Source organism: Aulonocara sp. 'chitande type north' Nkhata Bay, linkage group LG7, assembly GCF_057382095.1.
Source record: "Aulonocara sp. 'chitande type north' Nkhata Bay isolate Kocher_YH1m ecotype deep benthic linkage group LG7, A_spYH_male_GT1.1, whole genome shotgun sequence".
NCBI classification, from domain to species: Eukaryota; Metazoa; Chordata; class Actinopteri; order Cichliformes; family Cichlidae; genus Aulonocara; species Aulonocara sp. 'chitande type north' Nkhata Bay.
This window is the reverse complement of record NC_141350.1, coordinates 48,127,341-48,270,599: the sequence shown is the minus strand read 5'-3', so window position 1 is coordinate 48,270,599 and position 143,259 is coordinate 48,127,341. Positions and strand designations below refer to the sequence as shown.

At 40.6% G+C, this 143,259-nt stretch overlaps 7 protein-coding genes across 18 annotated transcripts in view; 2 read left to right on the top strand and 5 right to left on the bottom strand.

Annotated features, from left to right (window-relative positions):
- Positions 1–19,158, top strand: part of prag1 (PEAK1 related, kinase-activating pseudokinase 1) — a 20,593-nt gene extending 1,435 nt beyond the window's left edge. Inside the window, exons 2-6 of the mRNA XM_086300913.1 lie at positions 3,341–3,679; positions 3,767–5,487; positions 12,084–12,229; positions 13,342–14,105; positions 16,437–19,158. Coding sequence (XP_086157039.1) covers positions 3,416–3,679; positions 3,767–5,487; positions 12,084–12,229; positions 13,342–14,105; positions 16,437–17,582 — 4,041 coding nt within the window. The 5' untranslated portion in view covers positions 3,341–3,415 and the 3' untranslated portion in view covers positions 17,583–19,158. The remainder of the gene's footprint in view (positions 1–3,340; positions 3,680–3,766; positions 5,488–12,083; positions 12,230–13,341; positions 14,106–16,436) is intronic.
- A 3,701-nt stretch (positions 19,159–22,859) lies between these two features.
- On the bottom strand, positions 22,860–27,256 carry edf1 (endothelial differentiation-related factor 1). The gene is made up of 5 exons (XM_086300912.1): positions 27,008–27,256; positions 25,913–25,964; positions 25,610–25,770; positions 23,543–23,636; positions 22,860–23,444 (listed from the first exon to the last, which is right to left on the bottom strand). Exons 1-5 carry the CDS (start codon positions 27,218–27,220, stop codon positions 23,383–23,385), a joined length of 582 nt encoding a protein of 193 aa, XP_086157038.1. The 5' UTR covers positions 27,221–27,256; the 3' UTR covers positions 22,860–23,382.
- A 3,847-nt stretch (positions 27,257–31,103) lies between these two features.
- On the bottom strand, positions 31,104–34,309 carry LOC147326038 (uncharacterized). 2 transcript variants are annotated; one of them, XM_086300911.1, is made up of 4 exons: positions 34,020–34,309; positions 31,947–32,104; positions 31,745–31,849; positions 31,104–31,450 (listed from the first exon to the last, which is right to left on the bottom strand). In XM_086300911.1, the coding sequence occupies exons 2-4, from the start codon at positions 32,082–32,084 to the stop codon at positions 31,286–31,288; spliced, it is 408 nt and encodes a 135-aa protein (XP_086157037.1). In that variant the 5' UTR covers positions 32,085–32,104; positions 34,020–34,309; the 3' UTR covers positions 31,104–31,285. The 2 variants fall into 2 exon arrangements, with proteins under 2 accessions (XP_086157037.1, XP_086157036.1); XM_086300910.1 differs by having other exon boundaries at positions 31,947–32,085; positions 34,020–34,188.
- Positions 34,310–35,836: 1,527 nt separating this feature from the next.
- Positions 35,837–63,751, bottom strand: prrc2b (proline-rich coiled-coil 2B). Of its 4 annotated transcripts, none has more exons than XM_086300907.1 (31): positions 63,579–63,751; positions 58,034–58,211; positions 57,745–57,922; positions 57,328–57,430; positions 56,931–56,994; positions 56,619–56,762; positions 55,721–56,034; positions 55,457–55,581; positions 55,190–55,353; positions 54,106–54,193; positions 53,845–54,013; positions 52,846–53,185; positions 52,558–52,748; positions 51,676–51,859; positions 51,298–51,505; positions 49,012–51,051; positions 48,664–48,827; positions 47,429–47,544; positions 45,252–45,393; positions 44,617–44,693; positions 44,197–44,469; positions 43,957–44,058; positions 43,380–43,572; positions 43,193–43,290; positions 42,924–43,051; positions 42,540–42,780; positions 42,199–42,366; positions 41,968–42,047; positions 41,748–41,829; positions 40,085–40,294; positions 35,837–38,273 (listed from the first exon to the last, which is right to left on the bottom strand). In XM_086300907.1, the coding sequence occupies exons 2-31, from the start codon at positions 58,146–58,148 to the stop codon at positions 38,106–38,108; spliced, it is 6,669 nt and encodes a 2,222-aa protein (XP_086157033.1). In that variant the 5' UTR covers positions 58,149–58,211; positions 63,579–63,751; the 3' UTR covers positions 35,837–38,105. The 4 variants fall into 4 exon arrangements, with proteins under 4 accessions (XP_086157033.1, XP_086157035.1, XP_086157032.1 ...); XM_086300909.1 differs by having other exon boundaries at positions 48,664–48,830; positions 51,298–51,502; XM_086300906.1 differs by having other exon boundaries at positions 48,664–48,830; positions 57,745–57,919.
- Positions 63,752–66,676: 2,925 nt separating this feature from the next.
- Positions 66,677–94,461, top strand: fam78ab (family with sequence similarity 78 member Ab). 4 transcript variants are annotated; one of them, XM_086300901.1, is made up of 5 exons: positions 66,677–66,869; positions 72,326–72,455; positions 78,571–78,935; positions 84,081–84,384; positions 89,913–94,461. In XM_086300901.1, exons 3-5 carry the CDS (start codon positions 78,659–78,661, stop codon positions 90,436–90,438), a joined length of 1,107 nt encoding a protein of 368 aa, XP_086157027.1. In that variant the 5' UTR covers positions 66,677–66,869; positions 72,326–72,455; positions 78,571–78,658; the 3' UTR covers positions 90,439–94,461. The 4 variants fall into 4 exon arrangements, with proteins under 4 accessions (XP_086157027.1, XP_086157026.1, XP_086157028.1 ...); XM_086300900.1 differs by having other exon boundaries at positions 66,677–67,158; XM_086300902.1 differs by lacking the exon at positions 78,571–78,935 and having other exon boundaries at positions 66,677–67,158.
- Positions 73,353–82,345, bottom strand: LOC147326036 (inactive phospholipid phosphatase 7-like). Its single transcript, XM_086300904.1, has 3 exons — positions 81,890–82,345; positions 80,981–81,720; positions 73,353–75,034 (listed from the first exon to the last, which is right to left on the bottom strand). The coding sequence occupies exons 2-3, from the start codon at positions 81,453–81,455 to the stop codon at positions 74,646–74,648; spliced, it is 864 nt and encodes a 287-aa protein (XP_086157030.1). The 5' UTR covers positions 81,456–81,720; positions 81,890–82,345; the 3' UTR covers positions 73,353–74,645.
- Positions 94,462–108,517: 14,056 nt separating the features above from the next.
- Positions 108,518–140,868, bottom strand: nup214 (nucleoporin 214). Of its 5 annotated transcripts, none has more exons than XM_086300894.1 (36): positions 140,644–140,868; positions 139,756–139,951; positions 139,458–139,612; positions 139,130–139,328; positions 138,966–139,036; positions 138,809–138,872; positions 138,500–138,603; positions 136,070–136,176; positions 135,832–135,898; positions 135,224–135,347; positions 131,901–132,059; positions 128,533–129,007; positions 128,315–128,442; positions 128,110–128,198; positions 127,573–127,659; positions 125,746–125,895; positions 125,342–125,500; positions 125,104–125,207; positions 124,816–124,989; positions 124,452–124,534; positions 124,261–124,347; positions 123,617–123,925; positions 123,282–123,446; positions 122,824–122,935; positions 122,190–122,253; positions 121,379–121,448; positions 121,175–121,259; positions 120,599–120,651; positions 119,005–120,504; positions 118,243–118,310; positions 117,951–118,125; positions 117,595–117,747; positions 112,954–113,125; positions 111,611–111,789; positions 110,693–110,726; positions 108,518–109,152 (listed from the first exon to the last, which is right to left on the bottom strand). In XM_086300894.1, the coding sequence occupies exons 1-36, from the start codon at positions 140,683–140,685 to the stop codon at positions 109,116–109,118; spliced, it is 6,000 nt and encodes a 1,999-aa protein (XP_086157020.1). In that variant the 5' UTR covers positions 140,686–140,868; the 3' UTR covers positions 108,518–109,115. The 5 variants fall into 5 exon arrangements, with proteins under 5 accessions (XP_086157020.1, XP_086157021.1, XP_086157022.1 ...); XM_086300895.1 differs by having other exon boundaries at positions 117,951–118,122; XM_086300896.1 differs by having other exon boundaries at positions 127,573–127,656.
- Positions 140,869–143,259: the final 2,391 nt, after the last annotated feature.

The following is a 143,259-nucleotide window of genomic DNA, read 5'->3' as shown; positions in this document are numbered from 1 at the left end:
TTGCACAGTCTATATGAGGTGGTGGCTCAAAACTGTAAATTCCACATCCATCCTCAAGTCATTTTTCTAGCCCCCAGCTTCTCACACGCTCATGAGATATTCTCCATAGTCTGTCTTAGAGCAGGGTGATATGGCCAAAAATATTTATCACGATATATATTTGAAAATTTGCGATAACAATATAACCGACGATATAATTGATGCGAGACAAAATACAACTCCACAACATTACTAGCGCAAAAAGACAACCTTCCATTTATTTTCACTTAAACAAGAAGCTGGTTTTTATGTACATTAAAGCTTTATAAAAATGTAACAGTGCAAATGCAAATTCCTTGCTGAAAGTTTAACCAAAAGGCATTTCCAGTAGAAATGGGCTGACATATCCTGAGCATAACCATGTATAATATCCACTGAAGTTAAAAAGAGGTGCTTTGCAACATTAAACTGCAGTGTGCAGTACGCATTTTTCGGACCATAAGGTGCACGGGATTATAAGGCACATTAAGCGAAACAAAGCAGTCAGATAAATCAAACTTTATTAAACTCATTCTTCTTGCTTCCTCCACTTCTGTACCATTGATTCATTAATGTTGAATTCTCTGGCAGCTGCTCTATTCCCATGTTGTTGCAGTATATTAATGACTAACCTCGTATTGTGGATGGATTATCTCAGTTGTTCTCCTGACTGAAGTTTGGTCCGTTTACAGCATCCTGCCATGCGATTGCATTTGTCTCTAACCATGAAGAACCTTCACGTTAACTTTTATAAGTGGAAAAGTGTTAGTGTTCGTCCTCCAGCTTCACTGTTTATGTTATGCTAACATAGCTGTGTCGCTAGCGATCACGTAGCACATCATTATATACCAGCTAGCCCAACTTCAGTAACCCTACGAACGTCACTGCTGTTTAGTTTCCTGTCTTCATTTATGTTGGAAGTGATAGCAGAGCTGTACGTTTGAATTTTTTCAGAAATCTCTCAGTCAGAACATGCAATATCATGCTTAGGTAACTAGTGAAACTAGCGAGCTAACTTCCGCTAGCTTCCTGCTAACTTCTAACTCCGTTAAATGTAATAACTTTTGTTTTCATGGATGCCTGGAAGTTAAACTTTATAGTTACACCTGGTAAAGCAGCAATGCTGATCGTTTTATTAAAGATGAAAGAATTTAGACAGTTTTTAACTCTAAGTGATGCTGCAGTGTTGTTTGACCTGAATGATATACGGAGTTTAGGACCCAGATTACTCCCAGATTTAAGAGCATCTTAGTCCGACAAATATGACAATAACGACGGCCGCTTGCATGTTCTGCAAAAAAATGTGCTTTGTTGTGTATCTGACGGACAAACACCAAACCAGTTCCACATCACGGAAGTTGCACCATTTTTACAAACCAATTCTGGTTCATCTGTTTCACTCAACAATCGGCCATGTGCGTATGAAAACAAAGGCACTGCGCATGCGCGTTTTACTCCCATTCTATCGCGATATTTCATTTTCCTATCGTTGCCTAACATTATACCGGTATTACCGTGAACGGTATAATATGGCCCAGCCCTAGTCTGTCTTATATCGAAGGTACTGCTTCACTTTTCAACTTCTTGTTGCTGCGTGTGAGAGCTTTTACTTTTTTACTTTTAGCAAGGGGAAGTGAGAGAAATTGAACGGTGAACTTGAGAAGGTGTGGGGAATGTAGACCACAGGGTCTATCTCTGTTAAAACAAGTAGCTCTGACCATGCCAACAAGAGCCAAAATAACCAAAACCGTGTGCAGCTTCATTTGTGTCCCAGTGTTGCTATGCAAATGCAGACACGAGTGCCAGAAGTGGTCTCAGGTGAAAATCCTGCGTGGACGATTGCGACTCTCTTAGCAGAGACTAAAGTTGACTGGCAGCAGGTTTGTGCACTCGAGAACCAGTGGCCCAATAATCCCTTGCGCCTCTGATCAGTCATCTATCCGCATGACTTATGCACGAGGCTGTAAGATGTTGGCCAAGCTGCAGTTTCCTCTGTTGTCGCAGGAACGGTAAAACAAACAGTGAGCTAGCGGATGCCTTCCTGCATGAACTGAGTCAGACAGAACAAAGAAAAATGTAAACATGCATCTTATCTTTGCCAGCGGGACCACTCGTCATACCCTGTGGCATTACTGGGTCATAAAGCAAGAATTAACTGGAGTCTTAATAGGCCTAACCTCTATTAAGTATTTTTCAATCCATGGCTACGTTAATGCTTGATGTCGCTCTAATGTTTCTCTGTGATGAGTCGCAAGTTAGCTGAGAACTTTCCTCAGTCATAAGAGGAATTGTGGATCCTCCTGCCTCTTACGACTGTTTTCCAGCCGGTGCATCTTAAATAGCGAGCTAATGTGGCCGTATGTCACTGCATCACCTTGTTGAAAGGCAATTAAAGCTGTGTCAGGAGCATAAATAGAGACACACACCCCCACCCCGCTCCCGGCTGCGAGGAAACAAATGATCTCTCTGAAAAGGTGTTGATCTTCTCTCTGTCGGCCCAGTTAAACGGGGCTCAGCGAGGGAGAGGAAGGAGGTGCGTGGTTCAGTTGTGTTTGTGAGAGGTGTAGGACGCACATGTTGTTTGTGTGTTCATGTGTAGAAGAGAGAAGGGGGGTGGGGGGTCATCGTGGGTGTGAGATTCACCCTGGTGAGACTTGCGCCTTTAGACATTCCTGACATTCCGACCTCCGGGATGCTTGAGGCTCCTCCGTCTTCTGGTAGCACGCTGGGGGCTGCGGAGGGCTCCGGACGGCTTTTAAGTTGCCAGGCTCACATCGGCAAAACCCTTTGGTTGAACAGAAACCACATACCCTCTAATTTAAGAGGGCATGGGAACATGCAGTGCACGCAGGCATCAGGTCTTCTCAAGTTACATCCATGAATGACACTTGAGTCTTAACAAGTCTTCTATGGAGTCAGAGACACTTGTCAGCCTGGGCCTCCTTGTCTTTGAGTTTTTAAATAGATGCTTGAACTTTTCACTGTTTTTTTTTAAATATCTGTTAGGATTTATGGCAGAAGATCATGCATATGTTAGGTTAAAGGCAAAATTAATAAAAACAGTCTGATACCTTTTCTCCGGGCACTGCAAAAGAGATATGAGCTGTCAGACAAGAACTTAAGGGCTGGGTGAGATTTATACATCAATTTTTTTTGTTTTGTTTTTTGGGGGTTTTTTTGGTGACAAAGACATGTGGAATTATTATTATGACTTAATGTAATCACTTTTAGGCCATATGTCTAACTCAAAAACCTGTGCTTCATTCTTCTCTCTGCCTTTTACATGCTGCCCTACGACCGACACCCCGTGTCGCAAAATCAGCCATGACAGGTCATCCTGCATCTACCAGATACTTCCAGAGCCACCTCTGACCAAACCGGATTTAGCGAACCCAAGATGTCAGCGTGCAACGACTTTGCAGAACACGTGTGGAAACCCGGCTCTTGTAAGAACTGCTTCCACCCGTTCAGCGCACACAAGACCGTTGGCTTCCGGGATGGCGGCGCACCAGCTGCGTGTTTGAAGAGCAGCCCGGGAGGTGATGAGGAAGCTTTAGTGACTGCGCCTTCACCCTACAGCAAGCCGACGATAGCTGTGAAACCTACTATGATGAGCCTCGACACCAGCGATGCTGCAGATGTCAACATGAACATTGAGCAGGTGAGCCTCTCAAATGTTTCCATTTTTTATTTATTTTTTTGTCAGCTGGATGTGTGTTTGGTAATGTGTGTTCATGTTTGTTTGTAGGAGGAAAACACAAAGAGCCCAACTGAGAGGCAGCGCCTCAAGCAGCTCTTAGACCTGTCGTCTCTTTACATTGATAACAGCGGCTGCAATAAGGCCCACAGAGACGCAGTTCTTCAGAGTCCCGACGCCAAGAAAGACTGCAACAACTGCTTCTCTTTGACTCCCTTGTCCCCCACTATCCTGCCCACTGACTCTAAGATCATCAGCAATATCTATGTTACCCAGGAGGAGGGTCGAGGTTCTCAGAGTTTAAAGAAAAATGCCAATGAAGACTCCTGCAGGCAGCAGAATAGTACATCCGCTCTCCGAACCAAAAGCACTTTTAATGGAAATGTTGTGACTACCAGGTCGAATTATCAAGAATGTCAACAGGCAGCTGTGGAGATACCCTTTTCACTGGATATTGTCCCTACTAGCCCTGCCACAGTCCACAGCAATGGTATGAGCAGTGGGAGTGCGACGGGTGTTACCACAAAGACATCCAGCACTTCTACCACTTCCTGTGTGGATGTTGCTAGCCCTAAATCTCTTTGTCACATCCTGTCCAAACAGAGCAACCTATCAGACTCCTCTTATTCTTATCGTAGCAGCACAGATTCACTTCCTGGAGGCTCAGGCTCAGGAGCAAGAAAAGACAGCTCGAAGAGCCCCCAAAGCCCACCATCTATGGGTAGCCCACAGTCAACTCCCACCTTTTTCAGTGGACAGAAAAGCTCAGAGCCAATTTATGCTGAGAGCACTAAGAAAAAGCGCAAGCAGCAAGAAAACGGACTGCAATCTCAACCGGAGTCCCCAAACCAGACTGAGGAGTCCCTAAGCTCTGAGCATGACCTCTCAGGAGACAGTCAGCGGGCCACCATCACTGTAATGGCTGCTCACATGGAGGAGAACAACAGAACTTTCTACTTGAGCAGCCCGGATTCGGCTGTTAGCACCCAGTGCCACTTCAGCCCCACGGCTCGTAAAGACCAGAGCAGTCCTGCTTTCCGTTGGCCCAGCCCCAGCCACAGCATAGGCTCTCTTGCTACAGAAGTAGGCTGTGCCCCTACTCTGCACCCCAAGCCCCAGTCCAGCCCACCAATTCCTCCAAAGAGGAACACCCGCTCCCCAAAACTGGGCACCTCTAGCCTCTCATCGTCCATGTCTTCTCCAGTCCCGCTTCCTGAACTTCCCAGACTACTGACCTCCAGCCTCTCTCCGTCTGTTTCATCTCCCGTCCCTCTCACTGAACTCCCCATGCTTTTCTTCGTCTCTACTAAAGAGGTCACTGCTGAGAACCAGAGCCCAGCGCCCGAGCGATGGCACAAGCCCCACCACCACAGCTCTGGCTGGAACTGCCGCATTGAGGAAGAGGAGGAGGAGGAAGAAAGAGACCGGAAAGAGACTGAAAAGAAAAAGTTAGCCGCCAGTGCTGAGGCAACCTCTCGGGTGACAGGCGTAGTCAATGGTGCTGCTGTCTGGAAGGAGGCCAGGGACTCGAAGGCCCACAGCGGCCCCCCTCCGCTGACAGAGCCAGGCACGGCCCCCCCAGCTGCCACTAACAATGGTGCCTATCAGGGGGAAACTAAGGGCAACGGCGCAGAGGCGGAGGGCAAGCATAACGGGAGCATGCCGGCAAAGCAACCGTTGCATGGTGGCTCATCAGAGCCGCTGGCACCAGGGAAGGGAGCTACCAGCCATGACCCCAATCCACCGCCTCCCCCACCCAAGAAACTGCACAGGTAAGAATAGCAAAGCACTGTTTTTGTTTTACAGTCACACATTTGGTTGACCCTTGAACAGGACAGAGCAGCAATGCAGCAGATCTCAGAAAGATCTATGACTTTTTTTTTTATTACTAAATCTGCTTTTTCAGTTAATCGTGTTGTCAAAAGCAATGGCAGAATAGCAGCAAGATGGCTGAGCCTATCTGAGGCAACGACACTGCTCCATCACTCATGTTGACCAACAAACACAAAATATCTCAGAAGGTGTTCACTAACTTTGTTCAGAGTAGCTGGAAAACATCACAGGCACGAAATCCTTTTAGCTGATCATCTAATATCCAAACATGTAACACAAACAAATGCACAACGTGGCTTAAGGACAGGGGAACTGAAATATTGTTTATTCAAAGGCAGCAGTGAAAAAGTGTGATAGATACTGCATTATATGGAGGTAAGCTGTTGACATACTGTAATACAGTTTAACTGTAACGCAGGTTTATCACATGTGGATTGCCTGTTGTAGCAAATACTTGTTCTATTGTTTTGTCTCAGTGACTTGCATTAGGATTTTTGGGACTGTGGTTTGATTATATTATTTAATTTAGCACTTATAACATCCACGTAGGCCTAATGTAATGCTCTCCACAAAGGCAGTTCTGATGCATTTATGTCATGCAAGTCACTATTCGGTGTCTGTGACCATACATATGTGCAGATACAGTATCTAACTGCAGTCATTAGTGTGAAACTCGCAGTGCCTTCTCCTTTCATAGCATCATTATTCAGCCTCCATTCTAATGCCTTGTGATCATTCAGACTCTTGCAGAATATTCCTTAATGCACGCCTTGTTCTATTCATGCTAGCAGCGTGACCTTTTTCAATTGTAATTAATGCACAAAGTACGTCTGTTAAGTAGCCCGCTGCTATGTCAAGTTACTGTAAATTTGTTTTGGCTGCACCACTGTAGACGATGAATGCAAAAAGCATTTGTAGTACTGTGGAAAACTCTTGAGTAGCCCTTCCTTTCTTTATATTTTAATAGAAAATTGGGAGAAATCTTTAAACATGCATGAAAATACAGTGTGCACAGCAAAAACGAGCCTTATATAAAAGATTTCTAACAAGCGTGAAAGCCAATATTTATTCATTAACACAGCCTGAACTCTCTTAGGCACGAAAGTAGTCTTCAGGAATAGTTCTCTGGGCTTCCTGGAAGACTGTCGAAGCTCTTCTTTGGATGTTGGTGGCATTTTACTGTATTGTGGTTGGGATCTTTGTCAGTCAGATGCTAGTGGGTCCAAATCTGATGGCATTTTTCTGTGTTCATAATTCCATCAGTTTTGACAAGATCTACAACACCCCTGGCTGAAATGCATGCTCGAACCATGACAGAGCCTCCACCATGTTTTTACAGATGACTGTAGCCAGTCACTGTTCTGCATCTCTCCTTATGTCCTTGGTACATATTGACAGTGGTTTGAATCGGAATTTTCACATTTGGATTAGTCGCTCCAAGACCTGATTTTCAGTCAAATTCTTATGTAAAGTGACATACCTCCACCTTTTTCCCCAATTTCCTTCTGCATGAATGGCTTCTTGACAGCCACCTGTCCACTAAAATTATTTCTGATGAGGCTTTAGTGAACAGTACTTTGGATCAACTAAAGGCTCAAATACATCTCTCAGCTCCTTTTCAGGACCGTAATAGATTTTTCTCACTCTTTAAAGACATGAGTTTCAGGTGCTGTTCAGATATTTTAAGGACACACTGCACCACATGCTGAGAAGTGCCAAATTCAAGCTGATAGCTCTCTGGGAATCACTTTGTTGGTGCGAAAAATACTATTGTATGTCTGTCAAAATGTGTTATTTTTGTGAGTTTCATAGATTCAATCAGCTAAAGGAATGGAAACAAATTATGTCTGTAACAAAGATCCAATTTAAAATGGGCCCCCTGGTCAGTTTTCTCTTATATGTAAAAACAACACTGGTTCACATCCTTTGTGTTAAGAGCTTTTTTCATCCTTCAGTGATTCATAAGTCCGTGTTAAGAGGTTCAATAAACAAAACCCAAAAAAAAGCATTACTCAGAAAATGGGCAGATGCAAGGACTAGACTAAATATGATTTTTTTTTTAAAGCAGCCACTATCCAAAGAAAAACTTTGAAAAACTTCAGAAAGCCCAGAGAACTATTGCTCAAGACCACTTAAAAAACATTCCAAGAAAATCTGACTTCTTTGAAGAAAAATATAAAGAAATGAGACCAGAGGTGAAATTTTCACAGTACTGTGTGTTTGTTTGTTTGTTTGTGTGTACGATATTTCTGCTGAAGTCCACATGCTGGTCATTTGTGTGGCTTGATAATCACGTTTTATTACATCATGTGCTATATATGCAAAATGATGAATGCTCCTCTTTGCACACTCCTGGTTTTACCAGTCATATGTAAGCTATAAAAAAATGCACAGTTGCCTTAAACTGAAGTTGCGTGAGTCTAAGAATACATTGTGCTGTCTGAGTCAGTTTTCCAAACAAGAAAAAGAGAAGAGGCTCTGTGTTGAAGTTATTAGAGCATCAAATGAACCCCCTCCCCCCTTAAAATAAACTTTGCTTTGTCTATAACAGTGCAATGAGGTGCAAGCCACACACACACAATGTGACTTCCCCTACGTAAGCACGCGTTTTCTCATCTTGAGCTAGATTCGGCCAAAGCTCAGAAGACGACACAGACCGCTGATCACATTTCAGTGGGGCTTTATGTTTGTGGTAATTCTAGGAAGGAACCGTTTTTGCTGTTATGACATTGCCAACATTCTGCGCTGATAAAAAAAAAACCTTGTTGGGACACATGTGGGAACACGCCTTTACCCAGTCAGTGACAGCTCTCACTTTGTGGCATTCCAAGTTTATCAGTGGGTTTAATTTGTTTAAGCAGTAAGCGACCCTGGTCACTACTGGAGACACAGTACTGGAGAGTAGTTCCACATTCCCGACTCAAAGACATGAGTACACGTCCCCTTTGAAGGAGCATTTTAAAGTTCTGAATCATTTAAAATCCACAGATGGTTTAAAAGAATCTGGCTCTCAGAGCCTTTGATCACGGCATAAAACACCAGATTTTGCTCTTTAATTCCATGTAACAGGTCATCCAATGGATTATATGTCGGGTCGGGCCTAGGAGGTGTTCGCTTTTGTGCATGTGCCTACGTCATGGATGAGTGTGCATGATTAAGTAGCCTACTCCTTAACAAGGAAGGCGTGTCAACTGGTGTGTAAATGTTGCCAAAGAGGGAGGGGCTTTAGTGAACAGATTGCTGCCCCCCGGGGCAACTCCCAAACTGTTCCAGCCTGGCGATCAGTTGCCACAGATAGAAGTAGATTTTATAGATCAGCATTGTGGACTCAACTTGACTTGGGTTTGAATTGGCTTCGCTCTGTGATCTGCTATTCCAAGATTTGCTGCCCCTCCCTGCACAAAGCCTTCCTGATCCCCTTTCTGCTGCACAACAGATAGCATCTTGTTGCAGTCTGGCAGACTTGAAGGCTTTTCTAAAGTGAACTCGTAGGTGAATGAAATTAGAAATGTGGGCGCTTTAACTCCCCGCATCTAATGGATGCTGTTGCTTTTCTTGTGAGACACTTTAAATACACACATTACTCGTGTGGCACCAGGGTTGTGTTACCTACACACGCCGTGGCTCTAGGGAGCCGCTAGCATGATCCAGGGGCATTTTGTACCAACCGGCCCAGCAAGGACCTCAGCATGAGGTAGGCACCTGACGACAAATTATTCTCCTGCATCACCAGTGAGACACAAAATCGGACTGCTATGTCATTAGGCTGGTGAAGAGTTTGTGTTTCAGGTTGCTTTTCTCTCTCTTTCTTTCCCCCCACATCTCCATCAGATGCCAAAATTTAGATGTAGCATTGCATGTGGTCAAATTTGTTTCCTTCCTCTTTTACAAACTGCCATTTGCTCTTCTTCTAATCTCATGTAATGTTTTTCCACTTTCTTGATCTAATTCTCTGTTTTAACAAGTCTCGCTGGTACAGTAGAAAGAAGTGGTAAGATGAAAAGCTTGATAGTTCTAATAGATTTTACATTCTTAGACAGGAGGAGCGACAGAGTTGCATTTCAAAGATTGTTTTGGGTTTTTTTTTTTAAAACACGTGAGCTGAGCGGCGGTGAATAAGAAAAGGGGGGGAAAGGCTGACAAATGATGACAAGGTAGGCCTGGAGCAGTCTGCAAGAGATAGCAAGGATTTGTGTCAAACATTAATGGATCTTTGGTTTATAAAACTGTACAGCCTTGGTAACTGTCCTACAGTCTTTGGAGGCAAACAATGTGTCTCTTTATTCTCTGTTGGAACATGTAGAGGTTGCACAACAGGCGGGAGAAAATATAACCCTGTGTAACAGAAATGCAATATACAGCTTTTTACCTCCTGTGAGTCTTTATATTAAAGGAGGACATGAGATATTTATATTGTCCATAATATCACAGAGATAGAGTTCAATCCGTTCCTCTCTGGCAGAGACTCATAAAAACTAACACTGCAAGCTTTGCGGGGATTGTGTTCATTGCATGGTGTGTCTGCTACCACCTCTGCTTCCTGCAGCATACATAAAGGAGGGACGGTGTATTATGAATTAATCGGGTGTATTCTTAATACTCTTTAACCAGCTAAGCCCGTGACTAAAAGATTACATCTCTACATGAAATGGCCCTGAAAATCCAAGTATATTTGTACATGGGTGAGCATGTGACCTTTTGCACGTAAACATACAAAGCGTATGCATGCTTTCGCTCCCACTGCATCATTTTATGTGATTACCACAAAGAACGTCCTAAGTAAGAGTCGGGAAGTGAAATCAGTTCAATTAGGCTAACCTACAACAACAACAACACTGCTGCAGTTTGGTTTATGTCTCATTTTACACTGTTACACTGCTATCTCTAGCTAGTTGGCTGCAACGCCAGTCCGATTCACTGGGGCAATAAGATAATCTCAAGTAAGCTTTGTTTTTTGCTGGAAAGCTGATCAGATCTACTCAGAGGAAATGAGAAACCAAGGTTATTAATAGATGTTTAGTCTAAAATCAGACATTCTAGTCACGGTGATCTTGGAAAAAATGTTGTCTTTTGGTGCATAATGTGCATTTTATACAACACTGTATAAAGTGTGTGTGTGTGGGGGGCTTTTAAATTAAATTAAATTCAAACTGCAGATACCAAGTGTTCACAGCAATAAAAATCTTCACTTGAAACATTTATGTGCATTTAATGGAACAAACAATAATGAGGACAAATATTGTACCACCCTAAACGCTTGTATCTCCTTCCTTGCGTGCCTCTCCTAAAGAAGCTTGCTTATCCATGCTCATCCTCCAGTATAAATCAGTGCCGTTATTTTTTTTCACATAGGAAAATCTCATGTTTTGGATACAAATCGGAGAGATCTAGACCGAGACATGCACGGGCGCAGACATGCACATTCGCTCATAATCCCTGCGCTCATTACCATTTCTCCTGCGCCTCAGCGTTTCCACTGCCTTTCATCATGGCCTCTTTTGTCTGTAAAATGATAGCGAATCCTTTAGCTAACTACCAACAGAGAATACCTAACCCTTTGTCTCCCCCCTGTGCTTCTCTCCTCTGCTCCTCTGTTTTTTCTCCTAATTTATGGTGGAACTGAAGTCAGGGGCCGGCAGATAAATGGATAGAGGAGTCATTTTGTGACGGAGGAGAGGACGGAGAGGGGCAGATGAAGGGGAGGGATGGGACCCTGCTTCCCTGAGCCATTAGCAGCTGTAATGAGAAGAGCGAATAGCTGTCAGTCACCCTAATTGGTCAAATTTATTAGAAAGTGTTCATGAACAGTTTTCACTAGCATTATAAGACGCAGTCACGATGGTTAGATGGTCAGGTAATCAGGCAAATGGACAGGAGGAACTTTGGTTGTACTTTGTGCTTAAATTTGTAGCCTTTAGTTGAAGCTATATTTGGGAACCATAGTGCAGTTTTTAAAAAGATTATAAAAAACCAGAGAGGTCCTCGCATTTATTCTTCTTTTACAGATTTTAGTCGTTAATGTAACTCTGAGTCCCTAGCCACAAGCATAAATTAGGAAAATGCAACTAAATGTAGGGAAATCCAGTTTGCACCTATGCTCTTATTGCCACTTGTGGACACAGAGGGGCTAACGCTCAGCAGCAGTTGCTCAGTCTCACTTTTAGATTCCGATGTGATTGGCAGTACATTTTTCATCAAGGCTTGTTTATTGCAATTATGAGGCAACGTTGAATCAGGAAGCGTTGCACTCCTAACAAAGAAGTGAAACTTGACATGACTTATTCATCGTTTCATCTGAAATGATGTCGTCCTTCCCGCAGGTTTATTAATTGCATGGTGCAGGCGTAAAACAAGCAAGAGGAAGAGGGATGGTTCCACATTTACAAACGGGCATGCAAGAAAAATGCCCATTTCTGCTGCAGATCAGCAGATTGACTGCCTCGAGACACTGCACCAGGCCCTGTTGTAGAAAAGTAAATGGTAAAAAATCAAGTTGTGTAACATTATCTCTGCTTTTTTGTTTTCTCCATGACAGAGTGGGTAGGATGAGTGGCAGCAACATGGAGATGGACCGCTGTGGCCAACATGGGTCAGTAGAGAGCCCTACCTCGTCTCTACGGGGCCTGAGCAACTCCAGCCTCCCAATGGCCTCCACTGACAACCTGGCTGCAACTGACACTGGTAAGCAGCTCATACTGAATCAGTTAATAAAAATAATAATAGCAGTAATAAACATTCGTGTAATCCAACTGAAACGAGCATGACATATCTACATGGCAATGTCAGTGAATTTTCTGACATGTACACTTGGGTATCCGTGGAAGTTGTTTTGCTCTTTTATGACTGCGAACCATAAAGGTGCACTTTGTTCAGAGTTAACCTGAGCAGCAACATCGAAACAAGGAAAGGAAGCTCTGCAGGGATTTACAGTTAGTGGCTGTCAGCTTGTCCCTGGTTCCTTTTTTCGCATGCAGTGCACATGCAGTTTGTTGTAACGGGTTCATTAGTTCACGTTTTTCACGGTCTTCTAGCCTGAGACATGGCTCAGAATGAGAGGCATCTGTCCTCGCGTTGGAAACTGTCGTCATCCTTCACGTATCAGCTTTAAACCTCGGTGGCACTCAGACACTTGTAATTGCTGCAACTTCCTGAGCAATGTTGTTTGAAGAGATAATTATGGACTCTGATAACGAGGGGAAAAAGGGCTCGGCTACATCCTAGAGCCACCCCCCACCCACCTTTACTGTCCACCCCCCCTTGCGAAAGCAGTTCTTGAAGACTGCACCGCACAATTATCTAAATATCTTCAGTCTTCTCTGGTGTAATGTCAGGTTCCAAGTTTAAGTCTTTAATTGATAAATGGTTCATAACTGGGTGGAAGATGTTTTGACTGTCACCATGGACCCTGGATTGTGGAAAATTTCCAGTTCTTCTGTAGAAACAAGGTATGTCTTTATATTATAGCCGAGCAGTGCGCAGTGACATGAGGGGCGTAGTAGATAAATCAGATTTGCAGCTGTCACCTGGGAATATTCTATCAGGGAATCCTGTTAAGGAAAATTAACTTAGAAGGACGCACAGACACAAAGGATACACTGTGTGAATCCACAAAGGCAGGAAAACGAAAGTCTGCCAAGAGACATTTCTCTCTGTTTGTGTCTGTATTAGTTTGTGTGCATGTGGAAGCCTGTAATTCCCAAGTTGACACAGTTTGTGTTTCATTGGTTATGTCTGTGAGTTTGGTTTTAATTTAATTGGTAGACCTGCTAACGTCTTTTTTTCTTCGTCCATAGGTTCTCAGGATGCTACACGAATGTCTTGTTCTTCTCCGTTTCCTAGAAGCCCAGTGGCTTCAGCTCCAGGTTCTCCTAACCCTCCCTCCATTACCAGCCCGAGTAAGCAGCCGCCTCCACTCCCAGAGAAAAAAATGGCCAGCCGCACCGTGTCCGCTCCCGACGAAAACGGAAAGCCTTTCGTTCGAGCGTACCCGCGCCTCCCGTTTACCGGCTCAGAGAGCAATGTGTGCCGGACCGCTGATGCCAGCTCCCGTTCCAGTTTGCCATCCAGCCCCGTTGATCCACGGCCCATTTTCTCCTCCAGTGAGTCTCTAGAACGTTGTCACGCCCCCCTGGGACGAGCCTTGAGGTCCAGGACGCTGGACGAGCCGGTCAAGACTCATGGTCGGCTGGGCGTGCACTGCCGAAGCAGCATCACTTGCTTATCTTCTCCTCAGCTCAGCGTGCCGTTCTCAGCTGCAGAACCAGGTTCAGCGCCAAACTTCGGCTCGAGCCTGCAGCTCCAGACCCTTCTGAGCAACATCGACAGTAGAGAAGGAGTGTACTCAAAACTGGGCGGGCTTTATGCTGAGTCTCTGCGGCGCCTGGCTCTAAAATGTGAAGATCACTTCACTCGCTCACAGAAGAACCCGCTGAGGTTTGAAGAGAGCAACTGGTCTCTGTTCAGGCTCACGTCTAGCAAGCCCAGCTGCAATGCAGGAGACGCTGTATACTACTCTGCCGCCTGTGCCTTAGACCCCAGCAGCTCCTACGCTGTAAAGGTAATCCCTAAATACTGAGCTTCATTTGCAAGTGAGAGATGTTTTACTTTCCAGGCACGCAACACACTCTGTGAGCACTTTATCAGAATTAACCCAAAAAGACTAACTGGGCAACCGAATGAACAACTAGCTTTTTGTTTGTTGTTGTGAGCACCCAAGCACTTTTTCTGCAAAACAGGGAAAGGGTGGCAGGTGTGCAACCTGTTATGCTTCCTGTCACTACTTCAAAATAAAAGCCTCAGTGCCGTTTTCTACACACCTAACATGAAAAAGCAGTAGTTCAGTTAGATTGTCAGTAACTGAACACAGCTTTGATGCACTGTTTGGAGAGTAAACGATAAATAGGGAGGTACTAAAAAATAAAAATGTAAATAACAGTTACCTCTGACTTCTTTTGAAGTGGGTTCTCATTAAAATGGGATTGTAGGATCATCAATACAGTACAGTTTACAGTATTCATATTATTAATAATATCCTACATAGTTTAAACAAGTGGTTGCCAATGTTTTTCATTGGATCCCCTAACATACTTCGAAACTATTTTAAAATAACATGTTTTATCTTTAAATATATATTCAGCAGAATTCATTTCAAACTGGTTTGGGCTACTTTTGGATGCCCCCAACCGGTCAAGGCAGATGGCTTCTAAAACTGGTTCTCCTGGAGGTTTCTTCCTGTTTTTCCTTCTAGCTGTTGCCAAGTGCTTACTCATAGGTGGTCGTTTGATTGTTGGGGGTTTGCAATAGGCTAATAGTAAAGTTTATCTTTCAGCATAAAGCACCTTGAGGGGACTGTTGTTGTGATACTTTTAGCAGCACTCTATTTATCAAATATTAATATCAAAGGATGGTGTCACCAACTCTACCCATTTATCCAGTATATGCCCTGTTAACACTTTCAACTTTACCTAGCTAGTCAGCTGCTAATCCATATTGCTAGCTAACGTCACTGCTAGCCATGTTTCAGAACAACAGTTTGCAAATGTATTCATAAATCAGTTTGATTTGAAATATTAACTAGTAGTGTCAACTCTTGGCCAAACATTAGCAAGCTGTATCTTTATCACTTGGATAGTTACTCATTCATTTTAATCACTTACACATTTTTTGGCTGCCATTTTTTTTTACTGCTTATCCATTACTTTTAGCGAAGTGTAAACTTTAAACTTTGACCACCTATTGTACTTGTATTCTTGGTTTTCATATAATGTACTTGGATTTGCAAGGCTAACATTTAAATGAAATGGAAAATTTTAAGGAAAACATTTGTTGTTAAAACTGTGCAGAAGATAACCTGCAAGTGTATAGTAACAGAGTCGGGGACTTTGCTTGCTCGTAACTGTCAGTTCCAGTTGAGAGAAGTGAAAACTTACAGTTGTCTGAGGTACAGTTGACCTAGTGGGTGTTGAACTTTTAAGCAGGTACTTGACAGTTTGAGGACAGGATGAGGAGCTTAAAACTGGGCAGCAGTCTTATTTGTTCTAAGGCTGCAGATGGGATAGCCCCACTACAGCGCAAACCTTAAAGGCATGTAATGCAAATAACGAGGAAGGAGGGTGTGGGTGATGTGATCTTTGCCCGAAAGTCATTAGTGCTGTACAATGTAGCAGCTGTTTGTATTGTGTGTTTTGCCACAGCCTGGGTGCCCAGACTCTTGCTTAATATCTCTGGGCTGATTAATCTTTACATTCCAGGCAGGGTTTACAGTCCAGACAAACCCTTTCTGTTGTCCAAAGCCAAGACAAACTTACTTAGAAGACACTCATCCCTGTGCTAACGATAATTTTGTACATTTAAGCAAAGTCAGTACAAAAAGTCAGCATGCTTTTTTACATGTAATGCTGTTTACTGTATTGCCACCTAAACCTTCTCACTAAGACGAGATCATTATTTTTGGGGGAAAAAAACCAGTCCCATCAAAGACTTAAAATAAATGTAATTTAATGGGAGGTGTTGTTTAAAAAATTTGATGTAATATTTCACACAGACCAGTTTGAGAATGGACACTGGAGGGCTGTAGTAGTTTATTTTCATCCCAACAGAATCTGGTACTGCTATCAACTTGCCAAACTGTGGTATAAAAAGTATTTTTGAGAAAGCTTTTCAGCTGAGGCTTGAGCTTACATGTCCATCAGGGGTGCTGATTTCACATGAATAGGAACAGGAACTGAATTAGCACTGACCTTGGAACTTAACTAACAAGAATTCCTTTCTTATGTTTCTTGGCTCCACTCCCTTCCCGTCTCTGGAATTTTCCCTCCCTCCCTCTTTGTCCCTTTCTTCTTTTCTGCTTCACCCCTTTCTCCCTTCCTTTGTGTACATACCTCTGCAGATCTGCAAGAGTTCAAGCATTGAAGCCAAACAGGGCCATCTCTACGGCCTGTCAGTGCAGCAGAGCATGCCTCCTCACTTCAACCTTCAGCAGGACTGTGGTCACTTCCTCGCCTGTGTCCCCCAGAGCATGTTGCCTTCTGATGAAGTCTCCCAGCCAACCACACCTGCTTCGCCACTGCCTCAGTCTATGCAGGGCCAGCCGGAAGACAGAGAGCGAGTGGTGGTCATCACACCTGAGATCCCTCAGCAGACGGCAGCTGACTTTGTTCGGGAGTGGGAGGCATTCCACAAAGCTCAGCCAGAGGTCTACGAGCGTCGCATATGCTTCCTCCTCCTACAACTCTGCAATGGCCTAGAGCACTTGAAAGAGCATGGGGTCACGCACCGTGACCTCTGCCTAGAAAATTTGTTGTTGGTACCTCATCAGCGCAGGCCCGCTCTGTTCGCTCCACAGACTGAAAACAGCTCCAGTAATGGTTCAAGCGGTGCAGAGGCTCAGCGTCACCTTCCCCGGCTCCTGATCAGTAACTACGCAAAGGCCAAGCGTCGCTCCTCGGAGGATGCCGTGTCAACCAACGTGGACCCTCGCATCAAACGTGACCACGCCAGGCTGGCGCCTGAGATCCTCTCAGCAGCCCAGTACCGCAAATTTGATGAGTTCCAGGTGGGCATCCTGATCTATGAGCTCCTCCACCAGCCAAACCCGTTCGAGGTCAGTCCAGCACTGAAGGAACAAGACTACCGCTGTGAGGACTTGCCTCCAATCCCCTCTGTCTCCCTCTATTCAGCTGGCCTCCAGAGGCTGGCCCAGCTCCTTCTCCAACCTGACCCCATCAAACGCATCCACATCCAGGAGGCCAAGCGTATATTGCAGAGCTTGCTCTGGGGACCGAGGAAGGACCTCATGGATCAGCAGTGGGAGAGACAAGGACAAGGGGGAAACTTTGTCGATGGATCCCGACACGAGGGTCTCCTTAATTGGCTCGACGTGAAAAGGGCGCTGCTGATGATGAAGTTTGCCGAGCGCTCGCTGGAGCCAGAGAGGAACGCAGAGCTGGAGGACTGGCTGTGCTGTCAGTACTTCTCCTCAGCTCACCCTCTGTCCCTCTGCCATACAGCTGAACTGCTCTACTCACTAAAGTGAAAGCTCACCTTATGGGTTAAAAATCCATGTGGGCGAAAACATAGTTATATGCGACTGTAGGTGCAAGAGAGACCAATGATGTCAAAGAATGGGATAAGGAGGCACAATCCTCTGGAGAAAACCCGCACCCGTGTATTCGATCGACTTCATGCACGAGATCCATGCGTCAAACTAGCCGTCCAGTCTGAACTTTTTTTTAAATTTATACCAACAGTATCCTGCGACAGTGAGCTTAGTATAAAAAAGACCTGTGAACACACCACTGATTTTGTAATAATCAGAAAGATTCTCATGACAACTAGAATCTGTTTTCATTTTCTCTCGCGCTCCCGGTGGATGCATCAGGGGGGGAAAAGAACATGGACAGTATTCATAATAATACACTTACCAAAGTTCATGTTTGGCACTGTGTTTTGTGTATTTATTATATGTCAGTGGAGACATTTATACGCGCTGACGACAGGATAGCAATTCATAACCTAATTCTGTGTCAGTAATGCTGTGTCGCACATACATGTGCAGCTAACTTTGTCTACATGTAACCTGTACGGCTAATTTCTCTGCTAATGGAAATGTGAGGTCACCTGCAGGCTTTACCGTATTGCACCTTTTACTCTCATGTTTTTTGTCATGGGCACATAGTGCTGTATTGCAGAATTACTGCAGGATTATCCTTTTTTTTTCTTTTTATTCTGTGTATACTTGGAAATGATCAACACAGCCTTTTGGAAAAAAAATACTACTACTGTTCTACTACATGCAGTTTTTTCCCTCCTTCGCTCAATTTTATTATATATTTAAATGTTTGTTGACATTTGTCACAGTGCCTTTTGTTCTTTTGTATTTGTTACAGTGACTCGAGCCTAATGTAAATACTCCCCACCATTTGTCCTTTGTGAAACTGGCCTTTCACAGGAACAATGTTTTCTTTTCTTTTCTTTTTTTTTGGGGTTTTGTACAGTGATTTGTAGATGATAATAGAAGTGAATGGGCCCAAGCAGGTCTTAAAAAGCCATGAATATGAGCAGTAGTTAAAAAAACAAGATGATATTTATGATTTAAGTTGTTATCTTGTAGTAGTCACTGGAATTTCTGTTTATTTCCATGATATTCAGCAGCAGCTGGGCTTTTTTATGTGCCATGAAAGCTTCAAGTTATAAATTATATTAAAACAAAAAGTGTGGCAACACATTAACAGCCTGCACGCAGGTTTTTATTCATGACCGACTGTTTCTAATGTGGAAGAAAAGTAAAACACGCCCTGAACTCACGACTAATGCATTATTGATTGGAATTATTTTGTGTGTGTGCCTCTTATTTGCATCTATCAATAAACTGCATATATTTTCTCACTGCAGGATGTGGTGTGTTGAGGTAGTTTTTTTCTTTGTTTTGTTGTACTTATCCATTTTAATGATTGGGCTATTAGCAGGTGCCGCTAATGAATATCTGCAAGCTGTTTGTGACAACTGATAGATACATTCCCTGGCCTTTTTATTAGTTCCACAACTGCTTGTTAACGCAAATATGGCAGCAGTTCTTTGCATTTAGGCACGTAGAAATCATTCAAACCAAACAGAATAAAGATGAAAGGTGATTTTTGAATTGAAGTGACTTTGGACATGGTTGTTGTGCCAGACGTGTTGGGCTGAGTATTTTAGAAACTGCTGATTTACTGGGAATTTCCTGCAGATCATCTCTAGGGTTTACAGAAAATGGTCAGAAAAAGAGAAAATATCCAGTGAGCAGCAATTCTCTGTGTGGAAATCCGTTGTTGATGCCAGAGTTTAGAATGGAATAGAACATTTCAAGTTCACAGGACAGCAACGGTATCTCTGAACGCACAACATGTTGAACCTTGAAGCAGATGGGGCACAGCTTCAAGGTTCCACACCTGGTGGACCACACAGCGTGCCACGCTGCCAGCTGAGAACAGGAACCTGATGTGACAGATCACACAAGCTACAAGATCGGGGGGGGAATACCTGCTCTGATGAGTCTCTATCTGCTGCCACATTCAAATGGTAGGGTCAGAATCTGCTGTAAGCAACATGAAAGCACAGATCCATCCTGCCTTGTATCAGTGGTTCTGCACACTGGATTACTTTGTACCAACTGATCGTTGTTTAAACACAGTCTACCTGAGTATTGTTTCTGTTCATGACCACAGTGTGCCCATCTTCTAATGGCAGCTTACAACAGTATAACGCTCAAACATGGACCATGACTGTGAGCTCGCTGTGCTGTAGAAATGGTCTCCTCAGTCCAACAGAGCACCTTTGGGATGTGTTAGAAAGGGAGTTTTGCATCAAGCAAGCAGATCTGAAGGCGTCACACAGGAAATAGAGGGTGTTTTTGATGAACGGGAGAAAACACCAGCCTTTTGTTATGTTGTTGTGTGTTTTGTGGATCCTATTACTCCAAAGTATGCTATGTAAGACTGTGTGAAACACATGCAAATTAACTAACTAACTCCGTACTGAAAAAAAATCCACAGCAGTAAACGATGTTGCAGATACCTCCTCCTATTGGTCCTAGCCTTTCTGTAGCTTGGCTGAGAGACTGTGCATAAACATAATAGGGAATTAACTTCTGTTGATTCTATTTAGAATAATTTCTCTATGTCTTGTAAACTATTTTTTGTGCAGGGACTAAAGCGCCGTGAGCAAATTAAAACTAGATTTATTTATTTTTTTGAAAAAGTAAAATAAGTACAGGATGAAAGGAGCCAAAAACTCCTGTCAGACAAAAGAGAAAAACATTTGCCGCTGTGGAAGACAACAGGTTGGTCATGTGGTGGAATCTCAATTTCAGTTGGGAGCCTCAGGCCAAAACAGACCCCAGACCCCCCTCCTTCCCCAAACACCCCCCAAACTCAATACCTCCCACCTGCTCCCCCCACACAGTGTAGCCTTCTGCTTCACATCACTCCTTCAAAACCACTGGCTGCTGCCTTGTCATAGGTGGAACTATGTTGCTATGGTGTTTTGACCAATGGAATGGCATTTCCAGGAAAGCAGTCAGTCTCTGTCTTCTTCTCCCTTTCAGTAGCTCACCAGTCCACACACACACACACACACACACACACACACACACACACACACTGAAGCAGCCTGTTGAGCAAGAATCTAAATAACCCCCTGGTAACAACAGCAAAGCCCCTTCTTTGTTTGTGCAGTGAACACCGGTCAAGAGGTTGCATTCTTTATTTAAGAGAAAAAAGGAATGCCAGCAAACTGTCTTTAGCAGAAGACATAAGAGAGTACAAAGCGGCTCAGCTCAGCTAAAATATGATTAAGGTAAAGATCTAGCTATAGTGAGGGGGAAACGATTTATATGAGTATTTAATTGACTTTAAAAAAACAAAACGCTAATTTACCAGTTATTGCTCATTTAACTCTAGAATGATTGTTTTGTTGGGGCCTTGACTAAAAGTTAAAACTAAAATCTGGTTATGCACTTTATTATCTCCTTCTGGTCTTTATACCTTAAGAAAGACAGAAAACCCATTCATAATGTTATATATCAGAGTGCTTACTGTATGAAGCTGCCCATTAAAAATATGCTCTTTTAACACTGAGGAGGATTGTTACATGCAGCTCAGTGGAAATGTGGGGCACATCTAGCATGGCCTTAGTTCCATTTCCCTATAGCCAAGAATCAGCCTCAGGTCAACAGGCCCACAGGGCTTTTTCACAGGACACATCTGACATACCACAAAGAAAGAAAAATAATAAAAGTTATATATATTATTAACATGTGTCATTTACTACAACTTTAATTGACCAGAATTGTTAATATTAACATTATGAGTGAAAATACTTGCTATGACAAAGGCCCATTCAGTATCTAATAAGTAGTAGTAATTCTAATCTCTGTACTATTCCAAGGTCTTTAACTTGAAATAGTCAGCACCTTTAGGTGACGGCTGTGGTGTTTTGGCGCTATATAAATAAAGCTGAATTAAATAGTGACAGTCACTGACATGGCATTGGTCTTTAATTAATCACAATGATATCAGCAACTCTTCATGTCACCCAGCTTTCCCATATATCCCAAACGAGTGATGCACACAGCTGCAGCTTCCTTCAGGTGTTTCCTGCGGAGCAGTTGAAGGACTTGCAGCCTGCTGCTGGAGCTAAATAGGAAGTCAGAGTAATTTTCGTCCTTCCCCACTTTAAGTTCTCACACTGACGAGCTCCTCAGTCCTTCACCCTTGAACGTGTTTTGTCCCACTTGCACTTCCTCTTCCATTATGTCCTTGCTGCTCTGCAACAATTCTATGAATCATTAATAAGAACATAAGGCAGCCTTTATGGCAATAAAGAATATTCCCTAAATCAGTAAGTCATTGTGAAAAGGGGGGCACTATGAAGAAATGCAAATTGCTGCTTCATCAAGGTCAATCTTTGGAAGTTAGAAGGTGCCGTCTCAATTTTAGGATGTGTTTAAATTTGGCTTTTTAAGACAAAAAAAACAAACAAACAAAAACAAATTTCTCTGAAAAGGTGCTTGAAACGTTTTACAGTTATGCACCTGGACTTTATCAGCAGTAGTAAACACTGAAACACAGAGGCATGTCTCCCCCCCCATTGATCCTGCATACACTTGTTTCTTGTGTAACTTGCTTTTACAGACTTCAAAATGCAAAAATCTATGAATTTTTTTGCAGTATTCTGACATCTAGTGGCTGAATTCTGTCATTACTTTTGTATTCAATGCTATAGTATTTTCTAACAAAATAATTTAGGCAGCCTTTTAACCTCCTGAGATCCGAGTAAAACTAAAGTATCTTTCAGTTTAACTTTGTCTACTACAGAGGAAATATAGTTTGGGCTTCATCTCTGGAGGATGTGTTTGAAGAATACAAAAACTAGCTCTAGAGCAAACACCAACTCTTGTGACAGAGGTATAGCATGACGAAGAAACAACACTCCAAGGATCCTGAATGGAAATCTTTGGCAGATGCCCATTACAAAGGCGCCAGACAATCAAAGAAATCAAAGATTTGGCTGGTGATTCCTTACATGTTTTTTGTGTCTTCATGCCCACTGAACCTAAAGTTTAACTTGGAAATTATGTGTACAAAACTTTCCAAATAAGCGCCCTGGGACATTTCAAAGATAGCTGCCAAAATTTACCTGAAGTAGTTACTGAAGTGTTACTGGGATAAACGTAGTTTTTAAAAGTCTATACATTATCTGTATCTATATACATCTCACTGGTTTTGTTAAGACATTCTGTGCCACACTAGCTTTAAAGTCACACAAAGAATAATTCATGAACTGCCAAACTTTATTTATAGATCAAAACAACGCACAGCATTAAAACATTTCAACACTGTAATGACATCCACCCACTGTCTGAAGAGAGTGAAAAGATGCAATCAAGCACTTCTGGTTTATCATCATGCTCAGAATTAACATTAGTCTGAAGATGAAAAATAATTCACCTTTTTTTTTAAAAAAAGAAAAGAAAAATCTGCCTTTTATTGTGTCAAAGCCCAAGCAGACGTAGGTGAAAGAACGTCACTGAACATTTTTTGTGATGCTTTAAAAAGCATTCAATCATTCATTTTTTGTGGTGTTTCAGAGTGTTTCAGATGACTTGTTAGTATGTAGCCTGCATTGCAGTGAAGCACCAGGTCCTATGACAGGACACGGTGGGATCAGCCCAGAAAGAGGATCGGATGGGAGGGGAAAGGAAAGTTTTTAAGGGTTCTAAGAGGTGGGAGGGGGATTCAGGATTCAGTTACAGATAACAGGAGGGGTTGGGGAGGGCTGATTTCGAGGCTTTGTGTTCATTTCTTTTTGGTTTTTGGCTCCAGGGGTTGGCCAATATCCTTCCCACGTAGCTTCAGTCCTGTTCATGGTCAAAGGTAAAAACATGTGGGTCATACAGCCGAGAAAATAACATAATTCAACATTTTGTTTTGGAAAAATTTAAAGTAACACACTTACCGATTGCTCTTTCTATTTTCCCCATGACCTGGTTGTTGGGAATGGCTCTCCCGCACTCATAGTCAGCAATGATTTGAGGCTTCTCATTAATTTTCTGAGGAAAAAGTGTGGAATAGATCATTTAGAACTTGTGGGTAGCACATTTCACATAACTGCAGGGTGATAATAAACACTCATTGTAAGGTTTGCACTGGAAAATTACTTTGCTAGCAAATACTTTAAAAAAAAAAAAAAAAGAAAAAAAAAAACACAGCTAAAGTACAGTCATGGCTAAAATTTTAATTTTTTCAACAACTTTCCTTTCCTTTTTTAAGTTTCTATGATTACAGTGAGGAAAAAAAAAAAACTCACCATAGATTCTCAACTTGGCTAAGCTATCATGTTTGCCTTGTAGAAAAGTGCATGATCATGCACACATCACCCCCAAGTTGCTCTGGGATTGCTTGAAGAAGTTGATAACACTCTTAACATGGTCAATCCTTTAAAAAGCAAATGGAACCAAGCAGAAGACTACAAACTTTACTCGACTTTGAGTCCTGATAAGATGGGAACGGAGAGCTATCAGTCAGGATTTGGCCTTGAAGCACACCTCTTTGCATAAATTATTTTATTTATTATTTGACAATAAAACTCTGAAACTTCTGAAAGGCCTAGAGCTGAGCGATAGAACGATATGCATTGCGAAAAAACTTTTTCTCTATAGAAAAATTAAACTAATGCGATAGGCCTCATCTCTCTTGCTCTCTTAAAAAAAACAAAAAAACAAAAGAACAGCCAATCCAAATTAAGTAGCGCAGAGCCGAACCAATCACAGCCGCAGCGTCACGTCACGTGACTTGTTACACACAGCACAAGTGCCAAGCCGTACATGTGTATTTGTTTGAGAAGCAGCCAGCCGCCGTGCCACCCAGGTAACGGAGGAAATGAGTGTGCCGACTAGAAAAATCAACCGAGAGCGTGACCGAAGGTTACCGAAGAGAAAACAGATGATGGTTCCAATGCCGGAGAGATTGTCAAAAGGAAAGGCCAGAGAAGTTTCGGCTATTTCAAGTCTGACAAAAAACAGAGTAGCGCGCACTGTAAATTGTGCCGAAAGCAAGTCTGGAAATACAATAAACCTTTTTTATCACCTGAAGCAGTGCCACCCACTAGAGCATGCTCAATCTCTAACTGAAAGCGCTAATTCGTCATTTGTCCGACTAACGTTTTTTGGTTTTTTTTATAGATAAAGTTGCACCTTGGATGTGCACCTAGGATTTGAAGAATGTTCTGTTAGCATCTTTATTTTAAAACTGTTTGAAAAGCTAAGCTATACAACAAGGAGAGATTGAGAATTTCCTTTTAGTTCTCAGTTTATTTCATATTGACAAAAGTTAGTCAGTTTTGTCTGTTCTTCTGTAAAACAAACTAGATTTATTTTTAGAATTAATAATTTATTTCTAAGTGGAATTGACAATTTAGTAGTCTGTTTCGTTTGTTCTATTTTGAAACTTAAACGCTTTAGCGGCTGCCTTTTGTGTAGTTTGCAATATTTGCCTTTATTTATCTGAAAAAGTCTCATGTTCCTTAAGTACATCTACCCTGTTGAACTTATTATGGGAAATAAATATTTCAATCAAAACAAGCTGCTGATTATTTCACATTTTACTCGTGAGCAACGGCACATTTAAATCTTACAAATATAGTTATTTGGCTTATATCGTGATATATCGTTATCGCCTGAAATGAAAAAAAAAAACATATTGTGATATGAAAAGAATCTTATATCGCCCAGCTCTAGAAAGGCCTGTCATTGTTCTTCACTATACCCCAGAAACATGTCAAACCGCTGAAACTGCTGAAACCTTTGCCCATGACTGTGATCATGTTAAAAACATGGATCATATTGATCTCACAACAACGTTCAAACAATTCGTCACTGACTTGGTTTGGTTTATCTTACTAAGTACTACTTTTTCTTTCGATACGTGTAGACTGCTTTCTGAGATGCTTTATAAAACCAGACATGGCACATTTTCCAGCAGTCTATGCACTGTTTATACAAGCATAATATATTTGTTTACTCACAGTGGCTAGATCTTTCTGGGTCAGGCCTTTTTCCTGTCTGCCTTGTTGAATGACCTTGCCCACCTCCAGAGGAACCCTATCATGGTGCAGCTCCTCTGTCTCCCTGTCCAGTTTGGCTGTATTTTTTGTCACAAGGTGCTGTTTGTTCTGCCCTGCAGCCCCTGCATGACAAGCCGTGGATAAAATCAAAGCATCACTGGGCAATGCAAATAATGCCGGGCATGCAAAGACTGCAGTAATCATAACACAGGTGAGTAAGAGGACTTCATTCTTATAGTGTAAAACCAACTACTGGGAATTTACATTTCTTGGATGTTTGAACTTCCTCCCCACGTCTCTGAGCAGATGTGATTGCCTGGGAAAAAAACAAAACAAAAAAATAGGACAAGTACAGGTCATAACATTGCAGCAGATTGCCCAGCTCTTGATACACACTCTTTAGCCTTATGCCATTTAGTTAATAAGTAACCAATCTGTTTATCAAAGCATATTGACTGAATTTAAGACAGTTCACCTTAGCACACAAACTGAACCTGAATACAAACAATATTTCAGATTTCTCAAGATAGAATAAGCATTCACACACAGAAATGTGACATTTAAGTCCACTCTTTTAAGAAAGGTGTCCTAAGGATTTATAACACTACAACCAACCCATATGAGCCCAAAATGACATCTTGAACCCTCCCCTTTCAATACACGTTTAAAACAGCAACAACAAAATGTCAAAATGGTGTCACAATCAGTTCTTAAACTTCAAAAATTAATTGTTTAGCGAGTCATTTTAATGTTTTTTTGAAGTACCACTTTAAGTTACAGTTAAATTATACTTGTGGCATTTAAAGACGTTCGCTACGTGCCTGCTGATGAGCATTCCCACCATTCGTATAAATAAACACCAAAGTGAGTGTGCCTTTATCCTGACCATCCACTACTGATAATATAGAGGCTACCCCGGCATTAGTGTGATCATTATCCGTGTGAAGTTTGTTTTGTTGAAGGTACCATATGCTACTAGAAACTGTGGCATAAAGAAAAATACACTTCAAGTTAGTGCAGGAAGGTTAGCTAGCTAGCCCTCCTTCGCAGACAGCTAGCACTTGCTTAGTTAAAAACACTCAAATAGACGGTTTAAATGTCTCCAATACGACCGGTCATCTAGAGGCGGTTCATCTTGCTAGCTAACATTAACGGAAACGGGCGTTCATATCTGTTGTTATTGAAGTAAACCAGAAGGATGTGCGATGGTTCTTAGCGCTTCAACTAACGACCACGTGCACAAAGAGCTTTTACCAACACATTACACACGATTAATTCACTCAGTAAGGTAGATATCCGAAAATGTTGTTAGTCAGCAAAAGTACGGAAGCACAAACGAAATACGGCGTTCGCACTAACCTGCTTGGATTTGGCCTGGGCAGCAGTCGGCCCCTTCTTCCTCAAGACAGTTACGGTGTCCCAGTCGCTTTCTGCCATGTTTGTCGGTTGTTCACACAATACCCGTAACGTTGAATATATATATATAAAAATAAGTTTAGCTGACAATTTTCCTTCGGGGAAAGGTGTTTCTACTTTAACTAACCAGGCGCACCTTCCAGAATTATCGACCATGCGTTCTGCCAAAACTTTATTTACAACAATGTGGTTAACAATGACATAATGCTGGCCTGTCAGCAGCGACCTCTGCTGGTGATTTCACGGTTAAACAGCACCTTGCATCAGACACGGACACAAACCCAAGTTTTTTGTTTTTTTTTTTTGGGGGGGGGGGGGGGGGGGGGTTCTTCAAAATATTAAACTTTATTAAGAAACAGTATACAGAACATGTATACAATCAGAACAAAATTAACATATGCCAGGGGGTGTAATACAAGGAATTACAAACATTCAAATAATTTGTAATTACTACAAATAGTAATAGTTTTCATAGCCTTTTTGTTAAGTGATCCACTAATCAATTTTATGTAACATAAAACATCATTATAGTAATGTTTAAAATTAGACACAAACCCAAGTTTTGTTTTGTTTTTGTTTTTTTGTTTTTTTTTTTTCAAAATATTAAACTTTATTAAGAAACAGTATACAGAACATGTATACAATCAGAACAAAATTAACATATGCCAGGGGGTGTAATACAAAGAATTACATACATTCAAATAATTTGTAATTACTACAAATAGTAATAGTTTTCATAGCCTTTTTGTTAAGTGATCCACTAATCAATTTTATGTAACATAAAACATCATTATAGTAATGTTTAAAATTAGGTTTTTTGTTACTGTATTTGCATTTGTGAAAATAAAATTTAGCTAAGATAACTAATAAGTTTATTATAAAGTAAACATCTTCTTTTTTTTGCCTTCGAAAGAAACAAAATACAACATTTTCCCATTTCACAGTAAAGTCATTATAGAGATGTCCAGCAATGAATCTACTGAAGTCTTTCCAAAATGTTCTAGCGTATGAACAGATCCAGAAGAGGTGTTGCACAGTCTCAGGATGGCTTCCACAAAATCCACAGTTCACATTTATGTCCCTTTTGAACTTCGTCATGTAATGATTAGCAGGATAAAATTTATGCAATATTTTAAATGAGACTTCCTTCACTTTATTCGTTACCAGATACTTGTTAGGAATTGTCCATACTCTTTTCCAGTTAATGTCACTGACAAAGGAATTCCAATAAGAGACCACATGTGGGATAGTTAGAGATTCTGTCTGGAACAAAGCACGAATATTCTTATTACTTTTACTGTGGTTTGTTAGACAGATTCTTCCTATGTGTGAATCTAAAGGGTTGGGGAGAGAAACAGATGATATGCAAGGTTGAATACCTTTAAAAAGCATTATAATACCCGTAGGTATTGCATCAAATAATATGGCATATTCTTTGGGTGTGGCTGGAAATTTATAGGTGTTTAAAAATTCTGAGTAGGACATGAGCTGCCCATTAGGATTAAACAGCTGATTCACTAAAACAATCCGTTTGTCAACCCACCTAGAAAAAAATAATAATTTATTTTTATACACTATGTTCCTATTATTCCAAATTGAATACGTATGGGGTGTAAAGTTGTGTTTATATATAAGGGACCAAGCTAATAGAACTTGTTTGTGAAACATCGAGAGCTTTTCTGGAAGCTTATCTATATTATAATCACAACCTAAGATAAAACTTAGACCACCAAACTTAGAGAAAATGTAGTGAGGAATAAAATTCCAAATGGATACCGGATTTTTAAGAAAATGTTTAGCCCAATTAATCTTAAATGTATTGTTTAGAGTAGTAAAATCCAAAACATTGAGACCACCGTGTTCATAGTCATTCATCAATACACTTTTTCAGATTGTAATGTGTCCGGTTTTTCCAAAGGAAGTTGAAGAGCATTCGGTCAATATCCTTACAAGTTTTGCCGTCCACATGCAGAGAAATTGCTGCATAAGTCAGTCGAGACAGACCTTCTGCTTTTGAGAGCAATACCCTTCCTCTTATACTTAAATCTCTCTGCAACCATTGATTTAATTTGGTTTGAGATTTTTTAATAATTGGGGGAAAATTTAGTAAAATTCTGTCTTTTGTATCTTTGCAGATAATCAGACCTAAATATGTTGCTTCATTTTTAACTGTTATATTACAAATACTCTGAACATTACACTCTTTGACAGGTAATAACTGACATTTATTTAAGTTTAGGACCAATCCAGACCCTTTTGAGAAATCCTCTATTACACGTAAAGCAATTGGCACTTGGCTGGCATTTTTAAGAAAAATTGTGGTATCATCTGCCAATTGACTGATGACAATCTCTCTGTCTGCTATGTTTATACCCTTCACAGGGCTATTCGAAATATGAGAGGCAAGAATTTGGGTGCAAAGTAAAAAGAGATAAGGGCTAATCGGGCAACCTTGGCGTACACCTCGATTAAGACTAAAACGAGAAGTGGTGCCATTTTTCATTCTAATAGAACTATTAGCATTGGAATACAGAGTTTTGATAGCTCTGCAGAAGATATCACCAAAACCAAATTTCTGAAGTGTAAGAAATATCAATTCATGCTCAATTGAGTCAAAGGCTTTATAGAAGTCCAGGAGAAGGATAAATGAGTCATCAGATATTAATGCTGAGTAGTCCAGAATATCCAAGACGAGTCTAATATTATTGGAGATGTGTCTGTTTGTCATAAAACCAGACTGTGTCTCGGACACAAACCCAAGTGCCCCTATCCGGTTGTTCAGTGATGACGCGACGAATCCTACTTCCGGGCCTAAAGTAGTCTGCGTTTAATATGGCTTTTGTGTTGTTAACATGTTTAATGTTATGTATTTTCTTCTATTTAATCTCAAAAAGCTCCTAAAACAGTCAGTGATCACTGTTGACCTCCCTCGGCTTTTATTACCACTTATCATTTATTTAAGCTCAGTTTTTAAAACCTTACGATGTAACTACAGCCCAGCCCATGCAGCAGTATATGAATGACTAACCTCGTATTGTGGATGGATTATCTCAGTTGTTCTCCTGGCTGAAGTTTGGTCCTTTTACAGCATCCTGCCATGCGATTACATTTGTTCCTGACCACCGAGAACACTCACGTTAACTTTTATCGAGTGGAAAAAAAGTTAGCTTGTTTATATTATGCTAACATAGCTGTGCCACAAGCACGTAGCACATCATTATATACCAGCTAGCCAAACTTCAGTAACCCTACAAACGTCACTGCTGTTTAGTTTTCTGTCTTCATTTATGCTGGAAGTGATAACAGAGCTGTACGTTTTAATTTGTTTCCAAAACCCCGCAGTCAGGACATGCTATATTGTATTTGGATAGAAGCTAGCGAGCTAACTTCCTGCTAACTTCTAACTCCTTTAAATGTCATAAATTCAGTTTTCATGGATGCCTGGATGTTAAACTCAATTGTTACACCCGGTAGAGCAGAACGCTGATCATTTTATTAAAGATGAAAGACTTTAGACAGTTTTTCAACTCTCAGTAATGCCATAGTGATTGTTTGATATATGGACCTGCAGCAGAGTTTAGACCCAGACACGGCTAGTGACGTCAGACTGAACAATCGAATATTGTTGTTACGAGATTTGTGTGAAGTCACCACACAAGCCAGTATACCATTATTTCCGGCCCCAAAGCCCGAAAAATAACAAAATAATAATAATAAAACCTAATCAAACATGTGAATCATTGAGAACAAGATTTCCATTAAGAATTAAAGTCAGTGGAAGACAGAATACATGAATGAATAATAAGTAGACAAGTTGTGGTTGTGGAATGATATAGGATGTTTGGGATGGAAGTAGCTGACCCTTAAAGAGGGCAGCCGAAACAAGAGTGAAGTCATCGCACTATTTACAGTTTTTGAAACATAACTTAACAAAGTAACAAATTTCCTACTTTGCAATATATCAAAAATGTTTAGATAGTTTAACTGACTATGTAAAAATGTTCAAGTTGCTAAAAGACAGAGCTGAGAAGAGACAATCTTACAAAATAAAAATCAAAAGCCATGGTTTTATTAACAATACAGGGTGTTCAGTAACATAGTACACACCAGAAGAAAACCACATTAAAGTATTAAATGCATGAAAACTATAGCTATAACAAAATGTGAAGCATTGTCATGTTATTTTGAAACCTCAGCTGACATATGGAGCTGGTTAAACAGTCACCAATTACAGGACATTTCAGAGGCCGCATCGCTGCCACGTCGTGTGCGAATGGGGGACCAGCCACACTCTGACAGAGCATCATCTGCTTGGTGGAGACGACCCCAGCGGTACCCATATTTGGAACTCTGTTTTCCTGCCCATGCACGAGGTTTTGGATTCATCTGGAAAACATACAAAGAATTTTCACGGTTATTTTCCAATTCATGAGTAAGCTACCCTAACAATCATTGCAACTGATCCTAAATCTTTTTGCCATCAGAGTTTTTGGTGTATACTTTCAGGTCTTCCTACCAGTGCCCAAGCGAACCCTAATGACATCATTTTTTAAAAGTGGAAGGGAGTCCTGTCTTCATTGCTGAAGTGACAGTTTTTTGACTGATAATGCTGGAAAATGAGTTATGAGAAAAAGACAGACGTTTTATTACATCCCCTCAGACAACCCATCCCGTTCCCACCTGAATAAAAACAGTGGTGTTCATGTGAAGAGTCTCAACTCGCTCAGACAGGTGATTCAGCCACTCCAAATGGTCACTGATAGACTGGCTTAGATCACTGTTGCTCTGAATTTAAAACAAAACAAAACAAAAAAGGTTTGTTTATAATACAATTTTATTAAACAATTGTTTATATGATAGATAAGCATTTTAATGAAAGTACCCCAGACAAGTTATCCTTCAGTTCAACAGCACCAAGGCGAACATGCTCCAGTTTGTCAATCTGCTCTTTCAGGCGGTCATCAAGCTCCTGCATCATCATCAGGCCTTCATCGGGCCTGACAGCACTTTTGGCGGTCATCCTGGATCAGAGAAGCAGACCTGTTATGCAAAGATGTTTCAGCTTATAGTACCACCCTATAGGAATGTATTGGCATCAACCAAGAGCATGTTATGCCTAATGTCATTTGTTTTTTTGTGAACATGTAAACAGTTCGATATGTTAGCTGAGGTTTTGCTTTTGATTTTTGATATTTGTTTTAATCTTTTTGAATACACTGTTTTTGTTTGTTTTGTTTACTGGGCAGGTTTTTAACATTTTCTGTATTTCTGGGGTTGAAATCTGAGAAACTGGTGTTTATTAACAAACCACCAGGGGACGACACAGTTCTCATTCCACACAGATTTGCTGCAGAGTGGCCTTCTGTGATGCAAAGGAACACATCTAGCTTCCTGTTGATCTGAATTCACATAAACACATATAATGGTCTCACTGGAAAAGTGGCTGTCAAGAAGACATTTTTAAGGAAGGGAAACAGGGGGGAATTAAAATTAAACAAGAACTGGACTGAAAGTCTGTGGCAAAAAGTCTGACTGAGTGATGAATCCAAATCATCATCAATACATATGAGGCCAGAAAAAAGGTAAGACTGTGGGTGTCTAAAGCCACATTTAAAACACAGTGCAGGCGGTTTCATGATTTGGAGCTCCATTTCAGCCAGTGGTACTGGAAAGCTTGTCGCAATTAACAGAATTATGAACACAGAAAAAAAAGTCACATCTTAGGAAGCATGCATTGAAAATGGCTTAATTTTTCAGCATGAAAATGATCCCAAGGATCCCTGAATAGATAAAACACACAATCTGATACTATCAGTCATGGATTGGCCTTCATGGAGCCTGGTTTGACATTATTGAATGAAGTAATTCTTTAAGAGGCTTGGAGAATCATTCCCGGAGACTACTTAAAGAAATTACGAGAAAACCTGCCTCAGAGTGTGAAGAATAAAGGTGCTCATACCAATATAGATACCATATATGCCAGCAATATAAAGCACCTTGAGTTGAATTGCAACAATTTCAGCATTGTTGCAATGCACTGATTAAGAGTGACTTCCGATCTTGCGTCTCCTTACAAAAATAAAAAAAAAAGATGAACCGAGAGCTGGCAGTTCTCAGGTGTGTGGAGCAAACACCTCAGACTGACCTTCTCTATAGTGTTAAGTAACAAAACTCTACCAAGCAGCTTTTTTTTCTCTTTTTTTGCCAGCTCTTTATTTATGGTAGAAGGCTCAAATGAACAACAATGTAGAATTTTCCTTTGTTTTGAACAGGCACAGAAATGTGTTAATTATTCCTTTTCTTTATCTATTCTGAATCAGTTAAGACACACTATACAACAAACAACTAGACCATCTGAATATTAACAGCATAAATAACATTGCGTTGTCTTCAAATGCAAGCTGAATATGTGAGTGCAAATAAACTTAACAATCAAAATCAGTCGACAGTCATCTATTAATTAAAAATGACAATATAATAATTCGAACATAAATGTTCTATTTTTTATTTTCATAAATCAGTTGAAGAGTTAACTTTATGCGGCAAAGATGGCTGCCGTATGTTCTGTTAAGGAGCGATATGGATTTTTTTTTCTTTTTAAGCAACTTTTCCGTGAACTGCTAACGGGGTCTGACGAATATTAAATATTTAAAAAATCCTATTAACGATTATCGTCTGTGTGAGCAGGCAGTAATGAGGAAAAACAGCCAGCTTTTAGCCAAGAGCCATTTTCCCCTGTTTGGATTCTGTTTGTAGTAGAAAATGCTGAAAAAAAAGAAAATTAACTAATTAAAATTTTTTTTTAAAATCTAAGTTTTCAGATAAATTCAGAGCGAGGCGGTACTTTTTCGCTGTTTATCGTTATCGTCACGAGTGCAGCACAGGAAGAAAAACGTCGAAGAAGATGGTGCAGCTTTCTGTCCTCAGACAGCGAAGAAGAAGAAAGAAAAGTTACCTTAGCTATCTGGATAAGAAACACTCCAAAAGCTTCGTGGAAAGCCGCGCGGTGAGTTATGCAAACTCCCGCTCCGCACCCAGGAAGGAAGGAGAAACTTTCTTCGTCCAGACTCGCCTCCTTTGGGTTTTTTTACGCCGCAAAAATCTCCGGAATCTCTGACCCGAGTGACGTCACCGTGCCTGAACTACACAGGTGCGTTGTTGTCGTGTTACTACGGAAGTTATACATGTGGACGTTTACTAAAGGTAACTTTGTGATTACAGTTAAACAATGTACAGCACAAAAGAAATAAAGCAGCAAAGGCGTTGCTCCCAAGACACAAAAACCTGCATTGTGTGTCCACTGCTGACCGAATAATAGAGTGGGTGTAAAAAAATCTGAAGAGAGTTAGAGTGGGGTTTTTTTTAGAGTGGAGAAAAAAAAAGGCAGAAAAATACGTGGAGCTTTTTCAGTTTTCTTTTTGTGCCTCCTCAGTTTTCGTGACCATTACATTTATTTTGTGGGCCTTGGGGAGTTTACCAGAATTTCTAATCAGAGTGCTTGATGATCATACAAAATATATCAAAAACCATTATTTAGATGCCACAGCCTACCTATGTATTGTTGCTTACTATATCCATCCCTTTATGTCCACAGTTTGCGCTTCTTCGGGACAGCATGCCATGTCACAAAGCTCAGACTACCTCAAACTGCTTTCTTGGACATTGAAATGAATCCACAGTCAATCTCAGTCCATCAGAGGACCTTTGGGATGTGCTGGAACAGGAGTTTCGCATCCTGATGTGCAGTCAACAAATGGAACCAAAATCTCTGGGGAATGTTTCCAGCAACTTGTTGAATTCATGCAAAAAAAAAAAAAAAAAGTTTAACCTGAGGGAAAAAGGTTGAGTCCAACCCAGTCTTGCCTTTCTGGTGTCTGGTAAGTGTATTTCCTGCATGGATTTCATGGGGTATGTCAAAGTTGATCTTAAGTGGGCCAGACCAAATGAAATTCTCTTTTCTGTCAGCACAAAGAAGTTTAACTACACATTAAATCCTTAAGATATCATTGTATAAGAAAAAACAAGTATAATTTCAACAGTATGTCTCATTTTTTTTTCTACATGATAAAGAAATGTTGCTGTAACAAAGAAAGAAATCTGTCAACATGACTCGCAGGGCTTAAACTGTAAGAAATAAATATATAATAAATATTTCTCTAATAAATAAAGTGTCCTAATGAAAAAAATGATGGTAGCTTGTTGGCCAGGCTGTCCTATAATACTAAAATAAAGTTTTTGTTTATTCTTTTTTTTCTAAACTGTTGAGCCAAAAGGTTTTCATATTCTCTTAATTTAATGTTCATCTATTACTTCATTTCCTTAGGATAGTATGAATGGCATGGAAGTCTTTATCAGTAGGAAAAGCTGTAAAACCTATAAAAATAAACGGAGAAGCACAAAATCCATGTTCCCCTTCACATCTTTCAGTGGGCCAGATTTGATTAAGAGTGACTTCCAATCTTGGGTCTCCTTACAAAAATGAAAACAATGATGAACTAAGAGCTGGCAGTCCTCAGGTGTGTGGCGCAAACACCTCAGACTGAACTTGTCTATCTTCAGTGTTAAAAACAAACATGGTTAGCAGAGCCTAAAACTTTTAAAAAACTTTTTTTTTGAAACTTTCCTTTGAAACTCACATATTTAGTACACAGTTAACCTTAGTGCCCATCAAGGACACCACACATTCAACAAACTGCAAACTATTCATCCCGATAATTGCTGCCATCAGAAGAATCTGAGGTACGAGAGTGCGAGTACAGAAACAACTGTGCATTTAAGAAATCACAACTGCTTTATTTATTTTCTCTCAATAAGCTCTTTTTCTTTAACAAGGGAGAGTAATGACCAAATACCTGAAAGGATAAAGGTCAGAGAGGATAAATAGAATGCTGGATCAGCTGTAGAAAGCACTGGTCCTCTGACAAAAACTGAAATATGCATCTTAAAAGTTAAAAAAAAAAACAAAAAACAAACAACCTCAAAATGGGCAACACTGCGGTGCAGGTACAATGATGAGAAGCGCCAAGATCCTTTCAAGAAAGGGGTAAGAGGCCAAAAAAACCAACAACAAAAAATAACCCACACTCCAAGCCCGATAAACCTAACAGGTGAAAGCAGTCCGTTCTGAGAACACAGTGACCTTTTTTTTTTTTTTTTTTTAAACATCGAATCCTTTATAGTGCCACAATATCTAAAATGAAATGCAAGTTTAAGCCTCCCTTTGCTCACAAGGCTCAACTGTACAGTTAAGTATGCGTATACACATATAGCAGTGAAACACTGTTGTAAAGATAAACATTTGTAGTGTCATGGAGCATTATAGTAAGCAGTAACAGTTATGGCAGGGGCGTCATGAGTTTCAAATTGAGCGCCCGTTATAAAAACAGAAGACGAACAAAAATAAATGATTCCATCAGCTTCACATTTTCAAACAGAACACTTTTTTTTTGTTTGTTTGTTTTAAAGTCCTTCGTAGTCTGCTGGATCTGCTGTGCTCGCACACAAAAAAAAAAAAAGAAAAGAAAAATGGGTGGATTTGAGTTTAACAAGCAAACACCCCTCGTTATGTGATAATTAGCTTCTAACGGAGGAAAAAAATTAATTGGACCCTGATTGTGATTATAGTTAGGCTGCATTTATTGCTAGTGCCACCTCAGAAACCAGATTTTGAATTATCAAATAGTGATGAGATTTTTTTTTTTTTCTTTTTTTTCAATAACTCCCCTCAGTGATTTTGAAATGGGATCTGAACAATATGGAAGTCTTTCAGGAGCCCTAAAGAAAAAGAAAACAAACACTAATGGATGTTAAAGAAGGAAAAAAGAAAAATCGCTTACATCACATGTTCATTAACACAGTTTGATTTCATTACAGCCCAAAGCAAAGCGATAAGAAAGCAAACATTTCAATCAGCTGTCTGAGAGTCCTTTTACAGCAACTGTGAATGCCCACCTCTCAGCCCTCCAAAACTTCACAATGAACCCACAAATGTTTTCAGCGTGGTCAATCCAAATCCACACACACACCCCCGCACGCACACAGAGCACACGTCAGCATAATAAATGCCGAGTTCAGGTACAGTCTTTGTGAAATGTTGCTAGCTTCTAGGTAGATGTCCTGCAAGTTTACACACATTCAACACATCACATGCACACGCCATCGATGCCAGTGAACTTCCCATGGAAGCAACATAATTTTGGTAAAACCTCCATCTCTTTTTTTTCTCCTTTCAATTTACATACAGAGTGAGCAACAGAATCTAAAAGCAAAGAACGGTTTAAAGAGAAAAAAATGTTTCTAAGAATCTAAGCAGTTTTTACGCAGTTCATGTGTTGGGTTAAGTAGCCCAAAAAAGACGCATTTCTGAGGTGATCCACTTGACTTCTGCTATGTTTGACATGCATGATGCCCAACAATTGCGTTTTATTTTTTTCCTGGGTTAATGAAATAAGTCTTTTAGCATTAGTATGGATGTCTGGGTCGTGACTTTATTTACCAGAAAAAAATACCAAAGAAAAACAAAAAGTGCCCCACACTGCATTTAAAAAAAAAAAAAAAAAAAAAGTTAACAGACTTTGTTTCTCAGTTGTATGAAGTTCCTGTCGGGTCTTTAAGGGATGCAGTCCATAAACAGGGAGTAATTACAGTTTGGCAAAACAGTATGGAAAATGAACCATGTGAGCTGGCCATTTTCCTCTTCCCCCACTTCAGAGAAAACGCACACACAAAAACAAAATGTCTTTTCTTCTTACCAATATCCCCTTAAAAGTGACTAATAATAAATTAAAGAGGACCTTGAAGAGATCTGTTTAAAAGACTGTGTTTATGCATATATTTATATATATTTATATATCTCTATACGTGATGTGAAATAACAGTGTCCAGTTCTGAAAGTTCAAGAGGGGGCATTTCATTATGTTGTCTGCCTGCAGGCCCCGGGCCTTGGAGCCTTGGGGGTAAGGTGGGTTTTAAAAAGGCTGACAGTGGTCAATGAGCTTTGTGTTGGCAGGCTTGGTGGTGATGAGGATTTTAAGGTCCATTATTACGCCTTGCCCTCTTCTACTTTGACAGCCTGGGGTTTGATGGCTCCAGTGCGTGCTGGTTTGGCTTGGCCTGTGGAAGGTAGGGGCTCCTGGAGTTTGCTGGTCATGCCCCCGGACGGTGTTTTGCCCTCTCCCACCGCCTTGCGTACATCTCTTATTGTTTTATTCTGTACAAAAAAGAAAGAGGACTTATTAAAGAGACAGCAGTGCTTGGTAAGCCGTACATACAGGGAGTGCAGAATTATTAGGCAAGTAGTATTTTTGAGGAATAATGTTATTATTGAACAACAACCATGTTCTCAATGAACCCAAAAAACTCATTAATATCAAAGCTGAATGTTTTTGGAAGTAGTTTTTAGTTTGTTTTTAGTTTTAGCTATTTTAGGGGGATATCTGTGTGTGCAGATGACTATTACTGTGCATAATTATTAGGCAACTTAACAAAAAACAAATATATACCCATTTCAATTATTTATTTTTACCAGTGAAACCAATATAACATCTCCACATTCACAAATATACATTTCTGACATTCAAAAACAAAACAAAAACAAATCAGCGACCAATATAGCCACCTTTCTTTGCAAGGACACTCAAAAGCCTGCCATCCATGGATTCTGTCAGTGTTTTGATCTGTTCACCATCAACATTGCGTGCAGCAGCAACCACAGCCTCCCAGACACTGTTCAGAGAGGTGTACTGTTTTCCCTCCTTGTAAATCTCACATTTGATGATGGACCACAGGTTCTCAATGGGGTTCAGATCAGGTGAACAAGGAGGCCATGTCATTAGTTTTCCTTCTTTTATACCCTTTCTTGCCAGCCACGCTGTGGAGTACTTGGACGCGTGTGATGGAGCATTGTCCTGCATTAAAATCATGTTTTTCTTGAAGGATGCAGACTTCTTCCTGTACCACTGCTTGAAGAAGGTGTCTTCCAGAAACTGGCAGTAGGACTGGGAGTTGAGCTTGACTCCATCCTCAACCCAAAAAGGCCCCACAAGCTCATCTTTGATGATACCAGCCCAAACCAGTACTCCACCTCCACCTTGCTGGCGTCTGAGTCGGACTGGAGCTCTCTGCCCTTTACCAATCCAGCCACGGGCCCATCCATCTGGCCCATCAAGACTCACTCTCATTTCATCAGTCCATAAAACCTTAGAAAAACCAGTCTTGAGATATTTCTTGGCCCAGTCTTGACGTTTCAGCTTGTGTGTCTTGTTCAGTGGTGGTCGTCTTTCAGCCTTTCTTACCTTGGCCATGTCTCTGAGTATTGCACACCTTGTGCTTTTGGGCACTCCAGTGATGTTGCAGCTCTGAAATATGGCCAAACTGGTGGCAAGTGGCATCTTGGCAGCTGCACGCTTGACTTTTCTCAGGTCATGGGCAGTTATTTTGCTCCTTGGTTTTTCCACACGCTTCTTGCGACCCTGTTGACTATTTTGAATGAAACGCTTGATTGGTCGATGATCACGCTTCAGAAGCTTTGCAATTTTGAGACTGCTGCATCCCTCTGCAAGATATCTCACTATTTTTGACTTTTCTGAGCCTGTCAAGTCCTTCTTTTGACCCATTTTGCCAAAGGAAAGGACGTTGCCTAATAATTATGCACACCTGATATAGGGTGTTGATGTCATTAGACCACACCCCTTCTCATTACAGAGATGCACATCACCTAATATGCTTAATTGGTAGTAGGCTTTCGAGCCTATAAAGCTTGGAGTAAGACAACATGCATGAAGAGGATGATGTGGACAAAATACTCATTTGCCTAATAATTCTGCACTCCCTGTATATGCACCAACAAGTGTTTTATGTAACACCATAAAAGTCTCACATTACTGAAAATGAATTCAACACTAAAAAAATGTTACATTTTTAAGTCAAATCACACAACAGTGAACATGAAAAGCATTTCAAAATAAGAGAAAGATAAAATGGATTAAATTAAATTACCTATATTTACAGTGGGTGGCTCACCTTCATGCCATCCTCTTGCCCTTTAACTGGGGGCTCGGAAGCTGAAGGAGGGATGGAGTGGGGAGGGTCACGGCCAGGATTGGGGTAAGGGGGGGAACGGATGATGACGGGCTTATTGACCTGCATAACAGGTCTCTGAATAGGGTTGGGGAAGGGGCCTGTGGTGGGGGGACGCATGTGCATCACCATGCTGCCCTGAGCAGGAGGGACCTGTTGGTCACAGAGGAAACAACAGGAGGAAAAGCAGGTGAAGGGTTGGGAAATAAATGAAATGCAAATAATTAGCAAGTGCTGAATTTCTTAACACATTTTTAGACTTGACTTTTAGATTCCAAATACTGATGTTCAGGCTAAAGGATGTAGCGATCCTACATTAGGATATGATATTGGCAGCAGTATGCATCAAAGACTCTCACTGAGCAGAAAAGAGACCAGTAACAAATACCTTTTAAAAAAATAAAAAACATCTTGGTCCTCCTGTTATTTATTTAAAATAATAAAGCCCAAGCGAGTAAGTGCATATTCTTGTATTTACCTGTGACAGTTTACTTGAATAACGTTCAAATCCAAGTCTGATACTGGCTTAGACATAAAATACCGGGGGGCTGCCAGTGCTACCCCTCAGCCTCCTAGTAAATACACATACGGTATGAATTTAAAACTCCTATGACTTTGAAATTCATACCGTATGTAAAAACAAAAATGATTCTCCGTCTCTTCTTTAAAGTAAAGTGTAGAGCTTACTCGTACTTAGTGCTCTGTATGAGCAGAAACCAAGGTAATGGTCCTGGAAAGGTTTTTTGTTTTGTTTTGTTTTTTACAGTATACTATATTTTAATTTAGGGCTGTGCGATATGACCAAAATCTCATATCCCGATATAAGAATTCTATCGTCCCGATAACATTATAAATCACAAAAATGTAACATTTTCTGTAAATTCTGTGAATCTCGGTCAGCTCGACTTGCGTGAAGTGTTTCCAGCTGCGCGTCGTGTATTTGGAGTCGAGTGTTTTAACCGATGCATGAAACGATACATTTTTAGACATAGGTTGTAACGGCCGCCGTTTTCTTTGTATTTATTACACGGCGTGCTGCGGGGAAAAGCCTGTTCTAACGTTTCAGTCTGGCGGCTCTTTTTTAATTCTCATCCGTAAATAATCTGCTCTTTCACGTGATTTAGTTTATTTTGAAAAATCTCAACAGGATCTTGAGCTTTATTGTGAAAGGTTTATGTGGAACATAAACAAGTGGACACGCGATGCTGTTACCGTCATTGTTGCTAACCACAACGCATAAAAACAGGTGCTTGTCCGTCTGTAGTGTGGTTATATAAAATATAAGAGAAAGAGAAAACTTTAAGAAATTAATATAGCCACTACAGTGACCATCAAAAAGATGAAAAATATTGCCGTAAACAGTTTATTTTGTGACACCACGAAACAAACGATAGCGTAAAATGAAACGATAGACGTTTTTATATCGTCATCCGATATATATCGTTATATCGAACAGCCCTATTCTAATTGCATAATGGTGCATTTAACTAATCATACCTAGAAAATAAAACATACATATAGGAATATATTGTGTGGCCCACTTTTAAAACAATGGTCGCATAAAAAGAAAAAAATATGGTAATATTTTAAGGTGAAAAATCCATACCTGCTGAGCAAAATGTGTAGGCAGAGGGCCTACAGGTCCTCCAGGACCAGAGGGCTTCCCGCCGGGGCTAGCAGAGCCAGGTCTGATATAAAATAAAAAAAAAATAATAATACAAATGAATTAGCCAACTGTGCACTGTTACACAGTGGAGCACATCTGAAGTGATAAAAAGATCTACATAACTAACTTCTACTACCTTCCTCAAATTATTTCCACTCACCTGTAAGAACCTCCAGACATGCCTGGGGAATGATTGGGCTTCTCAGAGAACTGAAAACCTTTCATTTCCATCTGTGGACCCTGACAGTGGAGAGACACACAGAGGTACATTGTCAGACAACTGTAGTGGAATTTCAGTAATGGTCAGCGGTGTAACAGGTAAAAATGGCACACCAGTGCTGAGATATCTAATGGATGGAAAGTTGAGTAACATGAAGCCAGTAAGGCTCACCTCTCTGCTGCCAGTCATGACAGCTGCCTGCGACCCTGGTGGTAGCATTCGGCGTGGGGCTCCCACTGACAAGTTCTGTCCCTGCTGCAGCTGGATGGACTGTGGGAGGATGAGGTGTTGTTGAGCTGAACCATAACGCAGCTGAGAGCCAGGCAGGGGCATAGTGACCTGGTGAGAATGAAGAATTGATTGTAAGCCTTTAATATAAGACAACAGTCCAATTATGCCATTTATATGACGGCTTATATTTGTTAGGCTAAAACAAACACTATGAACAATTTTAAAATCCTCTTATACGTTAAAATGGATATTTTAGTCCTGAGCAGCAACAGCCCACAAACCTGAATGAGCTGAGAGTCCATTAACTGTGAAGAGCCCATGCCAGGCCCTTGGTTCATCTGACTATCATAGACTAGCTGCTGGCTGCCATTCATAGGCTGGTAGTGTGAGCCTGACTGGGGTTTAACCATGTCTGATGGCTGCATGCCAGGGAAAGCTGAGTATGGGCCCTTGAGAGGGGCTCCACCTGACAGTACCATGGGGCTGGGCTGTGACAAGTTGGGGTGCATGTAAACCTGGGACCTGAAAAAGGAAGGAAAAGAAAAGCAGAGTGACACAATGAGCGAAAGGAAAAAGTATTTTTTTTTAAACTCTCGAAAAAGATTTTATCTGCTTTCTAAATAAATGAAGTGAAGCAATATGGAAATTCTTTAAGCAAGCAGTACCTGAAGGGGGGGATGGAGCTGAACATCTCTTGGGACTGAGAAACAGGCAGACCTCCCCGAAGCCCCAACTGGGCCTGAGCCTGAAGAGACGTGTGTAAAGAAATGGGAATCTGCTGGGCTGCAGCCGCCTGAATGAGTGAGCACATGCAGCATCATGACAATTTGCTGGTACACAAGCAAGCCTGTGTGTGTGTGTGTGTGTGTGTGTGTGTGTGTGTGTGTGTGTGTGTGTGTGTGTGTGTGTGTGTGTGTGTGTGTGTGTGTGTTACCTGTTGGTAAGTCTGCTGCTGGGTCATGGTAGGTGGTACAAGGCGTGGCTGGCTTGGAAAGACGTGACCATCCAGATACAGCGGGGGAATATGATTCCCTGCATCAGGGGCAAGACCCAGACAAGCTTTCATTTACTCCTCTAAGATAAATCCTTCATCAAACTCAAGAAACAAAATGTAGTTTTACCTTGCATGGACATGGAAGGTGCTACTGATGCAACGGGCATTGGTGGCATGGAAACGCCTCCAAACGAGCTGTAACTGACACCAGTGGATGAGCCGGCACTGCAGGGAGGCTGAGCACCTGAAGCGCTGCCACCAGGAGAGCCCTGCTCAGGAAGAGACTGGGAGTTCTCCCACGCCTTGCGTGCTGACTCCATCTGCAGAGACACAAACATTTCAGGTCAGAGTTTTTCTAATGTTTTTCTTACATCAGACAGGCTCATACTGTCAATCTTTTTAAATCTTATCTTATAACGCATTTTTATTTACTGGCTTTTAATACAGCATGAGAGTTATTTGTTAATTCATATTTGGTGTTTGCTTTTAATACTCTTAAGTTGTTTTATTATGTATGTTGTATTCTTGTACAGCACTTTGGTCAACGCTCCTGTTGTAATTAAATGTGCTATATAAATAATTAAACTATTAAACTATTAATGTTTCCTACTAAAAGCACCACAAATCAACAGGAGTACCATTCTTTCTAAGTTATATATTTAAAAAAACCAAAACTATCTGACATTGGATTGTGATTTAAATACCTTGAGAGTGAGATCAGCACTGGGAAAGGAGATGGGGTTGAGGTTGATGCCAGGCTGCAGGTGGTTGGAGCGCAAAATGGGGATACTCTGATTCAAAGCAGTCTGTTTGAGGACAAAGAAGATTATAAATACTTACAAATCAACATATCTTATTTTCAAATAAGACACTATTCCATTAATGGTTTCAGGTGTATTACAGCTAATTTCATTGATTTCTATAAAGTACAATAAGTCACTTACGTCCTGAAGCTTGTTCACAGGATTGGACACGGGTACTGGGGTAGAACCCGGCGGCAGGCTGAAATCTGAATCTTTGGCACTGACACCAAACTCAATGGGTGGGACAGGCAGCACAGTGTCCACATGGAGGTCCACACCATTGACTGGTGTGATAGGGCCACCTTCCAGCCTATCGACACCTTCTGAGCCCTTCCGGTGTTTCAGGGAGCGTTCATTTCCGATGGGCCCTGGTTTGTGCTGCTCTTTGTTTTGTTCTGGGCCCGCATCAGAGTCCTGTCCCAAAACATGCAATGTTATGAGTCTATGTTTTTGAAAGCAATACTAGAACAACTGAAACTAATGTGAAAAAGAAAGTTAAAATGAGATTAAAAACAAACAAACAAAAAAACATGCAGTTTAGTAGCAGCTGCATCACACTACCTCAGAGTTGGGCTCACTCCCAGTGTAAGACACCTGTTTGGTCCATGAGTCTCCCCCTGAAGACTGCACTGAAAGAGCTTAAACAGATACACAAACCTCACTGTTATTAATGAAAAATGCAATCATTTGAAAAACAAAATGTTCACAAAAAACTCAAGCTTTCATATTATGCACATTCATATTACAACATCTGTTCTTTATGGACTTTGCCATAAATACTAGGAATAATGCTGCAATGCTCTTGTTCTATATGTAGGTTAGATTATATGATTAATCTCTCATGGAGTAACGAGTGCCCAGGCTTCACCACAAGCTATGAAAGGACTTGTCAGTTAATTTTAGTTAATTTTGAGTCCCAGGAAAAAGGAGAGTAAAATTACTTTAAGTTGGTGCAAAACATTTTGTTAAAGCCCTAAAATTAAATATAGAAGTCTGTACTTAAAGCATGCCTTCATTGTTCAAGTTCACTGTGATGATGAACAAAGGTAACCTTTCAAAAAGTGTAATTGCCCAAAAATTCATGGGGCCTGACTGTATGTGCCGTCAGTGTGTGTTGAGGCTAAAGGTTTATGTTTAATATAACAAAATGCATATCTCAATGAAGCACTGACCAAAAATTTAATAAATAACAATACCTGAGCTGTTGGTCTCCCAGATTTCAGTTCCCAGATTGTTAGAAGAAATTCCTTCCTCGGGTTGTTCAATGCTCATGCTTCCCTGCTTTTTGGCAAAGCGTGGTGGCATCTTGGAAGTGACTGTCCTGTTTTTCACTGGTACCTAAGATGGTTAAAAGAAAAAGCTTCAAGGTTCGCTGTGTAAAAATGGCAAGCAACTAAATGGAACGAACACTTTTGTGTAAACATAATGTGATATATCCTAGAAAATACTGCCGGCCTCCAGTGCTAACCCCCTCAGCTTCCTTGTACATGCACCTGAGTTAGAAATGTGAAAATCCTAGATCACTTCCTTGAGTTATCCCTGAAATTTTAACTTGTCCCAGAGTTTTGGTAAATGTACCTATGGTACACATGTGAAATTCCTATGCCATCACTTTTTTACGCTTGAGGGATAAAAAAAAATAAAAAATTACACATTCCCTCTCTTCTTCACATGCCGATGTGCTTGCAAAGTCTGATGTAATGAGTTAATTACAGTGTAATTAAGTTAAGGCTGTTCGATATAACGATATATATATCGGGTGACGATATAAAAACGTCTATCGTTTCATTTTATGCTATCGTTTGTTTCGTGGTGTCGCAAAATAAACTGTAGTGGCTATATTAATTTCTTAAAGTTATCTCTTTCTCTTATATTTAATATAACCACACTACGGATGGACAAGCGCCTGTTTTTATGCATTGTCGTTAGCAACAATGACGGTAACAGCATCACGTGTCTGCTTGTTTATGTTCCACATAAACCTTTCACAATAAAGCTCAAGATCCTGTTGAGACTTTTCAAAATAAACAGAATCACGTGAAAGAGCAGATTATTTACGGATGAGAAGTAAAAAAAGATCCACCAGGTGCTAAAAAATAAACCTTAGACTCAAACGTTAGAACAAGCAACCCGCAGCACGCCGTGTAATAAATACTCAAAGAAAACGGGCTTTACAACTTATGTCTAAAAATGTATAGTTTCATGCATCTGTTAAAACACTCGACTCCAGCTACACGACGCGCAGCTGGAAACACTTCCAGCAAGATGAGCTGCCCGAGATTCACAGAATTTACAGAAAATGTTACATTTTTGTGATTTATAACGTTATCGGATGATAGAGTAGCACTGCCATGTATTTGTGCCCGTTTGTTTTGTTTGGACATGTTAAAGTAAGGGTTGAATTATTCTCAAATTTAGCACATGTTCAGCAGTCAGTCAGGCAGAGACAATTATATGGAGGAAAAGACGCAACAAAAACTGACAGCATGGCAGCCAACAGAGCATCTTAAATAAAACAACATTAAACATGAAGTTGCTGTGTGATTTAAGTCAACTACCAGAAGGTCATGATAGAGGGGTTGACAACTGACTCGCTTTTTAGGACTTACATCTTGTAGAGAAACAAATGAGCAGTGCTGCAGCAAGCTGGAAAGACAAGAAGGCTTTGCCAATGCAGAAGGAGCTTGAACTCAAACAGTATTATCAGAAGGTCATTGCTGTATCACTTAACAATTAAGTAAGCTTGCAGCTTTCTCCAACTCCAACAATGCATGAATGTGACGATTAGTTTGTAGCATTTTTTAGCAAAGTTGTTTGAAAGCGGGAGGCGAGCCAATTTACAAGCAAGGGTTTAGCGAATTGCTGAACTGATTTGCTCAAGTAAACCTTGTCAAGACTGTATTATACCATTCTAGGTAGATAAGATCACATCGGTCAGCTAACCCTTGGCGACCAGTCGCCTGGGGAAAAAGGTATATTTCTCAGTGGGGTGTGAAGTAGCTTTAACTGGCTGCTGCCAGGTAAAATATGTGGCAAAAAAATCAGCTTGCCCAAAAACCTCCTTGTGAATTCACAGGGAGATTGCCATGGTCAGCAGTATTTTGCATAGTAGACAGTGACTTTCCTGAAAACATCTGGCAACTGCTCACTGATTGGTGACTGAGTACTAAAGAGCATTAACAACCAACCACTGCAGGACTCATAAAGGGAGCAATAGGGCACTTATAGGACTGCAGTTCACATATTGGGCCAACAGTGTCATAAAAATTACTTTCCGAATTAAACACATTTTAGAGGGCCATTTTTATTAAAAAAAACAAGCAAACTAATAATATTTTTTGAGTATTTAGAATTTGGTGTATGTTAAACTTACAGCTGCCCCTTGTTCTTTCCTCCTCCTGTCATCTTCCTGTGGGCGTCTTTGCTTTTTGGACAAGGCATCCTGGTATCCATCTGCATTTGAACCTGGTCCCCCTGCGTCTCCTTCAACTACAAAACAAAGTTTTTGTCAGAGGAAAAATCAAGAGTGCTCAAGTAAAAGCTGCAGTGCTGAATCGCATCTGTACCTGTGTAAAATGCTCCATTAATACATTTTACCGTGAATTAAATTACCCCACCTAAAATGTAAAGCTGCTAAAGACTTTCTCCCAGTTTAAACCTAAAATATGAGACCTTTCAATTAATTTTACTATTTAAAAATTATTAATGGTATTCTCACTGCACCTAGAAAAAAAATCAGTTATTCTGCTGTCTGAAAACAAAAAAGGAGGTCACCAAGACTCAAGCTTTTTTTGCTTTACGAGACACACCTATAGTATCAATTTCAAAATCCTGTGTTTCCTTGTTCTCAAGTTATCGCTTTCAGAAACTTGTGTCCTCACCCCCTACACCAGCATGGTAATGGCGCCTTTTACAGCTGAGGGGTAGAAATGTGTATATAAAATATAGCATATGTGAGCACAGAGAGTGAGAGAAAAAAGAACAGACGCCAATTGCAAACAGGAAGCCAGCGCACTGAAGTGAGATAAAAAAAAAAAAAAAGAAAGTAGCCCACACCAGAACTTCTTTATTGCTTGCAAATCTGTTTCCACCACCCATGGTTATCCCTCAGCATTAAATTTTCCCCATAGCTTTGGCCTGTGGGCATGACATCAAAGTTAATCATCATGTTAGCCACGTTAGCTGGGTTGCGTGCAAACAGGATTGTCCTACTGCTGTGGGGACACTGCCATAAAAAGTTATTTACTAACTTTTCAGCTTGTCAGGGGACAAGAGCACATTAGAGTACTATTTGTAGGCCTCACACCTCTAACACGTTATCTGAGTGTTTAGTTCTCAATCTATATTAACAGACATGAACTTCACCTTGGAGTTGCTGTTCTGCAGCTGTGCAACTTAATTTTTAAACAAGTTAGTCTGATTCCACACATGTTAAGAAAAACAAAATCACATAACACAAACAAGATTCAAGGGGATTAGAGGAATGAATGAAAGCAAATGTGTTTACAGTATTTTTAACACTAAAACTACACTATTGCCAACACTTTGTTTCCATCAGAGTGCATTCCCTATGCATTCCATAAAGATGTGAAAGAAAGTTGGACTCACTTGGGTAGCTGCTGAGCTCATATGGGGACAGTGGTTCAGTGATGTCTGTTTTGACAGGTCCTGGCTTCAGCTCCTTGTCTAATTTCTTCCCAGCGGGCTCAATGGGCTCCCTCTCTTCTGGCAGCTGCTCTATGCTGTATACAGAGCCTGACTCATCTGGACTCCTGCTGTGAACAGGACATAGAAAAAGTGCTTAAATTGTGTGTTTTTTCCAAAATAAACCAAATTGAGTAACTGAAAATGGTGTCCTTGTAATCAAAATTATAGTCATCATCATACAAATAACAAAGTGTTGTTGGTTTCTAAGTAGCTATAACAGACGACTGGTCAGTAAGTTATTTGCCTCACCTTTTACAAGAAGTGCCTCCGTTCTGCCAGCTGTCACTCCTGTTCGATGAGGTGGGGGGATTATCAGGTGCACGCACCATCTTGCTTGCGTCCAGCAGTGATGGTTCTCCTTTCCTGTTCTGCCGTTCCACCAATGGTCTCTGACTAGAGAAGCTTCTCTTAGAAAGCTCCCTCTTCTCACTGGAGCCTGGCTCCTGGCCAGAGTCTGAGGGAATATCGCCATGGCCCTGTGTAGCAATGCCTCCACCTCCACTCCGTTTCTCTCTCCAGTCACCAAAGTCACTGTTGTCTGAACCCGTCTCCCATTCCTCTGTCTGGCCATGCTGGCTAGGACGTCCAGAGTAGTGGCCACTGGGCCAGTTATCATCACCAGTGCTTTTAGAATGACCTGGCCAGGGATTTGCAAAGTCTCCGTTTATGAACTCATCACTTGTCCACTGATTTGAGCCAGGTTCACGCTCTTGTCGTAGACGACGGAAGCGTGGAGGCTTGTCTTGACGTGGAGGACGCCTTCTCCTTAAAATCTGTCTGTCAGGGTTCTCGCTGTCAAAGTAGTATTCTCCTTCACGCTCCTCTGTTCCATTTTCCATGAAGGAGCCAGTAAATTTAGGAGTGTACTTGAGAGCGTCACGCTCAACTGGGGGTCTGCGGGAGTAAGCAGTCTCTGCTCCAGGACCATAACCATTTTCTTGCATCGAGCCGCTACTGCTGCCACTAAATTGAGGCCCACGGCCCCTCCATGTAGAAATATCTCTAGATCCTCCAAAGCTTCGACTGTAACTACCAGTGGTGTTCAGTCGTGGAGGCAGCACCCGATTTCCAAAGCCTCTGGTGACCTTGGTCTTTTCTCTGGAATCTGGGGCAGTCTGATCATCTGTGTACACCTTGTTGGATCTCCAAGACTCTCTATCAGCTTTACGGACATCCCCAGACTCTGTATAGCCTTCTCCATTTTCAGATCCTTTCTGGCGACGCCTCTTGGGAAGTTCCTCATACTCTGAGGCTTCACTCAATGTTTCACTGACATTTCGCCTACGGGGTTTGCCCCTCTGAAACTCCTCGACCTTGATTAGATCCCTGGGTGGTGCTCGACCTCTGCCTGCTCGCTGAGTGCTGCTGCCACTGCTGTTGTTATTGTTGTTATAAACACCTCTGAGATTATCTCCACCGCGGCCACCGCGGGTTCCACCTCTGGAGTTAAATTCCCGGAAGCCTCGACTGCGGCCTCTACCCGTCCCCCTCACTGCACCAAAGGCCTGTTCTTCATCAATAAAGATCCAGTTATTGCGCCGTGGTGCCTGGGGTTCTCGGTTCTCCTGACTGTCTCTAAGTGACTGGCTTTTAGCACTGCTCCAAGTGTTCTCCTTGGGAGAGTCATCGCTGTGGGTGCTCAGAGGTCTGTCCATTTTACTGGGAGCTGGAGACTGGCGCTGCCTCTCTTCAGGTTGTTTTTCAACCACAGGTGATGCAGAACGCCTATTGTTGGCAGGCTGGTTGTCTTTCTTCAAGTCATAAACGTTAGTAAGGACTTCTTTCTCCAGGCGGTAGGGGACAGGCTTCTCCTCAGGCTCAGGTTTAGGCTTTTCATTCTCCTTGTCTTCCACTTTGAGAGCCTTAAGAACTGGTTTCTTGATGGGACCAGTTCTGCGTATCAAGGTGCGTCCACTAGCCTCAGATGGCTGGTTGACACTACTTGAACTGGAACTGGCTTCAGACCACTGGTTTTGGGCACTGTTAACCCCTCCGTCTTGTTTCTGGCTACCATCTCTTTTCCAGTTGTCTGTGGAGCCATCTAAGGCCTCGTCGTGGGATTCAAGGCCATCTTTCAGATGCTTGTCTCTCGACTCTTGCTTTGGGTATTCACTATCTGAATAATTCTGAGAGAGGTTCTGAGCGGTGGTGAGCAAGCCTTGGTCATGTTGTTCTCTGTCTGAACCTCTGCTCTGATAACTGTGATGGGGAAGATCATCTTGAGTGTGGGACAAACAATCACTGGCCCTCTCTTCATAGGAGTCCTGTTGGGAAGAGGCCATATCACCTCTGTGGATACGAGGAGACATTTAAAAAAAAAAAAAAAAAAAAAGATTAGGAATGAAAAAACCAGACAGAGGCCCATTAACAGAGCCTCATGCCCTTAACAACATAGATTCCATAAAAAAAAAAAAAAACATGGACTTTACAGCGTTGAGGAAGGAATTATTAAAATGCTCAGTTTCACAGATTAAAACACAAGAGGGCCTCATGCCTTAATTTAAGGACTGCAGAATTCGAACAAAATAAACTTACCTGTCATCGGGATGTCCGCTTTCCGAGCTTTCACGCTGTCTCTGGTAAGGTGGAGTAAAGCTACGCAAGGGATAGCCATCTTGATTCCACACTGGGTAAGGCTCAGTGGAAGGCGCTCGTCTCTCCTGAGGCAAGTTTGGATGGCATCCCTCATCAGAACCGGGACTGTTCAAGTGATCTTGGTGCATCATAGGTTTTATCATTCCTGCTGAAAATCAATCAATCACATATTAATCATGTTAAACATGATTTCAGGTGTGTCTGTCCTTCCGTTATTGACTGTATAGTTTGTTTATACCGAAACAAATGTGTCTGGCCAAACCACCTGTTATTTGTTTAAATTTAATACATATAAGTATATAAGGATTTAGTAATTACCAGGGTAGTAGTCAACAGGAGACCGTCCCTGGGTCATGCGGGGATCCATGAAAGGTGGCATCATCATCCAGCGCGGATCAAAACCGAGGACATGTGGAGGGTAGTAGCCCCGCTGAGTGTGGCTTGACCCTGATGGATTAGGGTGACCTGACTGCTGCCAATGCTGCATCTTGAACATTTGTTCCTTTAAAATCCACACAATAGACATTCAACAAATGGGCAAAATTGACACTGTCTGTTTTGTGTAAAATGAGACAAACTAATTGAAGACATTTCCAGGCTAAGCTAACAAAGTCAGCAGGATATTGTTCCCCATTTAGCATTCATAACAAAAAAATCAAAGTACATTTATTCTCATATATTTTAGAATGAACCAAGAAGATGCTGGAGATTCTCTTCTCAAGAAATTAGACCTAACGTTCTAAATATCCTAGTTTCACTTCTCTAGCACAACCCCATCATGGTCAATATCAAAGAGGCTGTTCTTTATGAAGGTGACCAGTTCCAACACACAAGCTGTACTTGCCTGGGCTGCCCAGGTGTATTAGTGGCCTAATGCCGCATAATAAGGTCAGCAAGTAAGCCATCTCTAAGAGATCCTGAATGCAGTAACACTAGAAGTTCCAGATGGCTAATTTGTGCCTCTGTAAAGCTGCGGGGAGTTTATGGTTTTCACCCGAATATACACCATAGGCTACTGTCACACATTTGTTACATTATTTATAGATGTTTTAGTGCAGCTCCTCATTTCCTAAATCTCTACAACCAAGGTGGACAGTGCAATGTTAACATGACCATGGGCCACATTATTAAGAACAGTGCAATGAAACCAGAATTCTCCTTAATTTGGAGTTGAAGCTATTGGCATCAGCTGGTGCTCACCTGCTGCTGGTGGTGTTGTGGTTGCTTTTGAAAGCGGGGTGGCACTGGTTTGATTGGCTGACGCCCACTGTAGTCTCCTGATGGTGAGGAGGGCTCTGGGCCATCGTCTTCACTGCCACGGTAGGTAGAGAAGCCAGACTCTTCACGGTAACTATGGCCAGGGGAAATGTCCGAGGGACACTCACTTCCATCTGGAAATCGTGATAAAACACGCTTGAATAGTTGCATTTGTGCATTTTTAAAACTATATTTTATATAAAATAAAAAAGGACTAAGGACTCTTTTTACCTTTTGTGCTGTAGTGCCAGTTATCATGGTGGCTTCGACTCTGTTCCCGACTTGGGGACAGTGGAACTTCTTTTCCCTCTACCTCCTTCTGGCTGTCATCCGTCCTTGATGTCTGCCTTTCAGTCTTCCCAAATTTTTCATCCAGTTTTTTGAGCTTTTCAGCACATGCTGCCAGACGTTCCTCACGAGCACGCCTCTCTTCCTCCTCCCGCCGTCTTCGGGCTCTCTCAACAGCCTCAGACAGCTCAGGCGACACATACTTGGCCCTAGCTGGTGCCTGAGACTGCCGCTGGTGATCATCCTGGTCAGCAAGTGGGTCTCCTTGGTTTCTCTGTTGGACCTAAAGGAGTTAAAGGGGAGGAACTTGAGTGATGAAGATTATTCCTTACTTTTTTTTTTTTTTTTTTTTTTTTTAAGGAGGTCCATTAGATTTTATTTCACTCTAAATTTATTTTTGGGGGGGGGGGGGGGGGGGGGGGGGGGGAGGACTAGCAACTATTTCTCCCAGATTAGTTGCTACTCAAACTCGCTGTTACCCGTAGGACACTTGTCCTGTTTCTTAAATTGCATATCCTATAGTATCTCTTGCTAAAATAAACAATTACCCTGGGAACAGATAAAAGCTTTGTTTTTATTGTAAGACATATTTTAATATTGTGGAATCTTTAGCTTATTTTAAATAAGTGGTTTGACAAATTTTCTACAATGAATTGCAACTAACAAACACCAAACGGACTTGGCAAATGAAAAGTGCTTAGACATATCACTATGGTTACCGCAAGGTCATATCTCCTAACTCGCAATGACAGACTCACTTCAGGTTATGTAAAGGCAGACAGCTATTCATATGCTCTACAGTGGTGTCTCTAACGTTCCACAGTCACAAAGGAATTAAAGAAAATGGTGTGTTTTGACTGTGATCATCATAATAATTTGATCTTAGGTAAGTAATCTCAAAAGAGGGCTGAAATGGAAAAACACTGCCCTGTGCATGGTTACCTGGGTGTCTGTGGAGAGATATTTGCCGTTGGTCTTCCTGGGAGGCTCGTGGTGGTGATGCTGGAAAGAGTAACTCTCTTCTGGACCCTCTTGTGGGTAAGATGCCTCCCCCGAGCTAAGGGAGGAATGGCAGTCCCGCTGGTTATCTCTCTCCCTCTCCCAGTCAGCCCTATGAAGAAAAATAAAGCCAGAAACATTTTTAAATAAAGACAAAATTGGAGTGTTTAGAGTAATAAGCAGCCTTTAGGGACGCACTCTCACCAGATCTTGTTTTTGTCACTGGAAGAGTGTTCTTCTTCATCATCACTAAATTTGAGCTTCTCACTATAATCAACCTCCTCATGAAGTCCTGTGGGCAGGGGGAAAACAAAACAGTCAGTCACAGTGGTGAATCAGGGTGAGGTCTAAACTATACTGTCCTGGCTGTATTTATAGAGTGAGGTAACACTAGCTGTGAGGTTGAGCAGACAAACAGTTTGTTCTCCTGGGTCATATTTGTATTGTGAAGAACAGTCACCCTGTTCTTTAGAATCACAGTTTAAAACAACTCTTTTTTCCCCATTTATCTGTCAGACTGTGGTGAATAAGTCACTTGACTTGCTCTAAACAGGTAGGCCGACATCCCATTTATTTAACAACAGTCAACCAGAAAACTGTTATTAAAAAGCCACAGTTGGAACTGGATCTCATCAGCAATTGCCAAATTATACCGAGCTGGTATTTGGTTTTCATAGTACATACAAAGCCCATCTGATTGCGTCCTCTGTGGCTTTGCTTTGGGAAATATACACATAACCGTTCGCAGTGTGTGTGAGGAAGATTAGCATTACCCTAAAGTACACAGGCTGCACCATTGAGGATATGACGAGATAAAGAGAAAGCACCACTCCAAGCCTTTAACTGGAATCTCTTGATCATGTTACACATTCAATAAAGTAACATTAACATTTATTTTCTTACTTATAAGCCACAGACATATCATGCATCCGCAGGGTTTTTCTTCCATATAAGAAATTTTAATGGCCACTAATGAGATTGTGACCCTCTCCCAAAGGAAAAAGATCACTGTGACTGCAATTTAAAGCTTGCAGTCACAGTGAAATCTACCGTGAAATATATTTTTTGTTAAAATGGTCAAAAATGATGGGAAATACTCATCACCTTCTGTAAGATAAATTAACAGACTGATCATGTATAAGTCTATGGCCAACAATGAATACTAGAAAGTGATAAATACAGCATTCCACACATAAAAATATAAGGGTGAAAGATATTCACAAGCTATAGAAGAATCTCACAGTGAGAAAGTGTCTGGGACCATTACACATGTCTAAGATATACTGACCAGCCCATCCATCTTCACAATCATTGTCAAGCTCATCCAGATCCTTCAAATCCTCTGGATTAATAATGGCTGGGCGAACTGGTCTGTCGGTAGGTCTACGGATAGGCTGTGAAGAAAGTCGAGGCGCAGCACGGACAAAGCGATTCTCTCTCCTTACGTCACCACTGCAATGAGATTATGGCAAATTAACAACTGCCAAGTATCCCAGATCTCTATGTCAAACTGCTGAAAAATGGATAACTACTTGGATATTTAAAATGAACTTACTTTACAAGCTCAGGTTTGGCATAGCTCTGCCTAAAAGTAGGTTTGCTGTCAAAACGGGCGGGGGCTGCTACGGTGGTGGGAACATGGTCTGTACCCGTAGCTTCACGTGTCTCTTTAGAGCACATCTGAAAACAGCAGCACCACACGGGACGATCATATCAGGCATGCAAATGCCAAACACTCTGTTTTAGATTGTATCTAAAAGTAGGCCATGTTGTTTTCTTCCACAATCACCTGTAATGTTATGAGTCATACATTACTTACAAAGGCAGGCAACATGTCATGGTAGACAGCAGTTGAAGTGTGATGAAGCTGGTACTGCAATGCAGTAGGGACGGCTGTTCTGCGGACAGGCTGAGCAGGTCGCAGGGAAAGCTCCTTGGGGTCAGGGCCTGGTGACGGAGCCGTCACCGTATTAGATGAGGTGGTGACTGTGGCGGAGGAGGGGTGAGACGAGGCTGGAGGGGTGCCAGTCTCAGCCAGGGCAGTGGCCTTACCCTCAGGATCTGCTGGCAGGCTGAGGGTCAGGGATGAGGGCTGAAGGTTCCTGCCACCACCTTCCCTCCAGCTTGTCACATCTAGAAGTAAAAAAGGAAAAGGGGGAAAAAAATTAGAGGACCAGACCAAGCTAAACTAATAAAATGTCTAAAGCCCTGTGAAATTAGGAACTGCACTGAATTTCAAATAGCAATAGGTAACAACTTTCATTGAAAACAAGCAATGACTATAAATTAAAAACACATCCACTGACCATGTTGTTTCATCTCATCTCAATGCGGTAATTTCAAGAACTAATTGCAAGTGAATTAGTTCCATACTTTTTTTAATCAGAAATATTTAATCGAGTTCCCAGCCTGCATAGACAGATCATGGCCAAATGTGAGGGTGGGTGGTGTGAGCCAGGAGTCGTTAGTAAGAAAGTTGTCAGATTTCTGCTCTGAAAGACAACTTGCTTGGAAACTATGCAAGTAAATGACATCAAGAAGCATGAAATGCAGGTTAGAGGAACCAAAAAATAAATAAATAAATAAAAACGCCCTCTTTCCTGTATTTCTTAAATAAAGTAATGTCTGCCAGTTTAAAGCTTTGCCTTCCAGGAGGTGTTACCTTATCTGTGAGACTGCCAATTTTTAAAGAAGGTGATACACAAAACATAAGTTACTCTGGGGGCGGAGGCTTGGTCCGGGCCCATACGACGGATCGAAGCCGCTTCTTTCCTTGCCAGCCCTGTCCTGTTCTCCAGCTGCCTTCAGTGTGGGAAATTCCTCGTGAGAGAAGGGCTGAAGTCGGTTTGAGGCCCTTGAACCTGATGTAGACATTGAAAGACACCGCATAAAGAGAGATGCTTGTCTGAGCTGAGCAAACAGAAAGCCATTTTCTCAACTGGGGTTTGAAATCTGAACAGCATACTGAACACTAACTGCGTGACATTTCATTTTAAACAGACTTTATTCTGAATTAATGAATGACTCACCATCTTGCTCTACTGCCTTTCCATTTAGCTGGGCCCATTGCTTTGGTCCACTTGTGTTTGTGTTCTGTGAAAATTAAGAAACCAAAGTCACCATCCCCACAGACCTAATGGAAGTTTCTCTACCTTTGAGGCACAAATGAGAAATTATCTTAAATATTCACAACCTTTCTTGTTCAACTTGGTAGTGTGAGCTTTCCTCCATAAAGAAGGTATAATTCTTTGCTCTTCTACCATTATTAGTCTTCATTAGAATATCCACTAGACACTCATTTGTATACGAGTAGCTCTCAATTAGCAAATAACCGAAAACACTTAAACACAATCAATGTGTTAATGAAAATCTGCAATAAATATATGACTGAAGCAGATTTATAAGCATACGTATACTCATACACACCTCCTGGTTGGCTACCGGTGAGGACTTCTGAAGATTGGAGACAGATTTCTGCAAAGGCAGCGGCGGCTGCAACTCCGGCAGCTGTGGTGTTGATGCAACAGAACTACGAAAAATAAAAAGACAACTGTGAGAAATCAACCCTCAAAAGCCTCTAAACTGCTTCTCTTTCTTCCTGGTGAACAGCTGACTTCTATCAAGATCAAAGCTTTAACTTATTTTATCCTGACACTGATCCCTGAAAAATATGTGAGTTTAATGTCAATGTTGATACTTCAGGAAGGACATTTCCATTTCAGCCACTGTAATCAACTAAAAAGGGTGTCTGAATATAAAACATTATAGCATAATTAATTTACTTGACAGACATATTTTTATTTTTTTAAATCGGAGAAAGCGGGTCTATAAAACACGCCTTACTTCTTTTGATCGGGTTGTTCCTGCTTGTTCGCCCATCCTGTACCGTCTTTGGGCACTATAATCACGTTGGGATCGTTTCCTTTGTTTTCAGACTTCAAGCTCGGCAGATGAGCTGGTGGGGGCATACGCCGGGCTGTGGCCACTTTACCAAGACTCTGCAAGCCATGTCGCGGAACTACTGGGAGGCAAAACATGTAGATAAAGAAGTAGGACCAACATTAGTAAAGGGGCTTAAACTAGATAACAGATGAAGAAAAAGTATCGAGTGGAGAAACAAAATGAGCCTTACCTGTGTTTTTCTGAGTTTCTATTGATTTTCCCTTGTACTTATCAAATAGGCTGAGTGAGGAATACTTGCTTTTTCCATCCTTGGACTTGGTTATTTGCCCCAAACGATCGGACATTGCGATGTAATGTCATCTAGTATGGAAATTTTTCTTTGCGCCTCTTCCCAGTGCCTTCTGATTCTAAAAAGAGGAAATGAAATATCCACCTTAGTACAGAAGTCACCCAAGGAAAAACCAAACCTCAAGAATAAACAATGTTAATTCACAACCTTTGTAAATATTTAGTGTTAATCTGCCAATATAGACCAAACCAATAACTATACAACACAGCACACTGTAACTGAGATATTCTACATGTAATACTGGTTTACAAAATACCCATGTAAATAAAGATAAATGTTCACAGGAATAATACACATGAGTAAACAATATACAAGTTAATATAATATAAATATTATATATTATTAATATCAGTTAATGCACTCCAAGTAAGCCAGTAGGGCATGTAAGCAAAGTGTGAAACCAAAACAGCCATTAAGTCACTTAGAAACAATTTTACAAGTCCCTGAAACTGCATTATCTCCAGAAGAGATTAAGTGGTGTGACATTTTGATGGTGTTTGATGGTGGAGAGAGCATCAAACACATGTCCCAAAATCTTCGGTTGGTTCAAGACCCACTGACAGCATATGATCGAAACACTTTAGTGATATCACATCCTCTCTGGATCGGTCCACGGCTCCCTACAGAAATGTTTCATCAACTCTTCCACTGAATTACAATGACCATTCACACTGAGGGAAGAAGAAACCCAAACCATGGCAGCAAAAATGCCTCCGACATCATAATGAAACAAGGTCACCAGATTCCCTTAGTGTGGGTGCCAGGGGTCAGGGTTTTATTTTAATGCGTCTCTTTACCACATGTATAGGAGTTTCATAACCTAAAACCTACCAAGAACCAAAAGACCAACACATTTTGGTGTGAATTGTGTTTTCGATATATCAATAAATAATGAGGCCAAGTAAGTATTCCACAATACCCATATGGTGAACTGTGTTAACCAACACGAAACGGCTACAAATGGCAATTCATTTATTTAAGTGCTAAAAGTAATTTTATACTTTCCAGCTAGACTCAACAAAGATGGCAATGCTTCTGCAAAGGTATAATTAACCACATAAAAACACATTTTGTGTAGCGGAAACTTTATCTAAATGCAATTATTTTGAAACCACTACTGCTATTCTTTCTTTGAAGCAAATATCCCCTGTCCACCATCTATTGTGGACATTCACTTGAGTTTTGTTTTTCCCTTCTATCTGACCTCTGAACATTGTCAGAAATGTCTTTGAGGCAGGGACAACAACAGTCATTTACTGAAATTGTTGTACAAATAAATTTAACTGCACCTCAGAAGCAATGCAGGAGATAGGCTCTAAAATCCTTGTCAACAAGTTGTTCACTGCAAATTTCAATCCAATATATATTGTACTGTCAAATTTAAAGATGCTCCCTTCAGACACCACATGTGTTACAAAGAACAAGTCTTTGGGTGACAGGAAATACTTGAACAACTGTCCTACAACTGTAGAGCAGGGCAATTTGACCAAAAATATTTATCATGAAAACATTTGAAAATTTGCGATAACGATATAACTGACGATATAATTGACACTAGACGAAATACTTTACAACTCCACAACTTTATTAGTGCAAAAAAAAACAACAAGAACAAACAAACATCAATGTATTTTCACTTAAACAAGCAGCTGTTTTTTATGTGCATTAAAGTTATATAAAAATTTAACAGAGCAAATGCAAATTCCTTGCTGACAGTTTAACCTAAAGGCATTTCCAGTGGAAATTGGCCGACATATCCTCAGCATAACCATGTATAATATCCACAAAACTTAAAAAGAGGTTACGATAACCACAATGCTCCGACAATCCATCAAGCAGTGCGGCTTCGTAGATTAGCAAAGTCGTACTAAAACATTTGACAGATTTTCGAGCGCCGTGTACCACATAAAATCATTTCAAGGTCAGTAAAAACAATCAGAATTCATACATAAGGCACACAGGATTATAAGGGGCACTGTCGATTTTCAGAAAAATCAAAGGATTGATTGTAAGTGTGCCGTATTTTCCAAAAAACACGGTAATAACGACGGCCCGCTAGCATGCTCTACCAAAAATAGTGCTTTGTTGTGTATCTGACGGACGAAAGCCAAACCAGTTCCACACCACTGAAGTTGCAGCATTTTTACAAACCACTTCTGGTTCATCCGTTTCATTCAGCGATCCACTTTCGCTCTTCTTATTCTCCGTCATACTTTTTCCGCCATGTGCGTATGAAAACAAAGGCACTGCGCATGTGCGTTTTACCCATATTCTATCGCGATATTTCATTTTCTTATCGTTGCCCAACATTATACCGGTATTACCGTGAACGGTATGATATGGCCCAGCCCTGATCTCAAGTCAACATTATTCAAGTGGTTTATCACATAAACTTGAACCACAATACTGCCATCTATTCTGATCCCTGGGTAGTAGCTGCATATGTGGATCCATCTGCTGTGGTGACCCCTTGTGAATAAGGGAAGTGCTGAAAGAAGCTTCTATATGAATCATGAAACAAGGTAATACAAGAAATCCATGAGTGTAGTTTTTACTGTGATACACTAAATTTCTTCTGAAGCGATCCAAATCTGCTTTGTAACTCAACGTGTTGTTTCACATGATTTTACACATTTTTTTCCTGGTGAATTTCTGCACATTTTTTAAATTGCCATTTCTCATCTATAGCAGGAAAATGTATTGAGGATATGGTTTAAAAGAGATGTAACACCCGCCCAAAAAAGAAAATTTACACTATCAACGCACAGACCTTGTGTTTTAGTACGCATGCATAGAACATCTTTATGCAGTCTTCAAATATCTTCTGCAGGTAAACATCAGCCAACAAAACATTACGGGGTGACTAACCGTGAGATACAAAACACTATAAACTTTAAAAACATCAATTACTCTCACAATATTTGAGCTAAATAAAAAAAAAAATGCAGAGCTTAAGACAGTCTCTAAATGAATATCTGATATTATGTCCAGGTCGATGTCTAGTGCTAAAACCAAACAATGCCACCAACTTTCAAGAAATTATCAATAACAATGTCATCCTATGTTAAGCCCAGTTTTCCCCTACCATTTCAAGAAACACTGATCGGGGAAAAAAAATAATCCCACCTCACACCAATTATTAAGCACATCCCTATGTTTTTTTTTTTTTCTTTTATGCACTTAGGCCTACATTGCCACTTTACCACAGTAAGGTCCTGACATGAATGATGGCTGCAGGTTTAAATGTAAGCATGAAGAATGGTTATCTGTCTTTAATGTGTTCGCCTGATGTTAAACCGGCAACCTACAGGGTGTACCGGGGCTTTCACTCAGTGACAGCTGGGATGGGCTCAACCACTATCCCCACAACCCTGAAATGGACCAGCAGCTAGGAAAATGGATGGATTTTTATGATTAATAGGAAATAGTTTACACTGAAAACAGTAAGCCAGTATGATTATTACAGCCAGGAACCTTGCTTTTGGTATGCAACATATTGCTTTTTAAAAAATGTTTCAATATATAAAAATACATGTGGCACTGTGTCCCAATATCTCAGAAGCAGTTGTCTTGACACCTAATTATAATTGCCAGTATTGCTAAATATCTCTTTGGGTAACAGAAAAAAAAATTTATGCAATCCAACCTGAGAAAAATAATGTGACATGTTAAATTCAAATCAAACTCAAGCATGTCCATATTGACAGGAAGCAAATGTTACAATGCCAAGAATTCCTTCTCTTTCCTGGCTAGTTCAAACTCCATTTCCATCTATTCTTTATTCAGTGTTGAACTATTCTGAACAAATGATGGAGGTTTGCAGAAACTATCTAAATTTACAGGATACTTTAGTGAGAAACATCAAGTTAAGCTGACAGAAGCCATAGCATGAACAAAACTAGAGATGGCTTATCAACCCCACATGTAAACAAATAGTATTATGGTGACTTACTTTTTCGGTGTGATTAAGCAATACACAACCTTGGTAACACAGTTACAAATGTCTTCTTTGTCTTCATTTAAACAGTTTCATGTATTCTTTTTTCCAGTGTTATAATTATTGTTGTTGTGCTTGGTCAAGCGTCTTTTTTCATGATGGCTACATGAGCAGATTTTTCAGTGTTGGATAACACAGTATCAAAACAAAATACATCTTGATAGATTTATAACAGGACACAAGCACTAGTGTATACTAGGAGTATTTTCATGTGTGAATGAAATTAAGCAGGTTTCAACCATCAGTGGATAGTTGATTATCGTATTTGCAAATCTAAATAATAGTAAATATCATTTGAAGCTAACACCCGTCAATCCATAGCACAGTGGAGGCCGCTCGGTTAAAAGCTCCGCATAGGCGTTTTACAAAGACTTGTAGCCATAAATATGTCCATCAAGCTAAATTTAGTTATGTAATACACTCTGTTATGGTCGCTCGCACTACTCCAAAAAAACATAAAATCTACCAACCTCTCCAAACACAATCAATTTTTTAAATACATTGAGATGTGTAAGCTAACGCCTTGACGGCTAACGCTAGCTCCGCCTTGACTTTGTGTGAATTTCAAAAGGCTACATCCACCAGAAAACCCAAAGAAAACACCACAAGCAATAAAGTGGGCATTATGTAATCGTAAAACAAAAATTTGGACTGGATTTTAGTTTCACCCCGAGTTACTGTTCTTATTTTTTTAAGCTAGCATACATGCTAAGCTCTCCAGCACAAAACTGACATTAGCGAGTGCTGCACAAAAACAAGAAAGTCAAAGGCTAATGCAATCGTTTAGACTACAAATCGATCGTCTCAGGTCTGTTTAACACACCTATCAAGACGGGCTAACTGTCTGTTAAATTGCAAGAGATTCCCACAAACGTTACCAAAGATGTAGCGGCTACTACTCGGCGACAAAATGTGCTAACTGCTGGCTATGGTTATGTATATAGCAAATGGTCGTAGTGAGGATCCTGTAGAGTCATCTAACTTCACAGTTAAACGACGAAGACACACAAAAAAAATGTAAACTGCTACTTTTCTGTTTTTTTTCCCCTAACAACGGCTCTAATTTAGCTTCAGCTAACAGCCTTAACTCTGGCAGCTTGTTGGAAAATTAGCGAAACGCCAATCCCGTAAAACTTCCAGTGATGACAAATTACAACCGGTGTTTTTTTCAGTGCTTCTACAGTGGTGCTTTTATTACTGGGGATATACAGGCTTTTCTGTGGAAATTCTCTATAAAATACTCTGACCTGTGCTTATTTTTTCCCCAATCCCGCTTGGCTTTTTGAACGGCCTGAACACAGCGATGGGAATGTAGGACAAGACGATTAAAAATGGCTGCTGCCAGGAACAAAGCAACAATAAAACTGGGCAGCGGAGAAGACGAGCGAACCGGGAGCTCCCACGGAGCTATCTGCACGTATAACTCACCGATTCAACAACTTGGAGTGTCTTCTGATCAGTGACGGTGAGAAATTTCCACAAAATGTTGTCTACTCAAAGGATGGCTTGCGATTGTACAGCCGAATCTTCTTTAGGTTTAACCGATTGCAATGTTGTTGCTGGGGTCCTACCCGGCCTGAGAATGAACAGGGCAGAGTGGAGGCTGGATCGGCTCGGCTCACTACGTCCTACGTCACCGAGGGACGTCGCCAGCACAACATCGCCTCCTGTCGTTTAATTTCAGAAATCACAAAAACACTTCCCTTGATATTTCTAGGCCCTTAACCCCCAAAAGCCCTTTTTGATTGACCCCTACACACGATAGAATGAAGCACAGCAGTTTTTTAAAGTATGAAATAGATTTTTTCATAAATATTTTATAGTGAATGCGGTTAAACTGAGAGATATTTAAAATACAAAATAACAAGACAACTAGGAGATGTTATAATTTGACTCACACCTGTAATTTTATGATGGAGGCATTGATTCATCATAAATTGAGTGTAACAGCAGGCTAATGGTTCCTCTAGGTGTCTTCAAAAATGGATGTACTCCTCTTTATGCACTGAAGAAATACAGAACTTCTTTTCTGGATCACTGCTCCACCTCACCCTAGCATTCTTTTGTCACACCAACCCTCTGCATGTCCTGTTTCACTACATCCATGTGATCTTCTTCTATTCCTTTAACCAAAATATGAAATCTGTCTTTACATTAATCAACTTCTTTCAGAACTTTTGTTACACAAATACCAACGTGTTTTACCACAGGGATGTCAAAGAGTACACTGTGTGCACGTTTATGAACAGAGAAAAGTTTATGTTTTCGGATACAGAGACCTTTGAAAAAATTCCATTGTCTTGAATCATCATCTGAAGTTCATCCTTGAGCTGCCTTCTGCAGTCTGGCTTGTTACAAGCTGTTTTCTTTTTATTATTATTCTCACAGTTCTTTAAAAAATGAAATAGCCAGCAGCATTAAAGCAATTTTGGCTGCTTAAATGAATAGTCCTTGGTGGAAACACTAAGAAACCTTTCTTTAAAATGCTGATTAAAGACCAGATTAACTTCAAAGTGAAATAAATCACAGACCTGAAAGCCTACTAAGGAAGGCCGGGTATTTGACAAACGTGTTATTAAGCGAGCATTGTCAAAAACATAAGAGATAAGGTCTTTATTGTCATTGCACAGTCATACATAGTACAACAGTACAATTAAACTGGAAAACTGTCCCACGTCGGCACTATGTACAATACAACACAACACAGTAACTTAAGTAATAAAAAGAAGAATAAGTGTATGTTTATTGCACATTGTTATTATTGCACCATGTTATTAATATTATTATTGTTATTGTTGTCCCCCCCCACCCCCACAAAAAAAAAAGTCCAGGGAGGTAGAATTCAATGGCACAGCGGTAGAAGACGATCAGCAATCCTTCTTCGGGTCCATTTTTCTGAGGATTCTCAGAAAATGGAGATGCTGTTGGGCCTTCTTTAAAACTGCCGAGGTATTTGAGCTCCATCGGATTCCTGTGTCTATGTGCACACCCAAGAACTTGAAAATGGAAAATGCTGACAGGCTGCATCAACGGGGGCCTTCCTTCTTCTGAAGCCGACTACCAGCTCTTTTGTCTTGTGATATTGAGATCCAGGTTGTTGTCTACACAACAATCTGACAGCCTCTTAACCTCAGCTCTGTATGCCGTCTCGTCTCCCCCAGAGATGATCTGCGAACTTAATGACTGCATTGTCTGGGTGGGAACTGAGGAAAGATAAGGCCCCACTCTAACTCTGTGTACACGGTCTGAGAGGAAGTCTCTGATCCAGCGGGTGGTGTGGAGCATTGTAGCAATGGTGTCTTCAGTTGATCTGTTAGCTCTGTATGCGAACTGGAGCTGGTCGAGTGTGGGTGGCAGGCAGGACATGATGTGACGTCGGACCAGTTTCTCGAAGCACTTCATTATAACAGGTGTTAGAGCAACTGGTCAGTAGTCGTTGAGGCTGCAAATGTTGGTACGCTTTGGCTGTGGGACAATTTTGGCCGACTTTAGGCATGGCAGGATGACTGGGACAGTGAGGCATTGAAGATTTTAGTGAAGATCCCAGCCAGCTGGTCTGCACATTCTTTTGGAAACCTTCCGGTCACCCCATCTGGACTGACGGCCTTCCTGGGGTTCACCGCCCTCACTGTGCGCCTCACGTCATGTTCCTGCACCATGAGGCTTGGGCTGTTGCTGCCGTCTGATGTTTTAGCTCCTGCTGCCTCTAGTCCCTTCACCTCAAAGCGTGCTTCAGCTCCTCCGCAAGCATCGCGTTGCCCTCAGTCAGTGTGGTATTGCCAGGTTTGTAGTTGATTAGTTCTAAACTCCCTGTCATATCTGTCGTGAGTTGTTGCTGAAGTGGTCTTCAATCCGCCTCTTGTACGCTGCCTTGGCCTCTCTGATACCTCTTTTCAGCTCAGATCTGGCTGTACTGTAATGCAATAACATCACCGGATCTGAAAGTGGCGTCACGTTGCTTCAGCAAGACCTGGACTTCTTTAGTCATCCAAGGTTTCTGGTTGGAATACACTCGGAGATGTTTGTCACAGTAACACTGTTGATACATAAGTTAATATATGAGAGCACTGATGTTGTGTGCTGTTCGAGGTCCTGGTGTTCAAACACACTGTGCTTTCAAAACAGTCCTGCAGCTGATGTGATGCACCTTCTGGCCACCTTCACAGTCTTTCTGGCTGGGGGACTCTCCTCCTAAAAGGAGTGTATGCAGAGATCAGCAGCATGGATATGTGGTCTGACAAACCTAGATGTGGTAGAGGGGTTGCTCTGTAGCCTTTTTGGATGTTGCTGTAGGCTTTATCCAGTGTGTTTTTCCCCCTTGTTGCACATTTAACATGCTGTTCAAATCTGGGGAATACTGACCTTAAGTCAGCATGGTTGAAGTCCCCAGCTATAATGTGCACTGCGTCGGGATGGGAGTTCTGCTGACTGCTTATTGCCTTGTCCAGCTCCTCCAAGGCCGAGTTAGCGTTAGCATCGGGTGGTACATACATGGCCGTTACCATGACGACAGTAAACTCGCGAAGTATGTAGAATGGTCTGCATTTCACAGTAAAATATTCCAAATCCGGGGAACAGTGGCGGTCTACAGTCTTTGTGTTTTTGCACCAGCTGTCATTGATGTAGATGTATAAACCCCTTCCTTGGTTCTTAACGGAGTGGCCGTTCCTGTCGTGATGGTGGACCGTGCGGCTTGCTAACTCAATAGCTCAAGTCTCTGTGAGTAGTAGGATGCTGCTGTCCCGTACACACTCGCTGACTACGTCGGAGAGGAGATACTCAGCGGTGGCTTAAATGGTTGTTTCTTTAGCCGTGCGAGCGGGCCCGCCCTGCAGCCACGCTTTTGCCTCCTCTGTTTACGTTTCCTCTTTGGCTTGCCGCTGGGAAGAACCAGCCACAGAGACCCTGGAGTTCTTATTATGTCCTCCGGAATGCCGTGGAAGTGGTGATAGTCTGACGTAATGTTCCTTGCACAGCGTAATCCCAAACTCAGAAGGTCTTGACGACTGTAAGTAGACTCTACTGAGTAGACTCTACTCGATGCAGAGTAGTAAAAAACACATTCACTCACACATACACACGTAGAAAATATAAAAAATAAAGCACCGAACATGAGGCGCAGTGAGCCGCTGCGTCTGTGCCCGTCACCGTCTTTAAAAGAACACGAAGAGAGAAACGGCAATGAGACTCCTGACTAAAAATCTAAAAAGGCTTCCAAGGTTTTTTCAAATGTTACTTTGGGATAGAGTCTGCAAACTATGTTTTATGATGGGTGCTGAATGATAAGACTTGCTTCTAGACAGATTGTTGGCGATTACTGTTAAAAAACAACAACAACAATAATAACATAAAAATTATCTTATTCAACATTTTAACACGATGACTTTCAATATTAGCATTGTGTTCATATGTAATTTCTCACTTATTCTCTCGAAGACCTCTGTAAAGTCTGGTATTGACGGGGTGCTGCTGGAAACTCTAAAGTTTGAGAGACTTTTGCCTCCTCTTTGCTTTTGCTTTTTCCTCTTCATCAGCATTTTCCTTTGCTGGGAATTGGGTATCATTGTGCTCCCGTTGGTCTCCTCCAAAAAAAAGCCCACACAGCAACCTACGTTTGTCCACAGCCCGACATTCACACACAAGCCCCAATATATGCCCCATCACTTTGCACTGCCACACTGACTGGCCATAGATGTAGCCATCTGATGGCTCTGTCAACACTGACTTGTAGTGTCAGGGCTAACCCCATCTCAGACATGCATGGAGATATTTTTCTGACATTTTCAGCGGCAGATTACCCGTATCTCCTCCTCGTTTTTCCCTCCGTGCTCATGAGTTTGTCATGGATTCTGATATATAATGCAGAACCTCTGTGCTGTCAGCATCCCAGATAACAATATTTCCTTTTGCTGAACGCAATAAGTACTCCGGGTTCAGGCACATTCGTAATAGCAAATGTCATATAATAATTAAAAGTCAAAAACAATTGTCAAATAGTCAAACAGTTACTTGTTTCCTGAAGCAAACAATCTGGTGATTGAGCTCTTTTCCATATTAATGTTCCACTTCCCCCTGCTGAGAAACTGTGCTTCAGAAACGCAGGATGCTGGAGGGATGCTGAACTGCATGGTGTTAAGGTATCCCACATGGTGATCACGCCATTTTATCAAATGGAGGCAACTTGCTTAAAACAGGAATAACTCATTGTTTGAGTTGTAACAGACTGTGGACCCAGATCCAGTCACCCTTAGACCAGAAAAGTAAATTCAAACTCCAGAATGAAATCACTGAAGTTTGATCAGTGCAACTGTGTATGATGTGGGTGATGAGTTTGTGGTGTCCCTCTAACTTATATTTCCAGGATGTTGGTTTGTTTGGATGCCAAAACCGCAGTGATATATCTGATCCACCAGTCACCAACCTCGGAAATGATGAGGATCTTTCAACACACGCGCAACACTCTTAAAAGAACCATTTCTTACAGACTGTTTTAGATATGCTGGGTTTGGTGAACACAGGTGAGAACAGCGAAGCTCGAGCAAACAATTGAATCATGCTGCACACACTGATGAAGATGGGAATCCTAATGTACAAAAAAAGACTTAAGAGAGATTCTTTAAGAGTGTTAAAGGATATGCGCCTCTGTATGATGGGAGATGAGCACAGACAAAAATTCTTTTGAATCGCCAAAGGAAATAAAAATCCCTTTGAGGCCACTGGATCAGCAGTGCATGATCACCACTGGGCTGTCCTGCTTGATAATGCAGTACTGTATTTCAAACCGATGAGGGAATTCATTCCACATTGTCGCGAAATCGATCAATGTAGAGCAGTGTCACAAACCACGGAGGCCCCCCAAAATACATGTTGTGGACACTTATAAAGCAGTGGGGTACACGCCCCCCCCCCCCCCCCCCCCCCCAATGGCATCAATGACAGATTAAAAGTTGAAAGAGGTTCCAGACATTAGTCACAGTTAATCGTACATCTTGTACATCTTCAATAGCTATAAACAGACATAGAACTTCTCTTTTCTATAACACCTTCCATACAAAGTAATAAACTTCAAGCCCTCTGACTCTGGTCATCTGTTGCCAAGTAGAATAAAATATAGTGAAACTCCAAATGACACATTCCTAGATTATATGTGTTGTAAGCATGCATTGCAGTTATCCTTCTATGTTCTAGTTTCCCTCAGCATGTATCACCTGGACAGTCACGCCGGTGAAGCTTAAGACCCTTAATGAACCGAACATCAACTCAAAATAAGCACAAATATGCAATGTGTATAAAATACTTCTAACCGTACTTGTAATAAAAGTTAACATAATGGAAGGATCCTCAAATGGACATCTTCAATCAACAACTTTAATGCAATATCAATACTGTAAGAAATATTATTAAATGGAATAATGCTGTAAAGAATCTTATTAATGCAGTTATAATGATGCAGGTTATATAGCAGCAATAAAAGAATTTCTGTATCTCCACAACATGCACAATATTGGGTCTCTGTCATCACACCATAACTTTGTTATGCCATATCATCATCATCATCATCATCATCATCATCATCATCATCATCATCATCATCATCATCATCATTTATTTATATAGCACTTTAAAAACACACCTGGTAGACCAAAGTGCTGTACAATACAAATATGCATATAGTAATAAGATAGCAGAAACCAGACATAGCAATCAAGTTAATAAAACAAATGTCAGTAACCCACAGAGTTAAAAGCCAGGGAATAAAAATAGGTTTTTAATAAAGACTTAAAAACTGGCACTGATGTAGCCTGTCTAATATGGAGAGGAAGGTTATTCCAAAGCATCAGCGCTGCAACAGAGAACGCTCGGTCTCCTCTAAAGTTTCAGCCGTGACTTTGGGACCGAAAGCAGCAACAGCTCAGCTGACCGAAGGGAACGAGTGGGGACGTGGGGCTTCAACAAGTCAGACAAATAAACAGGTGCCAGACCATTTAGAGATTTAAAAACCAATAAAAGGACTTTAAACGGATTCTAAATTCAATTGGAAGCCAGTGTAGAGAGGCCAAAATCGGAGTGATGTGATCAAATTTCCTTCTCCCAGTTAAAAATCGTGCCGCAGCATTTTACATATGGAGAGATACACACATCTCTGACTCTTTCTGGGATGTTTTGAATTTTTGGAGTTGCTATTTGAACTCCTGGTAAGAAGCTGGTTTTTATAATCATGGATCGCGGATATTCATTGATGAGTTCTTGGAGTCTTCCAGCAGAAGGCAGTTTCTGAAACTCAGAAATTCGAATGAGATCCATATCAAACATAAATCTATAAAATTGAATTCAAATTTAAAATATGGTATAAAGCAGACTAAAGACAGCCGTGGCCCATATACGCATCTGAAAATCTCCCTCCAAACCTTCACTGAGGAGCCCTTTTTATGTGGCAGGTTTCCTCTGCATGCTCTGTTCTCCTCCTGCAGTCCAGAGACATACATGTTAGGTTAACTGATGACTCAGAGGTGGCAATATGTGCAGATGTGAGCTCGATGAAGCTATGAGTGAGCAGTAAACCTATAAAAATGCAAGCCCAAGTGTGTGAATTAATATTATAAATACATAAAAAGCTAACATAGCATTAGGGTTCAGGATAGGTGTGTGGGGTACAAGCCACAAAGATAATAAGTACACCTTCACCAGGTTGTCCTTGCATGACACAATGTGGTAAAACTCCTGGGATCAAATCTGAGATGCACTTTTTGTATCCATCTGTCTGCACAGTCGTGTTCAGCAAAGTCAGATTCTCTGAGCACCACAGTTCTCTTTTCCTAAGCCCTTTAAATCGTTTATCCTGACCTTTCCCATCACAGTCAAATAAAGGTGATTTGGAAAAGGTTGGACTATATTCCACCACAGCCCACTGTGTATTTGGATATGACGTCCTGGAGTGTAGTCAAGGAGAGTCCTCTAGAGGGCACACCTGTCTAACCTGTTACTTTTTATTAAAGCTGCACAAAGCTGCAAATGACCCCATAGCTTCTTTTCATTGCCTTGCAGTATTATTTTTATGGCCTATTGCACCGCAGTTGTTTTTAGTCCCCATGCTCATGCTTCAGTGTATAACATTCACAGTCACACACTGAAGCATGACAGCATTTTACCCATGATCAACATATATGTCCAAGAAACTATTTCTGTCTGTTCTGCACAACACTTACTGTCTTAAACTCTTGGTTAAATATTCAAATAGCACATATAGTTTCACAATAGATCCTCAGTTCCAAAAACATTAAGGTGAGAATCTGATTGATTTTGAAATCAGTTTTCATTCCTGCTTTTGGTTTCACAGCGCACTCCTTTGCATTGGTGCGGTTTCCTATAAAAATCCTCTGAGGTAAGAACAGTGTGACAGGAGAGCTATAAGGGTATGAAGTATGAACAATAGTCTGAATCGGCACATTAAAGTGTGCTTTCTGGATAAAAACTCTGTCGAGTAAGCGTAATCTTGGATATTCCTGTCTATTTTTGGTCCCATTTAATTTGTGTAAATTAAAATATTAATTTATGTCGCATATTCAGTCGTGCAATTTCATTTTATGGCTTTGCGTGATTGAGTTTATTATACTATTAAATACTTCATTAATATTTAAAGGCAGACTGTGGCCTGCCATACACCCAGAGCATTTTAATCTATAATTGTAATAATACAGGAAAAATTAATTAAAAAATTAAATCTCTTTTTCATTAAGTAATTTTAGGTTGATGGGAGGCTGTAGTGTCCATGTTATGCACACTCATCAGCCACACCTTGCAAGTATTGGAATGCACCCCCTCTTTCAGCCTTCAGAACTGCTTTAATTCTTCATGCTATAGATTCAGCAAGGTGCTGGAAACAGTTCTCAGAGTTACGTCCATATCGACATGACAGTGTCACACACTTGCTCCAGATACAGGCCATTTATTTACCATTTGTTGGCTGCACATCCTTGATGTCTCTTGTCCCACCAGATCGCAAAGGTGCTCTATTGGATTGGAGACTGTGGAGGCCATTGGAGTACAGTGAACTCACTGTCATGTTCAAGAAACCGGTTTAAGAAGCTTGAGCTTTGTGACGTGGTGCGTCATCAGCAGAACTCAAGACTCATCCAATCAAGGAAGTTTGTTTTGTTTATGTTTTGTTTCTCCAGCCTCCTACTGTCTGGTTTCGTGAGCTTGTGTACCAGTTTCTGTTCTAAGCTGACGGGAGTGGTCTACTGCTACTGTACCCCAGCTGCCTCAGGGTTTGGCGTGTTGTGCGTTCCAAGATGCTCTTCTGTGGTGAGTGGTTATTTGAGTCATTTTGTCTTCCTATCAGCTCAAAGCAGTCTGACCATTCTCCTCTGTCCTGAACTGGCGCTAACTGGATATCATCATTTTTCAAGCCATCCTCTGTAAACCATAGAGCTGGCTGTGTAGGAAAATCCCTGTAGATCAACAGTTCTGAAATGCTGAGACCAGCGTGACTAGCACCAACAACCATGCCAATTTTAAAGTCACTTAAATTCTGATGCTCAGTTCGAATGTCAGCAGGTTGTCTTGACTATCTCTATCTCATCTGTTGTGGATGGAGGCAGTGTGCAAAATGTGTGGTGTAACTGCTGGCCAGAGGGGCCAATATGGCAGCCTGGCTTCTGTCAGTCTGCCCCGGGGCGGCTGTGGCTACAACTGTAGCTTGCCTCCACCAGTGTGTGAATGTGAGTGTATGAATAGTGGAATTGTAAAGCGCTTTGGGTGCCTAGAAAAGCGCTATATAAAAGCAATCCATTATTATTATTATTAACTGGTCTGTGAGCCCCTCATGCTTTTGCTGTTGTTTATCCATTGGCAAGTCACAGAGAAGAGTAAAGTTATAACATGTAAAGAGCTGAGGTTGAAAAAGAGTGAAACGTGTCCACTGTATATGTATATATATAGTGGGTGCAAACACCCCATCTGGAAAGAAATGGTGTAAAATGTCTTTCCAAATGAATAGCCCTCTCCGTATGACATCCCTATGGAAATCCATAACTTAATTTTCTTGAGTTGTGGGGCATTTTACAATCCTCGTGAAGTCTGAAGTAATAAAAACGACTTTTTTTGGAAAGTTGTCTTAAGAGCAGACAAATAAGCTACTGGTAAACAGAAAACAACATTTATCCTATTAATTGTAATAAATATTTTTCCCCCACATTCTGCTTGTGACATATCTGCCCAAATCTTTAATCACAGACAGAATAGAGCAGCAATCCCAAACACCCACAGGCACATATACATGAAAACAACAAATTTGGACTGCTAGTGGCATCCTCTTACCAAAACTAAATAAAACACATTTACATTTTCCTAACGGTTCATTTCATTTTATTGAGATAGAACAACATAGTAAAAACATCATATACAGATCCCTGTACAGCACATACTCGCGTACACTAAACTGTTTAATCATACTAAACCAATGAAATGATGGCAGAGTTCATTCAAAGCCATAAAAAAAGGCATAACATGTCCACAGCTGATATTTCAAACCAATGTTTGCTTCTGCTTCGTATGCATATGTTCCCACACACATGCACTTGTTTTTAGTGAGGCATAGAAATAGTTTCACTGCCATAAACAGTTTATGATCAGCTAATTTAGAGATTTTAATGAATCATTAATGAAAGTGCTGTGGAGAAATATTAGCTTTAAAAATGATTTAAACTCATTAAATCACAAATAGCACATTGATAGAAATTAAACTTGAAAGGGTAAGAAAAAAAATTCTGGGTGATAATTGTACATAAACAGATTAATTAAAAAAAACTTTAAATATGATAAACATATGAGCAAAAGAAATAAGAAATGTAGACTATCCAAACTGCCTTACTTTCATATATACTTGAATGTTACATACAACAATATAACTCCAAATTTCAGTGTTCAGTTGTGGCTTCTGTGTTTAACTCTCCTAAAATAAAAGAGAGAAAAAATGAGATCCAATGGAGTTTGGTGTCCTTGATAGAAGTTAAATAATAAATGAATATGAATGAAAGTCTTTTGAAAAAATCCAAACCACTTTTCCTTCATGTACACTTTCAAGAAAACCTGTAGCCAGTCTGCAGATATTTTATTTTGCTTGTGGCTGTTAGTGTTTTGTTAAAACTATGAAGCAGTGTCATACTAGAACTTGTAAAGCGTTATGAAGGTCTTGCGAGCTTCCTGGTTTAGGAATTGCATGCAAGTCAGCATCTGGATCCGAATATTAGTGGGTTCCTGCTTGCAGCCTGCAACGAAAACCTGCTTTGCAACTTTAACCAACGCATAGGTGACAATTTAAAGGAAAACCCCAAAGACTTGAGCCTTCATCATGAACAGAAGAATGCAAGTCTTGTTGAAACAAAGCCGAGGTGCAATAAGGCTGTTCTGGCACCAAGTGTTTCCTTTAATTTGTCACCCGTCTGTGTGTTTGATATTGCAAGGTTAAACAAGCCATGTGTGCTAGTAAAAAGCTCAGAAAAAGGGGCTCCAGCTCAGCGTGCTTATGGAAATAAGAGTCTGACAGGTGTTTGATGAGAGCCACACCGTCTCCATTAGGCTAAAATGGAGCATGCCAAGCGCAAAGCCGCACACCATATCTGTTAGGTGGTGCTTGCCCAACAGCACCCGGGACATGCCCACTAGGAAGGCCCACAGCACCAACAGGATGCGAAGCGGCACAGCCAGCACCAAGTGGGACAGCAAGAACTTGGAGACCATGGCAGCTCGGCTGGCGTGGGCAGCGGGGAAAGAGTACACGTCCATGGCGATGCAGTCCAGGAAGCTCGGTGTCATCTCCCAGGGTCCTCTCCGTTTCACCAATCTCTGGACTCCAGCCACGGTCATCACGTCAAGGATGAGGGCTATCATGAAATAAAGAAAGCAGACAGTTAGTATGAATATGCAGTGAAAGTCAAAGAAAATGGTTAAAGGAGTACCTGACTTGAATCATGGTACAAGTAAAAGATCATCGCTTGAAACCATATTCAGAGAAGTATAGAGGTGTTACTGGTGATATGTACATTGATTTTAAGGTAAATGTGATCATTTTGTGGAAAAACAACCACTGTGAGTGGTTTTACTTTGTCTCCCCTAACTGGACATCTCTAAGGTGTGAGATGATTAATGGGGATGGATGTAGCTTTTAAAAAAAATCAAATGGACATCAACTCAATAATCAGTTTTATAAAACTATTGGTCCATTTGTTAGTCTTCACATAAAACAGAACAACTGTAGTAAATGTGTAAGTAGATATTTCGGTGACTAGTACTAACCAGCGAGTAACATTTGCTTCACATGACCAGACATTCGGAGACGCCTTTTATAACTCCACAGCACTCCTCAAAAATATTTCTACTCTGACCATCAATAAAGCCATTTAAAGCCATCTTCACACTCACTAAACCAAGCCTACGCTAAGTAACTGTCAAGTGTGTGAGGTACTAGTTATACTGCTCTAATACTTGCTATCCTAAAGGGACTGTTCTTTCAAAATCAATCTCAGCTCATTAAAGGCAATACAATGTGTCCATGCATATAAAATCAACTAAATCTGAAAAAGTTCTCTCAGAATCAGACGAATTGTTCTGCACAGTGAATTTAGTCTGTTTAAATTTTACACTCATACAGTGAATTTTTTCCCAGTTACAAGCCCTACAGGGTCTCACACGGTCTATTTGCAATTTGTGGCTTCATTGCTTTTTGGGCTTGTTACAGATTTGTTTTGGCGTAAAATAACAGGTCTCTTTTACTGAATTTTCTGAACTTTAGAAGGGGGAATTCCAGTTGCTAGGACCTCGTCTGCTGGCTCATCCACTGACTAAAGATGTTTGATCAGTGTGATGATTCCCAGCTCTTACACAGAACACCAACGATGAGTGTTAAAATATGACAGAAAATCATTTGACAGATTGAAGATGAGCCTGGAATCAAAATGCAGATAAAAAAAAGAGGAGACCTTTCATAAGCAGCCGCACTAAAACATCCACAGTACCAATGCTTGATTCTATGTCACAGACATCAAATTGGTGTCATCATTTTGTTAATGAAGCAATAATATATCCCATAATACTGACACTTAGTGTTGGTTATAGAGAAAAAAAAGTACCTCAAAGGCCTACAACTTGGAAATATCACCAATTGGGAGGTAAAATTTTGTTATAGTTAAAATAAAATGAGGCATAAGATGCCAACTGATATTGAGTAGAGGTGCAATGGAAGGACATTTGGGGTCTTTGCTGCACGGCCCCATTGTGCCATCTCAGCAGACGGGGACGGTGCTTGTAGCCAAACGGTGACGCATTGTATCGGCTGTAAGCACAAGTCTCTTTGCGACTGAGGTTCTCTAAGGTTTGCTGTCACTGCAGACAAACTAAGATTTTCTCTGTGCTCCTGCCGTGAAAGATTGTCTGCAAACCTGCGGTCAGCATTGTGGTTCGTTTTCAGAAGTACGTCATCTAAGATTTGAGGTGATGAACTTAGATTTGCCGTTTGAGGGTGGAAACTCCGATTCTAGGAAGTGTAGCAGGCGTGAGCAGACAGTAGGTCAGGCTGCTACGCGCTGCTGAGAAACAGAAGGAGTAGTCAGTCTGTCGCGTATTCTAACATACACACTGTGGTTAGTCAGCTCACATGCACTTATAGTCCTGCTCTATATACTCTACATAGATGTAAAACACAGTAATGACCACAGCAAGCCATTTTTCTATGTTTGCTGTTGTTCACATTTACTTTTCAACAAGGGAGGTTACATGTATTTATATAAGGTTTTTTGTATTGGAGGGGGCGGCATGGAGGCACAATGTTTTTTGTGCCATTTTTGCCATTATTGGAAAGTACAATGCGAGAAAGACACGAAATACAAGAACAAAGGAGCAGGGGGGTGACATATAGTGAAAGTCGAGCTGGTAATCAAACTAAGAGCTTTGGGGAATCCACCTAAACAGCTAAAAGTGGAAAGATTGTTGAAATTTCCGTTGTGAAAACCAGCGATATCTCATATTTTCATCTCAAACAGACATACCCTGCGCTGCAACACTGAGATACTTCACAAATGCTTTGTCTATATGTGTTTAACATCAAAAAACACCATTCATTTATTGCTTCTCAAAAGACAAAAAGAAGGGAAGGAGGGCTACACAGGTAAGCCCCTTGAAACATAAAGCTTAATACTGAGCTATCTGTTCCATCAAGCATGATGAAAAATTAATTAGAGACAACAGCTGGGTGAGCATGACCTAATCCTGTCTGTTTGTTACTGTCACCCTGCACACAGGCCTCGGCACAGAGAGATGGTTATTCAGAGCACACCGGACTCTCTCTCATTCATCCTTGTAATAGCAGCGAAATGGATGCTGACAATAATGTTGCAATCTTACCTGCATGCTTAACAGAACCATATAGATGATAATATAACATGAAATAAACTTGAGTACTTTAAAAGTAGAAACAAAGCCACACACACACAAACCACACCTGATAAAAATAGGAACATCCCCTCCACAGCTAAGACACGTCTCTGACATGTTTAATAGTCTTTGAGAAGGTCCCAGGTTGCGTGCGAGTAAAACAACTTAAAACCTAAAGGAGAAACATTTCTACGCTGCACAGCACCACGTGTTTGCAACAGTGGGCTGAATCAAACTAATCCCGACAGACCAGTCATGGCCGATTAGTTTCCCCGATAGATAAAAACAAAATATACTTTCAGCGAGTATTTAACATTAATTCCTCTTCCCTCTGTTGACCATGTTGGGATATTTTCTCCTGACAGACTTCAACAGACCAGAAATTATCCTGCAACCAACAAATATTGAGCAAGCACTTAGGGCAAAAAAAAAGTCCCAAACACAATTCAACAGTGTCCCAAATCCAGAGATTTAATAGCTCCCACTCAGAGCTCAATGCAGCTACAGCTACACAAGATTTGTGTTTCTGTTTGGTCTTTAATCTGTGTTTGGGACTGTGTTTATGTGTGCATGCCTGCACATGAACAAGCATACACACAGGTCCCCCAGACTTTCAGAAAATTCTGATCTGATGTAGTGAGATCAAAATTTTGCTGCAGGATAATATTAAATGTGCTGTAGTAAAGCTTTATGTAGTTACTGATGGAAACAATAACCCAGTACTGAGTCAGTAACAGGACTTGTAAGAGCAACGTGTGAACCCATTCTTAGGAACCTGGGCCTTTGCATTGTTTGTACATACTGTTCCACTGTACCATGACAACCCTGATTGGAAACATTGATAAACTGCTCATGAACACAAATAAAAACTTCAAAAGAGGATATTTGAAGGGTCTCGAATTGAAAGAACTTAATGTGAAGGACTCACTGTTGTCCAGCTTCATAGATGTGACGCATGGTCAAACTAAAAAGTCTGCTTCACTCAATGCAGCCAGGACACTGTGCTGTGGGACACTGTCACCGGTCCTCAGCCCTCCTCCTGCTCGATATCTACCCATCAGTCGTCCCGGGCTGAAGTGATGGTCCATAGCTGCCTGAGGGATCAGAGTGGTGCTGTTTCTCCACCCAGCCTGAACCTCTCCAGCTGCTACACAGCAATGCCTGATGACAACTTACTCCATGTGGACGGCCAAGCGGGTGTGGACCCAGAAACAATGCCTGATAACACTGCAGCTTTTCCACCACTGGTGGCTGATGACACCAGAGCGGCCGGCAACCCCATCATGAAGCCAAATAAACGGACCTCATCCCAGCGTAGGATGCTACAGTTACAGCATTCTCCTTTCTGGGCACAAAGTAAGGACTATGCACTTCTCTTGCGTAAGAACAAACAGCCTTAATCTGTCATGCCAAAAACTGATTTTCCCCAATTTGGCAAAAAAAAAGAAAAGAAAAGTATTTAAATTGTTGTAAATGACTTGTTGGTATATAATCTGTCTAACATATAAAGTTATTTTGGGTCACAGAGCAAATTCCTGTCACAAGACAGAAGCTGCAATCAGCTTTTGGCAAAGTGACTTTTTTCTATCCTGCATTTATCCGGGTTAAAAGTTTCACTGGCGTTAGAAATGTCCCTTTCAAGAGTGAGCCGGCCAAGAGGGCAACAAATATAAGATAATAGTTCCATAAAGATTTTCTAATTAGCCAAAAAGGACTGGATAGATTATAATGTCATGTCAGAATCATAAAGACGCTTTCAAAACAGGCAGTTTTTTAATTTTATATATAACCTCTTTCTTAATCTTGTTCACTACAGCCTATTTGCCATTATAAACAACAATATTACACATGAAAAACACAGAAACAGAAATCACTTTTTGGCATGACAGCAGCTAGTCTGGTAATGATTAGTTGTGTTTTATTTAGCAGCTCCCCTTTCAGGCCTCACCAACTGAGTATGCCGGATTGCCCTCCGGCAATCCGATCACAATTTAAAACAAAAAGACCCAGTTATAGTATTTCACCAACCTCATATTTCACTGATGCTGCTGTTTTTTTTACCAATCCCTGTAATTATAAAGGCACAGAAGCAAACTGTCTCATTTTCATCAAATTTCTACTTCCGGACTTAATCATCTAATTCCTTTGCCCTCTAAATCACAGCCCTCAAAGCCTCTAAGTCCAGCAGTTACTGCCCTTCTTAACTGCAGATCTTTAATCTTCTGCCCATTATCTGTGACCTTCTGTTCTGCTAACATGTGTGTATGTAGGAATGAATGAAAGCCTGTGGGCTTGACTCTGTGTTTGCATGTGTAACCATTTAGACTTTTTTAAGTGTTTTTATCCAAATTGTGAAGCACTTTGTAACTGTTTGTTTTAAAAAGTGCTATACATATAAAGTTGTTATTGTTATGTATGACTGCTGATTTTGCCTTTGGGGGCATGGGTCAATTTGTCCGGGCTTTCAGTACAACAAGAACTTCCTGTCTACTTCCTGTTCCAACGAATGCAGACAGATCAAAGAAAGGAAGTTTCCAGGTTGAGTTTCAGCAGATGAAGTCTCTCTTTTGCTCTTGCCACATACAGTTTAACTCTATATGCAATCAGAGGCACCTCAGACGTGGTTGGTCAGTTGATTAGTCTACTCGAACTACAAACAGAGTACAAATAGGAACCAGAAAATCTGCAGTGGAAAGAATCTTGCCCACAGATTTCAGATTCATATGTTTTAATGAAGACGGTTCAGAAGGTTCTGAGTAATCATCACTGAGTGATACAATTTGACAGAAACGTACTGCAAAAGACAACTTTTGCTTGAATGATTGACTGCTTTGACAGTATTAGACTGTGCTGTGTTACCAGTTTGATTCGAATATACTTGAAAGTTAAATCCAAACCGGAAAACTGAAGATTTACTAGATGAGAAAATGATAAAGGTTACATTGCCTGCATAGGAACCTCAATACGCAGTTGTGACTTCAGTAAAAAAAAAAACTGAGACTAGGTGATATTTTGTCTTTTTCTTTCTGAATTTGCAGGTTTTCCTCTCTGTTGCTTATTGATAACTGGGAAAAGGTATCAAATGTTGAGATTCTCATTGCTCTACTATAAAAGCAGCAGTTCAAGTAATATTAAGCAGACGTGAATCAGTCTATAAACACTTGTGAAATGTGCCTTCAGAAAATGTCACCCACACTTGTTTGTCAATAAACCCCTGCACTGGGAGGCCGAATACACTGAAACTCATTTGGCAAGCTCATTTCTGGCACAGCTGGCTGGTTTCAAGTGTGAGAAGGACAGAAGCGGGAAAGACACTGTGTCACTGTGGGTGCCAGGTATGGCTGCGTGGTGCATTTTGGGTACTGAACGACAGAGGTTGGTGAGTGTGGTGTGGCATTTACCCAGCAGCAGGTTGACTAGGACCTCCTGTCCAGCCAGGGTATTACTCCGTGTGAGACACACGATAGTGCCAATGATCCACGTGATGCCATGCCCCGTGAGAGCCAACAGGGCAACCATGGAGCGGCAGCCTCCCCAGGAGGACGACGTGTAGGCGCACACCCCCATGCGCTTGGACAGGCAGATGTCAATGGCAAGCAGGGAGTTCATTGCTATTCCTTTGAAGGAAGGGTTCAGCTGCATGCAGTCTTCCTCTGGCATTTTGGTGGACTCTCTTCTGTCCCTGCTGCCTCTGTCGGTAGGTTCTTCACTCTGCTGACTTGTTTGGTGCTTGATTTGACCCAGTCGCCTTGAGCTGCCTCGGCTCTCAGCGGGGGCCCCGCCGCTACAGAGGGGCTGATGGTTGAGGGACATAAACTCAGGTCTGCCCAGGACGCTGTTTCTCTCCCGCGCCCTGGATCTCACACTGGAGGGCATACTGGGGGTGTTGGGGCCAAGTTTTCTTCTGTGGCTATAATAACCGATTGCCAATCTCCAGAAGATAATGCAAGTGGTGCAAGACAGTGAAATGTCCCAGGATAAACCCCCCTCCCCTCCCTACACCACTCCTCCCCCACCTCCTGTGGCCTTAATAGATATATTTAGACACGCTGGAATGCACGTTGTCTGTGGTGTTTATGCCATGCGGGGAGGAAGAGTGTATTGAATAGCATCTGCTCCGTCCAATCCAGAGAAACACGATCTAAAGCACGGAGATAAAAATTACAACATGAACATTTCGTTACGCACCGATACACCACTAACAGGTGCCTCACTGCGCGTGCTTTTGGTGGAAATCAAGCTCAGTGCAAATTTAAAACAAAAGAAGAAAGAAAAACACTGTGTAAAGAGACACGGCGTTGTCATCTTACCGAGCGAAGAAGGGAGAGCACGGGAGCGCGCACATCTCTCTAAATCCTCTCCGATATACAGAGAGGACGTTCACGTATATAAAGCGATCCGCGCAAAATCAGAGGAAAGTTGACAATCACCAAACCGTCGACAAGAAAAGGGAAAAGACAAGGCAGCGCAGCGCAGGCAGTGTAGCGTTTGATTGTTCCTGGCGGATTTGACGTAGCTTACGCACGATTCCCGATTCAGCCTGGGCGCTGCGCTCCAGCGCCAACAGCGGAGTTCTCCAAGGTGCTTAAACAGACAGCGCCAGGACTCACAGAAACCCCGCATTCGGCTTTATTACACACAAAGACAGGGGGCAGGGCTTATGGAGGGCCACGGAAACAATTTCAAATGTTCAGAAATGGTTAAAAAAAAAAGAGAAAAGAAAAGAAAAAGCGATGAGCACACAACCTACATTTTTACAGAATTTATCGCACCGATCAGACCATTTGTTGTCTGCTACTGCCACACTACAGCAAAATACATAAATAAATCAAAATTTATCAATCATTTATAATTTATTTAAAGCTGACTGTGATCCACTGATTAGTCAGTGGAAAGACATTTCCAAAAACCCCACAAAGATGATTTCATTTGTCTGTGTCCAAATTTTCAATACCACCCAAAGAGAGCGGACACGCGTCTTAAGTTACCTGTGGGGGCTCTTTTAGGCTCTCAAAAATCACTTACTAATTATATGTTATCAGTTATAATTATAACCTTCTCAAAATGAGGGACCTTTAGCCTCCATTTCCCAGCATGCTTGCAACACTCGCAGAGCGGAAGTGTCGTCAGGAAGACTACTAAAAGCTGCTTCCCAGGCAGCTCAGATAGACCAATGCGTGTCGGGGTGAACCTGCCGAGGCAGAGATGGGACGAGCGCGGAGAAATGACAGCTTGTGCAGGAATTTAGGCTGAACTGCAGCCCATCTCTCGGAGCACTGCAGCTGTCCGCTCGGTCGAACTATGTAACAGTTGGAATTTCTTCCATCAGAGCTGCATTATACATATTTTGTATCTATATATTATTATTATTATTTTTATTCAGTTTGACACCTGATCCCGTGGAATGGTCGCAAAAGTTGACCCGGCGCCGTCCTTTTGGATGTTGCGGTGCTCAGTCTCAAACTCGACCAGACTGTCAGCGCTCGGAGAAATGCTACCTCTGTTAACGGGACGCTGAAATTGTTTGCAATTGGAAGGAAAAGGGAGAGAAGGGGACGAAGAAATAAATAACGGGATCGGTTGTGGAAGGAGATAACGGAATTACCTCTGTGACCGGAGAACTGTGCGAGCCGCCGTTTACGCTGAATTTCTCCAGGATTTCGCCCCAAACAATTCAGTGGAGACTTTCCAGTGAATTGTTTTATAGGTAGACTTTCTTTCTTCTTCTTTTTTTTTTTGCATGTTGCTTTGTCGGCTTTAAAAACGGGAAAGAAAAAAACAGACCTCAGTTCGTAATTGTACTGCCAGAACCTCTGTTTCGCAGATGTAGCGTTCAATGGTACTTTTCCTTATGAGAAACTGAAGCCAATATTTTAAGTTTGGTGGAACATTTTACGCTTTTGTTAAACGGACTTTCGGCTGCTCCGCGTTACACTAGAGGCATTTTAAACTGTGGGCGTCCACTCTTGAAAACCTCCAATATTTGTGATTAGGATTCTCGTCACCAGCTGGACGCAGTCACAGGGTTATATCTTTTGAGTGCACACGCAAAGGAGAATCTGATGCCAAGCTGTAACACAAGTAGTTTTTTTTTTTTTTGCGTGTGTTAATTATTTAGCTCATACATGCCACGAACCTTTCCAAATGGACCCACTTTGCCCAAAGGCCAGAACTTTGTGTGGCAGTGTCTTGTAACTTTGGCAGCATGAAAACATCTGCGCTCGGATAAGAACATTTCTGGTGCCAGAGCCTGTTTTGGTGAAGCTGCGTTCACGCACTGGGAAGCATTCGCTCTGTTGTGAAGATTTTCTAGGCCTGCCTTCTTTTGTAGTTTTGGATAAAAGAAAAAGAATGCATGGCTTTTCGTGAGAAACATTGCTTCATATAAATACTTTCTTTGTGCTGGTAAACCATGTTTTCTTCTCTCTGTTGGGGAAACATGATGTGGAACCAACTGTGGTGATCGTTTGCTTGTTTCCATGCGTCTTTCCTTTCCTCCAGACTGCTGGACGTTCTTGTGGACTGTGTTGCTATTTAATGCAATGGGCTGCATCCAGAGTATCAGATGTAAGCCCAAGAGTTTCCGAGACAGCATCGTCATCCTGGAGCTGAACGCTACTATCGACTCCAACCCCACCAGCATCGACGAGACATCCGGCGTGGTCTTGCGCTACCGGACGCCGCACTTTCGAGCGAACGCCCGAATACTGGTGCCACCAGTAGCAGCTAAGGAGACGTGGACCATCGGCTGGATCCAAGCCTGCAACCACATGGAGTTCTTTAACACGTATGGGGACAAAGGAATGTGAGTATCCTCGGGTCTTGTTGTTGCTTGGTCAGGTGTAAGGGATGACAGCGCGTTGAACGCATGTGGATGAGATTCAAATATGAAAAAAAGAAAAATCACCTTTGACATCATTCCAGCTGATGAATAAATATGTCATTTGAGTTAGTTTGCAAGTGGCATTTTTTGCTATTGACACTTTTGGTCAATATTGGCTCTTCTACTTTTAATTAAATGAATTTTATTCCAGTTAGCCAACTGTGAGCTTGGTTTCCAAAAACTATTCAGATTATTTTGCCATTCTAGATTTAATCCACGACAAACCCCAAAGAAAGTATCTAATGCTCACAAATGTTAAGGAACTAAATGTGCTTTCTAATGTACGACCCCAACACAGGGAAACAATCACAGCTTCACTACTTGTCTTAGTTCTGAGCAAGTTCTGAGCAAAAGCTCAGAACTTGAAACTATTTAGCTCACAGATGTGACAAAGAGAAGTTAAAATTTAAGAGACTTAAAGCTGACACTGTTATAACAACTTTTTGGGAGTGCTTACATCTTGAAAATGTGAAGAGTCCAAGTAGGAAGACTTTAATTGGATCAAAAAATCTGCCAGGAACAGTTACTGAAAGGACGTCTAGGTAAAAGGTTTAACAAGTTTAACATAAGCAAATGAGCTTGAGTTCTTTAAGTACGGGCAAAGACGAGTAGCAGAAAGAGTCAGTGCCAGCCACCCAACAGAGCCAGAACCTTAATTCCTGTGTAATTTATGGTTTAAATTGTAAGAATATCTCAGTTTCTGGTTTATATTGCAAATAATGCTAAAATTACTTCTTAGAGGAAATATTTCACAGTAGTGAAACTAGCCTACAGTTGCATGTGGTTCTCCCAGTTCAGCAAGGGCACACGTGTGTGTCATGCAAGCGGAACGTCACATATTAGCATCAGTTTTAAAGAACTTAAAAGATAACTGTGAGTGTGTTTTAATAATCAATAGCTTGACTGTCCCCACAACACATGGGCTTTAAGCATATGCTTGCAGGCTGCAAACACCTTCAAGAGCTTACACGTGTTTGAGTGCGGGACACTGATGAGAAATAATAGTTGCTGTAACCTTTCTGATGCCCCCTCCTTGGAGTGGAGTTATTTTTTCATCAGTCGTTATTAATAAAGCAAACATGAACAAATGCTGCTTTTAACTGTGCTCATCTCACCCAGGGACTATAAAAAGGTCTAGCTCGCTCTTTAATTAATAAAGTTCTATCTAATCTAATCTAATCTAATTTCCTTTATTTCTCAGAACGAGTGTTTACATACGTAGGGTTTGTCTTGTATCATGTGATAGGCAAATGCAAGTTGATCCGTGTGCTTTATCTGTAGACACGGCAGCAGAGGATGTTTGGGTGCTGCACGACTAAGATTAGAGTCCCGTCCCGGACACCCCACACCCCAGTATGGGCCTGTATGACACAGAGAGAGGGACAGAGCCCAATTACTTTCTGAAACTCAGTGTCACTGGGTCTTATTGGCCCTTTTATCTGGCTAGATTTTACACTTTCCATCTTTTGTCAAGTTCTTTTTTTTTTTTTTTAGATAATGGTATACAAATACATGCTGAGAAGAAAACCCACATTCAAAACCATGCATGCATTTAAAAATGCTGAACTTGAAAAAGACGTTTTTCGCAATACACCAGTAATGAGAATGAAACATAGATGAAATGCAAATACATGTATGATCATTTAAACTAGCACCTGTAACTATCTGGTTACGCAGCATATAAGTGGTGGTATTGTACCCCTGTGTTTGTCACCTCCCACCATAAAAAGACAAAAACATAGACACTATAAGCTCGCTGTCACCAACGCCACGTTCCCGAAACAGACAGAAAACAAAATAAATGACGCTGAAGACAAACTGATGGCATTATGCTTTTCTCAAATTTTCCATAGCTGTTGAGATAATATCATTTTGGTAAATTTTGTTTTTGACATTACTGGTAATGTCTGATATCATGACTATATATAATTCCACTTACCACATTTTTTAGTCTTCTCAGAAACCACATAAGGGTACACTCACAACCATTTCATTAGTTCTACTATGCTAGTACCAGCTTGGACGCATTTTGCCTTCAGGATTGGATTGGATTCAAATTCTGACCCTCCTACCCAAATGTTGCAAAGAAATCGAGGCTCATCAGTTCAGGCAATGTTTCTCCAATCTTCTATTGTCCAGTTTTGGTGAGCCTCAGTTAGAAGTTAACAGGAATGGCACCTGGTGTGGTCTTGGCTGCTGTAACCCATTGCTGTCCATGTTCAACCTGTTGTGCATTAAGAGATGCTCTTCTGCAAACCATGATTGTATCAAGTGGTTATTTCATTTACTATGGCCTTCCTATCAGCTCAAAGCAGTCTGGCTATTCTTCCAAACTCTGGAATCAAAGAGACAAGTTCGCTCACTGCTTTTCCTTTTTTTCTCAGACCATTATCAATAAATCCTCAGACCAGCCCATCTGGCACCAACAACCATGCCATGTTTAAAGTCTTCAACGTGACTTAAATCACTTTTCTTTCTCTTTCTGTTGCTCACTTTGAACTTTAGCAGATTGTGTTGACCATGTCTACGCACCTAAAAACACAGAGTTGGTTCTGTGTGGTTAACTGTTAGATATTTGCGTTAATGATCAGTTGAACTGGTGTACCTGATGAAGTGGCCAGTGAGTGTGTAGTAAATGCACTCTTGACTTGAATTACCCTACATGACTGTAACAGATATGGTATATGTATATATAGCACTGCGCTGTATATAGGGGTGTTAGAATGTGCGCACCCAGATGTACAGCAGTGTTTACAGAGGGAAAATCCTTGAATCTCGTGCATTCGAACATTGACTTTAAATCATTGTCCAGTGTTAGGAACGCTAAGCATTTCTTTCCTGCAAAGACAAACAATGAAAGAAAAGGCTATTCCTTATGTACATTTTTAAAGGCACACTTAGGTTGTAAGAGATGAGTCTGCTACCGCTGCTGAGACTCTCATACTAAGTAGCTCCTTTGATGCTAATAAAACTTCAGTGTACTGTAATTGGACAGAACAGCCGAGGATGGTAATGCTGCTGATTTCTCTGCTGGCTTTGGATGATGTGCTCGGGATTCTGTTTGCATCCATCACTTCTTCTCCCCCGTGCACCCATGGGCTTTTAACGAGGTGCAGTTTATCGAGTTTGAACAGTTTGTGTGTATTCAGAAAAAAAACATAACAGACATGCACAAAGAAAACAAAAAAAAAATCCAATTTATTATAGCTACGTCTTGAAAGAAATCGTATCCCTGTTGAATATAGAACATAACAGTCATGGGAGGAACATTTATTTTCACAGAAAACGGTGAAGCTCGATGATACAATTATCTTGTTGATTGCTCTGACACCCTGTTGTCTTTACTTTTGTTCCTAGTCTTCAGTCTCCGTGGGGGAGGGGGGGAAAAGAAGCATTTCCTGGGCGTCTTTATCATTTCTTTCTTTCTTTCTTTCTTTCTTTCTTTCTTTTTAAAAAATCAAACAGACTGCTTTCCAAACTATTTGCCCGCAACATGCAAACGAGTGTGAGAGCAAAGGTGCAAAAACAGGAAATAAGCAATTCCACTGCTTGCTTTTGTTCGCAGTTGTGATGGGACCTTTTCAGTGCATGGACAAATCCTCAAAAAAGCTTATTTAAAATCCTTTCTTTCGGCATAAAGCTTCAACTTTTCATATATAATTCAGTTTTAAATAGATTCTTATTTAGAACACATTTTGGTAGGCAGCTTTCAGTTTTGACATGCAGCGTACGAGGCCTAAGACCGGAAGAATTCTAGGTGAGAGGGAATCACAACTATCTTTATGACAGCAGCGGTTACAGGTTTTTTTAAGACTTGCCACATGAGCTAAACTACCTCTTCTGTAACATCACACAATTCATTCATTAGAGGTGAATGAACCAGATGTCATTTACTGCATACTCAAAGTGGGGGTTTTTGCAAAGAATTTGTCATACAGTTAAACTCAGTATCTTGGTCAAGTTGCTCAATTTTCCACTGATCCATTTCTTTAAAAGTTTTTTTTATTGCCCTTCTATCACCACGCATTCAGTATTTCTGTAATACTTTTAGCCATTTACACCTTTTTAGCCATTTTCTCAGACATGGATTAGGCCTAAGGCTAGACTGAACGTTTAAATCCAGCGAGCTTCTCCTTTGAAACGAAGTTTTTAGTCTAACACTCATCTCAATCTATGTCTGGGAAACAGAGTCTGTCTTTATTCACGCTAACTCTGAGAGTTACATGTTAAAACTTTTCTGCTTTCCAAATACAGATGATAATTTAGATATTTGTATCTATGGTCTTGCACACTTAACATTATACAGAAACTGACATGCTCACAAGTCACGGTGTAAAAAATGGCCTAGCAGCTCTTTAAAAAAGAATGAAGAAAAAAAGAGTGGGTGAATCATTTTAGCGTGTCTGCGGTTGTGTCACAAACACGACCTATGGGAGGCCATTTGCTTGTGACAAAGCAGGCAGTGAAGGCGCAAACAGGAAGTAAGCCCTATCTCTGCAGTGCTTTCCCCAGGCGTGATCAAAGTTCCTCAGCGTGTAGATGAGCCCGCAGCTCTAGGTTAATCCTCCTCCGATACATGTGCTCTTTTTACACTCAATGAAACACAAGCTTGAGGTTTACCGTAAATCATACAGTCATAAATGATGAATTGGAAGAATTTTCAACAGAAGGTGTCAAATAATTTGAATTGAGGAAATGTGTGAGTTCATGACAAAATGGAGAGTTGCTACAAAATGTTTGGGAGGCATCGTATTAGAGGATGAAGGGATCCTTCAGAACAGAAATGCACATTTGCACACAGACACACACGGGCCTGCTATTAGCATGCCTGACATGCTAATCTCACCAACCCCCCTGGGTGAATTCATAAATCACAATGTGAGGCCAGGCGTAGCAGGCTAGTAAGTCATGCGGGCTGGTGATCGCACTGTTATCTCTGTTCTGCTGAGCCTCGGTTTCTTTGAACGAAAGGTAATCTTTTTCCTGCTGCGGGCGGAAAGTCGATAGGTGGACAGAGCAGAGGTGCAGGGTCGCTTAAGTCGTTCGGTGTCGCCCGCTGTGCATGTCAAAATATTTCATCACTGTATTGGGTTCCAGCTCAGCAGGACGTTACTGCTGGAAGCATCCAACTGTGAGACTTTGATCCAATTTACTGTTCCTGTCCTGTGTTTGGTAGATAGACCGAAAAATCTATCAACTGAGGAGGCCACACTTGTGGTTCCATTTATTATGTATTTACTGTTCTTCATCATTTTTATCAGTGTTTTAAAGGGGTCAAATGACCTAAGATAAAAGGTCAGATTACTGTGCTGCGTCTTTCATACCCTGTTAAGCATTATTATATAACATTTTACATGTGCTTACATCCAGTTTTCCCTTCAAAAACAAATGATTTTAAATAAAGGATCAGTGTCTGTGAATCCTCATCTGTGCTTCCTTTCAACTTCCAGGTCAAGTTGGGAACTCCCTGATCTACGTGACAGCAAGATCCAGGCCATCAGCGACTCAGACGGCGTCAACTACCCGTGGTACGGAAACACTACTGAAACCTGCACCGTCATAGGCCCCACCAAGAAGGACAGCAAATTCGTAGTCAGTATGAATGACAATTTTTACCCCAGCGTGACTTGGGGAGTGCCCGTCAGCGACAGCAATGTGCCTCAGCTCAGCAGCATCTTCCGCGACCAGAGCTTCACGACTTGGCTCGTGGCCATCAATCAGGCCACCTCAGAGACGCTGGTCCTGCAGACGATCCGCTGGAGGATGCGGCTTGACATAAAAGTGGACCCGGAGAAGCCGCTGGGTCAAAGGGCCGTTCTGAAAGAGCCCGTGGCCCAGGTACAGCCACAGATTCTGGGAAAGAATGAGCCCATCCCCCCCAACGCCATGGTCAAGCCCAATGCCAACGACGCCCAGGTGCTGATGTGGCGGCCAAAGACTGGTGACCCTGTGGTGGTCATCCCACCTAAATACTGACCTGTTTTCCCTCTGACTTTCACTGACTGGCCTTGGATACCTTAACAGTATCATCTTCTTTAGTTTCTTTCTTTTACTCCTGCTCCTCACCAGCTCTCACTGCTTTAACTCTTCTTTTTTTCTGTCTCTATATTCTCTCATGTTTGAAAATGAAACCAGCTCTCAGAAAACAAAACAAAAGACCAGCTGTTGCTTTGAGCTACGGGCTTGAACACTTTCTAAAGGCACTTTTGAAACCGGAGAAAATGCAACTATTCTACCTTCAGACTTGGTCGGGTCTCACTGTGCTAAACTGCAAAAACGAAAGAGAGCATTTGTTTTGTTTTTTTACAGTACTGTATAATTGTTTGAGCCAACCGACGTAGGGTTTGGGAGTCCAGGGCAGATTGAAGTTTTTCTATGACCGTGCGTGTGCAGGTGGATATGCACAAAGGTCATGAACAAGCATCAGTTGTGTTTTGTTTTGTTTTTTTAATTTATGGACTGGAAGAGAAGCGTATTTAATTGTATTTGATGTTATTGCTGTGTTCTCTACATGACACATTGCATTGGGTGACATACTAGATTTTAGTACTTTTTAAAGAAAAAAACAAACATGCAAGACATTCAATCCATGCTGCCTTACATTACATTGCTTTCCACTGCGAACTTCTTAGCCTTAAACAAAGTGCAATGCAGTATGTGGTAAACTCATGCCCGTTCCTTCCAGACTGTTGGCGCTGGCACGTGTGGGTTTAGGACAGGAACCACAGCACTGAGGAAAAACTCGGGTTTCAGATCTTGGCTTCTGGGTTTCATTTACCTGCTGAATCTATTGTCTTAACAAACGCAACTGGCATTATGCACAGACACAGTTACACAACTGAGCTAACTAGCTGAGCTGTGTTTCAAGTGCTTTATGCAAGAGAGGAGATGCTCTGTGCAGATGGACATACAGAGAGGCGAGTCTCATCAGCAGCCCTCAGCACACACACATAAACACAAAAACATGCAATAACAACTTGAGCATAAAAAAAACTCCACAGCTGACCTCATTTCACTTATTTTACTCAAACCTTTACTGTTTTAGCAAAGTAGCAGAAAACAAGTTCTCTTTTCTCGATATTACGCCATCTCAGGGCCCCTTGTTACTTCCTTCCCTTCTCGAATCTTTTTTTTCCACCCATCCTGTCTCGCCTCCTCCTTATCACATTGCTCACATTGAGCAATCAATATCTGTTATAAATAAGAAGGGAAATATTTTTTAATAAGTGGTCAATGAAAACAGCAGTCTGTCTTTTATTTTTTGCTCCTGCAATCTTTTTGTCATCGCATTTTTATTGCTGCTGCCATTAATTTGCCTTCCATCTAATTTAATCCAATCATTTGTCTTCTATGTTAACAGATTTTTCTGTTTGTTTCCCCCCCGTCCCTCACCCTCAATCACTTTTAATCTTTATCTACCACCAGTGCTCCTCCTCCCACTCGCTCACTTGTTCACTTCCTCTCTGCCTCTTTTATTTATTTTTTTCATCTGCTGTCGAGGCTGCAAAAGCAGAGCAGGAGGCATGCGAGTTCGATGCTCAGTTGGCATATAGATGACCCACTTCTCCTTAGCTCTCTCCTCGCTGCAGAAATGTGGGGCCCGTGTTTTTTTTATTTCACCGCTGGTGCACGACCCCCCCCCACACACACACACACACACACATAAGGAAGTGGCTCTGGTCAGCTAAAGATCGACGGTCGATGAAACGATGCGTATTTAAGTGCTAATCTTTGAGAAGGGCTTTGGTGGTGAACTGAAACTGCTTGCAAAAGCGTGAAGAAACAGGCTAAATTTGGCAATAAGGGAGGAGGGGGACAGGGGTCATTTACTTATCAATGGTATCCCAAATATACTATGGGTTGTGTAGACAGTTTTTCACTTCCAGTTGTTCGAAGCATCTTGCAATTTCCTTCCGCCCCTCCCCAGTCTGTGTGTGTTCAGCGCCAACTAAAGAAATCATCTGCATTCAAGTCTGATCTGCTCGTGCATTTCACAAAGGTCACTGGGCTGCTGTTTCAGAGTCCAAGCATCATACGCTGTATACCACCAGACTTGGTTCGGTCCTTCAGTGGCCCTACATCAGCCACTTTCACTGAGAAAGCAGGCACACACAAACGTAAATAATCACGATCTGTTCCACATAGGAGTGGAGTTTAATTAAGGTGACGGGTAACATCTGCGTTTACCTCGAGCAAAGAGCAGGCGGCTGGGTGGAGGGGTGGGGAGCGGGGGACGCTGAATGTGAAGGTGACAACAAACCGGATCCAACTTAGATCTTTGCAGCAGCTTAAAAATAACGCTGGCATTTTCAGAGAACTTGGATGTCAAGTTGCTTCAGCTTGTGGCTTGTAGTGAAGGTGATGCCGCTCATGCTGCGAACCCACCGACCTCTCTCGGGCAATAAGCGGCCCGTCTGCTCCGCGGAAAGCCGCGCGATGACCGGTGGACACCGTGGATCGTACTCAAGTTGGACCACGTGTAATGTAATTAAGTGCTGACACACAGTCACTGACTTTCAGTGTGTGCGTGTGCTTTAATTCCCGCTGGGAGGATTTAGGCAAGATGAGGAGTTTCACTCGTGCTTATGCTGTTGTTGAGTCATGACCCTCCCTGTCTTTCTCTCTCTAGTCACCCATCTCACTCACACACATAAGCAGAGGGCAGGGAAGGTTGTGTCCTTGTCATAAAATGAGCTTGCCCTCACAAACACACAAAATCACCCCGAGGCGAAGGGACCAGCCTGGCTTGGTATCTGTTTGTCACAGCAGTGTCACATTGGCAGTGAGAACTCATTTATCAGCCCGGCACGTGGACCGTCTGAACACATGCACAAGCCATATTCAGCAGCATGCCTGTTTACTAGAAAACAGGAAATGCTTCGCAGCATGTAAACATTGTATTGTAATTGTATTGTATTAAGATCCGAGAGAATTAAAGTACTGGGCTCACCAAGTGGGTGCCTGCCAGCTATCAACAGCATTTATGTAATACTGAAGGCAAAGGGCACCAATTGTCTTCTGTGTGTGTCTCAATCTTTTGAGCTTTGTGTAGATGAAAATGTGTGTTTTGTGTTTGTGCGGAAACTTCAAAAATGCTGTATGTGCTTCCTTGACTAAGCCACAGAAAAACAAAACCACAATGTTGTACTTTTGCTGTACAAATAGTGAAAAAACAAAGGTGCCAAAATTGGACAAAGCCAAAACTATGCATTGTTTTTAGAGACATGTGAACTCAAAAAGCTCTTGGCACTTAGTGACAGACCTGTTTCTTTGGTTGTTTTTTTATTGAATGCACGTTTGTATTTCCAGAGAAACATTATGAATATAGCCATGCTAGTAGGGCTGTGCCAAGTGAGTGTTTCCTCTCCTAAACCCACACCCTTTACAGTTCCTGTGAGGACTGCTAGCTTTGTTTCATTTCCTTATTTAGTTATCTAGTGAACTAAATTCAAATTGAGTTCACACTCAGGACCACCTGCCTTCATTTTCCGGCTTTTACTTTTGGCCATACCCCACGAAAGTTAGTATTCCACAGGTGCTGCTCCATTGTGCTGTTCTCCTCGTGTCAGCGATTATAAGTCGTCATTTTAAATGTAGCCCAAAAGATAATAGGAGCAACTAAGTGTGTCCCTCCTTTCTTTTTGGTTTGTTTTCTGGAAATACAGCACTGAAACAGTTCAGGCCGAATGTGTTTTTTGGGAATTTTTTTCTGTTCCACTTTGATTTTTACACCAATACTTGAAAATGGGTCAGTTCTGGTAAAATATTTAAAACTGTGAAAATGCACACCACTGGGGAAACAAACCCTCAGAAAATAAAAATAAAAATATATATATATAATATAAAGAGGTCTTTTTCATGCCTAATAAAATGTAGAAATATTATGCACAGTCTGGCTTTTTTTTTTTTATTTACACATGCTATTCGTTACCTGCAGATGTTGAAAACTTATTTGCAAATTATAATCTTTATATACATTTTAATTCAGTGAGGAATCCTATATAGTCACGGTAAAAAGAAAGGACACCTTAAAGTTTGATATATAAGGAATTAATAAAGGATTATCTGGTCCTTACCAGGGGCCCGTTCTTCGTACGTCGCTTACTACATCCAAGATCAATTGACACATCCAAGATCAAATCATCGCGCTAACCGTGAGCTCGCTAATCCGGTTCCCCGAACACACCTGCTGTTGACGATTACTACAGCTGGACGCAGGAATGTGACATCACTGGGTGTCGTAAAAGGGGCTACGCATCGATAGTAGAAACATTGATCGGCAACCCGCTGATTGGTCGGCGAAAATGTCCAAGGGGCGTGCTCGGTATTTTCCGGCAGCAGAGCAAGAACTCATGAGTGAGGGATTTCAGGAGTTTCAGAGTTTAATTAAAACGCAAGAGAACACTGCAAAGGCTGCAAAAGCAAGGAGAGAGGGCTGGCAGAAAGTTGCTGACAAATCAAACTCGTAGGTAATTTAATAATAATAATAATAATGGATTGGGTTTATATAGCGCTTTCCAAGGCACCCAAAGCGCTTTACGATACCACTATTCATTCACTCCCACATTCACACACTGGTGGAGGCAGCTACGGTTGTAGCCAGGCTGCCATATCGCGCCATCGGCCCCTCTGGCCAACACCAGTAGGCGGTAGGGTAGATCTATCATATGACACTATATTGTCCAATATCATATGGCATTATATTATATTATAATATGTTATATTATATCCCCTTTCACATTAGAGCCACAACAGGACCCACAAGAACATGGGAACAAGTAAAAGTGGAATACAGGAGTATTCTACAGAATGGTAATATTTATCTCTTAGATTGCTTTGCGTCTCTTGGCAAGGTAATACTGGCCTGTAATACTCTGTTAGTTTGTTCATAACAGCAACCAAGAAAAGGGCAGAGGAAAAAAAGACAGGTGGTGGTCCTGCACCCCCTCGTCAACAAGTTGGTTAAGTAAATAATACCCTCACGGGAATATCGATATCTCTCTATGAGCACACTGTCGCGCTGAGCTAAAGGATCCTGTCTGTCCCGCAATATACGCTGAATTCTGAGGACTCTCCTTATCAATCTTGCACCTTCCGCAATGGGTTGGTCGCGTATACGGACAGGACATGGCTGCGACAGGCTTCCCAAATCCACCTTCGCTTTTATAGCCGTGGTCTCTCATCTTGATTACACGAAGTAATTTACAATTACTACTCTGAAATATGAATTACATCTGTAATAATCACATACATGTAATAGAATGTTAATAGTACATTTCCCTTTTTTAGGAAATGACCTGTATGTATCTGTGTGACATCAATAAAAGGATCAAGTGCTGCATTATCTTTAGTTACATTGATAATATTTATTTATGGTGAAACAGTGGAAAAATATCGCTGTTGCTTTCGTATAAATGAAGCGGACATACCTGCGTGGCCGCGATCTAATCCTGTTTACATAAAGTAAACCTGCTCCCGAGCAGGTTTACGCTTACGGCTCTGTTGCTATGACAGCAAGTCCCGGATGAGCTTCGGGGAACCGAACGATCCAAGATCACGCGAAATCGTCAACAATCTAATCCGGCTAACCTACTTAGCGAGGTACGAAGAACGGGCCCCAGGTCTTACGATAAGGTAAATACAACCTGAGATGAACAACACACATCACACAATGTCACTTTATACAAATTTCTTAAACATTTCAATCAGGTTGAGATCTGGACTTTTTTAAGCCACCCTGTTATAGTTTTGCAGTTCGGGATTCTTGTTCTGCTGTAATTTTGCCAAGCTTTAGCTGCCAGACAGACGGCCTCACATTTGACTCTAGAATACTTTGGTTTACGGAGTTTATGGTCAACTCAGTGACTGCAAGGTGCCCAAATCATCACCGCTCCACTACCGTGCTTTATAGCGCTGATTTTTTGCGCTGATATGCTGGGTTTGTTTTCGTGTCAAACATGGTGCTGTGGATTAAGACCAGACATTTCCACGTTGGCCTCACTTGTTCAGAGAACAATGTTCCAGAAGTCTTGTAGCTTATTTGATGCAACTTTGCAAACATAAGCTGTAAGATGGGTTTGTTTTGGAGGAACGAATCATTTCCTGGCAACCCTTCCAAACAAAAAAAATAAAAAAAATGTATTCAGTCTTTTTCTAATTGTGCTGTCATGAACTTCGGCATTTAAGATGCTAACTGAGGCCTGCATCTCTTGGGAAATTTGGTGTCTTGAATATTTTCCACTTGTGAATAATCTTCCTCACTATAGAATGATGGGCGTCGAACTGTTTGGAAATGGTCTTATAACCCTTCCAAGATTGATGGGCACCAACAACTATTTCTTCAAGATCATTGCTGATGTTTTTCCTCCTTGGTATTGTGTTAACACACTCCTGAATACTCCAAAGTCCCCAAAATTCTGCTTTTATAGAGATGCATACACTGGTTCAGTTAATCAAGTGCATTTGATTTGCAGCAGCTTTTATAGAGATGCATACACTGGTTCAGTTAATCAAGTGCATTTGATTTGCAGCACCTGGCCCCTACTATGAAAGTAATGCAATGCTTCTGCAGGATTTATTTATTTTTTGTTAAATAAGTAATGACATAAGTTTTGTAGTTCATCTCAGGTTGCATTTCCATAATCATAAGACCTGCTAGTATTATTCGTATTCAGTCCTCACATGTAAAAACCTTCACTTCAAAGAGGGTGTAGTTTCTTGTACTTTTTACCATGAAAGAAAAAAGAAGCTGATTATTTCCACTGATAAATGTATTGATTTTATTAGTAGACCACTGAGCTGATGGTTCCTTGCTGCCCAGCATACATTCATCCATGTGTGTCACTTCGGGGTGTTTTTCTCTATGATGGATGGTGTTTTCTTTCAATGTGTACAAATCAAAAGGACCAAGCATGCTCTGAATCAGAACAAAGAACGGCAGAATTTAAGAGCTGAACTGAAAAAAATCTTGAAAGCCTGCATGCATACGCACAAATCCCCCAGGCTTCACATACACAGCTGAGCACACAGTAGATTCTTGTAACACTGGTATGGATATTACTACTTTATGTATGCAATTATGTCACATTTTGCTGATGGCAGTAAAGCAAAGTAAATATGGGACATTAAAAAAAAGGACAAGAAGTGATTTAAAAAGATAAAGTCCAAGAATGCAGTTAAATATGGCATGGGCTCGTGTGCTCAGACAGTATATCATTTTCACTTGAATTTGATTTAAGAAAGCAGCAAACACAAATGTTTTCTGTAGATTCTTTGCAGTCAGTAGAGCTGAAACTACTGAACACCTGGGGCCAGATGTATAGACAGACACAAATACACACAAAAACCAGTGTACGCCTTTTTCCACACGTATACTGGTATTTAGAGGAAAAAGTGGGTCGAAAATGTTCTTAACTACCTCACAAATACTTTGTGTACACAGAATCATCCATATTAATATGCTGAATTTTACAAATCACAAACTGCATTGTAAATAATTGAGTGTGTACTAAATTCTCTCAAGCCATTTTGTATTTTACTGTTGTTTAGTGCATGAAGCTCATGCTTTTTCTTTTTTTTTTAACCTCTAGCAGGGGACTTTGTTCTCAGCCTGCAGAGTTGAGAGCTCTTTCTACAAATTGCTCTATGTATCCTATAGAAAAATCCGTGTGCATATTTCTAACTTTTTGTATGCACAATATTAGCTCAAAAAGAATTTTGGAAAGACTCCAAAACTGCATAAAACGATAGGAATATTTTCACATGAATGGTGTGCAGGGGTATACATCGTACTTATTCCCGTTGCAGATCAAAAGCTCTCCGATGCAGACTGTTTGGATTTGGAGACCACAGCTGCACACGGATTTAGACATCTGAGATACAAAATGAATGAATAAACCCACCTTTTAAATATTTTCAGTTATAAAATATTAAGCTGGGAATATCTGTGTTTTTCGTTTTGTCAGTCAATGCCATCTCTTAATTATTTTTTATTTACTTTTCGCCTGTCTGCGTCACACAAATCTTTAAAAATGGGTCACTGTCAAATAGTTGCATTTGTATAAGTAAGAACAGCTAGGAACCTTTTTTTTTAATTTTTTTTTTTAAAGATGTTATTTAAATAGGAGAAAAACAAGTGCACTGGTTAGGGACTACTTTTGGTTGCTTATTAATGCATATTTGGTGCATTTGAGGATTTTGCAGCATGAGGGATTGACTTGGAATAAACTATAATGCCCAAGGACAGAATGAGTGTTATGCAGTGCAACAACAGAGTTCACACAAGTGCTCTTACAAGTGGGGCTTTTAGCTGCGTCGGCTATGCAGGTAAAAGTTACTACTGGTTTCTTTCTTTCTTTTTTGTGTCAATAAGACAAATTTTGTCTTCACCCTTACTCATTTATGTGTTCGGTCATCCAAACTGGAGGTATATATGCATAGACATAACCCAAATTCCAAAGGATTTCATCTTCAAAGCATATGAAACAGTTAACAGAGAAATAATCAACTTAAATTCTGACATTCAAAACTCTCATTGGATTTGGAATTATTTTTCTATCCCATGAGCACAAAATGTGCGAGTTTAGTCAAGTAATTTGTATGCAAGAGGACACATATGCTGAACAGTATGGATTTTTCCCCTTCTCACCTCCGCCACGAGTCTCACAGGACATCTCACAGCCCTTTGTTGGATTCTTTTAATTTTCTGTTCATCGCTTGTGACCCCATATCTCAGAACCACCTCTGCAATGGAGGACACTGACTGTCCAGCTTTAAAATAACAAAATATGTCCATTTACGAAACAAAATCTTACACGCGGTGTCGGGAGACTAAAGAAACGCCAGAGTGACGCGTGGAAGGCCATGTGTAAAAAAAGGGTTTTGTCCAGCAGCCTCTGTGTGTGTTCAGTTACTTGAGTCAGTTTGAGCCTCGACTGTCAATGCTATCCCGGTCGCATTCCTGAACTGCACATTCACAGCTATATTTACACGGCTCAGAGTCTCTGTGAGGGTGCTGCAGTATCCACCTGTCCCTATTTGTAATACCAAATAATCACTGCATCGCTTTATCTTTGGAACCAGACATTTCTATTAATAGTCCAACGATGCCAGCGTTTAAGTATGGAGAGATTGTCAAGTCGACCTGACGATTTTCAAACTGACTATCAGAATGGAGAAGAAAGGTGATTAATACAATTCTGAATGTGGCATGGATGTCGTTGCCAGATGGGCTGATCCGAGTATTTCCGAAACTGCTGATTTAGTGAGACGTCCCTGCACAAACACATGGAAGTACTCTCGATGAAAATGCCTTGTTGATGCCAGAGGTCAGAGCAGAAAGGCCAGACTGCTTTGAGCTGATAGAAAGGTAACAATAACTCAAATAATGCTTTATTAAAACCAAGGTATGCAGAAGAGCATCATCACCACAGCCACCAGATCTCAAACAAATAGAGCAACTCTGGGATGAGGTGAAATGAAAGATTCACATCATTGATATACAGCGACTGTGTGATGCTGTCGTGTTAATATGGACCAAAGTTTTTGACAAATGTTTCCAGCACCTTGTTAAATCTGTGGCACAAAGAATTATAGCAGTTCTGAAGGCAAAAGAGGATCAAAGCCAGTCCTAGCTTGGTGTACATATTTATAACAACTGCACCATGTTGATTCTCATGGTTTGGACACACTAAATGCTTTTCTACTCTATTGGAACACTCAAACATGTCCTATTCACACAAAGTAGGCTTTATCTAAGGAAAAACAACCACAGATTTAATATATAATAAAAGAAAAATACAAATAAAAACAAATGTTATATGTTACTTGGGATTTTTTCCCACAAAGCTACGGCTTTACACAACAAAGGGCAACGGTTGGAGATATACCTAATATTTAAAAAAGCTCCAGGGTGAGGAGCTGAGACACAACAAGGACCCAGATATGCCAAGAAACCTAAGCTGTGTTTGTGAGCATCAATTAATACTGGCTCATTTTTAGTCTATCACTTTAAGATGCGGGGTCTGCTAGCTGCTACTAGCAACATCAAAGCATATAGCTGACCCTTATGGAGGAAGCTTAATCTAGTACTTTTTAAGACTTTTCAGTGCCTGCAGGAACCATCCAGAAAATATTACGTAACATCTATTTAAAAACAAAATGCTGCAACAAAGCAGATAAATCACTGCTAAGCTTTAGCCCTGACAAACACACTGCAACCCCTACAATTATGTAAGAGATTGATTTATAAACATGTACATCTGGGCTGTCCAGCTGAGCCTTGAATGAGGACAATTACTGCTTAGCATACACCATTGTGGAATTTTCCATTTAAATTAATGATGCTGTTTGAGTGCTGAACATCGCATAAAATAAACCGGGCAGGGATACATAAGTACAGGGCAAGCTTTAACTGTCTACTGTGTAATTACAGCATGTGACAGACCCCACACCTCCAACATGTTGTAGTAAACTCGAGCAGGGAATGCATCCAGAGCCTTTGTGCAATTACGAGTTCAACTTCTAAACACCTCATCAGACATGTCCATCATTAACTTCTGTTAATATTAAAACCTTAAGCTCACATTAATAAAACACGAGACTCGCTCCGCTTTGATGTCATAATTTTTCTCCTCACAGTAGCTCAACTTCATTGACCCCAACAGAAGGCCTGGAAATCCAGTAGGCAGGTGATATAAACAACTATAAACGACAGCACATTGTGAGTGGCCTGGGCTTTTTTCTACCTTGTAGTAATTCAATTAAAATGTTCTAATGAAAAATTCAACTGATGAAACGTTCATTTTTAAATTAATTTAACATTTGCAGTTAATAAATAGACGATGCGCCACAAGATAAATGATTGAACCGCTCAGAGGAATGACTCTCAGTCTGGAGAGGTCTTATTACAAGATTGCTCATTTATAACCAGTAAATTAATAATGCATTATTTAATAACAGAAACAATAATTTATATAATGATATATATAGGACTTGTACAGTTTATTATAGTACTTACAAAAGTGAATCTTGATAACATTGTGAGAAATACAAAAGGTGAATAGGGCTTTCAAAGTTTTTCTTTGCACATTGGATAGCAAAGACAATTTTAAATTTTATCTTTAGGCATTTTGTTACTAGCAGCCTGTTGCAAAAACACATGATTTGGTCCCACTCTTCAGTTAAATCTGTGAAACATGACAAATGTAACACATTTGGACAGGCAAAGACCCAACACAGGACTTGAGAGATGCATCTGGCTCTTCAGTTGAGCCATCTACAATGAAGCCTCATCAGCAGTGTAAAGGGGGCTATCAAAAAGCCATCCTTAGGGAAACGAAACAGGATGAAAGGGCAGAGGAATCCCAACTCACATAAGAACTGGAATGAAAATCGGTGGCAACAGATCATATGGAGCAATGAATCCAAATATATGACTTCTGGTTTAAACTGTCAGCGAAACGTGTGTTGTTTGGGGTTGAATTTTAGGTCAGTGGACTATTGTCAAAACTGAACAAATTATGTGAAAAGTGTACACATCCACCATGCAGGACCATGTGGAAAACAACGGCATAATTTTCATAGCACCACTGCCAGTCAGACATGGCAATGATCCTAAACACACCGTCAATGCAGTAACAGCAAAGCTAGATTGAAAAACACACGGTGGAGCACTATTAGACATTGACTGGTCTCCCCAGAGCCCAGACATCAACATTATTGAGGCTGTGTGAGATCCTTGAGACAGAAAACAGACCAAAAAAAAAAAGACATCCAAACAAGAGCTTTGAATATAATTCAAGAAGCCTGGAACACTATTCCTGAAGACTTTTTAAAGAAATTACAAGAAAGCTTGCCTGAGAGAGTTTTATTGTGAATAAAATATGGGTTTATAAGATCTGCAAATCACTGCATTCTGTTTTTATGTGTATTTTACACAACATTCAATCTTTTTTAGAGCCGATTTTGAATGACTTGTGTGTCCTCTCTTTTAAAGTTCAGGTCACAGAATAACGTTGTGACCTTTGTTTAGTATTTGCTGGCAATAATTCAGAATTACATAATACCATTATTACACCGGCTGGAACAACACAACACCTTATACATTAGAGGGAATATTATTTCCTCAAGTATAAAGTTCTGATGAAACCAAAAAGCTCTGTTTTGGTCTCATCTGCTCAAGAACGATTCCCCAACAGCCTTCTGCTTTGTATGAATGACAGACGTTTAGTGTTCTCTTTATGATTGCCCCATCAAAACATACATTTGGTGTTTTAAGAGAGGCCTACAGCTTTTTACAATTAACCCTGGTTTTCTTTGAGATCTACACACCTTCCTCTTGAAGTGGGTGTGCCAAACATAAGATCCATGAGCCGGTATTGGCCCGGCAAAGACTAATCTTGGTTATTGGGTGGCTTTAGACAAAGGGGAAGGAAGACATCATTTTTTGACTTTTAACTGTATCTTCACAGGTTTTACAGCTTTTCCTGCTGATAAGGACCTCCCCCATGTCCATTCATAATAAACCAAAGTCATTAAATTATTGATTTCGATAATTTTACACATTTATGTCTTACAATTTAAGCCCAAAGAGTCATGCTGACAGGTTTCTTTCATCTTTATCATGTAGAAAAACGGAGACATGCTGCTGAAATTGCTCTTAGATGAAGATCTCTCACCGACTAAATGTGTAGTTAAGCTTTTCACATAAAAGTAAATGTGTAAAAGTAAAGATGTAAAGTGATTGACATTCTTGTCTTGGAGTAATCTGAAGTAATTTTGGGTGCCCAGGGAGAGTAACAATGGTCTTCAGGTTTCTTTTTTTGGATCTCTGACTGTGAAATGGTGAACTCTAGACTCTTCGAAGATGAATTTGTAATGTCTGCTGATCTGATGAGGATCCAGTTCACCAAAAAAAATTCTCCTGTCTTCATGTGATACACTTCAATAAAGGTGTTGAGAAGGTCATATTTTGATAGATCCATGCATATGCTCCAAATAAAAATTCCTGTAACACCAGATCACTTGCAGTGGCTCCTCAAAATATCTTAAGATTCTATTTAGGATTTTTAAAAAGAGGGTGAGAAAGACCCAAAAATAAAGAATACTTTTTGGTGGATATATTTCTAAAACATTCATATATTAAAACCGGTGAGGTCAAAATGATGTTTAAAGGGGAACACCAGAAAGCTTCACTGCAGCAGCTGTCATAAGTAGCCGTTACAAGCCTTTTGGCCTTTCTGAAAAACCTGAGTGCCTCTAACATCTGATGCAACACTGGACATCCACGATCATGTCTATTAGGTAAGAGCTTAAAGCCTTTCCTCACTAATCCACTCACATGCAGTGTAAGTGTTGAAATTGTGGTTTCACATGTTACTGATCTTTTCGGCTAAGGCGCTGGCCTGAATACTTTGGATGTACTTGGAAGACTAAGTGAAATTTGCATGAATTTAGAACTTGGAGAATTAAAAAAAAAAAAAAAAAAGGAAAAAAATCCTTTGAAGTATCAAGATAAGCGATTAAGCGATGACACAGGCCTTGCATAATCCCTGCGAATGAGTTAAAGACAGAGAAGGGGAAAAAGGAGAGGAGATTTGGAGCTGAAGTAGGGAAGTAATAAAAACAAAAAGAGAAACCCTGAGAGGTTGGGGGGGGGCTCAGATATTGTTTATCACTCATTCTGTTCATCGGTGTGCTGCTACAGTGCTCAAAGCGGTTGTTAGCATTTAAGAAATAGGCATAAAGTGACCATTGCTTTCTGCCGCAACTGCAGGACAAAAACATCTGGAGGTGATGAGAGTGAAACAAAGAGTAGAGTGTTCAGTGGTGTACAAGTTGGCTCCACACACCGACGCTTCAAACTATTTAACTGTGACAACATTCAAGAAAAAATGAAAATATCTAATATAATCAGAGTATGAAGTAAAAGCTGAGCTTGTACCAGTGAGATGTTTTTAAAAAACGCTTAATCATTCTTGCAGTCTACATCAATGACTGCAAGACTTATTTAGGTAAAGAATGAGACAACTTTCAGCTATAAGCAGAAAAAGCTGCTAAACAAGACCAAGAGCCTACAGTCACGCTGGCAGCTGTGAGAGTTTGCACTTTTCAACAAATTTTAGTGCTTATATTCACCAACTTATTTTGCTAGCGGGAGAATTCTGGCTTTAGGCATCTCTGACAGAATGCTGTCTTTTCTTCAGTTTTTAGTCACAGGTTGATTTGATTTCAGAAAAAGTCTTTATTTTGGTTTTACAAAGTCCCTTGTCAGTAACAGTAACCATGCCCTGTTGAGTCCATCTGGCTTCAAGATTTAAATGAAAAATTGTTACATGTACAAATATAATTGTATCATCTTCAGACATTTAGTCACAAACTAAGGCATCAGGATGTGACATTTTTAACTAAGTTTAAGGTTTTATAGAATCACAGGCCATTTCTTTAGGTACATCTTCCTATTAGGCGCCTCTGTCAGTGCACCCCAGGGTGGCTGTGGCTACAATGTAGCTTGCCATCACCAGTGTGTGAATGTGTGTGTGAATGGGTGGATGACTGGATGTGTAAAGCGCTTTGGGGTCCTTAGGGACTAGAAAGGCGCTATACAAATACAGGCCATTTACCATTATTTTTTTCCCCCTAGATATTTTTATTAAATTTTCTGCATCCACTTTTACAAAAGACAAATTGAACAATATGCCGTTTTCTTTTTGAAGAACATAAGACAATATGGAACATACACTCCCACCTCATAAGTATAAGAGTACCAGTGGGTGTACACACAAAAAAAAAAGATCCAATCTAATAATACAAATAGTAAACCCTGGAGTACAAGATAGCAGTTCCTGAGTATACAAGAGAGATGTGCAGAGTTTCAGAACCCACACCCCTACACAGACTACATCTTCCTATTATTGGGTTGGGCTCCTTTTTGCCTTTATATCTGCCTCAATTCTTTAAGGCACAGATTAAACAAGGTGCTGGGAACATTTCTTGGGATTTGGATCCATACTGGCGCGATAACATAATGCCGATTTGTCAGGTAAATATCCATGATCCGAATCTACCCGATTCACCACATCCCAAAGGTGCTCTGTTGGATTGAGATCTGGTTATTGTCGAGACCATTTGAGTACAGCGAACTTACCATCTACACAAAGCTACTTTGAAATGATTTGAGCTTTGTGCTTAAAGCAGCCATCAGAAGATAGGCACACTGTGTCTGTAAAAGAATGGGCATGGTCAGCAGCATTACTCGCATAGGCTGAAGCACTTAAATAATGATGAACTGGTACTAATGTTTCATGTTGTTTACACCAAATTCTGAACTGACCATCTGAATGTTCCAGCAGAAAGCAGTCTGGGCATTCTTTTCTGATCTCTGGCATCAGTAAGGCAGTTTTATGCAATGTTGTTGGTTTTTGGATGTTTCCTCTTTTTAAAACCAGTCTGTAAACCCTGCAGATTGCTACTCTGTCATTTTCACACACACAACTTCTAAAGTAGTCAGACCTGTGGCACCAATCATTTCAAGTCACATTCAAAGTGACTTTAATCACTTTTCTTCAACCTTTCTGATGCAGTTTGAACTTAGGCACACTACCCTTGACCATGTCTACATGCCTAAAATGCATTTTTATAAAAAGAAAATATCCAATAGTTATTATGAGATTTCACTTGAATTGATTTATCTTGAAATCCTAAATGTCTGTAAAAAATTTGGCACTGATCTATGGATGAAAACGTTTATGTCACTGCTGGCACAGGAGAAAATACCAAGGAATCACCACAGAGATTGGAATGGATTGAATCCCTTCAAAGTACTATCGATATCTGTGCCCTACTTCACGGCTGTTCATTGGATAGCTGTCAAGATATTTTAGTGTGGAACAAAATGTCAGACTAACACACCAACATTGTGAACTGTTGATGACAGCCGTTACAGACAGATCCCCTTTAACATAACATAATGAATATGGTCCAAGTGGTCTGTTTTTGATTGTTTCTCTGTTAAATACTGAAATATTTCACAATAGCATAGTTAAGGAATAAATCCATTGTGCACCACAAAGTCAGCAAGCATGCAGAAGGCAGGAGAAATAGGAAGTGAGGTCTCTGTTGTCTGTTAGTGGATTATTGGATTATCTGCAGAAACACGATTACCCATTAGGGCATATTGTGCATTCTCCTTCAGTAGAGATGCTGCTCACAAAAGCCTTGGTTAACCCTAACCTTGCAAAACAGGGACTCAAAACGGGCTAGCTGCTAAAATATGCACAACTTGGGCCACTTTAGTGACCGAAATCAGCAGCATTTACTGTAGAAATAGCACTCTGTTCATAGATATGCCTAAAGACTCGAACGAGCACACACCGAGGCTCATGCAGCAATGATGAATATGTGCTCAGGAGCTGCTAATCATCACTGAATGGGGGGTTGGGCTGGGAGACAACAGAGAATGAGGGTGGGGCTGGGGGAGGGATGGGTGGGTGTTTGGTTTGGACTAAACTATTTTTATCCGGATTCCATGAAGACAGCTGCCAACCTCCCGAGTGTGAGACTCTCCTGCCCTCCTTATCCCCAGGAACAATGACATTAGACACCACCTCTGAGTATTTCGGCTAGGCATGTGGTAAAATAATAATAATTACAATAAAGGCTCCTCTTTTAATGCTTTCATTGAGGCCAGTTGTGGAGTGGGTGCTGAAAATCTCATAAGCTCATCCGGTTTAGCTGAAAGCATTACAGACTTCAGGCTCTGCAACAGCCCGTGTGCTGCTGTAATCTGCCATCGTGTCCAACTATCAATCTTTACCTGAGATGTCAAAGAGGCTTCGGTGCGATCATGTGTGTAATGCTGATAATCGAATTCTTCTTCAAAATAAAATTGTAATTGCTGAATATTTTCTTTGGATCTTCATTGTTCAATTGTTCATTAACCAATTACTTGCATATAAAATCCATTTATAGCTACTTATTCTTCACTTGTGGATGCCAAAGCCATCAAAGGCTCCAGCCTGCTCTTTTTATCTATTGAGGACAGAATATGGGCTTTTCTTTTTTAGCAGGTGTCTATTACAGGCCACATGCCATGACCCTGACATTCCCATGCCACTTCAGGCCCACCAGGACTTCTGCCATCCGTTTGCAGAGAGATGCAAGATAAGGGCTGACAGAGTGACAGTGACATCCTCCACAGCCATAAGCTAACAATGTTACTCTGCTTCCTGGGGCCACATGCCACAAACATCAGGGCTCTGATACCTCCCTCAACATTTGCCCACAGCCACCTTCAGCTCCTGTATGTGGAATCCTTCCAGAAGCAAAGAAGAAAATAAGGTACATATCATGGTTCACTAATTAATGTTGTTCTTCATGCCACCCACTCGTGTTAAAGTGTAGCTTTATGTTTTCTCCTCACAATTATATTGTGGTCAGTGTACGTCAATGAACGTCACTGAGCAGAGAGACCGATGTTCAGATGATGCCTGTTTTTATACTTATGGCATGAGAGTGGAAAGTTCCTCTCAGCTATAATCATATTACAATTTGTAGACAAGTAATGGGCCACCTGTACATTACTCCTACAGAAGATGCTCATCCATGGAAACGCATGCCATTAAGCTATTGGTGCAGTTTTTGTGCCGATGTTAATGTCAGAAGATTGAGTCAGCAAAGCGCTGCAACTTTTAGATATTCTGTGACTCCAATCAGTAAGTTTATGTAGTCTGCCACTTCATGGTTGGGTTCTGTAGCTCCTTAACGATTCTACTTTGTAACAATAGTACTTGAAGTCGAATATCGCGGAATATCAAGGAGGGCCTAAAATAAAGGAATCCTATTACAGCACCACACTCTTAAGAGCCACACATTCTTTCACAAATCCTTGTAAAAGGCAGGCTGCATGGACCGGTGCTCGATTTTACACACCTTTAGCAATGGCACTGAAACCACCTTACATCAAAGATTTCTATCCAGGCAGCTACAGTTATTTTCATGGGAAAACAGAGCAAGACAAATTATTACCAGTGCTCACATTAAGCGTAGACAAAAAAAAAACTTGAAATATTTGGTTTATTCTTAGTTTTCCATGTAAAAATACACATCCGAGGGATGGATTTAGTGGGGGGGAAAACAAAACAAAAAACAATTTTTTTTTAAACGTCTTATTTCAACAAGTCAAAATTTAAAATCAGTTTTTGCTATTAAATACACACCTCCAAGTTTTGCATTTTTCACACATACCTAATCTGTCAAAGTCTGCATTGGCAGCAACGTAAAAGTAGACTGGATGTTGTTTTAACAGCTTTACAAAGTTAAAGAGTGAAAGTAAAGCTCAGGGTTTTTTTTAAGTCATGTTTTCAAAGTGCAAAAATTGTACTTGTAAGGCAACAACCCTTGATGTGTGTATATTGTGACAATGAAGACAACCATACACTCTTTACTTGTAAACATGTCAAAACTTGATTCAACTGTGTCCAAGAAAATATTAAGATCACAAAAAGTTATAACATGTGTCTGCTCTATGAGCAGCCAACCCAAACACAATGCAGCCTTGCGCTTCTCCCAATGTATGGCCCAGAGAGCTTTAAGTGAAGAAGAAGAAATGTCGCAGTGGCATCTACAGTAGCTCAAGGTGGTTTAAAAGACAAAAACTAGCTTCTCCAACTGGAAAATGTTTGAGAATTTGATCTGTAAAAAGAGATCAGAGAGAGAGAGAGGGAGAGACATTACTGAGAAAGAGTTTTGAATGTTTAAAAAGTCAGCAGAAGGACTATTAAAATGACCTCTAACGAGCAAATCAAAACACAGACACCATGACATCTTGTCCACCCACGCACCCACCCAGTGTTCTTATAGATTTGACATCATGTCGTCCTAATTGCTTTCCGCAGCATTTTTCCAGGCAGGTTGTGAAATAAATCAAATGAAAAAACGCGTTGAATTCAGTGAAAGTGTCTGATTTTGTACTCCTGCATTTGCCTTTTGTCTTGGCAGCAATGACAAGTGCACATGATGAATGGTTTTTACATTGGAGAGAGCTGCTGTTAAGAGCCATATTTTATTGTAGGATTATGATTTATTGTTAGCAATGATTACACTTTTCAAAACTGGTTTTAGAGTTGTCAATGGAGATGTTTAGTTTTTCACAGCACAGGGTAATAAAAACACTGGAATGTTTCTGTTCGTTCTTTTTAAGGTTTAAACACAAATCCAAGGTTCCTACAAATAATTTCTTGATAATCATGAATGGATTTCATTTTAATTCAGGCTTTTTCCCCAGTGTCATTGTAGTAGAGGGTTTTTTTGTTAATATTATTAAATCAAAAATTATAACGCTTGTAGATTTGAGAAATAAAAGTAAAGGCAATTTTGACTTGGCAACAATCCTGTCTGTACAAAGAATGTAATATGCATACAGTTTTGAAGGCAGACACAAGAGAAAAGCAGAAAAGACTGAAAGAGAAGGATTATTAACAGAATGTGAATGTGTCCAATAGACTAAGCCTTGTCTTCACACACTCCTGCACACTTCAGAGTGCATTCCACTGGAACACACCCCGGGGAAACACTGGCTGCCATGTGACACATGGAAAATGAAGCGAGAAGCAGTATAAAAAGGTAGAAAGTGAAATTGAAGGATGACAGGAAAGAAGAGGAGATAGAGAAGAGGAGGTGAAGGAAAAAATAATCACTTTAATTAGTTTTAGGTTTAATTAGTAAGAAAGCTCTGCTTGAACATTTAAACCATGCACAGCCAAGTAAGGAGCACCAGCTTCACAGGGGCTGAGAATGAAAAGCCACACCCACACACCCTTCATGTGCTATAGATTTAGCAAGTGCAGCATTGGGTAGTTTTTAGAATATCTTCTAAATATGACTAAAAACAATATTTTCCTATAATAATTGCTTTCAAAATTTACTGTAAGACAATGCAGTGAAATAATGGTGAATATGAGCGATTATGAGGAACAGAGGAAAGAAAGAAGATGGAAAAGAGGAAAGAAATGAGGTTAGATGAGGTGGTATTAAACCTGAAAGGTTCTATAGGGAGCACTGCGGTGCAAGATGGAAGCTTCAGCAGAGTTCAAATACCACAGGCACAATGCAGTGCTGCCAGCGAGGAACAGAGAAATGTGGGTCTGTCTACTTATCAGTTCACATTAACACACACAAGAAAAAAAACCACACAAAAAGACTAATTAAAACTAGATGGATGGACCACACTTACTGGTTTGCAGACCCAAAGGTGTTTCCAGAGAATCCTAAAAATATAAAAAATAAATACATGATTAATTTGGTAATTGTTACTGCAAGTGGGAAAAAAAGACTAATGGAAGTCTCACTTCACAGCGTGAGTCACATGATCTGTGTGCCTATGTGTTGGAAGTGGGTTAGTGGACAGTCCTATGTACAGTATGCATATTGTGTATAGTGTGCATCCACAATACCATTAAAACTTCAGAAAAAAAATAAAGCAGAGGACTGAAACAAAGGAGAGAAATATCAAAGAAATGAGTGCATGGAAAAATAATTTGGATCTTGCATGCATGAAAACTCAGAGGGATGCACACCAGTCATCTCGGCAAAGAAACCTGTAACAGCTGTAATGCAGTGAAAGTTTATAGATGTGCAGGACAGGCAAATTCACCATACAGTGTGTTACAGTGAACCCCTTTCTGTCTCATTAGCCCATGAAACATAAAATGTATTCATCCATCCTTTGTCATCCTTTGTCTTTATCATGTTTGAGAGGGAAGTACTCCTTGGATATGTTTCGCACAAACTTGCATTGTGTTGCCAAATGAGGAAATTGACCACTTTAAAATCTTCATGTGATGCACAATCTACCCTAAAAGTGTAATTAACACAACAAAACACTTGTTTGGTCGCAATACTCAGGAAATTTCTATTGCACAACAATAAAGCCACCTTCCTTTTTCAAGTTTGAAAGACAGTTAAAGTAAAGAAACTTGTGATAAACACTGTACAATGGCTAAAATTGTACAGTTGCTGGAAGAATGGCACTGTTGAGTGACTCACTGTAGGGAATAAACTAGAGTGATAGCAGGCAAGATGGCAGCTGAAGATGATGAGGAAGGGGGAAAAAATAAAAACAAAAATAATTCAGGTAAAGTAGTAGTCTCACCTCCTGGCTGTGGCTGTTGTCCAAAACCTGAAAAGCTGCTGGGCTGACTTCCAAACCCAGGTCCCTGCTGGGCCAGGCTCCCGAATGATGGAGCGCTCTGACCGGCTAGCGCACCAAAGGACGGAGTGCTAGGAGGTGGGGCAAACCTGAAAACCGGAGCAGGTGCTGAGGTTGTGATACTGTAAAACGCAAAAGTTACAACTGAAAAAAAGACAGCCACACCTGAATGGGGCTGGTAAGACAAAATGCTTGACAATATTAGGTTACTGGTCTGACAGTCATAAATTCATAATTAAACACACATACATGTGGGCAAATAGTTTGTCCAAGATGTTTTTATTGGTTAGTTAAACATGTAAACAAAGCAGAACATTCAAGATAGTGAATGTGAATTTGTTTAGCTTTATTTTTTTATTTTTTTACTTGTTTGGCATGTGAGGATTGACAGGCTGGGATTTATACATTAATCCTTTCTACAGGACCCAACGCCCGCTCACTCCCAAGGGAGAGAAAAAAAGAATAAGCAAAACAGTGAAAGAGAGAGAGAGAGAGCATGTCAGTTTAATCTGCAGGCTTCATGACCCCAGATTGAGATTATCTGGAGGGAATAATCTAGTCTGGCACAGAGCTGGGTTTGTTTTGTGCTGGCAACCATGGTTGCTGGTATCAAAACACATGCACATGTGAACACACCAGAGGTTAATGCAAATCATTAGAGTATAAATGATAAGGAGGAGGGGAGGATTAAAAAACATAATAATCAGGAAATCCTGCCTGAAGTCAGAACTGCAGGAATTAGATTAGATAGAAATGTGTGTGTTTAAAAGTAATAAAATTAAGCCTCACTTCCCAAATTTGCCTCATATAACTCTATAGACCAATAAAAATGTTTTGTTTCTCTACACTTAAATGTTAATGGGGTTTTTAATAGTGTTGTTAAATGCTGCTTTCAGCTGGTTTGTCTTGTAGTGCTGAGCACACTGAAAGGCGCCTATTATGACAATAATAGCCTGATGACAATGACATTTTCAAATACTCATTGTCTGCAACAGTGGGTTGAGAAAAAAAACAGTTCTCTGTTACACTACTTTGTCAATGAAAGGTTGTTCTACTGAAAATATTTTCCGCTTTAATTCCGCTTGAATATCAGAGCAGGCAAAGAAAATAGATTACAGACAAACTAGATGCAGATAGAAGTTCTATAAACAAAGTTCAGCTAAAGGTTCAGCCACCCTGAATCAAAGTGGCTGAACCTTTAGGTTGCTCTAAAGTCAGCTTTAATTACACAACGATGGATTTTTTTTCCATATCAAACCTTTCAAAAAAGACTTCGTCTTGCTTACCCAAATCCTCCCATGTTGGCAGCCGCGGTGCCCTCTCCGAACACTTTGCCAGCCGATGATCCAATAGGACTGCTGAATGAAGGGCTTGAGCCAAAAGATGCTCCAGCACCAAATGCTGGGGAACCCCCAAAAGAAGGAGGACTCCCAAACACCGGAGCACTGCCAAAGCCACCTGTAGGAAGGAAATAGGATAACAGAGCAGGAAGTTACTTGGTTTCCAGCGTTCTTTCTACAAAGAAAATACAGAAGAAATGTGAGTCATGAAGCAATTTCTGTAACTTTTATAACATTATATGCTAAGTGGCTTATTTACATCAGGCATTACATCCATGTAGATGTTTTTTCCCTTTAACAAAGCTACTGCAAACACTAAAATTTAATCTAGAGTTCTTCTTGGACTCATATGAAGAAACATAAATTGAATTTAGTGCTGGCACTTCCAAAAAGGAAAATAAATTCCTAGGTAAAGACAGAAAAAGTATTTTAGCTATGTTTTAAATTTAAATTTTTTTTAAAAAAAATTGCATATCCCCCTATTGTAACTCATCAGAAGCTACCTGAGTACACGTGTGGGCATTTACAGTATTGTTGTGCACAGCCTCTGGAGCAGTAAACTGTTATAAGCATGATGAGTACTTCACACCAATTCAAAGCCTCTGATTGGCAGGAGAGAAAGAGTGTACTGAAATTACAGCCTGGCTAGCAGCATGCCCCAGTAAATAATTGATTGAGCTAATGTAACAAGAATACATTCCCCCTGCATGGCCAGTGATGGAGAATTAGTGTGCTGAGGGTTACCAATATCCCAGAGGCTCTGAGGTACAGCTTGAATAGCTGCTACTACTATGACTACTCATGGCCACGAGCAGCAAAGTATCAGCATATCGGTTTTTAAATTTACATGATGTTTTCAGACAAACTACAATGTGATGTAGACAGGGTTTCTCCTGGTTTAAAACAGCCCTCTAAGGGCGAATTTAACTACGCCTGCACTGGTTTTTATCCATAGCGCCCCAGCTCTATTCAGAAGTGATTTACACAATAAAGACCACTTTTAAATGTATAATAATGAGTTCTCCAAGAATTGACTGAAAATAATCAGCGCATCATCTCGATAGATTAAGAAAAACATGGTGGGGTTCACCAATGTGTTGAACCATTTAAAATGTTTCTCAAAGTAAGAGTGCAAAGAATATGAGGAATTCAACTTTTACAGGAAATTACATTATATATCCAAGACATGTATGAGTTTAAGTTAGTTGGTGTTTCTAAATTTGAAAGTAGGTGTGAAAGTGAGCGTGAGTGGTTGTCTCTTTGTGTTAACACTGTAACAGATTCAGGCCCTCAGGCAGCGCAGCATGGGAACCGCACATTTCTCGGGTGGAAATCAGGAACCCTTTGAATGCTGTGATCAGTCACCAATTGATCAGTCACCAAAAACCATATCTAAATGAGGGTCGAACGCAGTGCTGCCTGTTAGAGGCTGAGCTTAATTTAAGATGCATTGAGCAGAAGTGGAAAACTATCCCATGGTCATGGTTCTTGACTAAAATGCTTTAGAGGTTCATCCAGTGAGAACAAAACAAGGATTAATAGATAAAATACGCTAAAATAAAAATAGAATAAAAATAGGAATGCACTGAGATGTCTTTACTCAACTCGAGCTAAAAGCCAGGAAGACCAGGTGAGTTTTGAGTAAAGACTTGAAGGTCTCGCCACTACAAACAGATCTGATGTTTTGGGGTTGGCGGTTCCACAAGACAGGGCCTAGAACCAAAATGGCCTTGTCTTGGGAACATCCAAAATCATCTGATTGGAAGACCTTAGTGCCCTAAGTGGAGCGTGGATACTTAAAAGCTCAGATAAATTTGGGGGGGGGGTGTGCAATAGCATCTTAAAATCAATTCAAAAAGAAAAAAAAAAAAAGGGACAGGGAGCCAATGAGGACAGGATAAAACTGGGGCAATGTGCTCTCACATTTTTGCCCCTGTAAGATGTCGACCAGCTGCATTTTGAACTAACTGTAAACTTCAGATAGCAGAGTGACCCAGGCCTGCAAAAAGGGAGGTACAATAGTTGGGGCAAATACAATTAAAAGCATGGATAACTCTCTCAAGGTAGATAGGGCTTGACTTTGGCCAACTGTCCGAGTTGATAAAACCCTGCTTTGACCACAGAGCTAATCTGTCCGTCGAATTTGAAACCACTGTCAAAAATAAGATCCAAATTCCTGGTAAAAGGTTAAAGGTTAAAACCCTAAAGTGCCAAAAGTGCGAGCGAGTTACTGAGCTGTTCGGGGCGACCAAAAGCAACATCCTCAGTCTTCTCCTCATTTAGAAATGGAAAGTTTTTAGGTAGCGTGAGCAGTTAAGATGTGGTTTAAATGACTCTTTGTTGTTTGCTTTGATTGAGAGACAGATTTGAAAAATAAAATTTGAATTTCTTTTTCAAAGTCCTACTCATCGTGTACCCAGGTTAAAGAGTATAAGAAACCATCTGACTTTTGAAATCAGCACTCTGCAAAGGCAATCATCCATGATGGTATAGGGATGGATTAGTTCATTTGTTATAGGAAAATTTTCACCCATAACAAATTTCTATTTATACAAAAAGCTTATTCACACGTGTTATTGCCTTTACTTAACAGACGTGATGTCACTGACACATCTTCTTCCTATGGGAGAGCAAAACCTCAGTGTCCAGACACTGGGAAAATGGTCTGTTTGTGAAGAGGCAGTTGTTAAAGAGTTATGAAAAGTTACTATATATAGTTGCTTTTGAGTGATCAAAAGGGATGTCAGATGCAGAAGCTGAGATTGGATACACTACCATGAAAAAAGAAGACACTGCAGTCATTTCATTATAAATAAATAGTTGTAGATTAAACGCATCATTTGTGTCGTAAATATGAATCGATTCAAATAAACATCAGATCTTTGAGGTCATACACTGTGACTTGGCAATGGAGAAGACTGGCACTGCATAATATTCTGTGGGGAACAATGGAGCTTTTGACAACCTCATAGTTTATTCTGTCCTCAGGGGTGAGGAGATAAGAGCTCAGATGATAAAGGTGAGAGCAATGTCAAGAACTGGCTGCCAAGTATTAAAACCGTTTCTACCGCAGTCATCTAACTATCACTGAACTATCACATCAATGAACCAGAGCCCTTAAGCCAGGGCCTGGAAAGAAATGCGAAAGAACTAATCACAGTTTCATGCTTACTCCCCCCGCCCAACGTTTGCAGCAGTAGAATCAGTAGCTCTCTTCTCTTGTCCACATAATCGTGCATCGTGTGGTTACACACGGCTTCAGTTGCATGGTTATATGTCAGTTTCCTTTGACACAGCCGACATACGGTGACTGACTTTCTACATCAAAGTTTCAGACATGCACTGGTTTGCACTTTTGTCATCGACATAGTTTCCAACCTAACTTGTTTACAAGTTCCCATCACAGAAAAAGATGGGCTACGGCTTTGAACAAACAGGTAACTGTTGTTTTACAAAATGAAATCATTATTGTTATGCATTATTTAGCTTAACAACTGGTATTTCTGGTGTGACTAACAAATGTAGAAACATTTAAATCATGATATACATAATGTAGACATATCCTTTTCTTTCAGCTGCTCCCTTTACGGATCATCTGCCTCCATCTTCTCACACTATCCCCAGCATCCACCTCTGTCACTTCAACCCTCTGCATGTCCTCCTTCACTACTTCCATTAATCTTCTCTGTGGTTTTCCTGGTTCCTGGATCTTTTCCTCCCATCTGGCAGCTGCCAATTCAACATCTTTTGTACATTATACCCACCATCCCTCTACTACACATGTTCAAAGCAACTCAGTTTTTCCTCTCTGACTTTGTCAACCACCGGCTCAACCTCACTTGTCCCTCTGATATACAAATGTCTAGTCCTGTCCCTCCTTGTCACTCCCAAGCAAAATCTTAGCATCTTCAGCTCTGCTACCTCCAGGTCTGCCTTCTGTCCTTTTGCCTGTGCCACCGTCTCCAAACCAGGGATCATAGAAGGTCCAACTACTGTCTTTTAAACCTTCCCTTTTACTCATGTACAAATACAGCCACCAGCAGGAGAGCACCAAATGATCTAGTTTAGAAAGACCACTGAATGATTTAGTCTATCCTTAATAAGTGGATAGATATTACTTGAACAGGGGAAAAAAAATACATGATGTCTTCATTGTTGTCTCTCTGTTGCCTACTGTGTGTGTCTGACAGAAAGGATCCTTCTATTGTCGATGTTTGTACTTTTACAAGAACTCCTAAATATGTCTTAAAGTTTGCACATATGTTTTTTAGCTGCAAATCCAAAATGAAATATTGACAGTTTTTAAACTCTGCTTTCAAGCCCTGTGTTCATGTCTATAATATCTATTTAAATTAACATAACTAAAAAATTCTCAGTTTTCACCAAAAATACGCTCTTTCCAAAGCAATGGGGAACAGCACATAGAAACAAGTCTTGTTTTAAAATCTCAGCAGCAATAAATCTTATAAAACGTTACCTGTGAATTACAACTAGCTATGCACAACTTTCAAAACGTGTGAAAATATATCAAGACTAAAAAGCAGGGAGTGAAGAACAAATGCATTAAAATTACAAGGAAAGCTGTACCTGGTTTTGATGGTGTAGAGAATGAGCCAAAGCCCTGGGATGCTACACTTCCAGCACCAGTGCTGAAGGTCCCTGTAGGTTTCTGCTCCCCAAAGGAGGACTGTCCAAAGCTGAAGGTCTTGGCACCACTATTACCGAAGAGACTGTTGGTACCTAGAAGACGGACAGGTAAATGTAATTACACAACAATAAAATGATCTGGGTTTATTTGGTTTGTTCTTTGACAAAGTAGTTACCGCTGACTCAGAACAAAGTCTTGAACAAAAATGATGAAAATATTTCTGAACCTGACATAAATCGGCAACTACAGTTCAAATTTTCTAGTTAATCTGCAGTTTTATTACATCTTAGCCTACCTGTCTGACCAGACTGTCCAAACACTCCAGTGGAGGAGGTGGTGCCAAATGGATTCTTGTTGGCAGCGTCCTCGCTTGGTTTGCCTCCTAGGCCGCTGAAAAATCCTCCACCACCAGATGAGACTGCTGTATTGGCTGAACTGGAACCAAAGAGACTCCCAGATGACGGCTGCTGCTGGGAGATAAACATTAATTCAAAAATTTGTCTAGAAGAAAGGGAATTCAAGAAATTTCCCAAAGTTGGTTTAACAAAAAAAAAGAAAAAAGAAAAAAAAAAAAAGATGGGTCATACCTGTCCAAATCCACTGCCACTGCTAGACTGCTGGCCGAACACCGGGTTGGCAGAAGAGCAGCCAAAACCTGTTTGAGAACAAAAGACAAATTCAATTAACACAGACAAGATCAGATTACTGCATTTGGCCCTTGATGCCAGGCCCATTTTATAGTCATCACTACAGAGTGAAAAGTGGGACGACCCCCCCATAAAGTATGAAATCAGGAATGCCAAGCTGGGACTAACTGCTGAGTTAATGCACTGACATCAGCTGTGGCATTCTCATACTGCTCTGAGAATTTATAGAAGCTTTGGGAATGGCACAACACCCGCCATCCCACTCAGGCTGACAGTACACCACAAATCTTTCCTGCAAGATGATACCATTTCAAACACAAGTGCCACATTTACCACAACATGTGGAGGTCAGCCAGAGCGAGTGTAAAACTTTGCACATCCTCCACTGCCCACTAACCTTACAGACATCACAGTTCATAAGCTGTCAGACAGTGTTAGTATAATCACTGTCAAATGTGACTGAACAGCATGCAGCCGAGAAGCTCTGGTTATTGATCATTTCATCATGTCGGTGACACAGTGTGGTCTCTGTTAGGCGGGTGCAAAATGAGAGAATTTTCAATACCAATTTCTTTCTGACATTTGGTGTCATTTTTCCAATTTATAAAAAGCCACAGAACTTACAGTAGTTTTAAATAAAGATGCCAATGATTTCTTTAAAAGCTCTGAAGTTGATCCAATCACGTCCAGAATCGGACTCACCTGACGGTTGTCCAAAGCTGAATCCTGAAGATGAGGATGTGGTGGTGTTACTCCCAAACACAGATCCCTGTCCAAATCCAGAGCTTTGGCCAAAAGCCTGGTTTGTGCTTTGTGCAAACAGCCCAGTGCCAGTGCTGCTTACTGTGTTAGCACCGCTCGTCCCGAAGGAGAAAGAACTTGCATTGGTAGCAGTAGAAGCACCGAAAAGACTTCCGCCAGTAGTTGCACTACTAGAAGTCGCTCCAAATGCAGACTGTCCAAAAGTAAATCCACTCGATGTTCCAGTGTTGCTTGCAGGCTGGCCGAAGCCACTAACCTGGCCAAACACAGATTTGCCAAAACCAGCTGATGTACCAAACCCAGCTGAGCTGAATCCTGTTGATGCTGGTGCAGAGGAAGCTGGAGGTGCAGCAGGTTGCCCAAACACGTTATTCACAGCAGTCACTGTTGCACTACTAACAACGGTAGAGGTTTGAGTAGCTGCAGCTGGGGCAGCTGTGTTGATAACTGGTGTGACTCCAACAGAACTACTGTCTGTAGTTGCAGGAGCGGGCTGAGTAAAAATGGAGCCTGGCTTGTCAGACGTGGGGATCTGGAATGCTGGTGGAGCTGCCTGAGATACAGGTGCTGCGGTGGCAGCAGTTGAAGAGGGTACAGTAGCAGTGGTAGATGGCTCTGGGGTGGTTTCTGTTGTTGACAGGGCACTGGATGGTGCCGGAGGGTTTACTTCTTTTGGTGCAGTGAAAGTCGAGGGAGGGTCTGGGGTAGGGGCAGGTGCGGCCAAAGCAGGAGCAGGTGTTGACACTGCAGGGGTCTGGGTGGTTGCAGGTGCTGCAGGTTCAGGTATCACAGGACGACTGGTGCTCTCTACTTCAGGTTCACTGGTGGGAGGTTCTTTTATAGGGGGCGAAGCAGGTACTGAAGACTGAGGAACAGCTTTTGGTTCTTCTTGCGTCTCTGGTGCAGCTGCAAGAAGACTACTGAAAGATGAGGCGAAAGCTGAGCTGGCTGAGCTAGACTGTGGAACGGAGAAGGCTGGCTTGGCGTTTGATTCAGGAGGCTTAAACAGACTGCCTGACGGGGTCCCTTCGGACAAGTCTGGTGCTGAAGAATCTTCTCCAGATTTTGGAAGACCTGTTCCAAAACTAAACTGTGTCGCTCCCTTGCCCTTGCCAAGTCCAGTGTCCGCAAATGTAAATGCTGCCACAGCAGATTTGGTGGAGGAATCTTTAGCTTCTTCTCCTTGGCCCACCCTTAGTCCAGAAAAAATGCCCAGAGTCTCGCCACCAGCTGTCTTTGGAGGCTGTGGCTCTATCCTCAGAGTGGCTGTGGTCGAGGTGGGTTTAGCACCTTCAACTGTTGCGTTTGGAGCCAAAGTGGGAGACCCAGTGCCAAGACCAGGGGAGGTGGACTTTGAGGTAAAGGAGAATGACTCTTCTCCAGCCTGGCCAAACACCATCTTACCATTTCCACCAAAAGAGAATTTACTTGCATCTTTCACTGGAGAAACATGAGAAAGAAAAACAGAAATAATGTGCATCAGTAATCTCACAGCTCCTACATCTATCCTAACAAGCTGCTATATCATTTGTACCTTGTGGCATTCCAGCTCCTGGTGTAACTGAAGCAAAACTGAAGCTTGAGGACCTGAAAAAAATAAAATAAAACACCATTTAAGTTTAAATGCAGCAACAGTGAGATGCTCATTATATTTTGTAACAAGACATATTTACGTGTGAAAAATGCTGGATTAACCAGCCAATCTCAGCAATACAGCCATGTAAACACTTGCTCACCTATTAGGCTAGATTTGGATTACATTAGAGAACTCTTTCAGTACACAACTTATGATTTTGCTCCAGGAGCTATTACCACCCAGTCAAGCATAGTTGTAAGCTGATGGAAAGCTTTAGTAAGCGGGCCCAAATCCTTTGTGAGAGGATGCATTTCATATACACCCCCGAGTGCAGGTTACAAAATAAGTTGGCCTTTAGAGGAATGTGTCTTAAAACATTTTCTATTATAGTGTCTTTTTATGACAAAAATAATGATTTAGTCTTAATAAGTGGATAGATATTACTTGAACAAAAATAATCACAAACATAGTGTATAATCTCTAAAATACTGCTGGGCCATTAAAAATATATTATATTTATAAACATCAACTCACACTGAATTGAAAGAAAAACCCTTGCTGCTGGTTTGCTCAGCTGAGCTAGGAGTAGCAACAGAAGCATCAGTTTTGGACGGCTGACCTGAAAGAAAAAGTTTATAGTCAATGTCAGGATTTTACAGTGTGTGTGTGTGTGTGTGTGTGTGTGTGTGTGTGTGTGTGTGTGTGTGTGTGTAACAGTGCGTGTGTAACAGTGCTTACCAAAAACAAAACTGCTCTGTGGGATGGTTGTAGTCTCTGCAGGCATTTTTTGGACACCCTGGACAGGATTCTGCCGAGACAGTTTTAAATACATGTATGAAATTAATATTACAGCCTAACTGTTAACCTTACAGAAAAACAACACTACTATGATGCATTCACGATTTAAAAAATATAACACACAGGATTGTTTCAGGTGAAAGCTCAAGTCCACTAAGACATAAACTTAAGGCAGATATAGAGAAAAAAACAAAACAAATGTCTATAGGTAATCGTGCAGCACATGAACTTGGAGCTACACAAGAACAGGATTTCTGCGAGGAGTACCCCTGTCACCCAACTGTAATTTGTAACATCAACATGGGTGGGAGGTGGGACATTTCTCACCCATCTTGATAATGGTCTTCACAGGAAAAACTGTCAGCAAACTGTGAATTCTCACATGCTGAATGTTCTTGAAAGTTGTGAGAAGACGAACATAAAGCTATGAATATACCTTTATAATAACTTTTACTATTTAGCACGTGGACACATAAAAATATACTGAAGACATTTGTTTGTGGTGGCACTCCTTGGAAAAGTACAAAACCACATGAAAGGTAAAGTTTTTTTACATGATTTTTTTTTTCAATTTAAAGTTTTTATTTATTCCTTAAAATATAGATAAAAATGGTTTCAAATATTTCACATGCAAGTCAACTGAGATTTGTGTTGTGAAGATTATTTAATTTGAATTAATATGTCACCCAAGTAACAGTAACAAGAAAGTCAAAGACAAAATGACAGGTTGGTGAGTGATGGATTTACTCACCCGTTTGGCCTGACTGGAAGAAACTGTTGCAAAGACCTGAGATCCTGGATCTGGTACCGAGGAGCTGGGGACATCAACACAACCATAAGAGGGCACAGTTTTCACATGGCACAAAAATATTTTTAAATTTACATTATTTAGTGGTATGTTTATGGCAAGGGTCCCTCGCAGCAGCCTTTACCATATCTCTTGCCTGGTCACCCAGTTAAGCTATAGTATCACCCCCATATTACTGACTATGTTAGTGATTATTAAAATAAGAATACATCAAAAATGTTTCAACTACATGTTGATCAAGTACATCCAAGTGTCCCACACCTATGTCTAAATATCTGCTAATCTTTAAGGAATTGGTTATTAACTGATTTTCTAACTGATTCTTTTTAATAGCTACAAATAATAAGTCTTAGGTAATGCCAGTAATCTCGTTTACAGTTATACAGAGGAATAGTTTGTAACACTGACCAAAAATAAAAACAAATAGACTTCTACTTGGGGTTTACTATCTTATTTGGAAGCTATAGTCTTGCCGTATTTGTAGTTTACCCTTGACACATTTTATCTGCTTTCCCTCAATTGCCTTTAAAGGAGTGGGGGTGAGAAGGTGAGAAGTGACCTTCGTTTTAGGTTTTACCTGATGTTGGAAGGAACCACCACAGGAGTCCCCTTGTCTTTGAACTCCTGAACATTGACCACCTGAGGAACAGTCTTCAAGGTGGACTCTGTCAGTGAAGTATTGATCACAGCTGGAATATAAACACATGCATATTAGAGCAATTCACAGCTGGAAAAAAAGGTACCAGATGAGACAGAAGCAATCAAACTGAATGTCTCCAGGTTTATTTAAGCCTGCTCTGTTTACATGGAAACATTTTAGCAAATTACTCTCAGGCAGGATGTGGTAATGAGCTAACAGTTACATATTATCTGTTCTTTAAGTCTTTGTCTCCCCCTGGTGAATTACTGAGGGAATAACAAAACAATATTTAAAAGATCCCCAAATGCCCACTGTAGCTAAAAACAAATGTGCACATCTTCCTCATTGTTTAAAAACAAATAAATACATTTTGACTGCTGCACAATGTTACTTACCCAACTGACTGGCCATCTGTCTGCGTAAAGCAGCATTGGCTGCAGCCTGCTGGGCAGAGATGGTGATGGGTGCGGTCCTCTCGGTTGGTGGAGCTCCATGCTTGACTGTCTTTGTGGCGAGAGCCGTGCTCTCAGCCCCGCTGAGGTTGATCTTATTTGTTGGAACTGGAATATTAATGCAGTAATCAATATCTACAAAAAATATCCACATCTAAGACTAGCGACATTACTTTATGTTCAGTAAAATATGGCATTATAACTTGAAGTCATTTATGATTCATGAATGCGTCCTCGTAATTTTTTATGAACAGCAACAGTTGGTATAATTTACTTACTGGGGCTGGCAATAGGGCTGAGTCCAAAGCCCATACCCTGTCCTGACTGAATTTTAGATAAAGGGGTGGACTGGATGGCTCCGAAGCCCGGCTGAATAGAGGGGGTCCTCACAACGGTTGGGTGGCGGGGGGTGGACAATGTTGGAGGTATGGAGGACATGGGAGGGGGCCGTGTCTGCAGCTCCTCTTCTTCCTGCTCCAAGTGAGGCGGGTGAGGCTCCAGGGACTGGGACAGGGAAGATGTTGAACTCGCGTCATCCAAGTCCTCGTAGTATTTAGGTGAAAGGAAGGCTGAGCGAGATAGGTTGGCTGAAACAGAAAAATGAATAAATACATTTCAATTCCAATATGTGAGGTGCTGCTGCATTCCACAGTATGAGCATCAGCATAGGGATTTCAATATTAATATCACTGAAATGAAGCGGGTGTTGAATTTGGCATTTGCAGTTGTGAGGAAAAAGCTACTGTCGACATGAAATTAGCACTCACATTTACTATGATTTATTATGAAACACACTAAGAGGGCTTGATTAACATCCCTTTACTTTAAAATCAGGCTTTTTGTATACTTTTTCAAAAGGCGAAATCCACAATCATTTGAACATTTAGGATAAAACTTTCATGTAACCATAAATTTCTAGTACCTGGTGCAGTTGAGCGGACAGGAGGCATCTGTCCCTTTGAGAGAAAGTTGCGCAGCTGGGACTGTTTAACTGGTGATATCTTGACAGCTGCAGAGACATCATACATACTGAAATATACTGAAAAATATACTGAAATGATTAAATATATCCTGTGCTGTTTTTATGCAGACGGTAGGGAAAAAAATCAATACCTGGAGATTTGGTCTTAGAAGGGGTAGGGTCCAGCCTGGTTTTCAGGAGAGCATCTCTTAAAGTCTCAAGGTCATTTTCCAAACTAATAACAACACAAAAACATGGTGTTTTTATCCAATAGGAGCAAATGGAAGCATGTGAACATCCATACATTATAAGGAATGCTGCTTGGAACCATTCTTTACCATACATGATGTTTAAGCTGACTAAAACCCTTTTTAATAACTTAAAAACTGACTTATAAACCATAGATAATGGTTAACTTAAAACTTAAGTCTTTCCTTAAACTACCGCACATAACTAACTCCTAATATCCTCTTAAATCCCTGTTTTTTCCCCCCACATTCTGCAGCCAGGCCTTACCTAGCTGTCGTTGCTGTCACAGGACTTCTAGCAGGAGTGGTTGTTTTGCTGTAGAGGCGTAGTGAATTGAGCTCCTTAACCAGCTGGTCCAGTCTGTTCTTCTGCTGGTTGATGATGTACAGATTGTTGGACAGTGTAGTGAACAGACCCTCACGTCCAGGCACAACCATGTGTCTGTAAAGAGATTTATTTAATAACAAATTATACTCCATCCAATTTTTTATTCTCTCTTTCTATCCAACACACAAACTGCTGGTGGGATTATCTGCCATTTTCTTTAAAACTCACTTCTGCTTTTTCTTCTTCTCCAAGTGTTTCTCCCATTCCACATCCAAGACATCATTAACATCCTCCACAGTGAACATAACATACTGGTATAGCCTTCGAATCTCCTGAATTAAAAAAAAAAAAAAAAAAAGATCAAATATACACGATGAAGGAGATTATTTTTATAAGAATATGTAAAACCTTAAAACTGTCAATTCATGCAAACAATTTGGGGGTAATCTGTCATTTTATTTCTCACCTTGAGCTGTTCCTCACTGCGTGGGTCCAGAGGCTTTTTGTAAAGTAGCTGTCTGTAATTTCTGTCTTTGCTCAGTTCACTCTGGGTCTTGGCTTCTTCTGCCCCAGCAAAGCCTTCCAGTAGCGAAGTTTTCAGTGTGCCAATGTCACCATGGAGTGACTAAAGATTACAGACACACACACAAAAAGGCTTGAAAGGAGGTTTTAAATGATTTATCAACCTAGAGTGACACCATCTTCCAAACACTGCTTCAGACAGGACTCTAAAGTCACAGTGGTTGAAGTCTTATGGTTGCAGAATTTAAGGTTGTTCGAAATGATTTTTACTGGCTTTCTCAACATCAAATGTTAAAAGGAAGAAGAGCAGTCTGTGAACAGGACTCAGCGTTTCAATCATTGTCTTACCTCTGTAGTTTCCTTGATTTCCAGGGTGAAAATATGGAGGTCTTCGGACTCTTTCCTCAACTCCTTCATTTCCTCATCAGCACCAACCTTAAAGTCAGCTTTTGCACTTCGTGCCTTAAGGTCATCCAATTCCTTCTGGAAGTGTCCGATCTGATGGCAAGTCAGAGACATGTTTAGTAATGTTCTGCCAGACACCACATGTGGTGTCCTGAATAAAGTCCACTACCTTTTCGTAAATCCTACAACTTTGTATGTCAAGTCTTTGGAACTAGTTACTAACTAGACACCTGCACCATTAAAGCTGGTGATATAACTTTTCAACTAATGTACCTATGCCTATTGCTCTATTTATCGAAACACATTATTGCACATAATTAATCTGATGTATCCTTATAAAATAATGACATTAATATGTACTTGTTTGTTATCTTTTGTCCCTCCATATAACATTAATGTGAATAATAAGAAGGTACTTTATTGATCCCAAATGTTGGGAAATTACTGTGTTATAGCACCCGAAACACAAGAAACAACTTAGCTCAATTAAACAAATAATGTATTCATTTCTTCTTTTTCTTCAAGCTGCTTTACAGGTTCATACAGCAGATGATCTGCCTCCATTTAACCCTGTCCCTAGCATGTGACTCTGTCCCACCAACGCTCTGGATGCCCTGGATCTAGGGCTGTGCGATATGACCGAAATCTCATATCCCGGTATAAGAATTCTATCGTCCGATAACGATATAAATCACAGAAATTTAACATTTTCTGTAAATTCTGTGAATCTCGGGCGGCTCGTCTTGCAGGAAGTGTTTCCAGCTGCGCGTCATGTAGCTGGAGTCGAGTGTTTTAACCGATGCATGAAACTATACATTTTTAGACACAAGTTGTAACAGCCGCCGTTTTCTTTGTGAGTATTTATTACACGGCGTGCTGCGGGGAAAAGCCTGTTCTAACATTCGAGTCTAAGGTTTATTTTTTAGCACCTGGTGGCTCTTTTTTAATTCTCATCCGTAAATAATCTGCTCTTTCACGTGATTCAGTTTATTTTGAAAAGTCTCAACAGGATCTTGAGCTTTATTGTGAAAGGTTTATGTGGAACAAACAAGCGGACACGCGATGCTGTTACCGTCGTTGTTGTAGTGTGGTTATATTAAATAAGAGAAAGAGAGAACTTTAAGAAATTAATATAGCCACTACAGTGACCATCAAAACGATGAAAAAATATTGCCGTAAACAGTTTATTTTGCGACAGCACGAAACAAACTATAGCGTAAAATGAAACGATAGACGTTTCTATATCGTCATCCAATATATATCATTATATCGAACAGCCCTAACTGGATCTATAACGCTCCTCTGAGGACTTTTCCTCCTGCCTGGCAGCTCTGTCTTCAACATCATTTGAGATGCTTTGGACATGTGCAGAGGTGAGATAGTGGATATACTGGACAGTTTTGTCAGTAACACATTCAACCTGAATTGTCCCCCCTAACACTCATTTCTAATCCCCTTCCTCCTGGTTACTCACAGTGAAAATCATAGCACCTTCAACTCTGCTCAGTCGCATTTATTTATTATGTATTTGGTATAATTATATTGTAGTATTATATGTTCTCTATATAATTTATTTGTTAGTTTATATAATTAAAAAGCATTCTGATTGAGGTCCACACTTGATATGGTGCATTTCATCTTATCACTTTCTTTTCCCTACAAGCTCAAGAACCCATATATTAGAGATTTAAAGCATTCACACGACAAAACCAGCATTTCTTCCCCGACAAACCACTGCTACATGGCACGACAGTACATGATATGTCTCACCTCCTCCAATATGCCAGCCATGATGGGATCAGAGTCTTTCCTTTGCTGTAGCTGTTTCTCCAGGGCCTTCACACTGACACCGGCCTGCTTTTTCATGAAAAGTATATCAAAAGTTACTTTTCACTGTCAGCAACAAACACAAAAAACAGTCTGAACTAAAAAAAATATATCAAAATGCCTGTCATCTGATATTACTTTTAATCTGTCTGTTTCACTTTGTTTTAGTTGAAGTCTGTTGCCAGTAGCAACCAGTGACTGCACAGTTAAACAGAAGTTTGTTTTGTGTTACTTTATTTAGGATTTGTGAATATATTTTTTGCTGCAATTAGTTAATTGCTTACGTATCCAGGGCTCTATATGACAACACCTCCTTTGGGAGTGACCAAATTTAACACCAATCATCATCATTTTGTGTCATTGGTGAATTGTGATTAAAAGGTTGTTTTTTTTAATCTATCGAAAAAGTCTACCACATCACTGAAAGAAACCTATTTGATATAAGAACAGTAAACTTTCTTCGCAGCAAAGAGATCAGACCTGTGGAGCCTGGGTACGGGTCTGGACAGCAGGAGAAGGTTTCTGGACAACTGCTGGAGAGACACTGGTTTGAACTGGATGCACTGGAGCTGATACACATTTGGAACAACAGACAACATGCATTTGCAATTAAGATTCCAAGAGGACCTTTGTAAGAAAAACTACAACATAAATTTAATTACATTAAATACAACACCTTTCTTACCTAAAATAGCTGGTGGTTTGCTGGCCAAAGAAGGAGGGGCAGTTAAACTACTGGAAGTTGTGGCAACCGTTTTGGACAGTGGGGAGTTAAAGGAGAAAGGAGGTTGTGTAGTCTCCACTGTTGAAAATCTTTGGAAAAAGCAGACCAATTTTTAAACATTTAGACAAAAATCGACATCTTAGGACTAATACTGTGAAAAACACGTGATAGTTCAGTACCTGTCATTTAGATTCAGTTTCACTGCAGACTGGGACGCAGGGGTGGCAAGACTCTGAGGAGTTAGAGCTGGTGCTGCTGATGGTTTAGCAAGACTCTGAGGAGTTAGAGATGGTGCAGCTGATGGTTTGACAGAAAGGTTGTTGAAAGAAAAAGCTGAAGGTGCAGAGGGAGTGTCAGAGGGAGGTTTCGAAGCAAAAGAGAAGCCGGATGACCCTGAGCCAAAAGGTGCAGAACCCCCCAGGGAGAAAGCTGAAGGGCCTGAAGTGGAGCAGGTAGTTGGGATGGAGAAAGTGAAGCCTGATGCTGCTGATGACACAGGAGCTTTTGGAACAATGCTGAACGGTGCAGCGGCAGAAGAAGTAGCAGGGGATGGAGAACTGGAAGCAGCTGCTGGAGTAAGACCAAGGCTTGGAAATGCTGCTGGGGCAGATGGGATTGAGGCAGCAATTTTGGGTGGTTGGGTTGCTAAAGAGCCTGTGAAAGAACATAAACAAACAAACAAAGATTACTTTTATTTGATCTCATCACATTTAAAGCAGTGTGAGTTTTGTCTACAAGCACAAGCTACTAGTTTAAAAAAAAAAAAAAAAAAAAAAAGTAGAAAGGTGAAAAAACATTTTTAAAATCACATTTCTGACAGTTTTTAAAGGTATCTGCAGAAATGACCCCTTTATGAGTGAACCTGACTGAACCAAAAAAGAAAAAGCTGTTCATAGAATAGAAGGCACTTGAGAATGTAGTAAAAGCTCACTGCATGGTAAAAACAGTTGGTCACATTTAACAAATGTCAGTGAACAACATGTGAAAAACAACCAAAAAAATTAGAGAAATAAACTCTTTACTAAATATTACTAGAACCAATAATGCACTACACGGCTGCTATATTAGGTACACCCTGCTAATCCAGGGTAGGACCTTTTTTGCCATTAAAATTACTTTGATTTTTTTTTTTTAGAAAAGGATGCCAGAAAAATTCCTCAGATTTTGGCCCATATTATTAAAATGACCAAAAAATAATAATAATAATCACACAGTTGCAGCAGATTTGTCAAATCATGATGCAAACCCTCCACATCCAGATGGTGCAATACTGGACTGAGTCACTCCTGGTGACTGTAGATTCCATTTGAGTACATGAACTCAAGAGATCGGATGAAATAAGGTGGAGATTATCTGAGTTTTGTCACATGGAACTTTGTTTGCTGGAAGCAGCCAGCAGATGATGGCTGTACTGTGGTAATAAAGAGATAAACTGGGTTGAGAATAGGGCTGTCCCAAACGATTGTTTTGATAGTCGACGAGTCACCCATTATTTTTGCGATTAGTCGACTAATCAGATCATCATCCATTGAACGTAAAACGTACAGCTTATTGCACCAGCAGCATCTGCTCTTATATAACTATCATTAGCTTACAGCTTTAAGTGTTTAAGGTATGTGGTAACTAAAAATAAAGACAAGATGATAGTTTATTAAATGTAAATGAAATTTGCAGATTGTTTCGGTGGAGTTTAATAAACTCAGCCGTCTGCTCCTTGCTATCTAAAATATAACAGGACACCGGAGTAAATTCTCGAGCATCTCACACTTCTGATAATCAGTTGTCTGCTTGACGTTTATTCAGCTGTGTAAAAACTATAACATTGATCTCAGCCAAACCGATTTACTCAGGAACAAATACTGAAAAAAGCCAAACACTAACATTTTTAAGTTATCTAAGTGACTTATATATCATGTTTAACCTGAGTAGCGAAAGACAGCGGTGGGTTTGAAAACAATCTGCCGGGAGTCCGGTGTTCTCACGGGCTCTAGTGAGCCTTGCCCCCGGCTAGCTATCGAGCTAGTGGGTAACAGACGTCTCTGAAAATGTCGGAGCGCTTTTGAAAATATGTGGTGTCTTGATAAACTGAGCAGATATTTCAAGTTTACACAGCTACATTAACATAAAATATGTTAAACGTTTATTTTGTGACCAGAAAGAATAATAAGAGTAACATTAAAACTAAGTAGCTGCCGCCATTGTTGGAAACTGAGCTGGGCTGCGCTATGAATTCTGGGACACAGTTTCTTCTCCTCCGGGGTTTAACGGCAGCTGGCATCCTTGTACATGCAGTGCTGCCATCTTCTGTTTCAGTCCGTTATTACACTCTTAAATCCTACTACTTATTCCTGCGTCTTTTGGGATCTTACAAAGCTTCAAACGACGCGTCGACTATTAAATTAGTCGTCGACGATTTTGATAGTCGACGTAATCGTGACTAGTCGACTAATCGTGGCAGCCCTAGTTGAGAACTACTCAAATTCCAACACTCCCATCTTAACATTGGAGCAAAACTTAAGACTAAGACAACATTTTTTCCAATCTTTTATTGTCCTATTTTGGCGAGTCTGTGTGAATTGTAGGCTCAGTATCTCAGCTGACAGGGCTTTGAAAGCGCCATGACCTTCTACTGCTGTAGTCTATCTGCGTCAAGGTTCAACATGTGCATTCAGAGATGCTCTTCTGCATATTTTTGGTTATAATAAGCAGTTATTGCTGCTTTCCTATCAGCTCGCAGTAGTTTAGCCATTCTCCTCCAACCTCTGGTATCAACAAGGCATTTTCACCCAGACAACTGGTGCTCATTTTGCCTTTTTTTGCATCATCTGGGAGACGGTTGTGTGTCAAAATCCCAGTAGAGCAGCAGTTTCTGAAAAACTCAGACCAGCCCGACACGCATCAACAACCATGCCCTGTTCAAAGTCACTGAAATCACTTTTTCTGCCTCATTCTGATGCTCAATATGTCTACATGCCTAAATGCACAGAGTTGCTGCCATGACTTGTGTTCGGTTGCTTTTTAAGTGGTTGTATGAACACAGTTTACAGCTATCAAACATTTAAAGACATAAAGAAGACATCAAAATTAACAAGAGGGATATATTCAGAAAATCTGCTTCCTTAAAGATTAAGTCAGTCATTTTGTTTAGTTTATTTAACATAAAAAAAGAATGTAGTACTCACAAATGTACTTTGATTAGTGTGTAATTATGTCTTCCAACAAACGGGTGCATTCTCATAAACTTCGAATTAATCCATCAAAATACATAGGAGTGGTTTGTGGAAGTCTCTGTGTTCCCTGACATTTTGAATACAGTGGCTGAGCTGTACATAGAGACAAATCTATGTGCATTTCAGCCACATACACAGCACGTTATAAGTTACTTTAATTTAAAAAAAAAAAAAAAAACAGCACAAATAGTCACTTCAAATCCCCAAAGGAGGAGCTGTAACAATTCAAACACTATGCAATCAATACATTATCAATACATTAGGACATTGAAGAAATATTTTAGGCAAACATGGTTCCAATTCACAGGTTTTCTTACCAGGTTTGGGAAGTCTTTCCCCTTCCAAGGCCAGATTAGAAGGAGCCACGACTAGCTGCTTAACCCCTGGATTGAGGTTGAGTAGAGCAAATGGACAAAGTAATCCCTCAGTGGAAAGCATTAGCATTGTGGGCGCTGGGGGCAAGGTCTTCTCATCAGCTTTATGGGAGTGGAAAGATTGGATATAAACAAAGTCAGACACTGAGCAGTTCTCCACACAATATATTTAAAAGTTTTAAGAACATTTGAGTACTAAGACAGTAGGTTCACGCTATAGTTGTCTGACTGAAGTTGGAGCTTTACGCCCTCTAGTGGTTAAAAAAAAAGTATCCAGTCTTCATTTCAAAAAGATACTCCAGTCAGTTACAGAGACAACTGTCCTAATATTTGTAATTCGGTAAAAGAGTAAGATGCCTTTCTCTTCTCGCCAAACCCTGAAACATTTTCTGCTCCTCACACCCACTTTCTTGCCCTTTCCAAAGCCTCGCAGTATGCTGTGGGCTGCAGAGAAAATGGCAAATCATGTCTAAACCACCATTCAAATAACGAAACTGACTATTCACAACACAAATTAAAGATGCATTAGTCAGAGTTGATACTAGTCATTTCAGAAATGCCAACAAAGTACACTGAACACACAGTCCTCTTTGTTTTCTCTATGACCACGTTTTATATCTAAAAATACTGTATTTATCAAGTATAACTGTTCATGAGTGCATGAAAAAGTGTTGCTTTTTCTGACCGCGTCATTAATATCCACCGACTTTGCACCTATTTGACCCATGAGCTACATGCATGATAATCAGTGTCAATGTACACACACAAATACACACCCACACTGACAAATAAAATGCCAAGAAATACACTTGAAGAAGCAGTGCGAATTAAAGTTTTAGACAAAAAGAAAGCATACACCCCCACCCCACCCCAAAAGACTGTATCTAATGCTTTTTTGTTATGAAACTAAAGTTTGAAAGCTTTAGAGACGCAAGCAGAGAGAGGGTGAGAGGGAGCGAACAGACGGGAGAGGCACACGGTAAACCTCATCAGCATTCTGCAACAGGATTGTCTGGGCTTTGTTGTTTGTTATGGTCCTCTAGCTTGTGTGAGCCATTTTAATGAGTGCATTTTTCCCTACAGATAACTCCCTCCTACTCTCCCTTTGCTTTTCCAACCTAATGTCTAACTTTAGATCAAGGTTTTGATCAGACTACAATCATGTCATAATGTTGCTCAAATTGCAGGGTTTTTTTTCCCGTAATGGGGAGGGAGGGAATCGTAGAGCGAACAGGAAGAGATGTGACTAGACAGCAACAGCAGCTCTACGTGAATGTCTGGCAGACTGGGCCAGTTAAGATAAAACAGTGTACTGAGACGATAGCTTATCACTATTCTTTACACATGCTGCAATACAGCACTGCGGTGAATGCTGTATGCACACAGAAACCTGACAGATTTAAGATTCACTGGCTCATTAGGGGACTTCTCACCAGAAAACATTTTAAAGTTGAAACAAAGGCAAGGGAATGCGCTACAAGAGATAACACGACTAAATTAAATTAAACTAAACTTAAAAATGACCAAATTAACTTTTGTCTGGTGGCAGAGGAGACGTGCACCGTCGCCTATCTTTAGAGCGTGGTAAGAGGGCTGAATGATGTTTTTCACACCCCTGGATTGAAAAAATACAGGCCATTTATTTTACACCGCAGCTGTCTGATTCTTTAACAAGAGACTGTCACTATGTGTCTTGGTGAAGAAGAAAAAAAAGAATTAGAAACTATGCACCCACCACAGTCAACCAAATATAATGCGCCTGTCTCTGCTAAAAGAAATTCACTCGAAACTAACACGAGCCTCTGTGTTTTGCTGACTTATGGTGCGATCGAGTCATTAATTCCTCTTCCATCTATTTCCACAGTTTTCTGCTGACACACAAGTTAGAAGACAGCTCACTACTGATCACCAGATTCACAGCGTAAACACAATAAATCCATGGTGAGCACTAACACTGCACTGCTTCGCCAGTGTTCAAAATGCTGCATTACTTTTCCCACACAATCCACACGTTTTTCCAACAGTGTCGATCCAAATTCTTAGAAGCTTTGACTACCATGATAGAAAATGTCAAAATCGTGATCCATGATTATTCACTAAACTTGAATGTTATCCTTAATGATATTTATAAATCTCACTGACTGTGTTGGGTCTCATTTCTAGCACCAGCACTGTGAAAGGTGTACATCTACGTGGCAAGGTGCCAGATGAGGTCAAGGTTTTGTTTTTTCAAAGTGACTTTAAGCAGAGACGGCAACATTGTAACGATTTTTTTATTTACTCATTTTTTTTAAAACCCTGCTTTAGGGCTGCTCAATTAATCGAATTTTAATCTCAATTACGATCTGGGCTTTCAACGATCATTAAAAATGACTGAGCCAATTATTAGCACCTCCCTCGTGCTTTACTCTCGCGCTGCTCCGTGTGACAAATCGAGCGCACCGCTCTGCGTTTCGAACACACGTCACAACAATTAAGAGGACCCAAGGGAAGCTCGGAAAGCTAAGCAGAAGTTATTTGGAGAGGAGAGTGACTGCCGTTGGTTGAAAAGGGAGGTAAAAAAAAAACAAAAAAAACTTCAGTGGTGTGGAAACATTATGGGTTCGCGTAGTCAGAAGTGGATCAAGTAGACATAGTGTGTAAACTTTGCTACAGTATCGTAGCTGCACCACAGAGCAACACTGCAAAGTTCACTGAACATAGATGTTTACATTTTCCATTTATTTTTTATATTGCAAACATTTGCACTGTTATCAGTATTTGCACACTATTTTATATTATTTTTTGACAATCTTTAAAGCCATTATTCAATACATTGTTATTGTTAAATAAATATCGTCAAATAATCGAGATCTCAATTTCAGTGAAAATAATCGTGATTATCATTTTTGCCATAATCGAGCAGCCCTACCCTGCTTTGTTTTTTGGGATTCCATTGAGTCAGGCATTACAGTTGTTATGTCTGTTAACATTTGCTCAATCAAATGACAGCAGTATTTCTGTCAACAACTGTAGCACAGACAGATCACCTTTATTGTACTGTACGCAGACTGGTCATGCTTATTTGACACAGTCAACAAGTCTGATATATTCTGAAATAACATGAATCATAACCCAAGTCCTTATGAAGGTTATGCCACAAAAAGAGAAACAAACAAACAAAAACAAGGCAAAACAACAACAACAGTAATAATCTTTATATATGAAATTAACTTCTGCTCAGACAAGTGAAGCAACTAAATACATAAAAAGTCATATTCACTTACTTATGTGGATTTCCTGCTGGCTGGTGTAATCTATAGCTAAGCCAAGGGGCAAAGTGTCTTCATTTGTTTCAGTCACTCGAAGCTCAGCCCTGCTCGAATCTTCTAGTTGCCAAACTTCCCACATCTAAAAGGGGTAAAAATAAGGCATGGTCATCACCATTTACAGAGAGTAAGTATTCAAACAAAATCCAAGGAAAATTAATAGATTTGGGCGGGTGGGGGTATTTACAGTTCCTAAAAGCATCAAGTCTAATTCACTAAAACGTTGAAGCACTCAGATAAAATTATTGGTTTACCTAATTGATAAAAATTCAGCAAAAGCACAAGCTTGCTCAACTGTCACCAAAAAAGTCAGGTAAGCATTGGATATTTGACCTGGTGGGAGCTTAGCTAATCTAAATTATTTAGAAGGTAAGTGTTGTGACTGACTAGAAGCTGCTGTAACACTTATGCAACCCTCCTCGATTTTTTGGAAGCATTTTACTTTAACCGAGTAAAACAAACGGATGTAAAGACAAAGTAGAAAAATGACAATACATTCAAGACCACTTTCATTTATCTCTACATTTAGACAAACCTAAAACGTTTTCACACATTTTAGCGTTTACCTTATCGTCTTGTCTGGCAATGACGCTGACCTCAATGGAAGCTGCTGATGCTGCAAACACAAGGTCCCTGGATGAAAGAAAAAAAATAAAAACAATGAGACAAAGCTTCAATTTACCATGACCTTAACATCAAACAAAGCACAAAACTTTCAGGGCATAAACAATGAGTTTTAGCTTATAAGTAATCAGGCTTTCAGGTCACTGTTGGAGCAAATCTATCAGTTGGGATCAGTCTTACCAGTCCTCTACGTGACTGAGGAAGTAGTGGTGCTGACGCTCCGTACAGCTTCCAAAAACAAATTCACCAAAGTTCAGAAACTTTGGCTCCACTTTCTCATCCTTCTTCTGTAAAATAAATAAATAAATAAATAAATCTAGAGTAGAGAAGTGGCATACTTCAGTAGCACTGTAATTTATGTCAAAAATGTAAGCTGCAGAAAAAGAACCACAATATGCATACAGTAATTTATGTGCATTAACCTGTCAGCTAGTGACATCAAACTGTGTCTCAGGGTTGGGGGGGGTTTTTGTGCTAAATCTGCTTTCTGTTAAACAAATTTAAGGGGGATGAGTGGGCCTCAAGAGTCTTGGTATACAGACTGTAAAGCTGTCTAACACACATACAAGTTTGAGTTTTATAAATAAAACTGATTGGACATTAACACTGTTAAAATGCCTTAAGCTACCCATGGGAAACAGGTGCAGCAATTTATTGGAACATCTGCAAACAGAAATGGAAATACAGCATATAACAAACTTTGTACAATTTTAACAAGCTTGAAGGTTTACAGTTTGGTATTACCACCTTTATTCTTCATCACAGCCTGAACTCTCTGATGTAGTCTTTCTTGTAATTTCTTTAACCTCCTAGGACCTGGCGTCCACAATATGGACATCACATTTTGGGTTGTCTAGACCAAAATACTACATTTTGCTCTACAAGGGCCTGATATCCACTTACGAGGACATTATACTGCCACTGTTCTATTGAATTTTTAAACAAATATGCTCATATGTGGATCTCATTTTTCTCAGAAACAAAAAGTAAAAAAAAAAAAATTAAAAAAAAAAAAAAAAAAAGAATCTGGTAATTCTTTGTTTTTATATTCATCAGGTGCCAATCATCCCAAATATCAAAGAGAAATTAAAAATGCATGCCATGGAAGAGTTCGGGTCTTAGGAGGTTAAGTAGTCGCTTAAAGGCCATTTAAAGCTCTTCTTTGGATGTTGGTTGCGTTTTGTTAAATTGTCTGTTAAGATGATTCCACACTGTTAATGGGCACTGAGGAGGTCAATCCATGACTGATACAGTGTTGCCTTTTTCAATTTACACAAACAAACATTCCTCTGAAAATGGTCAGATACAAGGACTGGACAGGAAAAAAAAAATTGTGGAAAAGCAGCCAATGTCCAAAGAAAAACCTTGAAATACCTTCAGAGAGCCTGCATAACGCTTTCTCTGTCATTAAAAAAAAAAAAAAAACTACAAGTATAGCTGACTGGGAGCAAAATATGAAGAAATGACTGGTGACTCAATACTTTTGCACAGTAGTGTAAATATGAAAAGAAAGCACAAAAGCCCAATTATGGTCAAAGCACTGGTCACTGCATGCACAGCTGTGATGTCATCAGAGCACCAGAACTACATGCACTGAAACCCAAGGGAAGCCTAAGAAGTAAATAAATAAATATATCACAGATTCATAGGAATAAGCAAGTTTTTTGTTTTAAATCTTTGTTTCTACCATCTGGAAATCTATGTTCCTTCACAGATGTGTCATAGAAATGTCTCCACTGACTGACCTGCTTGCACTGACATGCCTCCAGACTGGTTGTGCCAGGCATACAGGAATACTGTATGCAAAAATGCTGTGAAGTTTCTTTTGGTACTCATGGCTGCCAATGGCAACCATTGAAAACAATCGACACTGTTATTCTTTGCTTTTTTTCTGTGGTCATTTTCTCTGCACTGAAACATTTCTGTATTAATCCCTGTTTAATTATTAAAACCTGTATAAAGCTCTGGAGGCATAAAACACTAATGATGAACAATTAGATGTTCTGATGATCAGTTTGCTGGATCATTCCTGCTCTCTTTCACTTCATGTGGGGATGATGTGAATATTTATGAATAAAGATGACTGTGATCAAACGACTTGTAGATTTTCAGACTTAAAAGCAGCTCTAATGAATTCCTAACCATAATCTAAATGTATTTACTCCAAGCATAAATACACAAATATATTTGTAAACAATGTTTAAAAACTGCTGTGCATTTATATTTTAAGTATAAGTTGAATTGTTACAGTTTGAACCTGGATCATCTTTTTCACACACTTCACAGATCAATAACTAATCTGCTAGATACATGTGTTTAACTCTGTTACTTGCATTGTTATCACTGTCAAGTTACTGATAAATAAATAAATTTTAAAATTTACGTGATAAAACTTAGAAACGAAAGCAAGGAAAATTCAAGATGAAAATGTGGATAATAAATTTAACTCTCCATAACTGAGCTGCAGTGATGATTTTTTTCCCCCCGATACCCATGAATGGTCTTAACTGAGCTTCATACTATGATCAGCAGTTCGACCGTAGAACCAGTCTGTTAAACCTGATAAACCCAGATAAAAATCAATCATAAAACGATGCCAGGCATACTTACAGGGAGTGAGATCAACACTAGCTCAGGGGGGGTCTCAAGTGAGCCATCTCCAGCAGCATATGCTACTGCAAACACATAGGTTTTCAGCCACAGCACATCCACAGCTGTGAGAGACAAATAGGAAAGAGAGACAAGACATTGGAACATCAACAAAACAGCAAGACTCAGCTCCTCCTTTTCCTATACAACTTGAAATATTTTATGGAATCACTGCAATCTATTACTAATCTATCACCACCAAGATAAAAACCTTAGTGTACGGACCATTTTCATAGTTTAATTTTATATACATAGGTATGGCTACCTTACCTTTTACAGTTTCGCCAGGGGTGAAGAACTGTGGACATGGGATAACTTTCTTTTCCTCCAGTCCCTTTAGAACAGAGGAGAAAAATCTGTTCCTGTAGCTTCCAAAGACTGTTAAGCAATTTGCTTTTAATTCAAAATTCTTCTTATTATAACTTACTGGTGTATATTGTGTGACTGTACCATCCATTTTTCCAGCTGCAACTTGCTTTCCCTTTGGACTCCAGCAAACTGTGGTAAACAAAGCAAGTAAACAACTACTGAACCACATCAGCGATATGGACTGCAGATAAATTTACCAATTATGTCAAGAGTGTCACTCACTGCAGGTAATTCCACTTGAAGAAGGCAGCCTGGCCTGCACATTGACACTGTCAGTAACATCCAAAATCATTATAGTGCCATCAGAGAGGCAGACAGCCAACACAGACACCTGCGCAGGATTCCACTTCAGGTCCTGCACTAAGACGTCAGGTGCTACAGCTGGCTGGTGCGATGCAAATGGTAGCTTCTGTAGTTTTCCCTGGAAAAGCAAGGAATGCAAATTAAAACAAATATCAGACAACATGATTACATTTACCAGACAAGGTGAAATTTGGCAACCGGTGTTCGACTGTGTTAACACATTAGGTAGACAGACTGAAATAACTACCTTGTTCATGAACGTGCGGACATCATAGAATGTGAGCAACAAGCCAGCTTCCTCAGACATGCCACACATGGACAGTGTGAGCTCATCACAACTGAGAGCCACGTGGTGCAAAATTAGTTCCACGGTCACTTCAGTCAGTGCTGGTATTCCTTTGACTAAAATAGGGAGGAAGATGTTAGTGGACAGTGAAACAGCAAAAATTATTAATGACATGAAACATGTGGTGTATCTGTCATGACAACATTGTGTTTTTAACCTGTCATCATTGCACTATTTAAAACTGCATGTGTATTCATACCTATTTCGTTGGAGTTGCCATCACCTTTATCAGCAGCCAGAATATCTCGAGTTAAGTACACCTTGAGAGTTCTGTCAAGCCCCACAAAAGTTAAGCCATATTTATTTGAGATGGCAAGGAGGCTGGATCTGTCTTTTGGCAAATCTTCGGTGGGGTCAAACACTCTGACTTTCTTCATCTGACGAAACTGAAAATCCTAAAACGAAAGGCAAACACTTTCATTTCATGGTGACCTGTTATGAACTGTTAACAACTGTGGGTCCACTTCGGTAAATGCAAACGCAGCGTCTTCGAGACAGAATAATACACACTTTAAATAAACATTGTTGACAAGACAGCTGGTGAGCCTGAAGGGTGATCTCAAAGCCAAAATGTTTGTAATGCCTCTCAATTAGAACTATGCTAACACGTTACCATATCGTGTTAGCAATCGGTGCAAGGCTTGTTGTAATGTTACAGCAATATATAAAACTTAAACAAAAAAAAATGCAATGTGTGTTAGAACACGTTATTTTACAAATGCATAATTTAATAGGACGAATCCACCAAACACAGCGGCGTTTAACTTTACAAGCACAACATCACACCGGCTACGGTGCTAACCCTAAGTAGCGGGCTAAAATAAGGCATGAATAAAACTGCAGTAACTACTTTTAATTGAAACGCTTTTAAACCGCTGTGAAAGTCTTTAATGTTTTATCGTATCAAAATAGTCATTACAGTTCAGTAAATATCGTGAGGATAAGGATACCTAAACCAGAAAACATAACCCACGACAAGTGGCTTGTTTAGCTAGCCAGCTAGCTAAACTAGCCACTACATTAAGGGTGAACTGACACGGTAACTTACACATGCTAACCTGTGAAGTCAACTTTACCAGAGACATACCTTCATTTCCCTCTCAGGAGGGGAGTCCGCATCGTCACTCATTGTGAAATTTTGAGGGTTTTTCTTCCAAAAGACCTGCTGTGTTCGTTTATTTCTTGCTAGTATGTACCACAGAAAGTTTAGGTTAGCTACATCAGGACAACTAAACACACGCCGCGCGATTTCTCCGTTGAAAAAACAAAAACCAGCTAGGATGACGAGTAGATACCAGAGCAGCTTGAGAGAACACGAGCTCATACAGTCGAGTATGTTTAAGAGTTGCAATTAAAGGTTGAATTATCTAGATATAATTAAAGGTATATATTTTACCCTTTTAATAGTAAGTAAAAAAATGCATAAAAGTTGTGTTTTTGTGTGTGTGTGTATACAAAAACATAACTTTTATGCATTTTTTTTACTTACTATTAAAAAGGTCCCACTTTTTACAGTAATAGAATAAAATTTTTTCCACCAACAAAGTGATTTCCATGAGCCATTAACCCAAACTTATAAGTGTTGGCTAATAGTTAATCTATAATTCTACTGTTCGAAGCTTCAGCATAAATTATCTAAATGGACTGGTGGCTATCAGGGAATGGAATAAAAGCCAGCAAAGGAGAGCTCTGATTGTCCTTTGAGGATCCTGGAGAGCTATCCTTGAAGACTAGTTCAAGAATTTACAAGAGTTCAGGCTGTGTTCGAGGATAAAAGTAGTTATACCAAATACTGACTTTCAATCTTGTTAGAGTTGAACACATTCTTTCACCTCACATACCATATAATCATGCGTGTTTCAATAAACTGCTGCATCTTCAGTCTTTCTCATTTTCATAGCAAAATAAATTTTAAAAAATTGAAAGAATGAGGGGTAGCTTAATAAGAGTCCCCCCATACATATATTTATATATCATAGATGAAATGCTTAGGTTAATATGGTTGATTTGGATCGATCCAGTGTTGCCTGCAATTCTAAACCTGTGCCTTCATGAAATAAAACTGGCTGTATACTGTATGTTACATTCATCTTTGAAGGAACTCCAGTGACTCATCCAGCAAAATTTAACACCATTTTAATGACACAAGAATTTCACAGCTCGGTGGCACAGACAGTGAGAATTATTATTGTCACTAATTTGTCTTCTTTCTGCTGGAATCTCATTACTTACATGTTTGAAGCCATGCAGATCTACAATAAATCGCAACTTCCAGAGAAAAATATATTTCAAGTGCATCCTTTTGTAGGTACTTTGGCAAATGCAAAGAGAGACAAAAGACAGTATATGGTGAAGTAAGGACTTTTATTAGAAAGCAGATTTTTCTGTATTGCATTTAAAGAAATTGGGTACTCTTGGACTATACAACTTAAAACTGGTGATGGCAAATATGATGGGAATGAAAGGTAGATTACATCAAAAGTGGCAACTTGCATTTCTGTTGTATATATTATTGATGCTTGAGTCAGAAGGCGCATAAACATCTTTTTCATTTGAAACATAAAGCGGCATCAACACTGAAATTGTCCCATCCCAGTTTGCCTGATCCAAACCCAGCTGATAGTGAAGAACATTACCATGATCGGTGTAGGGTTGTTGTCCATCAAAGGGGGTTATCAACAAAACCTGGGCTCAGGACCACGTCCAGAACATGCTTACCAGAGCATGACAGATATGGTCCGTGTCCAGCTCTGTTTGCAAAGCACCAAAGTTTGACTCAGTCCTGGTTTTAAAGACACACACTTATAACCAAGAAGGCTGGAGATAACATCACCATGTCCCTCCACTCTGGAAAGGAAGCTAGCACAGACCGAAGCAAGCTGAAGAAAGACAAAGCAAACAGCAAGAGCACATAGCAAGTCATACCATATGTCCCGTAGTGCACTTTGGGTCTCGTTCCTATTCTGATTGTCAGCGCTCTGAACACATGGCTTTAAAAGTTGCATTTACTCCTCATTTGCCTAACACCCGGTTGCTCTCAGTGTTTTTCCTTTCACCTTTCCAAGTAGTTCTAAAGTGCTGGCGTTATGTACAAGGACACGTAAATACACAAACAAACCTTCAGTGCATTTTCTTCTGAGTGTGCTGAGCTGTGAACATACTGAACTGTGTACTTAGTCTCTGTATTCCACTCTTTGTCACTACTTTGCTGTCATTAATACAAGAAATTCAGCTTTATGCAAACATTCAGCGAAAGGCCAGGTTGTATAATAAAAAAATCCAGCCCTGCTCACCACAGGACACCTCGATCTTTGTTTACTAACAGTTGACAAGAGTTATTCAGCATAAAATACATGGTGCATAAAGATCAGAGGTTTCATTGGGTTGCGGTGAGTGTGCGAATGGCATGCATTTTATGGTACAAGTGTCTCTTTGCATATAAATGTATTGTTTTTCATGATGAGCCAGTCACTGGAACAAAAAACTACAGTGTCCGTGTGGGGGTGAGCAGAGCCCAATGCAAAGTGAGGAAGAAGTTATTTGCAACAAAATACCTTCTATTCAATAACCATCCAAGAAAAACAAAAAGTTTGATATAAATGAGAAACACGTCCGATACATGACATACATGTAACTGGACTTTTCTCTTTTGGCCACGTCAATCTTCCCAAGGGTTAGCCATGACATTCTCCGTTTATAGTGC

Coding starts and splice junctions, on each gene's coding strand:
- edf1 (XM_086300912.1), bottom strand. CDS start 27,220: ATGGTCGATAATTCTGGAAGGTGCGCCTGGTTAGTTAAAGTAGAAACA. Junction 25,771..25,912: donor AGTTCAAACATCCAAGAAAT/GTAAATTCCCAG, acceptor CTTGTCATGCAG/GGGCTGCAGGGCAGAACAAA. Junction 23,637..25,609: donor CCCAGAAAGATCTAGCCACT/GTGAGTAAACAA, acceptor CTTTTTCCTCAG/AAAATTAATGAGAAGCCTCA.
- nup214 (XM_086300894.1), bottom strand. CDS start 140,685: ATGAGTGACGATGCGGACTCCCCTCCTGAGAGGGAAATGAAG. Junction 136,177..138,499: donor TAGTGTTGATCTCACTCCCT/GTAAGTATGCCT, acceptor TTTATTTTACAG/AAGAAGGATGAGAAAGTGGA. Junction 122,254..122,823: donor GTGGTTCCTTCCAACATCAG/GTAAAACCTAAA, acceptor TGATGTCCCCAG/CTCCTCGGTACCAGATCCAG.
- LOC147326038 (XM_086300911.1), bottom strand. CDS start 32,084: ATGACCGCCAAAAGTGCTGTCAGGCCCGATGAAGGCCTGATGATGATG. Junction 31,850..31,946: donor TGAAGGATAACTTGTCTGGG/GTACTTTCATTA, acceptor TTTTAAATTCAG/AGCAACAGTGATCTAAGCCA. Junction 31,451..31,744: donor ACACCACTGTTTTTATTCAG/GTGGGAACGGGA, acceptor TATGTTTTCCAG/ATGAATCCAAAACCTCGTGC.
- prrc2b (XM_086300905.1), bottom strand. CDS start 58,148: ATGTCCGATCGTTTGGGGCAAATAACCAAGTCCAAGGATGGAAAAAGC. Junction 44,694..45,251: donor CTGGGAGACCAACAGCTCAG/GTATTGTTATTT, acceptor TATCTGTTTAAG/CTCTTTCAGTGCAGTCTTCA. Junction 43,573..43,956: donor GTGCTGATCTCACTCTCAAG/GTATTTAAATCA, acceptor GTGTCTCTGCAG/ATGGAGTCAGCACGCAAGGC.
- fam78ab (XM_086300901.1), top strand. CDS start 78,659: ATGGTCCATAGCTGCCTGAGGGATCAGAGTGGTGCTGTTTCTCCACCC. Junction 78,936..84,080: donor TTCTCCTTTCTGGGCACAAA/GTAAGGACTATG, acceptor CCTTTCCTCCAG/ACTGCTGGACGTTCTTGTGG. Junction 84,385..89,912: donor ACGTATGGGGACAAAGGAAT/GTGAGTATCCTC, acceptor TTCAACTTCCAG/GTCAAGTTGGGAACTCCCTG.
- LOC147326036 (XM_086300904.1), bottom strand. CDS start 81,455: ATGCCCTCCAGTGTGAGATCCAGGGCGCGGGAGAGAAACAGCGTCCTG. Junction 75,035..80,980: donor CCTAGTCAACCTGCTGCTGG/GTAAATGCCACA, acceptor ATTTCATGATAG/CCCTCATCCTTGACGTGATG.